General features: G+C 39.2%; 2 protein-coding genes across 11 annotated transcripts; one reads left to right on the top strand and one right to left on the bottom strand.

The window, feature by feature from the left end:
* Positions 1-14,352: 14,352 nt before the first annotated feature.
* TMEM182 (transmembrane protein 182) lies at positions 14,353-95,317 on the bottom strand. 6 transcript variants are annotated; one of them, XM_055241371.2, is made up of 6 exons: positions 95,173-95,271; positions 74,578-74,703; positions 69,425-69,524; positions 67,389-67,487; positions 33,990-34,127; positions 14,353-17,245 (listed from the first exon to the last, which is right to left on the bottom strand). In XM_055241371.2, the coding sequence occupies exons 2-6, from the start codon at positions 74,635-74,637 to the stop codon at positions 17,025-17,027; spliced, it is 618 nt and encodes a 205-aa protein (XP_055097346.1). In that variant the 5' UTR covers positions 74,638-74,703; positions 95,173-95,271; the 3' UTR covers positions 14,353-17,024. The 6 variants fall into 6 exon arrangements, with proteins under 6 accessions (XP_055097346.1, XP_055097348.1, XP_055097351.1 ...); XM_055241373.1 differs by lacking the exon at positions 95,173-95,271 and adding an exon at positions 73,650-73,734 and having other exon boundaries at positions 74,578-74,690; XM_055241376.2 differs by lacking the exon at positions 74,578-74,703 and having other exon boundaries at positions 95,173-95,317.
* On the top strand, positions 95,280-117,445 carry MFSD9 (major facilitator superfamily domain containing 9). 5 transcript variants are annotated; one of them, XM_055241368.2, is made up of 6 exons: positions 95,280-95,540; positions 99,671-99,758; positions 100,985-101,028; positions 105,081-105,210; positions 108,146-108,355; positions 112,842-117,445. In XM_055241368.2, exons 1-6 carry the CDS (start codon positions 95,376-95,378, stop codon positions 113,627-113,629), a joined length of 1,425 nt encoding a protein of 474 aa, XP_055097343.1. In that variant the 5' UTR covers positions 95,280-95,375; the 3' UTR covers positions 113,630-117,445. The 5 variants fall into 5 exon arrangements, with proteins under 5 accessions (XP_055097343.1, XP_063472808.1, XP_063472809.1 ...); XM_063616738.1 differs by having other exon boundaries at positions 95,308-95,654; positions 99,654-99,758; XM_063616739.1 differs by having other exon boundaries at positions 95,382-95,487.
* The last annotated feature ends 2,913 nt before the right edge of the window (positions 117,446-120,358 follow it).

The raw sequence follows: 120,358 nt of genomic DNA on the forward strand, positions 1-120,358 counted from the left end.
CAGGCATGTACCATCACACCCAGCTAATTTTTGTATTTTTAGTAGAGACTGGGTTTCACCATGTTGGCCAGGCTTGTCTTGAACTCCCAACCTCAGGTGATCTGCCCACCTCGGCCTCCCAAAGTGCTGGGATTACAGGCGTTAGCCACCATGCCTGACCCACCACTCTTCTTCTTTTAAGATGACTGCATGTTAACATATTGGTCGTGTATGCAGGGTGGATCCTGTTTACCTTTGTGCATCAAACTTTCACTTGTTAGTTGGTTAAAATGTAGAATACATAACAAATGCTAGCAAGGATTGTGGAGAAAAGGGAACACTTGTCCACTGTCAGTGGGAATGCAAATTAGTACAACGACTAGGGAGAACAGTTTGGAGATTCAGCTACCATATGATCCAGCAATCCCACTGCTGGTGTACACCCAAATGAAAGGAAATCAGTGTATTGAAGAGACATCTGCACTCCTATGTTTGTTGCAGCACTGCTCACGGTAGCTAAGATTTAGAAGCAACCTAAGTGTCCATCAACAGACGAGCAGATAAAGAAAATGTGGTACATACACACAATGGAGTACTCTTCAGCCATAAAAAACAGTAAGATCCAGTCATTTACAATAACATGGATGGAACTGGATCATTATGTTAAGTGAAATAAGCCAGGCACAGAAAGACAAACATCACGTGTTCTCACTTATTTGTGGGATTTAAATATCAAATCAGTTGAACTCATGGACATAGAGAGTAGAAGGATGATTACCAGAGGCTGGGAAGGGTAGTGGAAGGGTAGGGGGAGGGTGGAGGTGAGGATGGTTAATGGGTATGAAAAAAATAGTTATAAAGAATGAATAAGACCTACTATATGATAGCACAATAGGGTGACTATAATCAATAATAACTTAATTGTATATTTTTCAATAGGTTAAACAGTGTAACTGGATTATTTGTACCTCAAAGGATAAAATGCTTGAGAGGATGGACACCCCATTCTCCATGATGTGCTCTTTTCACATTGCATGCCAGTATCAGAACATCTCATAATATATATATATACCTACTATGTACCCGCAGAAATTAAAAAATAAATAAATAAATAAATAAAATCCAGAGCCAAAAAAATAAAGCACTTGGAATTCAGTTTTTCAAAGTCAGGATTGTAAATAAAGCTTACTTCCCATGTTAGCCCACAAAATTCATGATTAGAACTAGGATCATGGCCTTGACCATATCTATACACAGAACCCTTAAAACCCAAGTGCTGAAAGCCCCATGACTTCACACAGCTATCAATGCCTGATGCCAGCAATTCAACCCTTCACTCAAGTGTTGAGTTTCCACTCCATAGCGAAAGCATAGTAATTTATATGAAGTGGTTGTGAAAACTTGATTGTTCATTAAGTCTGAGCATTGCAGTTCTGAAAATAATAGGTAAAGATTTAGACACATGAAAACAGCAAAAGCAATAAGACATCTCTGTGACCATAACAAGGAATGGCGGGCCGATGAGAAATCACAGACTGCAGAAGACATAAACTCTTAGACAGAACTGGGTGAACACTAACATCTCAACAAACACAGCTTTCTCCATTCCCTTAATGGTATACAAGCAATACGAACACACTTCCCTTTACCCTTCAACTCTCACTCTTATCGGTAATGTGAACAGTAACCTATTGTGGGAAAACTGCTCCTAAATTTTCCTTTTCTGTTTTGGTTTGGATCTTTGGGTTTCCAAATATGGGGAAACCTTCAATGCAGTTTAATTGGAGGAGGAGAGTGGTCAAGCAAAATATGTGATGCAAGAAGGGAAAGCCTCACAAAAAGCCAAGAACAGGAATCATAAAGCCCCAGGCTGCCTGGATCCTGGCACTAGAGGCAGGGAAGCTCCAATGGCAAAAAATACTCTGGACCATTCAAGAGTCCTCTGCTATCCAATGGACTCCTCTACACTCTCCGTGTGGGCGGCTTTCTGACCTGCTGGCAAAAGCTCCTATACTTTCTCATGGTCTCTGTCACCTAAGCCTTGTGCCCGTGCCTAGCACATCACTATCTCTACTCTTTCCATGGTGACTCGTGGCACATCCTTCAGGGTTCTGTCTACTTCTAACACCTTCTGATATTTCCCCAGTATAAACTGCTGTTAGGATAGAGATGGGGGCGAAAAGAGAAAGAAAGGTGGGAGAGGGAGAAGAACCTGACTGCCCAATCCACCTTTCTTTAGCCATTGGCTATAGGTCATAACTTGTAAGTCCTTGGACAGGCAATGGATTGGCTGTCCTCCAGTCAGGTGTCCCACCCTGATGCAGTTAGCATATGGATCCTGTTGCATAAACTAGGGACCTATCCCCTAGAAACTATACCAAGAGTCAGGTCTGTGACATGACTGTCCCCTAAGCTTTCTGCCCACGTATAGCCCATCACTGTCAAAATACATGATGCAAAAAGGTGCTGCCTGATTGGGAATGCCAGCTACTCCATAACCTCAGCCTTCCACTTAAACTTCTCATGCGGAGAACTGAAGAAATAACTTGCTCATCAGGATGCATTAAAAGAGAAAGATGGAACCCAGAATATTTGCTAACTTCTGCTCTGTTCCAACTCTTTAAATGAACAACTTTTATTTTTCTAAATAACCATAAATGGGCCACAGAATATTTGCTCAATATACACATTCACAGGCTGTTCTTCATAACCCTTATTTGCTGGAAATCAATTCTCGGCAATTTTAGGTTAAATGTTTAGCCTTACAGTCTTTTTAGATGTTACTCCTTCATTTTTCATTCTCCAGTTTCTTCTAAGGCATCAATAAAAGTGACCTTGCCCTGGGCAAAAGCTTCCCAGCAGCATGACCCACTCACTCCATGCAGTCATTCATCTAGCCGACATCTACTGAGCTCCTATTGTGGTGCAGCCTAGTGTGGAGACTTGGTCAGAGAAGGTTCAGCTAGAAAAGTTAGGAGAAAAGCCCAGGGTCCCAGAAACCTTGGGCAAACTGTCAGAGACACTTCCCTCACCTTGGCCATCACTTGGAAGCATTAACTGCCATGTAAATCTTGACCAACAGGTTATCTCCTACCAGAGGCAGAAGAGATGTCAAAACCATGAACATTTTTCCTAATGACTTATTTTGCAAAGATATCATGTGGCAACCTGGGACTTGAGCTGGCTAGCTTGCTCTTCAAAATCTCTATTTCACTATTTCAATTACACAGGCAGAAAAAAGTAAGTGATATTTTTCCTAAGATTATGACACATATCAGCCCTGAGTAGAAACAGTGTCTCCATGACCAATTTCCCTTACATGCTAGCAATTCTATCAGTTTGCTCTGACAGGGGTTAACTCTGTTACATGTGATCTCGAGAGACACAGTTCACATCCTTTGACCACTCATTTAGTGGGGATTTGTTTTCTCTTCCCTGGTTAATAACTACAGAAAGCCATGTCTCCAAACCAAGCCGCATTCTGAAACATTTTTATTGGTCTACACTTAAAGCCACAAGTCACTTTTTATTTATTTATTTATTTATGAGATGGAGTCTCTGTTGCTCAGGCTGGAGTGCAGTGGCACGATCTCAGCTCACTGCAACCTTCGCCTCCTAGGTTCAGATGATTCTCCTGCCTCAGCCTGCCGAGCAGCTGGGATTACAGGTGCCCACAACCACAACCGGCAAATTCTTATATTTTTAGTAGAGATGGGGTTTCGCCATGTTAGCCAGGCGGGCCTCGAACTCCTGACCTCAGGTGATCCCAAAGTGCTGGGATTACAGGCGTGAGCCACCACGCCCAGCCTAAGCCACAAGTCATTTTAATCCAGCGTACCTATTAGCCAAATCTTTGAGGAAGTTGCTCATTTGTTTTTCTCTAATATTCTGGGAAATTCCAGTCTGATGTAGGTTAACGAAGGCGAGGTTAACAGCTGCTTTCCTAACACTTGGCACTCAACCGCACCTCCAAATCTTGTCATAGGCTGCTTAGGCAGGGGCAAAATGGTTTCTTTTCAAGAAACAGTCTTCCAAGATCAGTGATGCACGAAGTACTTCAATTTGAAAGGAGTGAAAGAAAGGGAAGACAGAAAAGGAAAAGGAAGCTTCGAGATAGCACAGAAACCCAGACTGGAGGGCCGTGAAGCTGAGAACATTTTTGAAGTTGTTCGCAAATGCTGCATCTACCCTTGACAGGTCATTTCATTCCACTTAGCTCTTTTTATTCACTGTGGTTTATAAGCTCTTAAGCAAATGTAGAAGGAAGGAAATGCTAACATATCTGGTAGTATAGTATATCAGACTGACAATCCAACTGAATTTCCCCTGCATTGTGAGCAAGACACTTCCAAAAAGAAATTATACAAAAAGAAAAGAGAAGGAGGATTACAGAGATCATGGCTTCACATTGAATTTAAGAGAAGACCTGAGTTGATTTCTGTTTAGCTCAGTGGTACACCAGTTGGAACATGGTGCCTGGCGATGCTGCACTGTAACATGATCTGTACTATAAATAGCTGCCAAATAGCCATGTGGCGGCTGGCAGCATGCTACGTGTTGTGATGAGAGTGACCCGTTTCAAAGGGAAGCCACATAAGACAAGGGCAAGTAAAGCTGAGGTGCAGGGGAGCAGTTTTTCATTATCTTGCTGTGTTTTCCTTTTTAAATGTATTAAAGTGTATTCCTCATTTTAAAAGGGCACTAATTGAATTAGGATTTTTTTTTTTTTTTGATTGGCCAACCAACCACATTTGGAAACACATCCAAGTAACTTGTGGGATGATTTATCTTCTTTGGTGGTCTGTTTTCTCCAAAATGTACATGATATTACTATTGCCACTCCCTCCCTCAAGTTTTCCCAGCTATGATCACACTCCTGGGCAATCTTAGACATGCAGAAGCAGTGAGATGTAAGAAGTCCCTAAGATGAGTGTGGGAATGAGGAAAAAATAATTAGTACTGAAGAAATTGTATCCAGTGACTTCCGAATAGTAAGGTCAGAAATCTTGGATCAGAAACCCTAAAAACATGGTACAGCAATTCAAAACTAGAATAATAACAATAACAGTAGTTGATAACATTTATTGAGCACTTACTTTGTGTCAGATACTTTTGCAAACACGTTGCATGAACATTTTCACTGTCCCTGCTTCATGGATGAGGAGACTGAGGCATAGGAAGTTTAAACAATTGCTCAACACCACACTGCCAATGGTGGAAGTTGGATCCCAGCCCTGACCATCTCTCACTCTCCAGGGACCTCTCTCTAAACCACAATAGCCCCCACCGCCGCTCTAATGAACATCAATTGGGAACTTTGTTAAAAAAAAAAAAAAAAAAAAAGCCAGCTGCAGACTGCACACTGCACTGGGGCTTTGCCCAGTTATTTTGCTTGGAGGAAAGTGAAGAGCTCAGTGACTTGCCCGAGGGCATCCGGGTAGGCTTCAGATGCAGAAGTTTTCTCCCTACCACATACCTGGATGCCCTCATAAATATTGTGAGTCATGGCACCATGACATACCCATGGTCCCATTTAATGGTTCAAACCCAAGCACTAAATCACAGTGAGTGGCCGGTGCAGAATTTAAAAGTGGCTGACTTTACACAATTCAGTTGTTCATTCATGCCACTAACCCAACATGTAGCCTCAAGCAATTGTTCTGTTTTCATTCAAAAGTGTTCAAAACATCTTCTCTCTGCTGTTAGGAAGAAACCAGTTGGTATCATGGAGAGAACATGGAGACTCAAACACCTGGAAATCCACCTCCAGTGCTTTTTGGCTGTGTGGCCTTGGGCGAGTTACCTGTTCTTTCAGTTTCAGTTCCCTCAAATCTCCAATGGGACTGACACCACCAGACAAAGTAAGAAAAGCTACTGGCATGGAGAAGTGTTCAAACATCACAATCACCACCACTGTGAATCTTCTCTTGACTTTTATTCAGTGGCAATTTAGAGAGTACATTTTATTTTTCTCACAGGATTTCAATTGTCCACAATTATTTAACTCACAATAATTTTGGGTGGATAGTCACTATTATTCCTCTGCTTTTAAATGTGTTCACTTGGAAAACAGCGAAGTGACTCAAAAACTCAATGGGCTTCCTAAGGCCAAAGACTCAAACACTGACCGTGTCAGTGTGTGTCTGAGCTATGCTGGCTTGGCTGTGATTCAAAGAGTGTCAATAATATTGGAAATATTTAAAGACACGAAAAATGTTAAAACGATACAATTAAGTAAAAAACTAAGTTTAGGAAACTTTGCTCTGTATTACCTGCTTCTTGTTACCTATTAGAACTATTAACACCACTTGACTCTGAGGGCAGAATTATAGGTAAAAGTTGTTTCTTCCTTTCTGTTCCTTTGTCCTTTTTGAATTGTCTAATGAATATGTATTACTTTTGTAAAGAAAAACAGCTTGGAAAATTAAAATATTTCTTTAACATCTTCTTTTTCTGTCCTGTTGTGTCTTCCAATAGGCAATAACAGACCTTAGATACCGTGTGTTTTTCTAAAAGCTTGTTAGGTACTGACATTTTTACCTTTGAGGCTCATCATTTCATGATTAAAACAACATAAAATAACATGTTATAAAGCAACAATGTTATGAAAGCAATTTGGAATATATTTGTATTAGTCCCTTCTCACACTCCTATAAAGAAATACCTGAGACTGGGAAATTGATAAAGAAAAGAGGATTAATTGGCTCACAGTTCCTCAAGCTGTACAGGAAGCATGGCTAGGGAAGCCTCAGGAAAGTTCCAATCATGGCAGAAGGCGAAGGGGTGGCAGATACATCTTTTTTTTTGAGACAGAGTCTCACTCTGTCACCAGGCTGGAGTGCAGTGGTGTGATCTTGTCTCACTGCAACCTTCACCTCCCGGGTTCAAGTGACTCCCCTGCTTCAGCCTCCTGAATAGCTGGGACTACAAATACACACCACCACCATGCCTGGCTAAATTTTTTTGTATTTTACTAAAGACGGGGTTTCACCATGTTGGCCAGGATGTTCTCAATCTCCTGACCTCGTGATCCACCCACCTCGGCCTCCCAAAATGCTGGGATTACAGGTGTGAGCCACCATGCCTGGCCAGCAGGTACATCTTACATGGCCAGAGCAGAAGGAAGAGAGAGACGGGGAAGGTGCTTTACACTTTTAAACAACCAAATCTTGAGAGAACTCACTATCATGAGAACAGCAAAGAGGAAGTCTACTCCCATGATCCAAACACCTCCCACCAGACTCCTCCTCCAACACTGGGGATTACGATTCGACATGAGATTTGGGCAGGGACACAAATCCAAACCCTGTCAAAATGTTGCTCTCCACAAACAATCACTGAGGACAGATAAAAGTATTAACTATTATAAATGGGTGAAGATGCTGAAGATCAGTCAAAAACCACGGTATCTATCAGCATAAGACATAGTCATTTACTGTGACATAGTCAACTGAGCCAGGTATAAAGGGTGGTAAAAACAACTCTTCTCCCACGTCACCTCTTAAGAATCAAATCCCCTGCTTTTATTAATAAAAAATTCAGTACAAGAATTGTTTAGAATCCAAATGGAGTCCATTTTTAAAACGCTCTTTCTGAATCTTTTATTTCATCACCTCCTTTCATAAGCTGCATTTTCCTTTTATCTTAAAGCATTTTTCTTGCTCAAAAATGGACAACTTCAATGATGTGGAATCTATTAACAAGTACAATGTTCTAGTGCAATTTTATGATATGCCTTTTGATTGGCCTTGGACAGAAAGCTGAGTATTCCCATTAAATCAGTGGATGGCTTTTGGACAGTCACTGTGATTCTTTTAGATAGGAACAAAACTAAACTAATGTTGAGAATGTGCTATTGAGTGACATTGCTTCACTTTCTTTCTAAGGCCTAATTTGAATGGGTTTACATATCTCCTTTAAAAGTTAATGTAAGCATATCTCCTTGAGGATGCATTATGTGCTATTTTCTTTCAGTGAATGGAACTGTTTAAGGACAGAACTGGCTGGGCGTGGTGGCTCACCCCTGTAATCCTAGCACTTTGGGAGGCCGAGGTGGGCGGATCACGAGGTCAGGAGTTTGAGACCAGCCTGGCCAACATAGTGAAGCCCTGTCTCTACTAAAAATACAAAAAATTGGCCGGGCATGGTGGCTCACGCTGGTAATCCCAGCACTTTGGGAGGCCGAGACGGGCGGATCACGAGGTCAGGAGATCGAGACCACGGTGAAACCCCATCTCTATAAAAAATACAAAAAAATTAGCCGGGCGTGGTGGCGGGCGCCTGTAGTCCCAGCTACTCGGAGAGGCTGAGGCAGGAGAATGGCCTGAACTCTGGAGGCAGAGCTTGCAGTGAGCCGAGATTGTGCCACTGCACTCCAGCCTGGGCGACAGAGTGAGACTCCATCTCAAAAAAAAAAAAAAAAAATACAAAAAATTAGCTGGGCTTGGTGGCGGGCACCTGTAATCCCAGCTACTTGGGGGCCAAGGCAGGAGAATCGCTTGAACCCAGGAGGCAGAGGTTGCAGTCAGCCGAGATCACACCACGGCACTCCAGACCAGGCGACAGTTTGAGACTCCATCAAAAAAAAAAAAAAAAAAAAGGAAGAACTCTGTAATCTAGTGTTGAAAACATGCTATTGAAATACACTTCACATTTTTTCTAAGATACTAAAAACCAAATGCCATCAGAAGTACGTAAGAAATTTCCTTCTCAAATCCTTATCTAGAGAATCAAGTCAGGGGAACATTTAACTTCACTAGCAAGATGGAACCTTCCAGATGTACACTAACATCCTGACAGACTGAGATGCTGTCGTTTTCTATTACTGCTCACAGTGTTGAAAGATCTACCTTTCAACTGTGTTGACTCTTGGGGATCTTATTTTTGTGCTTTGAGGATGAGCAGTGAAGACTATTGCATTTGACTTGTAAAAGATGATCCCAACACCTGATGCTGGAACTAGTACATACTAAGTGAACAATAGGGATTTTGTTTGGTTGGTTGGTTCTTCTTCTTTCTTCTTTCTTTTTTCTTTCTTCTTTCTTCTTCTTCTTCTTTCATCAAATTGAATGTACTGAGTACTTTCTACATTCTGGGTGTTTACTTTGAGGTGAGGCAGGCACCACCGTCCCTCCACACATACGCTGGCAGGCTCCACACTCCACTTTTCTCATGGTCCTCTTCACACCATCAACTTCTTTGTACAAAATAATTTTCAAAGTACACACACTTCCCCTTGTTTTCCCTGGTCTTCAGAATGCTTTATTTTGATCCCACATTCTCTTCTACCCATTTCCATGGCTCTGCTCTGCTTCAAAGACAGTCAGCTTTTAGAAGTTGCACAACAACTTTGTCCACTCTCTTACCTCCCGGTAACTCTTTAAATCAATCACATCTGGCTTCCATTCCCATCCCTATACCAAAACTTCTGTAGTCACCATCACCAACCACCTCCACGCTTCCATCTCCAAAGGTCACCTTTTGTCCTTGCCCTACTCATCCCCTTAGCACCACTGGTAAAGATAAAAACTCAGTCGCTTCTCGAAACATCATCCTTCTGGGTTTCCTCGATATCACATTTCCCATTAAGTCTTCATTGTCTATTTCTGGCCTCTCCACAGGCTCGGTCTTCCACTTATCCTCCCCTGTTTGGTTCTCCAGTGCACAGAGGATCAACCTCTCTAGCTCTCCTCCTTGTGGGTCTAATATTTGCCATGGCTTTACATGTTGTGACTCCCCAGTGTGCATCTCCAGGCCCACATTGCTCCTCTGAGCTAACTGCCTAATCTGTTTTTAAAAATTTATTGACATATAATAGTTGCACATATTTTGGGGGTATACGTGATGTTTTGATGCCTGTATACAATGTGCAATTATCATATCAGGGTAATAAGGACATCCATCTCCTTAAACATTTATCTTAAGTGTTGCATTTTTTTTTTTTTTTGAGACAGAGTCTCGCTCTGTTGCCCAGGCTGGAGTGCAGTGGAGCGATCTCAGCTCACTGCAAGCTCCGCCTCCCAGGTTCACGCCATTCTCCTGCCTCAGCCTCCTGAGTAGCTGGAACTACAGGCACCTGCCACTATGCCCGGCTAATTTTTTGTATTTTTAGTACAGATGGGATTTCACCGTGTTAGCCAGGATGGTCTTGATCTCCTGACCACGTGATGCGCCTGCCTCAGCCTCCATTTTTAAATAGGATGATCATGGGATGTTTTCCTGAGAAGGTAACTTTTGAACAAAGACCTAAAGGAGATGAGAGACTGAGTAGGGCCTCTGTATTAGGCCATTCTTGCCCTGCTATAAAGAAATACCTGAGACTGTGTAATTTATAAAGAAAAGAGATTTAATTGGCTCACAGTTCTGTAAGCTGCAAAGGAAGCATGGCACCGGCATTTGCTCACCTTCTAGGGAGAACTCAGGGAACTTTTACTCATGGCAGAAGGCAAAGAGGGAGCAGGCATGTCACATGGCTGAGTGGGAGCAAGAGAGAGTGGGGGAGGAAGTGTCACACACTTAATCAATTACAACTCATGAGAACTCACTCAGCGTGGCAAGGATAGCACCAAGCCATGAAGGATCCACTCTCATGACCCAAACACCTCCCACAAAGCCCCACCTCCAACACTGGGGATTATAATTCAACATGAGATGTGGGGACAAATACTCAAACTATATCAACCACTGTGTGCAGTTGTGCAGGTCATAGTCACCTAATTTTAAGATTTCAATTATGACAACATAATGCGGACTTACATTACGTTCAAGGGTGTTGAGTCTGGAGTCCACCTTGGCATGTCTGAGGCACAGAATGAGAGTGGGGAAAAGTAGTAAATGAGGTTGGAGAAGTAAGTGAAGGGGTCAGCTTCTACAGTGTACTGTGGCCACTGTAGGACTTTGAGAAATCCAACTCTTTATCAGGGTTGAAATATGGACATGTCACAGGCATCTCAAACACGACACCATGAACATGAACCATGGATTCCTCTCTCCCTCAAGCCTGTTCTCCTCCTGCCTTCTCCATCCACCCATTTGCTTAAGCTAGAAACCTGAAGTCATTCTTGGTTCTTCCCTGTCCTCAACCTCTATCTAATTCACAGCAAGTCCTTTCAACTTTTCCCTCAAAATATACTATAATGATGCAAGGGCTTTGAATGATCGGGTCCTTCCTGCTTCTCCAACTTCATCACAAAGCTCCCTGCTTCAATGGCCAGCCACACAAGCTGCCTTGCCATTTCTAGAACATGTCAAGTTCTTTTCCATTTTTCAGGCCTTTTCTTCCACTTGCTACCTTCTCCCTGAAATCCTTTTGTTTCCATTTTTTACCCAGTTAGCCCCTTTATGTATTTTGTGTATTGGAATAGTCAGAATTCTTGCCTTAGAAAGAATTTCTCTTACTATCCAACAAGTGTGGTTTCATCTCTCATTATGTCTGTTATGCATTTTTCCCTAGAGGATTTATCACAATTGATAAAGTCAAAGTTATTTTTCTCACTTGTCTGTTCTCTATATCCCTTGCTTGAATCTCAGTTTGAAGAATAAGAAGACCATGTCTGTTTTGTTCAGTAATATGTATCTAACATCTAGTGCCATTTATGACAAGTAGCATGTATGCAATTACTGTTTGTTGAATAAACTAGTAAATATCTCAGATGAAGAAACTGAGTCAAAGTGAAGTAGAATGATTTGGCAAATTGCAAGTTTAAAATCAAGGACTTGAAATCAACTCTCCAAACACAGGCTTGTCACATTCCACACAACACTCTAGGGGCCTCCCTTCAGGGGACCCAAATAAGGAGCTGACAGGGAACCAATCAGTATAATCTTCTGCAAGGGGATTAAAAGAATAAACCAACTAAGACATGCGGCTTTAGAAAGAAATCATTTTGCCCAAAAAGGTTGATAACTACTAACTAAATACTTATTGACAGCTATAGATTGCCAGTTGGTATGCAGAACGTGTTCAAAGACACAATCACGGCCACTGGCTTTTACAGGGAAAACATGACTAGTTCATTTTATATGCACCACCACATATGCTCTGGATCCAAGGAAGAGAAGGCCATGGTAGCATTATTGTTTGCCCCAATCCTCACTCACCAGTGCAACAAGCATGCAGTAGCAGAAAGATAAAATATGCCCTCCTTTCCAACAAAACTTAACAGTTTGGGAATGCCTGAGACAGATATTTGGATATGTGTATATGCACATATAATGTAAGCATTTCTCCCTATGCATTCATGTATACACTATAGCATATAAAATATTTTTACATACATACACATACATTATGCGTATATATGTGTGCATGCATGTGTAATCAGACATATAGAGGCATGTGTGTATATAGTTCTATATGCATACACACAGACGTATGTATATAGTTTTATCCAAATCCATATATACATATACATGCATACCACAGACATATATATACATATACATGCCTAGGTATGTGGTTGTGGGTACACACAGACAAGTTAATCCAACTTTCTACTTCACATATCTTTCAGATAGTTACGTATACCCACAAAATTTTTTGAGAAAAATTTCCCTTGAATTTTTGGGGGATGAAAACAATACATCAAATTTTCTTACAGTGCCTTTATATATGCTAGACCAAAATATGAGGCAATAAGCATTATTCTTTACACATCACTCTTTTGTAGTCTATGTTGTTTAAATATCTGTTCATTTAGGTCGTTTTTAACATCAATACTATGTATAAGCATTGGTGAATTTTTTAACCATGGCAGTCTCTCTTTAGACTTAATGGGAAAAATGCTAAAAAAAAAAAGAAAAAATGAATTGTCATATAAAAGGAGAACTATCCTATATTTTCAGTGAATTATGTCACTGTAATTCCTAGACATCCAGAAGAATGAGAATATTAAAATCTTTGCTGCATGTGCACTTATTTTATCCCAGTGAGTCCTCTCCTTCCCTAAATTATCTGCAAAATATTCAGATACCATGCAGGGTACCAATTACTTCAACCATGCTTATTTCATAAACCCAAGGTAAACTTTCCTGTCATTTGAGTGAACTAGGAAAACCATCATCATTTGAAGAATCCAAATCGTTCTAATTTAGTTACTTATATAGACAATGTATAGATATAGAGAGTATCTATCTATACAGAGGTCAATTTAACTGTATAATTTAGATATAGATAGATAGATAGATGATAGATAGATAGATAGATAGATAGATAGATGATAGATAGATAGATAGATAGATAGATAGATAGATAGATAGATAGGATTAAACAGAATTATTAGATATATCATATGATTCCTTACATCTGGAAGTGGATCATTTATAAAGTTCAACCGTCCAATTGCCCCTTCAATTTTTCAGCCATAGCTGAACCCTATGGGCAGGAGGGGTGATCTTTCAAAAAGCTGAGTGGGTCTCGTCGGGCATCTCCATTGTCGTTCCAGACTTGCTGTCTCTGATACATCCCACTCTCACAGGCTAGTCCAGGTTTGTCTCACTGATCTGAAGATGGAGCCCCTAACGCTTGCTCTGGGGAGTTAGTCCAGAAAGTCTAATCTGTAACTGGATGTTTTTTTCTTTCTTTCTTTCTTTCTTTCTTTTCTTCCTTCCTTCCTTCCTTCCTTTCTTATCTTCCCTGCTAACCATATTAAATGTCCCTTTGCTAACTTTATGCTTATTATAATACAAAAGATACTATATCCCCATCCTCCTTGGTTTTTAGCATATCTAAGGTATTGTCATCCTACATTCTTATTGGAATTTCTCCACCTTCCCTTGATCATCACTGAAGAAATGTCCCCATATATTTAACTCCTTCATACAATCAATAAAAATTTAGTTTTCTGTTTCATCTCTTGTTTATGAGTTTCCACTTCTGGTGGAGTCCCACAAAAATCAAATCTGGTTTTGATTTAGCTCATCTTATATTTTCTTCAATGTAACCCCATCACCATGGTCTTTCTCACAATTCCACCGACCTTCAGACTTATATCCAGCCAATTTTACTGGTATCCAATATCTGCCTAACACCTCTGACATTCTCTTTGTAAGTCCAACGTGGTTACTTTTAAGAAAACAGAAATCAAATTACATGTTGAACTGAATAAACCACCATCCACTGGGTGAAACAGTTAAAGTGGCACTCAGGGAAACAAAGAAAACTTTTTCTTTTCCCCAAAGAAAACTGATTTTTTTTAATTTGCTTAGCTCAAATATATTGATTTGTACCATTCAATGTATCTCTTTCTACCCAAACATATAATACACATGCACGCTTACATACGCACAAATATACACAGACATGCACCCATATATATTGATGATAGACAGATAAATAGATGAATAATTACCAGCACTGACACTTCCTCCAATATATTCCTTTATAATTCCATTTAATCTTCAAATTTAATAAATATATTTATAGATTAGTAATAAAAATGACCAAATGAATACTAACAACACACTTGATATTACTTTTTTAGAAAGCCCTACCATCAACCCTCAAATTGTACACGATCATTAAACTTCTCTGTGTAGTATCTCCAGCCAATTCCAATATATGTGCAATCATCCATCTGAGTGAATTAAACCAGTTGAACAAATACAATATGGAGAGATGATAGCTTTCACCAAGTCCAAGAGCATAACTCACTGCCCTTTTTATTCACTCTTTCTGAAAGTGTAACTGAAAAGATATCCTTGATATCCTTGTTAAATTGAAACTTTATGATGTAAAATCAACACTTTTCAAAAAGATTCTAACACAGTTTAAAGGCTTCTAAAAATTAATAAATACAACCAATAGAGAAATAAACATAACATGGACATTTGGCAACACAGTATCTCAAATCAGATATAAGGTTGCTACAATAATGTACTATATATCTCTGCCATTTTTAAGTATATTTCACTCATTGACATAGCAATCACAGCTCACCTTCATTCCTTCAGAGGGTTGCTGGTAAATTGATCAAGAAATGCGCTTGAAATTTATTTGATTGATGCATTACAACTATAAAATACTTCCAAAGTGCAAATCTGAGTAAAAGTGTCATACATATCAGCTATTCAGCCAATGATCACATAAAAAATATATGGTAGCCACATAAGTGTACTATAAAGTGAGGATAACCATCTGAAATTTATAAATATTCAAGCCTTTGCTGAAAGCAGCTTGTATGTGAAACTTAAATGGCACACAGTACACCAGAAAAAGGCTCCAATCCAAACTACTACAAAAAATAATTGTATTTACAGATGACATGAACTAATCAGATACATCCAGCATCGTCTGGAAAACTTAATGGCATGCCATAACTTAATATCACAGTCAACATGCAGAACAGACCTCATAATTATTTTTTCTAATAACCAAGCCAAAAGCATAGAAGTAAATGAAGAAATATAAAAATGAAACAGTGAAAGACAAAGGAAAGTACCACAAAAACGTTTATGATATCATTGAAATGACTTGAGAAACCAGTTAGTCCCCTGGAGCTTTATTATTATTATTATTATTGGCAAGTCCTGTCATGAAAATGCCCTCATGATTCAGACCTTTGCAATTTTTCCAAAGCTCCTTCCCACCGGAACAAGTCTTAACGGAAAAGCACGAGATGTACAGAGAAGACTGGGATCACCTCTCCCACAGCATTGGAAGAGCTGATGAAAAGGAGCAGGTCCTCTAACCCAGAGAATCTTCTGGGTGGTGACTTTTTTTGCCTGTGGGCCATGACGCTCCATCCTCACAACAACTGCAGAATGAAACAGTGCACCTCCAACAAAGCTCACATACCCTGCCGAGCTCCCCTGCGATGGAGGCTTCCAGAATGCAAATACTACCTAGGCATCTCGGATGGATTTGATTTCAATCAACATTAGTGCCAAATGAACATCTTTGATATGCAAAATGTCTATGCTACTGAATAATACAGAATTATCTTTCCCCACAAAAACTTTCTTCTAGGAGGTTAAAGGAAATAGTCGATCTGTAAACGTTAATATACCTATTGTAAAGATGAAGAAATTGAGGGACAGTAATTAAAGGAATCAAATGATCAGAAGAACTGGAACCCATATCATCTTAGGGAAAGTTAATATTTTATGATCTTTAATAAAGCAGGGCTATTATAATCCTCATATGGAAGTATGTTGAAAGTTTATAGCTAAAGAATATTAAAATCACATTTTATCAATAACTTTTCACATGCTGAACAATAGCAATTTAATTTTTAAATGAGAATTTAAAAATACCAAATAGAATTACGGACCAAGCTGAAATGCTTGGTTTCTACATATTTTAAACAATATTACATTATACAATTAACTCACTTTAAGTTCATAAAAATTCAATCTACATTATAAATAATTTGGTATGCAGATTTGCTAGTTTTAATTGTAGTTTAAAGTTTATGTAAGCATGCACAATTAAGTGAATAAAACTAGGTAACCAAACCACTGTTGGTGAAAAAGCAAGATAAGTACATGCTCTCAGTCTTGTTTGTTGTGGCCCATTTTAACTGGTGAGTACATGGCTCCCACTAATTAGAACAACTGCTGTCTATTTTTAAATTCATTTGCTCACAAGAGCCAGTGAATGTGTATGTGGATATTATCTGTGTGGGGAAGAAACAAAATAAATTCTCTGACAACCTTGCCCATTCTTAATTATTCTTCAAGGATTTTTTTAATTAGCAGAAGTGAATGCCAAGCAGGCTTTAAGCCAAATCTATCGAGATTTTCCCCATGTCATGGTATTAAACTATTATCAGGCCTTTGCGGCCTGCATGAACTCTAACATGTTTAATGAAAGGGAGACCTGTTTACCTATTCCCTAAAGAACTAGGTCCTTGACAGCACTTAGACAAGATGGAGGCTTGTTGGTGTCTGGAGAGATTCACTGAAGAAAATCTTAGTAAAATGATTAACTTGAATAGCAACTAAAAAGTTATATCTACTAATTTTATGCTGGGATCAATGAAACAAAATGGAAAAAAGTATTCCTTGTTTTAAAATCTCTCAGGAAAATACTTGTGGCAACAGTTGATTTAGTGATGTATCTGAATATGCCGCCCAACAACTAGAAATAGTAATCCAGCTAGCAAAGAAAAAAATATCCCAGCTGGGGCCAGGAAAAATGACCAGCCATACAGAACAGAAGGGGTGAAATCCAGGCAGTCCTTCATTTTCATGTTTCGGTAGCTTTCCATGTCAGCCACTGCCTGGACCCAGATGACATACAGCATCACCACCAATGAAAATAGGATGCCTGAGAAGGATGAAACAAAAGACTGTTAGCCTTTCTGAAGATGTTTTCTCAAGAACGCTATCTAAACCAATCATTGACCGGATGACAAGCTCCTGCAAATATATTTCTAGCAAAATCAAATACTCTATGTCAGACCTTTTATTATGTGCTTTATAGATATTTCTTTTATCTTTCATCTTCAAAGCATTGAGAGGAGGGCTATAGTACCCTAAGAACAGCAATCACTGACAGGTATTTATTGAGTGTTTCCTGTGTGCCAGGGACTGTAGTAAGTGCTTGTGAACATTAGTGAAAATCTCAGCATTTGTAGAATTTATATTCTAACTTTTTTTTTTTTTTTTTTTTACTGTACAAGTGGTTTGGGATGAGCACTATACTATGTTATTTCTTTCAATACATAGAATAAACCATTGAAATAGATATACTTATCACCTGGTTTTAGATATACACAAACGCAGACAGTGGTTTTCAAAGCTGATTTTCAGCCCAGGTCTTTCTGACTCTTGTTATACTATTATAACCCAGCTAACTAATGCTGCAATTAAATACGGTTATAAAAATGAAACCAAAGTAAGCACCAGACAAGAATGGAGATGAAAACACTGAACAAACATAAAAGAATATACATGATTCTTCAGAATCTAAATATATATATACACACATATATATATACACACACTAAAGATTGATTACAGCATAAAGAAAACATTGTCTTGAATAAATGAGGGAGGAAGATTGATGAAAAAAGATTTTGTGGAATACAAAATCATGGATTAGAGATCAACAGCCATATTAAATGAAAGAAAAAAGAAAAGGAGAGAAGGAAGGAAGGAAGGAAGGAAGGAAGGAAGGAAGGAAGGAAGGAAGGAAGGAAGGAAGGGAGGGAAGAGGGAAGGAGGGAAGGAGGGACAGAGGGATGGAGGGAGGGAAAGAACAAATGCCTAACCACTAACTAGAAGGCAACATCCCAATTTAGCAACAATTACAATGTAACTGCAATCCACCGGTTCCAAACACCATTGGAATTAGACGAAGTATTACAGTTTTGGACCCACGACCTTTGGACCCATTCACAGAAAAGCTCTGTGAGTCCTGAAACTGGAGAATACCACTAAGCATGTCCTTTCCCATGTAACTGTTACCATAATTGCCAGAAGGAAACGATGCCACTACGCTCAGCAGCAGGCTCCAGGGTCCGCTGGGCAGACTCACCAGTAAGCAACAGGCTCCATACACAAACCGCACACACAGCCTGATGGATTCAAATTTGTCCTAAAGCAAAATCTACTTGACAACACTTGCTATTTGTCCAAAATTTCAATCCAAACATGCCAAGGATCTATTACACTCATTGAATTAATGAGTTGAACTGTTAGGTATAAAATCTCCATAGTCTAATTGCTAGAATGTCTGAAAGCTAAATGCAAATCTGAGACTAGGAGCAGAGACTGAGGCATACTGGCAGAGAGAAGCTTTTAAGAGCCCAGTCATCAATTACATTTCTCACGTTGATTGTGGTCCTACAGCATTTAGGATGCCCTCTCTCTCCTGGGCCATCAATTTCATAAAGAATCTTGAAAAGTAAACACAAAAGAAGAAGAGCTCATAAATATGTTGTGGTGTGTCAGTATCGGAGCTTAAACTTCCTTGTAATCATGATACAAGCTACAGAGCAATGAAGAATCAAATAGATGCTTCGCTAATAAGAAACATCCTTCACACCATGGTCTGGAATGTAAATGCAAACATTGGCTCACAGAGTACAGCAATGTAGCCACTGAGAAACAACTAATCACAGAGAAATAGTAAAGCCATAGCCTGCAAGCAAACTCCTTACAACGCCGTACCTCAGATTTTGACAACAATATGGCAATTCTATGTGTTGTCTAGCAACTCTGTGCATTTCAATACATTTTCCAGCAAATATATACACAGCGTTCTCTGTTGATGTAAAGGTTTGGCTTAGGCATTTGCATAATATCATTTGCCTTATGCAAACACCTTGCAAAACTTTGTATTATTTGTTGATATGGTTTTTATCTTCCTTGCATCATGTGACTGTCTTGTGCTTTCAGATATTTTAATGGAAAAAGGAAATTGCCTTTGTGAAAAACCAGTAGCCTTAAATTTACCTTTTCAAAGATTGAAAAACCCATCACTGAATTTTGAGTATTAGGAAAACATATTGCAGGTAATCAGGTAGATGATTTTTAATAAGAAAGAATTAACTTATATTTAAATATTGTCATTATTTGAAGAGGAATTCCATCTTAAAAGAAGGAAGAGTAGTCATTTCTATCACTATAGTCTTTAACTTGTTCACTAATTGAAGATACTGTCCATTTAATTTGTATCAGATCAGTTTATGATTATATCTCACCCATGGGGTAAGCCAGTGTGTGTGTGTGTGTGTGTGTGTGTGTATGGGTGGGTGGGTGGGTGTGTATGTGTGTAGACAAAGAGAGAGAGAGAGAGACAGACAATGAGAAGGAATTTACACCAAAGGCCAATGGTTTAGTGGATATGGAAGCAAGAATTAATCATGGCAGCCTGCATGAGACATGTGATCAAGAGAGGAAACAGAAGGATACTGTATTCAGGTAGACTGATCAAATAAGTGAATGGCCAATGGGAGCCATGTATCTGACTGCCAGGAAATAGAGTTACAAATTTGAAAAGGAGGAAAGCTAAAATAAGCCCTACAGTGATTAGAATTTGATTAGAATTGGATATATCAGTGTGACTTCATGGTTTTTCATTGATAGATAATACAGAAATAAATATAGAGGCAAACGTGTGTGTGTGCATGTTTTAAAATACACATGCGTGTATATGCCTAGATATATTTCATGGCTCTGTTTCTTGAGAGCATCTGGCAACACCAACATCCAGTCGCATAGAGCATACCAAGTCTCCAGATCTTGACTCCTAAACACCATGAAACAGGGATTCTCAAAGAAATTGTTGAATCCAGGCCGGGGCATAAAATACAAGACGAACCTAGAAAATCCTGTTACCCCAGAAAGTAAAGATATGTTCAAAGAATGACAGGGGTGTTTTGGAAGCCAGCTTGATGGGGCCTCCCATAGCTTAAATTGAGACAATCTGATCACCAAATGAATAATGATAGTGGTAAATTATTTCTCATTGAATAAAATAGGAACTCACAGTGATATAAATAAATGAGTGAATAAATGAATAGGGAGAAGGGAAGCTTTTCCTTACAACAGAAAACTAATTTATAAGTGTAGAGGGATGGCAGAATTAGAAATCATCATTTGACAATCACTTAAAAATAATTCAGAGAAGAAACAAAAATGAATGCTAAATCTAGTGGATAAAATGGAATGAAACAGAGTATATTTACATAAGTTCAAAATCTCTTCCAATAAAATGCTTATTAATTTTGAAGGAGAAAATAGTAACCTCATACTACAGAAACCCAGCAAATATTGCCTTATTCAAGTAATCAAAGTTAACATCACCAGTGCCATGACAAATTGATATCACACATCACTTGATGGGATGCAGTGAGAATCACACAGCATCAATGCCATAATCTTAGAGCCAAAAATACAGAGCCTGAATTCAATCATTAAAGAAAAAAATCAAACTCAAATTCAATACCTTTCTACAAAAATCACAGGCCTGTACTTTTTTCAAAAGTGTCAAGGTTATGAAGCACAAAAATGGACTTAACTCTGGTTTAATGGAGACTCAAGCAACAACTAAATACAAAGCATGATTTAGAATTTTTTTTTTTTTTTTTTTTGCTATAGAGGACATTAATGGAATAATTAGAAAAACCTGAACGGAGTCTTTAGGTAAAAGGATTTACAACATCTATATTTTGATATCTCAGGACTTTTAAAAACATAAACAATAACTGGCTTGAATAACAATGAGTTACAAACCTACGTGCCACAGTGACTTTAGCAAGAATAGAAAATACTGCAATATATAGATAGTAAATTGTTTTAAAACCAAATTACACTTAAATTTGGTCATACATTTGGAAAGCACACATTTATTTCCAATTGAATTTTATAATACCTATTTTTTGAAGTCCAGAAAATGTATAAAATATTTCACTGGAGGCAGAATCAAAACACAGCCCCAAACCCATGAAGATTTGTGACCACAGTGAAACTGCAGAAAAGTAATTGAGTCACACCAAGAACATGTTAGATCTCTTGTTACTGGCAGTATGTGAAACAATGATTGAAACTTACAATTTTGCGTGGGTTCTCCTACAAAATTAAAAACTTTGCCCTTTAAATGCCATGAATTCAATTTGGAAAGCATGTTTTCTCTTTCTGAAACAAAGGGCACGTAAAATTTAGTGACAAATGGCCATTGGGAATGCAATTGCTGATGATAACACTATAGAAACAATCACAGTATGGAAACAAAACAGATTCCCCCAAGACCAAGTCAAAAACTGAGACACAAAATTGTATATCCTCACTGTTTCACAAACACAAGAATGAAAAATGGAGGCATATTCTAAAGAACTTTTCACTATACCATAAGAACCAGATTTAAAAACAAATCCATAGAAGAAAAAAATTTAGCCCGAGAAATGAAAACTTTATTCCTAAAAAAGTTAGGCAAAGTATCAAACTGCTTTATTGTTGTCTAGAAGCACATATACTCTTACATGTATTTTTTTTTATAAAAAAAGAGAGTGCTTTGGATTACTTAAAAATGATAGACTTGATCTTTCACTGCTTAGATGTAACTCGACTGCCTTTAAATGGGCTTTCACAACTTGAGTCATGAGCAGTTATAGGTTACTTGGGGAAGAATCATAAATTCAAGATGATTCAATGGCCTCCTTTAGTCATGCTTCCACACAAATGCAGTGGCAACTCATTTCAGTTTTCCATGGGCATAAGAAAAGCCATAGAACTGCACAATTAAAACACTCATTATGAAGTTAAGGTGAAAAGTAAACTAGAATCAGAAAACAAAATCGTCCTTTTTCTATGTAAAGGCTGCACACACTCTAAAGGCAGGGCGATATTTAGCAGGGCATCTACATAGAATTAGAAAGTAAACACCATAAAATGTTAAGGATGATAGCATTGGCTTTCTCATTGTGGCTATTTTCAACAGAGGATGGAAATGAGGTTTGTTGTCACTTACTTTGTCCACCAAGGTCAAACGTTGAGCCTGTGGAATAACTCAGACTGAACCCTGAGAGCAAGAGTCTCACAGGTTAGGCTGAAAACATTCCCAAACATTCTGCAACAGGGAAAATGTTTCCAGGAAGCAGTGGGGGACTAGGTTACTTTTCTAGGGGGAGCTGCCTGGAAGGCAGCAGGTCACATTTGTGCTAAGTATAGAATCAAAGAAAAAATCTGGGGCCTGGGTAAGTGTGCTAAGGATAGCAGCATTCATGAAATGGTGAATTTAGAGCAGACGTGTCCAGAAGAAAGAACAAAACAGAAATTTGATAAGCTATGAATTTACTATCATTTTTGAAGAAGAAACATAGCAATTCATCAAGGGAGGTACTGGGAATGCCTTCTGCAGATCTGCACAGGGACACTGAATACCATGACTGACCATACCCCTACAAAAGGCTCTTGCAGAAAATACATAAAACATCTTCATATAAACATTTCTTAAATCAGCCCATACCTAATGTTTGAAGATATGATATTAAACTGCCGTAGTCTGAAGGTTTTCTTAATGGGTAAAAATATTCCAGGTTTATTGTTCCTCTTTCTCATTCTTTTAGTTGACATATACTTTACATAGAGTAAAATGTACAGATTCCAAGTGTATGATTTGATGGGTTTTGGCAAATGTAAACATCAGTGTAGCCACAACCATTTAAAAATAGAATGTATGCATCACTCAAAGAGGTTCTTTATGCCTCTTCACTCTCCTACCCAAAGCATCTATCACTATAGCTCAGTTTTGTCCTTAGAACGTCATTATAAATGGAATCGTAGCAGTATACAGTCTTTTGTTTGGGAATGTTTTTACTCAACATAATGCCTGAGAATGCATTCATGTTCTTAAGATGTGTTCACAGTTCATTCCTTTTTATTGCTCAGCATTATTCCGTCGTATGAGTATACCACAATTTGTTTATCTGTTTATCCACTGATAAACATTTGGGTTGTTCTAACTATTATGAATTAAACTACTGGGAATATACTGTTTTGTGATGTTCTAACTCATACATGAAGCTTGAAATGATGGATAACATCTTCTTAGACAAATGATTTTAGAAAATTATGGTAATGAAATTTTTGTATGGAGCACCATCTTATGCCAAAATGATAAAATGGCACTGGAACTTATCGATGCTACGGCAGGCACCTGAAGTGCACCTGCTGAAGCTTCCTCCCTTTTCCCCACCCCCAAGCAGCCCTGCTAAATGCAACTGAGAACACGGTTCTTAATAAAACACTGCCTTAACTGTCTTCCTCAAACATTAATTCCTCAGCAAAACTTTTAACAATTATTCCATAGCGCTCAATTATTGTAGGAGATTGGAAAGCTGAATGGCTCATTCAGCTTTCATTGTTCAGCCACCTAGAACACAACCCATCCTTATAGCATTATTTCTGGAACTCCTTTGGAAAGAGACTTGCCTCTGCAATATTTAAGGAGCATCTCTAGGCTTTAATTTAGGGGGTCAAACATTACAACCAAGAGAAAGAGCTAGACTCTTAAGAAGCTGGCTGTGTGCGAACAGGCAGCTGATTAACCTCTTAGGATGGAATCTCAATGCTCCCTCATGCTACAAATGCCGTCGGGGTCCATTAGGATGATTTGACTTTAGCCCTGCATTCATAAAAGACTCCCAATTAGCCTTTGCATGGTATCTACAAATTATGTTATATATAGGGTCATTCATTTATGTATGAATTGTAAAAGCATGAGAGTTAATATATTAAATATAAACACTAAAAATGCTACAGTATTTGCAAACTTGTTTTCGTATGTATTAACTTTAACAACGAGGAACCTTAGAAATCGCAATGTCTGAGGGCTTTCTCCACTTCTGTGAAGTCCTCTATGTCTTGCTAAAGCACAAAATGTGAGGATTAGTGCAGCATGACCAGCTATCACAGGTACATTCCAGAGTCCAATATGTACTCTTAACTTTCTCCATATTACATTCTGGGAAAAGGGAAATTTGCCACTTCTGCATTTGCTAAAGAGTAATATTTGTCATAATATTGTAATGTACTTTTAAAGTAGTCTCATAAATATTATTGCATTCATCAAAATGTTTAGACAATCTTTCTGAGAAAAGCTAGAAGTTATTTTAAATGATTTAAAATTGTGTTTTTGAAAAATTAGTTTGCTCTTCTTTACGTTAGTATGCTATTGTTTTCTCATAAAATTATGCTTCAGATTACAGAACAACTAATGCAGAATCGTCCACATTTTTTATCTCCATTCTTCATTTTCTCAGACTTGTTTTCCATTTTTTCTTCAATTTTCTGACACAGCCTTAATTCTTTCTGCTGTTACAATATCATGATTACACCTTTCTGATTTCCAAACACTCACTGCTACACACACTTCATCATTCTACTTTCCAAATACATTAATTCCCTCTTCCTTTTCATTTTCTAGACTCATAGTTTGATTTAGTCAACAACATATATAAAATGCTGATTAGGTTTCTCAAACATTTATGACTTTCTTAGATTGTCATAATAATTTTTATCATTAAACATCCTACATATCCAGTGCTCTGTACTCTACTCAGTAACAATTATTAACACAGAATGATCATGGGGGGTTATCTATTTCTACAAGTAATTAGGGGTTTAATCTGAAAATGAGAATTTCATCTAATTCCAAAGAAATATTTATTCACAATAATTGAGTTTCAGAAAGTAGGATGTGATTGAGGGCACACCCCTGGATTCCAACTGCCCTGGTTCAAATCCTGCCTCAAAGGTTCACACTTGACACTTTATTGAGTAACCCTGAGCAACTTTCGTACTGCTCTGTCTCAGTTTCCTCATTGGTAAAATAGAGAGGATCCAAGTGCCTACCTCAGAAAGTATTCATGAGGACCGAATAGAGGAAAAGTGCTGAGAACAGTGCCTGGAACATGACAAACAACTAATAAGCATTGGCTAATTTTGTTATTATTATTATTATTATTAAGCTTTGGCACAAGCTCCCACTAATGGTTAGCAAATGTTACTCTCTGAAATCTTCTAAAGCATGAGAGATTCTCATGTGACTGGGCTATTTCAGGCCAGGCCAAGAGGCAAAAGAATAAACTTGCTGTGGTGTCTTCCAGTCCTGAGATTTCAGAAGAGTAAGGGAATGATGACCTCCAATGCATCTCCCAGTGTCTTTCTGGAACTCTCCACGAGGTGGCACCAGTCACCCCACAGTCCCATGACAAAATGTTTTGCCAAGAACAGAATCCAGGCTCAAGGTCGTTCGTATTGAGGACAATTTCTTCTTTGAGTGTCCAGTCAAGCCAACCACCTTCCCCTGCCCATCAGCCCTTTACTTCTAGGAAGTAAAAATTATTTCCGGGACAGACTGTTAGCCTAGGTCAAGTACAGTAAGCTTCTCTTTCCATACACGAAAATGTAAAGAAAACAAATGGCTCAGAAAAAAAAATTATAAAACTTAGTGAAAAAGCCAATACAATATTTTTTAGCCATTCACCACTAGTTAGTTCTGAGCAAAGTGACTATTTGGGGGATAGGATGATTTTCAATGAAAGGAAATATTTGCAAAGAAATTAAATCCCTTAGTACTGAGTAAATAGTAGATAGTAGCAAGACACATATTTTGAAAAAGGAGAATAAAGCTTATGGAAATTCAGTCTGCCTTCCCACTGTGACAAAACCTAATTCCAGACCAGAGACAGTATGGGTATTTTTTGGTTTTTTTAGAGACGGGGTCTCGCTCTGCCAGGCTGGAGTACAGTGGTTCGGTCATAGCTCATTGCAGCCTCGAACTCCTGGACTCAAGCAGTCCTCTAGCACCAGCCTCCTGAGTAGCTGGGACTGCAGACACCACCACCACACTTGGTTCAGAGAAATAATCTTGTCACTTTGCACATCTGAAAACCATCTTTCAGGATAAAGATTAATGATGCCTCATTATAGTATGTCATATGAGTGAAAACGTTTGTTTGCCAGGCCTGTCACTTTACTTCTTAGAAGAACACCACATTTTTTTTTTTTTTTGAGGGAATGATAGGAGTGTGGGGAAGCATTTATTCAAGTTTGAAGTTTAAGGTTGTTCAGAAAAGCTCCACAAAAGGTATTCCTGAGATGGTGATTTATCTGGGCAGGAGTTAGACCGTGACCCAGAATGTCTCCAACAAGGTTGGAGGTTGGGTGGACAACAAGGTCCATCAGGTTGGGTGGACACTTACAGGAGAGCAATGGCTCTCTCCGAAGAAATGGCTCTGTGTCTCCTCTCTTCACATTCTCATACCCATTCACAGCCTTCACCCAACTAAGATGTTCCAGACTCAAGGAGCAGGCTTTGGGATTTGATTTCCTCATTTTTCTCTCATATTAGTGCCCCATTTAAAATGGATTCTAACAACCAGTTAGACACATTTCCGCTGAAGAGCAATGCGGGGAAAATAAACTCACAAGGAAGAATCAGAGAAAGAAAAGTAATCACATTTAAAATATTTTTGTAAATAAAAGCCGTCACATCTCTTTTCTATATAATATTAAGCAAGGCTGACTAATGCTGGCATCTGACATTTATGGAAAATATCAGACCAAGGACGTTGGAAAATCCACATTAAAATTTGAAAGAAGATGTTCCCACATTATACCAGGATCAGTATCTGGATGACAGTGTTTTTTTTAGACAAATCCCAGCTATGACAACGGAAGGCATAAAGCGAGTCTACAAAGCAGGTATTTTTAGAAATATGAGTGTGACTAGTCTATGCTCCTGTTTAGAAGGCAGATCAAAACTGAAGACACTAATTCTACTACAAGAGGTGCATCTGGCTGGCATATCAGTAAGAAGTAGTTTGTATTAACTACTTTTTTTTTCCACCACCTACCTCCCACACACCAGAGCTCTGAATATGTTAAGTTCTGAACTCGGGTAAAATATTCGGTTTCCTATTGGGAAGCTATGCTTTTAATTTTCTCCTGAAAGCCTACTTGTCACATGCCAGGGAAAGTCAGAGAAGCTTTAAAAAAACCACTGTAGTGGATCCAACCCAAATGCCCATCAACCAACAAGTGGATAAAGGACCAAACTGTGGTACTTATATACAATGGAATACTGCTCAGCCATTAAAAAGAATGAATTAAAGGCATTCACAGCAACCTGGATGAGATTGGAGACTATTATTCTAGGTGTAACTCAGGAATGGAAAACCAAACATTGTACGTTTTCACTGATATGTGTGAGCTAAGCTATGAGGATGCAAAGGACTAAGAATGATACAATGGACTTTGGGGACTTGGGGGAAAGGGTAGAAGGGGGCAAGGGATAAAAGACTACAAATAGAGTGCAGTGTATACTGCTTGGGTGATGAGTGCGCCAAAATCTCACAAATCACTGCTAAAGAATTTACTCATGTAACCAAACACCACCAGTACCCCAATAACCTATGGAAAAATTGTTTTAAAAAATAAAATAATAAAAAAAGAATCTAAAATGTGAAGGAAAAAAAAGAAAAAAAGAAAAGCCACTGTAGCCACACCTTGGCCAGCCCCTCCCAGGGAGTTCCCTGGGCTTGTCCACAGTGTGCAGCTATTTATAGCCCAGATCTCTCACTGGATAGACACGGAGACAGCAGGTATAGACAGCAGGGCTGCGTGTGCATGCAGATGTAGATGCCAGGGCTGCATGTGCCTGCAGGTGTGGACGGCAGGGCTGCATGTGCCTGCAGGTGTGGACGGCAGGGCTGCGTGTGCCTGTAGGTGCAGACAGCCTGCCTCCAGGCCATCGGCAGTTCTTCCTAAGCCATCCTGCTCTTGCCTTGCCCCACACACTCTTTGCTCTGATGGCCGCCACATCCTCCTTTACCTGGAGGAAAACATGAGGAGCCTCTGTGAGCAACATGTTCAGTCTCAGCCAAAGGAAAATGAGCACCTGAACTACATTGCTTGGTTTCTGCGAGCTGTTTTTTCTAGTATTAAGGAGAAAAAAATCCTGAGTTATGTATTATGTATCCATCATATCTCTCTTATCTCAGTTGCAAATAAATGTGGTTTACTGATGGGCTATTGCCATTTCTTTTGATCTTTTGAAAAAAAAAAAAGGAAACCAAACCACAAATCCCACTTCCTTTTAAGTCAGTCTAACCTGCTAGAGATGGGAACTGCCTTTATATCTACTGACCTTTCCTACACTAGATTAAGTGTTTCCATCCCTACACTTAAAGAAAGCACTGCCTCCAGAGCAGGAAGGACGGGTGAGCTGCAGACAGCTGTGCTTCAGGCTTTTTGCTGCCCATGGCAGAGGATTCACACAATTCATCCCAATCAGCCCTGCTCATATCCCTGGTGAGAGGCAATAACTTGTGAGCTGTCTGGGGCGAAGAGCTCACCCTGTGCTCGTGGAATGGGGCAGAGCAAGCAGGCACATGCAGGAATCAAGACGCAATGTGGCCTCTGTGGTGTTTCAAGGGACTAAGCTACACTGCAAATATACCCTTTGCTTCCATGAGCACATCCTGGACCTGGAATAGGGCCTGCTTGAATCCTTCTACTCTCAAGACGTCTAGGTAGTCTCACCAGCCTGAGAGTCTAACAAGGGATTTAGCCCAAGGTTCAGAGCTCTGCAGTCTCCTCCACCCAGAACGACTCTGTTTCTACTTTCTGCAGCAAAATTCCACATACATCCCAGTTTGCCATTTAAGAAAAGGCTACTGCAATTATGGCAGAAAAATGTTTCTACCTTGATGTGCTGGTAAGATATCGAATTTTATGACAGATCTCCCAATGCCAGTGTCCTGAGTGTCCAGGCCACATCCTTACTCATTTCACACACGTAGATGTCCTGCTCACGTACAGAAATCGCTGTGTTGATGTTGCTTTGCCCAGGGATTATGACTACTCAGCTCTATAGTAATTTTCTTCATATAAGCCAATGTTTAGAATGCCATGCCAACCTATCCTAACACTTCCTGCATCTTTCCTATCACATCCAATGCCACGGGGCAGGAGGAGATGCGTGACAACCCCTTTGTATCTAAGAGTTCTCTGAGAGTCCACGTTAAAACAAAGAGCAGCAGTTTAGGTCTTGCAGAGGTGTGTGATCACTTGACGAAACACAGGCTGAGGGTCAATGTCCTGACAATGACTACACTTTGCCCAGAACTGACTCTCCTGGAAACAGGTGGCCTGGCCTGCCTAAGGAAGTCTCTGCCCAAGTGTAGGGAGAAGCAATATCCACCTTCCAAGCTTTCTGAGCCTTACTCTGAGCCTGTTGACCCAGCAAAGGGAACACCATGGGCCCCACCCCTCCTACCCCACAGCCCTGATATCAGCATCCCTTTGCCATGCATGGAATGTCTAAACACAGTGCTACTGATGCCAAAGAGTCTTCCTATGTGCACACACCCAGCAATGGCCATAGAAAATTTAGCTCTGCCCTTCCCTAACACCATCTGCCCAAAAATACAGACAGCATCCAATTCTGTTTGTGGCATCGATAAAGCAGCCACTGCAAGCCTGAGTGCAGGCCGCACCTGCTCTAGTTGTGGGCAGAGCTCAATGTGCTGGCCTGGGGCTGGCATGGGAGCCTCAGGAGTGAGTGACCAGTCACATTCCATCCCATGCGACAGGGTAGCTCTCCCTGCTCTTGGTAAACAAATGGTCATACACAAACAACGTAGAGTTGTGCTGAGGTGGAAATTAAAGCAAGAAAAATAAAACTAAGTAGAAAAAGAAAGAAGCTATCCTGTATTAGGCTGATTTATCCCAGAGGCAGCAACAGGCATAGCCCAGACCCAGGAAGAGCCTTGATAAACACTATCTGAGAAGCTAGGACACAAAGGAATGTACTCTGGAGAACTCCCTCAGCAAATGGAGAAGAAAAACAAATTTTCCTTTCTCTTTTTAGTATGAGTTTATAGATTCCTGTTCTCTTTAACTAGTAACTTCAAGTATTTTGTTTTATCTAAGCGGCACAATGAACATCATAAGAAACCTGCACAGGCCTGAACTACAGCTGTCTGGGCACCATAGCAATGGTTATGAGATAAGCCCGTGCTAGACACTAGAGCAAACCAAGATAACAGCCATCTGGGCTGTATAGCAATGGTCATATGTAATTCTGAGTTACATACCTGCCACAGTTTGATTAACTGTCTTTGTTCTGCCTCTATTTCTTTGCTTTCATGCCACCAAAAGCCTGCTTCAAGCTAGCCCACCCCCTTTTTGAAGTGTGTATAATGTTCAAGAGCTGTCTTTGTTCTGGGCCCAGTCTCAGGATGTTAATCCACTGTGTCTGAATGCACTCCATAAAATCCTCCTGCTTTACCCTGAGGGCTCTCTGGTCCTCCTGATTCCCGCAACAGTGCCACAAAGGAAATTATAATAAAAGTCAAATGTAAAGTAAGTATCCTCTGAATCACCTAGTTTCATGGCTTTGAAAATGGGCTCCCTCAACACCTTGGACACCTCAGAAATTCTTGGCGCTTTTGCATGAAGTCCTGAGCAAGGAAACACTTGGCCCTTTACCATAAGCAACACAAGGTTCATTTAAAAAAAATCTGACATGTACAATTATTGTATCAATTAAAAATAATAATAAAGGCAAAAAGAAAAAATCCACCAGTTACAGGTGTATGGATATGTGAGTACATTAAATGCTTTAACCTCCTACACAGTTCTCAGCCAAACATAATTCTTCACATATATTGCTTTCTTGCACAAATTGCAAAATGGAAAAAGACCAACAATTTTTTTTTTCAAAGCTACTAAACACACACACACACACACACACACACACGCACACAATTGTCCAAAACCAGGACCAAAACCAGGATCAAAGCAGTTCTGAGTTTAAAACAATCATGCTGCCCATAATACATTATCACTAAACTATGGTGATTACACATTCCCTCTATTGAAAAACTGTGGTTACAAAAAAAAAGCAAGGAAAAAGAAGAAACAAATATTTGTACATGTAAACAGAGCACTGTTTTTTTCTGGGAAGACCATAGAAAAACGTGTACCCTTAATGGAACTTTGAAAAGGGAAAGGGTAAAGTGTTGTTTGGGTGAGAAAAACATTTTTGACCAAGAAGATGCCCAGTTTTAAGGGATATAAGGATATGGGATTTTGTCCTATGGAATTATGAATTCAAGCAGAGGGATGATAATTTATTAGATCTAAGTGAAAAAAGCCAGACGCAAAAGTCCACATATCGTGTGATTTCATTCATAGGAAATACTCAGAATAGGCAAACCCATACAGATAGAAAGTAGATTAGAGGTTTCTTAGAGCTGGTCAGGAGAGAAGGAGAGTAGAAAACAAGGTTTCTCTGTGGAGTAATAAAAATATTCTGAAATCAGATAATGGTGATTCTTGCACAACTCTGTGAATGTACTAAAACCCTACTCTGAATTATACACATCAAAATTGTAGGTTGTATGTTGATTACATCTCAATAAAAAAGGCTTTTATAATGAAGAGCTCTAATGGCTAAATCTAGTGAAAGAAAACAGTTGAAATAAAAGACAAAAGAAAGAATGGTTTAAACAGGGTTCTTCTTCTCAGAGTGAGTTTTTTTTGAGCTTTTTAAACTGTTGGGGCTCAGGAAACAAAACCCCAAAATGAAGCTCCAGCAGCAGCCTCAGGAGCCAAAGTTTTTCTCTGACCTTCTCCTGCCTTCCTGCCTCCCAGTCCTGTACTCTCCTGAGGCTGGCCTTAGAAACCACAAAGGTCCCCTCTTCACAAAGGTGAATCACAGAAACCAGAACTCCTTTCCCCAAAGCCAGCCATGAAACCTGAACATATTACTCTAACTCTCCCTCCACCTTTCTGTGTAAAAACTGGCCACAAAGGACAAAGGAATGACCTGACCTACCTTGTTTGCCAATTCCAGAGAGGGTCCTGCTTCACACTCAGAAGGAAGGCATGCTGCTCAGCGAGGCCAAGAAGAAGCTAAACAGACAGGCCTCACTGGGTTCCCCACTTAGTCTATGACCATTAGATCCTACTCTTTTTGTCCAATCATATTTCGACACAGCTGCCCATCCTTTGTTGAACCTAAGCATAAAAATGGACAATTTGCCCATATCTTTTTGGGTCTTCAATCTGAAAGCTCCCAGGTATACACAGTAAATAATACATATGCCTTTTCTTCAATTAATCTGCATTTTGCAAGTGGATTTTTCAGGGAAACTTCTGTTCTTGGCCCCTACAAAACACAGGATCTAGATCTGATTATTCTTTTTATTCCCTCTGCAGAATTAAGCACAATCTTATGCAGAAAGTATTGTGTTACCTGAGCACTGATGAAATGACACTGGGCAGCATCACAAGCCATCTTTCCAATGATTAGAAGGACAATAACCTTCTCCATTCTGTTCCTTTCCTTCAACTGTCACTACAGTGTCACCTAGGAGCACTCTGACACTCTGGTTTGATGTTACAACACAGCACAGTATGTACAGTTTGGTCTCAGTCATACTGAAGTTTGGCTAGTTTTCTAGAATTATCTTTACAAATAATAGCCTTGTGCTCATGTTTCCAAGTTAATGGTCTGGCTTTTACTTCCTAATTAAATGAAAAGGGCTTAAAATTCACAAGACTCACCTCTTCAATTACTTTTCAATTTGTAGTGTGATCATTTTAGCAGGAATTAAATTAGTTAGAAACCTGACTAAAATAAATGCAAGCTTCACACAGAAAATAATATATTCAGATAATTCATATGAATCACAATTAATTAATTAATCTTTTTTTAGACAAAGTCTCGCTCTGTCATCCAGGCTGAAGTGCAGTGGCACAATCTCGCTCAATGCAACCTCCACCTCCCGAGTTCAAGTGATTCTCCTGCCTCAGCCTCCTGAGTAGCTGGAATTACAGGCACATGCCACCACGCCTGGCTAATTTTTTATATTTTTAGTAGAAACGGGTTTCACCATGTTGGCCAGGCTGTTCTGAAACTCCTGACTTCAAGTGATGCACCCGCCTTAGCCTCCCAAAGTGCTAGGACTACAGGTGTGAGCCACCACACCTGGCATCAACAAACAATTAAGAAAATGAATGGTAGTGATGTAGAAAAATATTTCTGTACCTATGATAAACCATGAGTGTATGCTTATCATAAATATCATCACAGGGCTATCTTTGAAGAGCTCAGAAAATGCCTACCCATATCATATGCTGATATGTTACAGAGACATATGCTATGATCCCCATTTACAGACAGAAAATTAATAGGGTAAGAGGTTAACAGTCTCTTGCACACCTTGGAGTGAGTCAGTGACAGAGTTTTCTCCTCTAAGCCTCAGTGTTCTTCTCTTTATAATAGTGGCCTTACAGTGAGCAGAGACTATCATGATGGTTAAATGTGTCAGCATGTGGAAAAGGGAAAGTCCCTGGAAAGTGTCCAACACACAGCTGGTGTTCAAGAAGTATTGTATATAAATGTTATTAGTTAGTGTTCAAGAAGTATTGTATACAAATATTATTGTGTTACTGTTACTGGAAGGCTGATGCCTGAATATAGAAATGAAAAATAGAAAGACATGAAGAAAAACCGTGGCTGAAAGTCATACCCATTGCACTGTACATACCTGCAGCAATGTATGAGCCTCCCCCAGCTTTGTAGAGAAAATGGCTGGCAAAGGGGGCTGCACAGATGATCAAAAAGCTTGCGATGACTACAGCAACTATCCCCAGGAGCATCAGGACTGCCCAGAAACCACGGTAAACTGGAGACCCCAGGAGGAAAAGAGAAAAGAAAGAAAAATACACTTAGATTGTGGACACAGCAGATTGTCACAGTCAGTTGCTTTCATCTTCATTTTTCTAATTTCAGCCATGGCACTGCTAGATAGAATGCCAGGGATGGGTCTGAACAAACAGGAGATCTTATCAGATGACCTTCGAATCGGTGATGTCCAAGCTGGTGACCTTCAATCAACTCCTTTTGCTCAATGTTTGTGCCACACACATGCTGAATATACTGTGGGAGCTCTTTTTTCCATCAAGATTTTCCATTTTAGAAGCAAGAAGACCTAAGGTTCTTGCTTCTAAAGAGTACCCCCATTTAAGTACCCAGTTGGGTAGCATAGAAGTGTTTCATACTGAATGTCCAAACACATGTAAAGGCATTCACATTATTTACAAACACTACCTCACATCTTCTGCTAAGATATATTTGTACCATGATTATCTCCGAGAGCTGATAATAGTCACCCCAAGCCCCTAACCAAAACAAAAATATCCACTTCTATTTAGATTGTTGGCTCTATAGAAAACAGTCTAAGGCAATAAAAAATGACAAGCAAAACCATAAAAGAAGTTCGTTTAGCTATGCTTTCCAAGCAAATCTGAGAATTTAAATCAGATGTATTTAAGGCCTACCTCTTTCTATTAATATTTTCACTTAGAAAGATTCAAAATGAGAAGTATAGGAGTCTATAGGAGTCAAGGACAAGCAAGGCTAAGTTAATGGATACAGCTGGTGATAAATAGATAGTAGGTTTGGCGATATATGATAATCAAACAAAAAGGAATTCTAATGATCATTTTTGAGTTGGATAATTACCAATCTTAACCAATTTCATCATTTCCAAAAGGATAAAACGCTAAAATAAATTCTTGATAGTATAGATGGGGGAACACTCAGTGAAACATATTAGTCAAGTTATATTTTAAGAAAATATACAACTTGATAAGAAGGCAAAGAATATTTTTTTTTTTCTCAAGAAGCCTTCCTGGCAAAGAAGAAGTCTATCAAACAACTGGAGTTTTACAGGAAAGAGGATGGGAAGATGGAAATTTGAGAAGAGGAGTCACCTCAGTTAAATGGAAAAGGAAGGCTCGGATTTTTATATGAATAACCAAGTCCTGAAAACAGGAATACATGATAGGCTTTCACTTCCCATACCAATGCTGGCCACTTGGCATGGTTTCCAGGGCTGCTGTGTTAGACAATATTCTGCAGTTGTATCCAGGCTCAGCAGGGAACAGGGCAGTGAAGAGATACTAATGTCAACTTTGAGTATGGAAATTAAGAGTTGCAGAGTGTGGGCCAAATATTTGCTGTCCTTGTCCTACCACAGTTTATTAGGCAATTGGTGAGGCTCACATTTTATATTTTCGTTTACTTCATTTAGAAATAGGTTGAGGTTATCTTTCACAGGACAGCTTCTGTGCCAAGTGCTAGGGGTGTAATCATTAACAACAAGAAACAGCTCAGAGAATAAGAAATCCATTCTACGGCTGTACTGATCACAACTAAAACTAGGTAAGTATGACAAGCAACCACATAAGGACTGAAAGTAAATAATAGCAAGTGGAGTGAGAAGGAAAGTCAAGTCTTAACAAACATCAAGTTGCAAAGTTATCTGATTTTCTTCTTCTTTTTTTCCTCATGGATTTGGCCTGAAGGCAAGCCAATTGGGAACTGTGTAAAAGGTGTGAATAGCAAAAATCTTCAGTTGAATTCATTTCCTAGAAATCTAGGAAAATAGGCCGCTTAAAGCCAGAGTAAATCCCCATGTTTATTTTTTCCTCTTTTTATTCCCTTAGTCCTGCCTCCAGATCAGCTGTAAATACAGGTCTGCACTGCTGCCCCAGTGGAAGCATGGGCACTTAAGATCCCAAATGATGACCCAACCCTCTAGAGAGAGGAACAACAAAAAGGAACCCTCATTGTGCAAAGAGGAGGGAGGAATCATGGTTATGTTTTTTCCCCTTTCTCTTGCTGCTTGCTATGTGTCACGGATGCATGGAACTGTGCCACAGCACAGGAGTCCAGAACTCAGAATTCAACCTTTCTGGCCAGAGAAACAGGGCAAAAGAGTCCGAGGAGCCAGAGGGTGTAAAGAAAATCCCACAGAGAAAAGAGCTAAAGAAAAGACTCTGAAATTCTATGTTTGAACCTACACAAGTACCAACCACACCCCCAAGTTGCAAATGCACAGGAAACAGACCAAGAAGCATAGCAAAGTCTTTAAGAACCAAATTAGAGTTTGAAGACCATCCAGGTTCCACAGCAAGCCCTGAGTGGTGTGCGCCCCAGGGTGCACGGCACAAGGAGCATCACATAGACTTTGAAAAATGAATTGACATTGAAACTGCCACCACAGAAGAAAGAGACAGATTGGGTTGAGTGATTGTCTGCTGAAAAAAAAAAAATCAAATTTTTAAAAATCAACATTATCCAGAGAATTTTAACAGTGAATTCACTGAATTTAACACTTTGAATTTTGACAACAGAAAATTCAAGGTGTCCAGGATACAACCTGAAATTACTTGATATACCAACAATAATGAAAATCTGATCAATGATCAAAGAGACAGCCAACCCAAAGATGATTTAGATATATGAATTATCACACAGACTTGAAAGTAGTTATTGGAACCATTTTATATAGACCGGGGTGAATACTCCTGAAATAAATAGAAAGAAATTATAAGGTCTATAAATTACGAAAATAAATTTTTAGAATTAGAAAACACAATATCTGAAATTAAAACCCATGTTATGGACTCAATAATAAAACAGGGATGAGAGAGGACAGAGTAAGTGAACTTGAAAATAAAGCAATAAAAATTATTCAATATGAGAAACAGAAAGAAAAAAGATTGAAAACAAAATAAATGAAGTTTCAAAGGCTTGTGGAACAATATCAGAAGTTCTCACATTTGTGTCATTGGAGTCCTAAAGCAGAGGCCGTAGATATTGGTGAAGAAAAATATTCATAAAAGTAATGCCTGAAAACTTTCCAAATGTGATGAAACACAAATTTACAGATACAGGACACTCAGCGAACTCCAAAGAGAATAAACTCCTATAAATTAGTCAAGACACATAATAATAAAATTACCAAAAACTCTAAACAAAAAAAAAGTCTTGAAAGCAGCCAGAGGAAAAAATCATGACATAAAACATATGGGAAAATAATCCCAAGGCTCTAACTTTCTCATCAAGAATGATGGAAGCCAAAAGACAGTGGGAAAACATTTTTAAGGTGCTGACAGAAAAGACCTTCAACTAAAATTCTGCACGTGGTGAAAATATCTTATAGAAATAAGGGTAGGGTGAAGCCATTTGTGAGGAAGGAAAGAGTAGAATGTGTTACCAGCAGACCTGTTCTACAGGAAATGCTAAAGGAAGTTCTTTGGGCTAAAGAGAAATGACACCAGAGTTCATGTTAAACTTCAGAAATGGAGGAAGAGTAGCAGAAATGATTAATATCCATGTAAATAAAGTAGAATCTATTTCTTGTCTTAGTTTCTTTAAAAGATATTTGTTAAAATTTAAAAAATCAGCATAATACAGTAGAAAAACATAGGTGTTGGAATCAGAGTGATCTGAGTATTTACCACTTTCTTGCAAGGTAACTTTGGACCAGTTACTGAAACTCCTAGAAGTCTCTTTTTCTGTAAAATAGAGATGTTTGTGTCCATCCTTTAGAACTATTAGAAGAATGACTTACAATGTATATGAAGTGTATGGCATATAATAAGAAACCAGTAAAAGGCATTTCTTTTTTTTTTTTCTTTTTGAGACAGAGTCTTGCTCTGTCATACAGGCTGGAGTGCAGTCATGTAACCATAGCTCACTGCAGCCTCAAGCTCCTGGGTTCAAAAATCCTCCTGCCTCCTTCACCCAAAGTGCAGGGATTATAGGCATGAGCCACCATGTGTGGTGGCTTTTATTGCTGTTATTATCAAGATGGCATTATCACTGCACAGCAGGGGTCTTGTGTTCAGCAATAGGAACATGTATTCTTTCCCTTAGCTTGTATGGTCAGCCCTCTGTATCTGGGTTTTGCATCTGTGGATTCAATCAACCATGGGTCAAAAATATTTAGGAAAAACACAACAAAAAATCTCAATACAACAATAAAAATCACACAAATTGTAAAACAATACAGTATAACAACAATTTACCTAGTACTTGCATTGTAGTAGATATTAGAAGTAATTTAGAGATGATTTAAAGTATACAGGAGGATGTGCACAGGTTATATGCAAATACTATGTCATTTCATATCAGGGACTTGAGTGTTCACAGATTTTCATATCCTCAGGGGGATGGGTCCGGGAAAAAATTATATGTGGATGCTGAGAGACAACTGGATGGCTGTACACTGTTTCTGATGTGCCACTGAGGTTGGAACATCTCTTTAAATGATAGCTTAGAGTGTAGTAGTCATGTTTGGGCAAAGTAGACTACTGATACAGAAAGTTCTACGAAGTTCTCATACCATCTCTCATGGGAACGTTTTCTGCTCATTTACCTCCTAAAAAGGTAGTGGCCATATTCCATATCACATGACTCTACTCCTACAAACCTAAAACATCAGTAAATGGGAGCAGATACCTGACACACAGCCAATGCATGGTGACCTCTGACCCATGCCTTCTGAAGAACAGTTTGAAAGATGAATTGGAATCATGCCTGTGATCCCCTAGGAGCTGGAAAACTGAGAAAGCAAGGTGATGAGCAGCAGAGCAGAAGCTCACAGGAGGCACTGATAGCCCGGTTCAGATGAGCCAGGGAAGCCCAGGCTCAGGGATCCTGAACTAGGTCACACAGATGGCAGAGGAAGCAGCAGGAGCATCGAGGCAGCGGGCAGCGGATGGGACGTAAGAAAGAGACACACGATGAGGCAGAGGAAGAAACAGAGAGCAAGACAGAAGTGGAGAACAAATGCGCCCCAGAGTGCTGTCATTCCTGACCACTGCAAGTCCCTGCCCTTTCATTTGTTCTAGCAAAGGAGCCCAGCTTTTGATTCTGAATCCCCTGTGCAAAGCAGGAACCACAGATTGGTATTTAAAGGAAGAGAGGGCTTTGGCTGCTTGGAGAGCTTTGATCACATAGAAATAGCCTCCAAGTCAGATGCCTGAGTGCCGTCACCATGTGCTTTGTTTCCTGCCTATGCTTCTAACATTCAAAAGCGCATAACATCAAGCATATTATAAAATTTGTTGGAACTTCCTATTTTCTAGCTAATTATATTACATAGTTTTCATATGCACCATACTTCGATTGCAGAACTAAAATATGCAGTCATAATAAAGAATTGTCTTGTAGAATTGCGTACAGTTCATGCACTCTGTAAAGTAAAACTGAGCCAACCAGAAAATCTTCAACACAGAGTGAATTAAGTGCATTTATTTGGGAATTGAAACATGATATGGGAGCTCCTCTGCTTATTAATTATGTGACTATGATAGACTTTAGTTTTCTAATATGGAAAGCAGTATTCTTTTCGTAGGTTTATAGTGAGGATTAATTGATATAATATATGAAAAGTGGCTGCATGTAGTAAGCACTCAAGTATATTTGCTATGATTATTATTAATTATGACACTTTGTAATAAAATGGTCTTGTCAACAATGTGGCTGATACTAACAAATATCATCCAATCTCATGGATCTAGGGTGGAGATAGGCTTTAAATTATTTATATATATATATGAACATACACATATGCACACACACACATATATTAACACTGAAAACGAAAGACTGTCCTTAGAGGCTATAAATGTGTCTGTGTGTGTGTATGTGTGTGTATACACACATATAAAATTATATATATTTTTAGGTATATATATAAAATTTTATATTCCTATACAATTTTTGGAGGATATTTTTGTTTGGTTAGTGATTTATATCGTTTCAATCTCTTAGATCTTGACTGTATCTCAGAGAAAACCGAGTTGGTTTTCTTGTTCTTTATATGAACTTGTAAAACTACACAGCCTTGTCTTTGAAGGTTTTGGACTGTGCCTAGTAGAAGCATCTCTAAAAATCCATTTGTCTCATTAGATACAATTCAATGTTTAACTTAAATAATATTGAACTTCTATTAGTGCCTATTAGAACATGAAGCAAGATTTACAATGGAAATACATTTACACGTAATCTATACAATCACAATGTGGATAATTAAAAAAAAGCACATGTGAACCTGTGAAAGGATTAAAGAATTAAAGAATGGTTTTAAAGAGAGTAAGTTCTGTTGATTGTTCTATCAACTGGTAAATTGGCCTATGAAGAGCTCCTTGGGCAGGTGCTGAAATGAGGATGGTGGCCAATCAATCCAACAACAGATGTTGTATAAATAGTTCTGGAGAATTCAGTTTATTTTCCCAAACAGACTAAACTTTTACAGAATTACATTTTCTAGCAACTTATTTCATAACTTTATTCTAGTAGATCTAGACTGAAAATCATCAGCCAAAAGTGTACTGAAATAAGATATCAACATATTCTGTGTAACTATATCATTTCATATTTTTCTAACATTTCCCTTTATACATAGTATTTTCTAGTAATTATTTGAGAAGTATTCTGTTGTTTATTTATAAATAAAACTGGCTGGGCACGGTGGCTCACGTCTGTAATCCCAGCACTTTGGGAGGCCGAGGCAGGCGGATCATTTGAGGTCAGGAGTTCAAGACCAGCCTTGCCAACATGGTGAAACCCCATCTCTACAAAAAATACAAAATTAGCCAGGCATGGGGGCATATGCCTGTAATCCCAGCTACTCGGGAGGCTGAGGCAGGAGAATAGCTTGAACCTGGGAGGTGGAGGTTGCAGTGAGCCGAGATGGTGCCACTACACTCCAGCCTGGGCAACAGAGCGAGACTCCATCTCAAAAAAATATTCAGTAAATAAGTTAACTAATAAAATAAAACAGTCATTGAATCATTAGAGATTGTCTAGTTTGTTAAATAGAGAATATAGGGAATGCAAATCTATCTTCCTGATGTCTCAATTTTATCCACAAAAATATATAATAGAAAGAGTATTAACTGTATCACAAATTCAAATTTCAGATTCAAGCATAGGTCAAAGGAGCTCATGTCTTGGGTATACCTGAAAGGTCAAATTCAACGTGATGTGAGTAGGCAGTACAAGGAAACATCTGTTAAAAATCCTTCAGGAAGGAAACTTAAAAATAACCAAAAACTACAGGACAGTGAAGGCCATGAAGTAAAGTTGACTATTAATTATGCACACTAACATGTGTGTGTGTCTGTATGAGTGTGCTTCTGCATATCTATGTGCCTTTTTGTGCATGTGTGAAGATTACCACAGGCAAGAAGCTAGTGGCAGAATGGGAATCTGTTCTGAATTCAATGGAAAAAGTTAGGAAAGTAAAGCCCCATAGTATTTCTTTTTCCAGAGAAATAGAGTAAAAAATGCACTAAAACTTCATTAATTTAGATGATAGGCAAAAGCAGCCTGACGTTTTAACTGTAGCTGATTTTAGAATAAGTTCCATTCCAAGTCATTCACATCCATCCAACAACTCAAACTGGTGTCTCATCAGGGGCCTCTAAGAGGGGCCTTGCCAGGCTTGCTTTGAGAATGGGCACAGTGCTGACAACCAGAAGCCACTTAATTTAGCAAACATATGCTGAGGGCTTTCTACGTGCAAGGCACCAAAAACTGCCAGAGTAAGACATAATCCTTGCCCTCGCAAGTTCTTTTCCCCAGAAGGAAAAGCATATTTGCTTTTTTTAACGCTGGGTGCTAAATATACCTAGTAGAGGTATGCTTGAATATTGTGGTGTCGAATGGCATGGAAAGACCATGATTTCAGGGCTGAGTAGCAGTGAGAAAGGGCGTATGGTGCTGGGTCTCAGCATTTGTCTACAATTCATGGGGCAGAAGGCAGGAGCAGGGTCATGCTAATCAAAGAGGGAAAGAGTTCCATGGAATGTGGGGTAAGAAGCTGCTCCCTGCGGCTGCCACCAGGTGGATGAGGGGAAGAGAAAATGGGGAACCTGGAAAAGTGGTTGAGGCTTTGTTTTCCCTTCCAAGGAGCTGGTCCCCTATCACATGGGTGTCAGGGGGTACTCAAGACCATTGATCAGAGACACCAGTCCAACTGGTATCAGAGTATCCCTGTTGTAAGTATACAGAGAATGAACTGCTAGGAAAAAGAATAAAACAAGGAAAAGCTAATTAAGGTAGCTACTGTAGCAAACCCAAGTGGGAGCTTTTAAAAGAATGACCCAGAGCTAAGCAGCTGGGATGGAGATGACATAAGCTTTGGTGTTACTGTTGTTACAGGTGGTGAGAAACCAGGAAGAATCAAAAGCGTCTCTACGGGTTTTCATTTGCAAGCAAAACCAGTTTGTTCTGTTAAGATATTTAAATATTTCCTCTTGATTTTGCATAATATAATTTGCAGAACAAACCTTCTTTCATAGAGGGTATAGAGAGAAAAGTCAACCCAAATGATCACAATTCCAAATTTGTAGTGTTTTGATAAGTGATTTTGTTGTACATACAAAAATGTAAATATTTTATTTGCAGCTTAAAGATAAACTTAAGTGTTATTCATTTTTCAAAACTTGCTATATTGCCTCAGACACCCACAAAGCTAGTTCATAAAGCTAATCCTGTGTTTCGACACATCCTCAAGCACACGCAGTGTGAAGTGCTATAAAATGTTCCAAATGAAGCCAAAACAAAACACGCCACTACCCCCCACCTCCCTCGCAGCAAATGAGGGCCGCCAGCATATGTCGCCTCGCTTTAGGCAATGTGCTTCTGTTGTGCAGGCCAGCAAGCCTGGCCTTCATCTCCATACACTGCTTGTCTTGGCAGTGTCGGGCAGGTCTAAAAATACAGTAGTGCCTGCACCAAAGCAGAAGGACAGGCTGTACAGTATCTCTGCATCTGAACCCCACAATCATGAACATGCCAAGCAAAGTCCAGTGCTCAGCGTGGCCCATTGATTTGTTTTCTGGACGCTAAGAACTCTTAGATCAGATGGAGTTTATTAACCTCCCACCCTTAAACATTGCCCGATTCAGGAGATGCTTCACGGAGGAAGCACACTGGGCAGAAGGGGCAGGGATTCCACTTTCCACTCTGGCAGTGACCTTGAGAAAGTCCTTGAAGCAGGAGAAGCATGAGTTTCTTCACACAGGGTTGAGAGCATTCCCATGTTCATTATCTCACTTGCTCCTTCTAAAAAGCCTAGGGGTTAGGAGGGAGGCTTCCTGGGTGCCAGGAAGGGTGGTTTTGCAGTATTAGTGGTCCTATGGGTGGTGGCTACAGTAACAGGAGTAATAATAGTCCATTGCAACTTTGAAACAGCCGTCACCAGAATCCTCAAGGTCACAGAGCTGAGGGGACTGAGGTCCTGTGTATAAAGACACTCAGTGCCCACCCCAGGGGACCAGGTGAGCACACAGGGCCTAATCTCCAGCTCCAAGGTCCTCCCCTGCCCACGTCTCCCTCAGTAGGGAAGGGAGGCAGGTCAGTGGCCCCAATCTCTGCCACACATCAGAACCACTTGGAGAGCCAAAACATAACACCCATGGCTAGGATTCCAAACCAGACCAGCTGAATGAGGATCCCTAAGGGTGGACACAGGCATCAGTGTTTCTTAAAGCCCACTAAAGCTGGGTGCAGTGGCACACTGTGTAATCCCTGTTACACAAGAGGATCGCTTGAGCCCAAGAGTTTAAATCCAGCCTGGGCAACATAGCGAGACATTCTCCACCCTTGTCTCTCAAAAATAAACAAATGTTTTTAATAATAAATTTTAAAAAATAAAGCCCACTGGGATGCTGTGATATGCAGCCAGATTAAGAAAGGTAAGACTCCTGGTCCCTCTGAGCGGCTACTTTTAATGAGCAGGTTCTGCAAGTCAGGCAATGGCTTAGCCCTCACATGTGTTCTTTCCTCTGTCTTCCCAGCAATCTCTATGTTGTATTTTACAGATGAGGCTCAGAGAGGTTAAGGCACATTCCAGAAATTAAAGAGCCAGTAAATGATAGGTTCAAGATTTTAATTCAGGGCTGTCTGGAGAATCCACTATCACTAGTCTTATGTTTGTTGTGTTTTTCAAAGTTGCTTGGCACTGATCCCTCTGTATCTTCTAGGTTCAAGTCTTCCCATTCTGGCTCCTCCTGCTATGTCTGCTAGAAATTTTCAAAAAATGCTGAAGTCCTCTAAAGGAAAAGTTATTACCATCCCTCAAGGCCCTTCTTTGCAATCCTGTTTCCTCTAACTAGAATAAATAGCCTTCCTACTTACCATGGACTGAATGTGCTCACTCACTCAAATTCATATGTTGAACCCCTAACCCCCAAAGTGTGAGAGAATTTGAAGATGGAGACTTGAGGAAGTAAATAAATTTAGATGAGGTCATGAGAGTAGGGTCGCCATGATAGGATTAGTGACTTTATGAGAAAAGGAGGAGAGAGTTCATTCTCTTTCTGCCAGCAAGAGTACAAAATACAAAGCCATCTGCAACCCTGAAGAGAGCCCTCCTCAAACCCAGCCATGCTGGCACCCTGATCTTGGACTTCACGCCTTCAGAGTGATGAGAAATAAATGTCTTGTTTAAGCCGCCAGACTGTGGTATTTTGTTACAGCAGTCCAAGTTGATGAAAGAACTTCTTCATCTAAGCATCCTTCCTTCCTTAAAGGGACATCACGGAGAGAGTTACTTCCTTACCTCCACTAAAGGCAGGAACGTGTAGAATCAGTCGGAATAGAGGTATATTCAAGAGTTGGAATACCCTTTAACGGGTGTGCGACCTTCGCCAAATTACTTGGCTTCTCCATGCCTCAGTTTCCTTCCCTAAAATGTGATGATTAATACTTATTTTATAATTAGGATGATTGGGATGAAGGTCAGCACTAACTGAATGCCAGTCAGTAGACTGAGCACCATACTGCCATTCCCTGTGCAATCTCCGTCCACTTCCTGATTGTGAGTGTCCAGGACTCAGTCTTGCTCATCTCTCTAAACCCAGTGGAAGCTTTATGGCTGGCATGTAATAGGTGCTCAATAAAATATGAGTAAGTAGAGAATCAATAATTTACCACTCAATACCCCCTGTAATCCCAAGATTAATGAGATATTCAATGGCCATGGAACAGAGTGAAGCAAACTCATTCAAAATGGAAATGAATCCAGGATCTTGATCTCACTGTCATAATCACTGGAGAATCTTTAGAAAGAGAAGCAGGCCTTGGAAAAAGAAGAGCTAAGGCATCAAGGGATCGAATGTTGACACCTGAGTACTAAGTAAGACAGCTGAGGCCAGACGCGGTGGCTCACACCTGTGATACCAACACTTTGGGAGGCCAAGGCAGGTGGATCACGAGGTCAGGAGTTCAAGACCAGCCTGACCAAGATGGTGAAACCTCATCTCTTCTAAAAACACAAAAATAAGCCAGGCGCTGTGGCAGGCGCCTGTAATCCCAGGTACTCAGGAGGCTGAGGCAGGAGAATTCCTTGAACCCAGGAGATGGAGGTTGCAGTGAGCTGAGATCACACCACTCCATTCCAGCCTGGGTATGTAGTACCCATCTGTGACAGAGTAAGACTCTGTCACAAAAACAAACAAACAAACAAACAAACAGATTGCTGAGTGCTATGTAATCTTCCTCTCCACGTGCCTGAATTCCAGTGCTTCAAATGAATCAAGAACATCAGGGACTTCTGTAAATGCTCCTGCCCAATTCTAAAACTGCCAGAAAAGACAAATTTCCTCATTCAGTGATTAAAAAAAAAAAAATTGATCTACACCTGAAAAGACCTGTGATCTTTTAGACTAAGCCATGATAGGAACATTTTAAAACCACTTTATTCTTATACTTTTTTAAACACTAAATTGGAATCTGCTTGCTTTGGCTTTTGTACAGACAATAGAAAATAATTATAGCAAAGGCTTATTTACTTAGTGGTAAGTATTCTAGGACCCCCGAGTCTTCATTTTCATAATTTTTAGGTGATTTTCCTCATAAACATCTAACATCCAAGAAATCACATTTCCCCAGGGAAACGTATAGTCTTTTATGATATTGTTATTATACATCTTGGAATCTTTCTCTTAGGTATATGAATTAAAAGTAGTTTCTACGATTTCTGTATCAGAAAAGTTAGTTCAGAAATTTCATAGTATTAAAATGATTAGATACTTTCCCCTCTATTTGTACTATAAGACACCTAGCAAAAGGAGTGGTTAACAACTAAGTTGAGTTCCACACTCTCATTTACAAGCTTGAGCAATGATTGAAAATCTACCTTGTATCAGCTACTGTGCTAGGCTAGGTGAGCACTTACTGGTGATATACTATGAAAAAGTACAATACGTGCTACCAAGCAGTCTAAAAGGAAAGAAATATACAATTAGATGGCTATCGGCTATGCCAAGTGCAAGGAAAGACTATGGATGGTTTATTACACCAGAATAGAGAAAGGGTGCAATCTTAGTATATTGCATAAAAGCTCTCTGGGGGAGGTGATTCTTAAAGGGGAGAGTGGGACTGGCCTGAAAATGGAAACAGCAGAGCAGGCAGTAAGAAGAAAGGGGACTGAGGAGGAACAGGGAGTGGCACTTGGAGGAACTCAGCTTGCAGGTGCAGAACAGTGAAAAGCTTTGGCTTCAGGGAAGTAGCTGGAGGGAAAATGTAAGGAACATGTCATAATGGTCCTTTTATGATGTGCTCATTTTTCAGTGGAACATTTTGGCCCAAGTTGCATGAACTTTTCATACAAATGATATTGTCGGAGGTGTTGGAACCAGAGCAACTCCATCTCGAGCTGGGTAAGATGAGGCTGAAACCTACTGGGCTGCATTCCTAGATGATTAAGGCATTCTAAGTCACAGGACAAGATAGAAGGTCAGCACAAAATACAAGTCATAAAGACCTTGCTGATAAAACAGGTTGCAGTAAAGAAGCTGGCAAAAACCCACCAAAACCAAGATGGCGATGAGAGTGACCTCTGGTCGTCCTCACTGCTACACTCCCACCAGCGCCATGACAGTTTACAAATGCCATGGCAACGTCAGGAAGTTACCCTATATGGTCTAAAAAGGGGAGGCATGAATAATCCATCCTTTGTTTAGCATATAAACAAGAAATAACCATAAAAATGGACAACCAGCAGCCCTAAGGGCTGCTCTGTCTATGGAGTAGCCATTCTTTTATTCCTCAACTTTCCTAATAAGCTTGCTTTCACTTTACAGACTCACCCTGAAGTCTTTCTTGCGCGAGATCCAAGAACCCTCTCTTGGGGTCTGGATATGGATGTCTTTTCTATAACAATATTAAAAAAATCACTGACTAACAACATTGGCTGTTTGTCCACATGGAGCTTCAATCCATCAATATCAACACCACTGACAAAATGCTTGCAGTCTGGTTTTGCATGGGAGTGTTTTCAGTAAGAAAAATAGACCAAAAAAAAAAAACGTAGAAAAACACATACTTTATTTTCGTTCTTATAGAGCCTTATATTTTCCTGATGCTTTTTTCTTAAGTGGTAAAATACTGTGAGACAAAGGCATGGAAAACTCTGACAATACTTTCTGTAAACTAGTCTACCCAGTGGGGAAGTTGACATGATCAAGGGACCTTATAGAGAAATTTGAATAAAAAGGGAGAGGTACAAAAAGTTTCTAGGAAGAAAATAAAGATACAGAGATAAGAGTAGCTATCAGCTGATTGGCTGAGAGGGTTGTACCGGCAAATAGTGGCCTGTGCCTGCCAGCAGATGCCTTGGAAAAATACTTGGCCAGTTCAGAATCAGGTCCTGCGTAGTTTGGGATGTGAACCACATACGCACAGCCAGGGTAAGATGAGTGTCTCGTTGGGACAGACAAGATATCTGAGACACAGCTAGCATCTCTGGCAAGGCAAGCATACCTCATTATCCTGGAACAAACCTGTGCAGTTTATTTATCCACAGGCTGAGAATCGCATTTTCTTTACTTATCAAGAAACATGATCATTGCTGGTTTTTTGTTTGTTTTCTTAGAGACAGCTTCTCACTATGTTGCTTAGGCTAGAGTGCAGGGTTGTTCACAGGCATGATCATAGCTCACTATAGCCTCAAACTCCTGTGCTCAAGAGATCCTCCCACTTCAGCCTTCTGAGTTGCTGGAACTAAAAGAGTATACCATTGCACCCAACAGATCGTTGGTGTTTAATGTCAGCATTCACTGAGTGCAGTACCTCCCTGGGCATCTTTTATGGACTTGGCTCTTCTAAGGATGGAGCTAAAGGAATGTGGTGGAAATGTCTGGTGGTAGCCTTGAGTTGTCCTCACTGACCTGACAACTATTTGCTGTGTCTTCTTTAGAAGCAAGTCACTTAACCAGCCATCTTAATTTTCTATTTGCTTCTCAATAAAAAAGAGAATCAACAGCATCAGAAGTCACTTCCGACTCTCCTGCTTATACTCTCAGCATGTAGATTGTCAATATTTCTTTTTGATAATGAACTGCATACATTGAACTTTCCAGTTTCTATTTGAAAAAACCAGCCATCTAAAATTGCCCATTTTACGCAGGAAATCATTGCAAAAATCAAACATAGTGTTCCCATAGCTACTCTGTATACGGTTTAGAAGGGGGTTTCATTTTCCTTATTTATTTGCAGTGATAGGATATATCTTTGGAAGACTTCCTCTCTAGCTACTCAACATAGCAAGCTGTTACAGCAAATACCCTCCATAGTGCATAACAACAGCTGTTGCTCTGGAAACAAGTTAACACTTTGCTTTCCATGAGACATTTCACTTTCCTTAACAATATTAAATCTATGGTTTATTGGTGTAAATAACAGCCTTGGCCTTGGCTATGTACAGACTTGAAGCAATGAATTTGGGTACTAGGAAAAGCATCTGATAAAAATCAATTATTTTTAAAAATATTAACACTTAAAAGTCACTGTAATTTTATCCCCATGCCCCCAAACTTGTTTCTAAATAGAAAAAAAAAAAAAAAAGATATTGATGCTCTATACAGAACTAAAAAGTAAAATAATAGAGCTTACCAAATCTTCCCTAATTAACAAATAGATCTTGTTTTAAAGTGACTATTGCTCATGAGGAACATGAAACATAAATATTTTTAAAATGTTACTAAAGTTGACTACGAAAAATGTTATGGAAATGGAGGCAGCTTGCTGATCTTTGGGTGGAGACCAAACTTCTTTGTTTCCTTAGCTTCAGATGAAATCCTTGGCTTTCAAGTGAGTCCTGATGTACTACTATGAGGTAGTGTATTAAGATTCAAGGGGGCAACATATAAAAAGTAAAGTGTGATTGAATAAAATATGAGCCCCATATGTTTTCATAATTCCATTTAATTTGAAATAAAAATGAGATAAAGTCATTTATTGTGGTTTTAATAATTTTTATAAAATAGCAAATAAAAATTATTTTTCTATTTTATAAATTATCAATATGTTAGTAGAGTTTTATTTATTTTGGTTTTTTTTATGGAGTTTTACTCTTGTCACCCAGGCTGGAGTGCAATGGCGCTATCTTGGCTCACTATAACCTCCACCTCCCGGGTTCAAGCGATTCTCCTGCCTCTCAAGTGATTCTCCTGCCTCAGCCTACCGTATGGCTGGGATTACATGCACCAGCCACCACACCTGGCTAATTTTTGTATTTTTAGTAGAGATGGGGTTTCGCCATGTTGGCCACGCTGGTCTCAAACTCCCGACATCAGGTGATTTGCCTGCCTCGGCCTCCCAAAGTGTTGGGATTACAGTCGTGAGCCACCACGCCGGGCCAATATGTTAGTAGGCTTCAATAAGTAGAAGAAACAAGAAAAAATAAATAGCTTTGATGAAATTACTATGGTGACTTTGAGCAGTTTATGGCTCTAATTGTTGATAATTTCACTGGGTCAAATTCCTCATCCCAGCACTGGAGTTCAAGCAGTACTAACGTTTACCTTTTATGAATGATCTAAAATGTGTTGGTGAGCTTGATAAATAAAAATCCCATGAGGCAAAACGTTAGGTCAAACGTTTTTCTACATTGCTCTGGACAACCTACTAAATCCAAGGATCAGATTTCGGTTGCGCCTTTCTCTACTTCTCAGCAGTATTTGGCCCATCTCATCATTCCCTGCCCTGAGAAAAACATTCATCATGATTCCTGCCTCCCAACTGCCCATCCTTAGTCTCCTTTGCTGGCCCCTGCCCTTATCCCTGACCTTGTAACAATGAAGCATCCTAGGGCTCAGTCACTGATCTCCCTTCTCTCTGCACTCACTCTCATGTGGTTTAGTCTTATCCCACAGCTTTATAACCTCCATGCCATGATGCTTAAATGCACAATTCCTGCCCAGACCTCCACCTTTAACTCCAGACTCTGCAATCCAAAAGCCTACAAAACTCCACTATGTATCTTAAATGTAACATGTTCAAAAACTGCAAATCATCCTCTTAAAAACCAGGTCAATCTCAGTCTTCCTTCTCCAACTCTACTAATAGCAACTCCATGCCTCCAATGGCTAAGGACAAAAAACAATCATTAATGACTGCTCTTTCCCTTACACCCCAAACCCAGCCCATCAGTTAATCCAGTCAGCTGTTCCTTCAGAATATAACCAGATAAAGTTAACTTCTGCTCCCAGGAAAATGAAGTAGACACACTTGTCCCTATTCCTTCTGGTAAGTACAACTAATAACTCTGGACATTTTCTATAAAACAAGCATAAGAAGTCTCTAGAAGGAGGAGAGCAGAAGACAGGCCGGCAAGGGACTTTGAGACCCAAGGAACAGCACTGTGCCTGGTGAGTTTCCTGGGTTTTCTTATTGCCCATGTATTTAAGACTTAGTGATGGAAAAGCCAGCAAGCCAGAATCAACAATGAGCACAGATTAAAAAACAAACAAAATGCCCATCCAAAGGAGCAGGTAAAGGATAGCACGCCAAGGCAAAAAACTTTTAGAAAATAACCCCTCTACTTTGACCAAACACTACAAAATACTGCAGTCCCACCACTACAAGCAAAAACTGAGAGTGTACACTCTCTCCTCCACAGTTTGTAACAAGGTGTCTCATCCACATCCCTTCCACCCCCACAAGACCAGGTCATATCAGAGAAAGCTGAATAAGGAGGCTGGACTTTCATCCCTGCAGAGTGGCCAGGAGGTCACCCTCCACAGTGATAGTAGAGACCATATAAGGTGCAAAGACTTCTACTCCTAAGAGGTAGAAATGAGGTAGCCCCTCCTAACTAGAGTGGTGTCATAGGAGGCCTAGTGGAGGGTCACTCACCACCCCCACTGCGTAATGTCCCCCCACCACCACCTTTGTCAGCAGAAGCTATGGTTAGAACTGTAATGAGGTCTTGCCCAATGAGGTTGGTATCAGAGGAAGCATCATGGGAGGCCAGAACCCTCACTAGCACTCAGCAGCAACAGGGAGCCTCTCTCTACCACAGGTAACAGAAGAGGCTTGGGGGTGCCTGGAATTAATGAGGCAATGCCTACTCCTTCCTTCACTGGAGGGGTATGAAAGGAAGCCAACTAAAACAAAAGATTTAAATAAGATCCAACGTCTTATAATATTCAGAAAGTTCAGTCTTCAATAAAAAATCATTAGTGATACCAAGAACCAGGAAAATCACCACTTCAGTGAAAAAGAATAATCATTAGACACTAATGCTGAGATGTCAGAGACGATGAAACTATTTGATGAAGATTTTGAAATAGCCATGATCCAAAAAAAAAAAAAAAAAAAAAAAAAAAGGCTTCAATGGCAAATGTGAAAATGCTTGAGCCAAATTTTTTTTTTTTCCCCGAGACAGTGTTTCACTCTTATTGCACAGGCTGGAGTGCAATGACGCAATCTTGGCTCACTGCAACCTCCGCCCCCTGGGTTCAGGCAATTCTCCTGCCTCAGCCTCCCGAGTAGCTGGGATTACAGGCATCCGCCACCACACTGAGCTAACTTTTTTGTACTTTTAGTAGAGACGGGATTTCATCATTTTGGCCAGGCTGGTCTCGAACTCCTGACTTCAGGTGATCCACCCGCCTCGGCCTCCCAAAGTGCTGGGATTACAAGCATGAGCCACCATGCCTGGCCTTGAATCAAATTAAAAAAAAATAGAAAGTATGAAGAACCAAATGGAAATTTTAGAATTGGAAGATATAATTACTAAAATGAAAACCTTAACATATGTCTTTTATAGCAGAATGAAGGGGACAGAGAGAACAGTAAGTTAACTTCAAGACTGAGTAATGAGAATTATCCAATCTAAAAAGCAGAAAGAAAATAGACTTAAAAAATGAACAAGAAATGACAGCCCTGTAGAATTATAACAAAAGGTCTAACATTCACGTCTCCTAAATCTCAGAAGAGCAGAAGAAATAGGATAGGGCTGAAAAAGTATTCAAGGAAATTATGACTGAAAATTTCCAAAGTCATCAAAAGACATAAATCTAAAGTATTGAGAAGCTAAGCAAGTCCAAACAGGATAAACCCAAAGAAATACATATCAAAACGTGATAATTAAACTTCTTAAAACTAAAGGCAAAGAAAAATCCTGAAAGCAGGGATGCAGGAACAACACCTTACATAGAGGGAAAAACAACTTGAATGACAGTGGATATTTTATCAGAAACCATGAAGGTCAGGAAAAAGTGGCATAACATTTTTCAAGTACTAAAAGAAAAAAAATTGTTAACCCCAAACTTTATACTTAGCAAAAAATATAATTCAGGAATGAAAGAGAAATCAAGACATCCTCAGATGAATGAAAACTAAGTTTTGTCACCAACAGAATTACTAGGAAGATAAAAGGAGTTTTCTAAACAAAAGCAAAATAATAGAAAAACACCAGAAAGGAAGCAAAAACAATGGAAAGAGTAAAAATATGGGTAAATACAACATATAGTCTTCCTCCTCTTAAGTTTTCTAAACGATGTTTGATGATTGAAGCAAAAAAAGTAAGATGTTGCATGCAGTTCTCAACATACGTAGAAGAAATATGTGAGAATTATAATTGCTAGAGGGTAAAGGAACATAAAGAAGGCAAAGTTTTGTACTTTACTTGCATTGGTAAATGTCAACATCGATAGACCATAATAACATGTATTTATGATGTAATAGCTAAACCGATGATTATAGAAGTTATACAAAGAGATACATTCAAGACCACTATAGATAAATCAAAACAGAATTCTAAAAATATTTCAAGTAACCCCTAGGAAGGCAGGAAAAGAAAGCAGAGAAATATAGAAGGCAAAAATCAATATGATAGAATTAAGCCATAACATATCAATGATAATATTAAATATAAATGGTCCAAATACATCAACTAAAGGCACAGCTTCCCAGACCAGATTTTTATAAAAAATCACCCAACTATACATTATCTATAAGACACTCACTTCAAATTTGGTGATACAGGTAAGTTGAAGGTAAAGAATGAAAAAGTGTTATATCATTCAAATATTAATTAAAAGAATGTAGGAGTCACTATATTAATATAAGATCAAGTAGACTTCACCACAAAGAAAACTACTAAAAACATCATATATTGATAAAAAGCTCAATCTACTAAGAAGACATAGCAATCCTTGATGTGTATGTATAAAAAAGAACGGAGCTATAAAACATGTGAAGCAAAACCTGATGGAACTGAAAAGGGAAACAGACAAATCCGCAATTTTAATTGAAGACTTTGACACCTCTCTCTTACTAGTTGATGGAACAACTACACAGAAAATTAGAAAATATATAGAAAAACTAGACAACATCATCAACCAACAGGATCTAACTAATCAACATTTATAGAACACAATAAAACTACAGAATATGCATTCTTTTCAAGTATCAAGGAACATATACCAATACTGATCATATCCCAAGCTGTAAAACAAATCTCAACCATTTTAAAAGAATTGAAATTATACGGATTATGTTCTTTGCCCACAATTGAATGAACTAGAAATCAATTACAGAAACATAGTACTGGAAGTCACAGTCTGTGCAATAAGGCAAAACAAAAAAAAAGGAAATAAAAGATATTTAAATAAGAAAGAAGAAATAAAATTGTCCCTATTTGCAAATGACATGATTATCTATGTAGGAAATCTCCAAAAATCTCCAGAAATTTCTAGAACTAATAAGTAAATTCAGCATATTTGCAGGAAAGCAAGCTAAACATTTAAAAATCTATCGTAGTAGAAAAACAAAGAAGACTGACACAATCCAACTTCAATACTTACTATCAAGCTAGAATAACAAAGGAACTGTAGTATTGGTAAAAGAATAAATAGATCAATGGAACAGAAAAGAGAGCCCTGAAAGAGACCTACACAAATATAATCAACTAATCTGACAAAGAGTCAAAGGGAATTCAATGGAGAAAGTAGCTTTTTCCATAAATAGTGCTGACACAATTGAAAATCCATATGCAAAATAATGAACCTAGACACGGATCTTACACCTTTCACAAAATTTGACTCAAAATAAATCATAGATCTAAACGTAAAAGGCCAAACCATAAAACTCCTTGAAAATAAGGGAAACTCTACAGAATCTTGGGTTGGGTAATGACTTTTTAGATACAATATGAAAAGCATCACCCAAGAAAAAAAACAAAGACAAACTAGACTTTATTAAAATTTAAAATTTCTGCTCGGTGAAAGACACTGTTAAGAAAATGAAAAGAAAAGCCACAAACTGGGATAATTTTTTTAAAAAAAACATGTATCCAATAAAGGACTGGTACTGAAAATATGCAAAGAAATCTTAAAATTCAAGAATAAAAAACCAAACAATCCAATTTGAAACTGGGAGAATTTAACAGAAGCCTCACAAAAGAAGAAATACAGATAGTAAATAAGCATGAGAAAAGATGTTCAACATCATATGTCATTAGAGAATTGCAGATTAAAACAATGAGATGCTACTACACACCTATTCGAATGGCTAAGTCCAAAAGCACTGACAACACCAAATGCTGACAAGGATAAAGAACAACAGTAACTCTCATTCATTACTGGTGAGAATGCAAAATGGTGTGGTCTCTTTGGAAGACCACTTGGCAGCTTCTTTAAGCATGCTCTTACCATATGATCCAGAAATTGCACTCCTTGGTATTTACCCCAGAGGTGAAAACTTATGTCCACACAAAAACCTGCACACAAATGTTTATAGAGGCTTTATTAATAATTGCCAAAGCTTACAGGCAACTAAGATGTGCTTCAATAGATGAATGCATAAACAATGATACACCCACTAATGAGATATTACTTATCACAAAAAAGAAATGAGCTATCATGCCATGGAAAGACATGGAGGAACCTTAAATGCATATTACTAAGTGAAAGAAGCCAATCTGAAAAGGCCACATACAGTGTGATTTTAACTATATGACATTCTGAAAAAGGTAAAACTATGAAGCAAAAAGATCAGTGGCTGCCATGGTTTGGGGGCAGAAAGGGATAAATGAACAGTATATCGAGGATTTTTAGGGTAATGAAACTAATCTGTATGATACTATGGTGGATACATGCCATTATACACTTGTCAAAGCTCATTCAATGCCTAACACAAAGAGTGAATCCTCATGTTAACTACTGACTTTAGTTAATAACAATGGATCAATGTTGGCTCACTGATTGTAACAAATGTACCAAGATAAATCAAGATGTTAATAACAGGAGAAACTGTGTAGGTGGTGGGATGGGAACCCTCTGTACTTTCTACTCAATTTTTCTGTAAATATAAAACTGCTGTTAAAAGTTGTATTCTTTTTTAAAAAAACTGAATTTCATTTCTATATACTAGCAATAAATACGTGGAGAATGAAATTTAAAATACAATATTATTTACAATTGCTCCAGAAATGAATTCATTGGATGTAAATATAACAAAACACATAGTATTTGTGTGCTAAAACCTATATATACGCAAAGGACTATAAATCATGCTGCTATAAAGACACATGCACACGTATGTTTATTGCAGCACTATTCACAATAGCAAAGACTTGGAACCAACCCAAATGTCCAACAATGATAGACTGGATTAAGAAAATGTGGCACATATACACCATGGAATACTATGCAGCCATAAAAAGGATGAGTTCATGTCCTTTGTAGGGACATGGATGAAACTGGAAACCATCATTCTCGGTAAACTATCGCAAGGACAAAAAACCAAACACCGCATGTTCTCACTCATAGGTGGGAATTGAACAATGAGAACACATGGACACAGGAAGGGGAACATCACACTCCAGGGACTGTTGTGGGGTGGGAGAGGGGGGAGGGACAGCATTAGGAGATATACCTAATGCTAAATGACGAGTTAATGGGTGCAGCACACCAACATGGCACATGGATACATATGTAACAAACCTGCACATTGTGCACATGTATCCTAAAACTTAAAGTATAATAATAATAAAAATAAATAAAATTAAATTAAAAAATTAAAAAAATAAAAAATAATACTGATGAAAGAAATCAAAGAAGACCTAAATAAACAGAGGGATAAACCATGTCCATGGATTAGAAGATTGAACATAATGAAGACACCAATTCCCCCCAAGTGGGTTTAATATAACTCATACCAAAGTGTCAGCAAGGTTTTTTGTAGATATATAGACAAGATTATTCTCAAATTTATAAAGTCAAATAATCTAGACTAAATAAAATGAATAATCTAGACTAAGTAAAACAATTTTTTTAAAAAAAGAAGAAAATGGGAGGAATCACTCTATCTAATTTCAACATTTACTAGATAGATAAATAATTAAATTGATGTGGTACTAGCAGAGGAATAGAGACATAGATTAATGAAACAGAATCCAGAATCTAAAAGTTAGTCCCATACAAGTAGGATCAACTATTTTTTGACAAAAATGCAAACGCAACTCAATGCAGGAAGGACAGCCTTTTTAACAAAGGGTGTTGGAACAACTAGACATACACCTTCCAAAAAGAGTGAGACTCACATCTTATACAAAAATTAGCTGAAAATGTATCAGAAATTTAAGTGTAATTCATAAAACTTTTAGAAGAAAATGTGGGAGAGAAATCTGTAAGACCTAAGGAATGGCTGTAATCCCAGGACTTTTGGAGGCCAAGGCGGGCGGATCATGAGGTCAGGAGATCAAGACCATCCTGGCTAACATGCAGTGAAACCCCGTCTACTGAAAATACAAAAAAAAAAAAAAAAAAAAAATTAGCTGGGCATGCTGGCATGCACCTGTAATCCCAGCTACTCAGGAGGCTGAAGCAGGAGAATTGCTTGAACCCAGGAGGCAGAGGTTGCAGTCAGCCGAGATAGCACCATTGCACTCCAGCCTGGGCTACAGAGTGAGACTCTGTCTCAAAAAAACAAAAAAACAAAAAAAAAAAAAAAAAGAAAAAGAAAAGTAAGAAAGAAAGTTTAAAAAACATCAGAGTGTGCAGAATCTGTAAAGATACATATGGACATATTTACAGTAGAAAGCATATGATGTTTGGAATCTGCTTTAAAATAATTCAGTGTGGATTATTTACATAGATTTATATAGATGTATAAATAAGATATGTTGATAATTATTAAATTTGTGTGATGGTAACATATGAGTTCCTCATACTCTTTACTTCTGTGAAAATTTAAAATTTTCTAAAATGAAATAGTTTTTTAAAAAATCTAAAATTTAAAAAATTCCAGAACTGGTATTTTAAAGTATACAGCAGCCCATACATACACAGTTTTTTGGTGTTTTATTTTGTTTTGTTTTTTACAGGTGATGTCCATTGGATAGATTCCCTTCTGGTAGTTAAATAATTTTAATAGGACTGTGTTAGAATGAGACACATTTTTACCTTCTAATATCCTGGTCCTAGTCATCTGGAATACATCAAATCTCCTAAAAGGACTCTCTGATTCCTCCCTTGCCTTTCCATAGGCTGCTAATGATACAACAAGCTGGAGAGGTTATTGTATAATATGTCAGATTGGAAGCATTCTTTAGTTCCCCCTCTCATCTCATTCAGAGGATGAGCCGATGTCTTTTCAATAGCTGAGCCTCCCCAGCTGCCTCTGTGACCATGTCTTCTATGCTCCCCTCACTTGCTCTTTGCCAGCTGTCCACCTTCACTTCTGTTGTTGTCACCCATCAAGTATGCCCTGACCTCTGAGCCTTTGCAGTGTTCCCTCTGTGTTGAACACCCTTCTTCTCATTGCATGGCTCGCTCCCTCGCTTTCTTCTGGTTTCCACTCCAATGTCAGAGATGTGCTTTCCTCTGGCCACATTACAGAGTTCTTATTTATATCCACCCCCTTAGTCTCCAGCCCTGTCCATGTCTTGGGTTTCTCCAGAGCACTTATCTTCTAACTACTGTGTAATTGGCCAAGCTATGTTGCTTCATCTGACTCCCCTCACCCAAATGTCAGCCCCCTGAGGGCAGGAACTTTTATCCTTTTTTTTTTGACTACTGTTCCCCAGAACCTAAAATAAGTGTCTGGCATATAGTATGTGCTCAAAAAATATTTGCTGAATAAATTTTAATCACAATTACCAGCTAAAGAGTGGCATATCTTGGTCAGTACAGATGGCATAATATTAACTACCATGTACTAGGATGACAGTGATAATGACAATAATGAACATGTGTCTATGAAACACTAATTCTTGGCTGGAAAGTCTGCCAAATGCCTTATGTGGGGACACACACACACACACACACACCCTTCAGAGAGCAGAAAGTGTTTCACTAGGGAGAAGCTATGATGAATTTATGTGCCCTAATGATGTCTTATTTTTGGTGCTCTAAATTGGTATATCATCATAAGAATAGCTGACATTTATTGAACACCAACTACCTGGCAACGACTCTGCCAAGCATTTGTATTATGATGTCTGTTCATTTTGAAAACAACTGTGTGAGGTTGAAACTATTCTCATCTCCCTTTTACAAACCTGTTGGTGGAGATTAAGAAGCCTGCCCGAGTGCTCTTAGACAAAGTGATGACACCAGGTGATGAAAGCAGACCAGAAGCCCAGCTTTTACCCCCATAGAACCCTTACGATGAGCCAGTCCCTGTGCTAAACACTCGACAGCATCTATCTAGTCCCTGAAAGAAGGACTAGAGGAGCTTCCAAAACAGCTCATGGGATGGCAGGACCCACATTCAACCCAGGGATGTCTATCTCAAAACAAACCTCACCTGTTCATGAGGCCTCCCTGGTCACCCTACTTAGTGTAGAAGTCCCCTCCATACACACACAGCCCTCTCATCTTTTAGTTTCTTCCAAGTGCTTGACTGACTTATTGTTTATTTTTAGCCTCCCTGCTATAATGAAAGTCCCATGAGGGCAAGAATTTAGGGCTGATTCTGAAGCATGCAGAACAGTGCTCAGTATACAGCAGGCACTCAATAATTTCTTTTCCCTGGTTCTAGTTGATGCTCTCTCCTAAGAAAAGGTCCAAAGTTTCAGGCAGAAGCAATAATGCTTCAAGATAAGAGAGGCCCAGACAGCTCCTTGCTCCTTTGGGATTTGAATACCCTGCATGAAAGAAGGCAGTGGAAGGAAGCTACTCTTGTGTGTGTTTGGGCCCAGACCTGGAGCTGAGCACACAGTGTAAGCTGCATGAGTATAATTTCAAAGAAGATCCTGGGCCTGGGTTAGAAGTTTTGGGACTAAATGTCTAGATGGCCTCAGTGATTCTCATTAGAGGGTGATTTTGTGCCCACCCACACCCAGGACGCCTGGCAATGTCTGGAGGCATTTTTAGTTATAACTGGGATCTACTGGGTAGAGGCAAGGGGTGCTACTAAATATCCCACAATACACAGGACAGTCCCACAACAAAGAGTTATCTGGCCCACAATGTCCATAGTGCCAAGGTGGAGAAATCCTGCTGTACACATCAGGATTCCTAGCGTGAGAGGAGATTTCTGCTTCTGAGTGTGGCGGGCATTTTCAGGGATCTCCTGAAGCCTCCGTGGAGGTGGAAGCCTGTCCTTTGCGAAGAGAACCCAGGCCATGCTGCTGGGATAATCATAGGTCTTGTTTTCAGAAAGCGATTGCCTCTCATCGCTGCAGGGATATTACATAAACTGCCAACCAATTCTCAGAATCCCAGAAATAAATTGTACAGAACACAAAATGGCACTGTCTGAAAAAAGGTGATTTTTAAGTACAGCCTTGATGTTGCGCCCTAGAACTTTCAAGCCAACTCTACCCTCAAGAGCTGGAGTGTGTGGAAGTCCAGTGAGCCACCCTGGGAGCGGCCCCAAGCCTGCATGCAATGGAGCCTGGGCTGGGGTCCCAGATGAAAGTCAGCTGTTATTCAGGAACTGCAGCCACTCCTGTAACGTGATACTGTGTCTGTGGTGATGGCTGTGTGATCCCAAATGTCTGAACGAATACCAGGAAATTAAGTTGATGTTAGGCATTTCCAAATATCTAAGTACTTGACATTTATGGGAAAAGGAGGCTAAATTGCATTTTCCATTAAATTTTGTGGTGCATAGTTTTTTCTAGCTAACTAAAACAAAGTGGAAGTATTTGGAGTGATTTGCTGTATTTAGGACAATGTCCAGAATCCCCGTATATGAACACCCAAAAACCTGATAAATAAGACCGAGCTATAACAGAGCAATCGATCTGCAAGCCAGGGTGGGGCTGAGGTGGGGGTATCTCAATGAGATTAGATACCTACAACAGGTTGATGTGCCTCCTAAATTATTTAGGAATTTACATTTATATAAACTCTAGACTCAAATCTTAATTCTTCCTGTGCTGTTTCAAACTGTCAAATGTAAGGACATTCATGTTTGTATTTTATTTTGCCTTGTATGGTAAAGCAAGTTGTTGTGTGTGGATCTGGCTGTTTTTATAAGGACTCTGTACCCTCCGCCATGCTGTGCTCTGTTGGTGGCTATTCCAAGCCGCAGTGTTGGCTGATTGAAAAGGTCTCTACTTCCTCACTGCTCACTCCTCAAGCATCCCAGTGTGCGGTTTCACATTCCCATCATTCTGATACCACCCCTTTGTGAGATCACTACTGTATGACCTCTCTTCCTGTGAGAAGAGAAGAAAGGAGGAAGCCTGAGGTAGGGTTTGGCTCTCAGGAGGATCCTCAGGTGACAAAATGTGCAGGAAAATGGAATAGGATCCCTGAGGGAGGAAGAGCATTGCAGGGTAAAGAGGACAGAGTTCTGATGTTCTGTCTAAGAGAATGAGCAGTGAACCAGGATGGGATACACAGCAGATGATCTGGAAGTGTTAGGTGGATTTAGGATAGAAGTAGGTGCCTGGAACGAGGAGACTTTAATGGGTGTCTGTAGCTGAGCCCTTGGTGAAGACGGAGCTACTGGGCCCCAAGAACTTTTGCATCATTGGCTTATGATCCAATTCCTTCCTGCCTGCTTCTCATGTCCATTCATTCTGTGTTTGACATTGAAGAGCACTGCCTCTTTCCCAAGAAAATGCAGCAGACTGCTCACTGACTTGTTTCTTAATGCTTCTTTCTCTCCCTAATTTGTGGGCTGTCTTTCTTCTTCCCTTCTTCCCCTAAGAATAATTGGTATTTTACTACCTTCTTTCCTATGATTGTTTTCCTTAAAGATTATATTTGAAATCAAAAATCACCTCTGCCATTTCTCATCAGTATCAACTATGATAATTAATGGCTTTCAGGAAAACCAGTTTTGCATATCAAGCTACTTGCTGAATTATTATTACAAACTGGTATTCCACCATCAACTCAAGTTTAATATGTCCAAACCAAAGTAAATCACCATGCTCTATTTCAAAACATGCCCCCTCCTCTTAACTCTCAGATTTCTGTCCACCTTACCAAATTTTCTTAGTTGAAAGTAATTCACAGTTTAGTACCAGTTGGCAAGCAATTTTATAGTATGGCACAACAACAACATCAAAGAAAACTTATTCCTATGTTTTGATTCACTATTCACACTTTTGGAAATATAACCCAAAGGGTAAATACAAATTATAAAAAAATGCTACATACATAGAATTATTTTTGATGTAGAGGTAGCAACTAACATGTTTAAAATTTGAGAAATCACTAAGCAAATACATGGGGAAGTGTGTGCTAACATAAAAATAGAAAAGCAAGATAGACGTGTATTTATGATGATTAAAACAGAATATAATACGCATATAAAAGGATTAAAAACTCACTAAAATAATACTTATTGTTTGAAGGTGTGTGTCCACATTACTTTTTACTGTATGTTATTTAAACTGAATTACACCTATTTGAAAAGGAAACTTCTTCATCATCCTTGATCCCTCCAGCTCTTTTTTGTTTGGCTACCAATTTTACATGTTAACTCCTCACATATTAATTATATTCTTTATTTCCTTTTCATTTTTCCTGTCCTACCTTTGTTCAACCCCTGATGATACTGATTCACTGAATGATTTTGATTTTCATTCACTCCCAGGCTTTCTCCTTTCCCTTCTGTGTTGCTAGAGAGCCCAAAACAACATGTCCCAACCAGAGGGATATGTGGCATTGTTCTGATGAGTAAAACATTGGCAGAAACTGACTGTTAAATTCTAGAAGCACTTCCTCTTTTCTGAGGATGAAAGAGCATGAAGGTGACTGTCCACCTCCAAGGATGGTAGAAGAAACAGTTGACAGAGCCTGGGCTCCCGGCAGCATCATTGTGGAAGCTGCTTCTGACCCTCTTGTTCCAGGAGAAAAATAACCTTTTTGTTTTCTGTTACTTGCAGCCTAATGCATTGCCAACTAACAACTTGCCTCGCTGCCTCCCTGCTTGTAGCCTCACATCATTCACTTCAGCTTACACTTTTATAAGGGTGAAGGAAGAAAAGACCAGAAAATAGTACTAGATAAATAAACATTGACAATAAAAGCAAAAAACAGCTGGCAGGCGAAAATAATGTGGAATACCAAAAACTACAAAAAACATGCAAAAAAAAATTTTTTTTGAGATGGAGTCTTGCTCTGTTGCCCAGGATGGAGTGCAGTGGGATGATCTCAGCTCATTGCAACCTCCACCTCCCAGGTTCAAGCAATTCTCATGCCTCAGCCTCTCCAGTAATTGGGATTGCAGGTGTGCACCACCCTGCCTGGCTAATTTTTTTTTTTGGTATTTTTTTTTTTTTTTTAGTAGAGATAGGATTTCACCATGTTGGCCAGACTGGTCTCTAACTGACCTCAAGTGATCTGCCCGCCTCAGCCTTCCAAAGTGTTGGGATTACAGGCGTGCGCCACCATGCCTGGCCAAACAAATTTTTTAAAGAGCCGTGCAGGTCCATTTAGTAAAGGGCTAAAGAAATTCTGCACATCAATAGTGACTTAGGGCATCAGTATTAATACCACAGTACAGTGTAATAATGAAGTCTCCCCAAAATATGCATTCAGCTTTTGGTCTACAGTGGATACAATAGTGAGTGAAACATACAAGACTCCCACTCTCATGGAGCTTGGAACAATTGAACTAGAAATAAAGTATATGAACAAGATAATTACATGAGTAAATAATTTAAAACTGTGCTATGAATTATCAAATTAAAGACTGGGTTTTATAAAGGAGAGCATGGCCCAATGCATGTACCAGTGGGGTAGGGGCAGTTAAGGAAGTCTTCCTTGGGAAACTGAAGTTTGAACTAGCTGGAGATAAACCCGCTCTGTTAGAAAAATGAACAGAGGAGGAGGAAGGAAGAGAGGAACAGCATTTGGGGAAGTTTACGGCAGGTCCTGGGGCAAGGGGACAGATACTGAGATGGAGTACCTTAAAGAAGGTCAGATAGCTCACCCCTGTAAGTATATATTTGTTCCCACTCATCACGAAAAGATGAAATTGTGTTCATTGCATTCTGCTTCAGAAGAAATTAAAAGTATGCAATTGAGTTTCTAAACATTTCCACTTGGAAAAATAAAATCAAACTAGTTTATTGCAGAAAATAGTAACTGTAATTTTGCATAAAGTCATTCTAGACATATTTTTAAGCATCTAGTAATTACCAGGAACTATGCTTTGGAGAGCTCAAATAAATAATGAAGGAACTGAAGTAAACAAACAATTCCAGTTAAGCATAATGAGCACTCTGATAGAGGGGTCATCAAAGGCTATGGGGACACTGAGAAAGCAAAAAATTAATTCTCTCAGGGTTGAATTGTCTTGAAAATTCATTTAGGTTCAGTACATCATTGCCAAATGATACCAAACAAGTGAACTGTGACTGAATGTAAACATGAAACAAACCAGAAAATCTAGACTCTGACAAGTCTCCAAAGGTAATAGAATTGTTTAATGGACTTAGAAATACACAAGCCTACCTCAAAAGCAATTCTGCGAATTAGACCACCCTCACCAGGCTTGGCCAGTCATTCAAATAACTAGATTGGAGGATAACTGAATTTCAGAATATGTATTTGAGATTCTTTTAAATGAAAGAAAACACTGAATTAGAACTGATTATAAACACAAGTCAGGTTCGAATATAAAGGTAGACAGAGCCAATGTAAGTTTAATTTGTTCTTTTGTTAAGATACAAATAAAAGACTTATATCTTTAATAGTATGCACTACAATTAGCCTTTTCATTCATTGCAGTTTATTAGATTATCGATAAAACAAAAGCCAGAGACTTGGTTTTTTGGGCTGGTTCTGCCAATAAGCAGCTGTATGAAGACAGAGTCACATGATTTCTCTAATTCCCAGTCTCCTTATTATAAAAGGATAATTTCATTGGTAGTGTCCTATAATTCTAAAATTGCTACTCCAGAAAAATCATACACCACTATATTATTTTCACTGAATTCAATATTGGCTAACTGCAATTGTAAAAACTCAGGACACTACAAAGCCATTTCACCAATAATTTGCCAGGCCACAATACATCAGAATTTCTAAATGATACTTTCAATTTACCAAAGGTGACCTGGCAAGTATCTGATGTTGGGTAATTGTGAAGCTACATGAAACTTAATAGTGGCTCTAAAGCACAGTGAAGGATACATAGTCTCATTAACTAGGAAACCATACTGAAAAGTTAGGTACAAAGCTTCCGATGAAATCTATACCATTTTCTTGGATACAGGAAAGAAAAAAAAAAAAAAAAAACAAATTTAACAAACATAATATCAAATTTCCTTGTATATTATTATGGGCATGAATGAAACTTGAGTATAGTATTTCTGTTGTAGAAGACATCTTTGCACATCTCAATCATTTTTACCTAAAGTGATTGACAAAGTTTCTGAAAGTAAATAAGTTCCAATATGTGTGCCAATGAGGAATCTGATAATTTTTAAAAATTGGATTTGGTTTTGTCACTAGATCAAAAAAGTGACACACTAATTAAATGCAGTGCTACATAATAATTCTAAGTGTAATTGCAGTATAATTTTTCTGACATGTATTTACAATCCATCTCCGTCATAATTATTATGCACAGATTATGTTACTTTGTTTTTCAAGTTCTCCAATATCTCCTTGAAGTGCAGGCTTTTCAAATATGTGATCATTTTAAAATATACGGTGCCTACAATACCTATCTTATCACAGGACCTCATTATATGAATAACAACAATACTAATATTTATGCTAATACCTAATGTTCTGGAAAGCCAACCTTATATTACTTTTCGGTTTATTTTATAAAAGCAGGAATGTTAGGGAAGGAGCATCATTTTCTAACTTTGTAAAACAAAAGTTTCTCCTATTCTTTCCTATGCCATCTATCTCTTCTCTTACTAGTCACAGGTAGGCTTGTAAGTCCATTCAACATGACACAAAGGTTTTGACAAATGTGAGTGAGGTGCCTTTTGCAGTTTTTAATGGGAAGGAGGATCCATACCACACATGTTTTCAAGGAAAATGGTCCCAGTCCTTCGAACCCAAGGAACCCTGGTGGACAAGCACAGCTGTGGGTCAGCTCACCTCTTTCCCTATCCAGACCTCATACCCTCTTTATAAGTGTCCTATTAATGATGTCATACAAGCAAATGCTACATTCTTTGACAAAAGTAAAACAAAATTATAATATATGGAATTACATATTTAACAGAAAGACGAAAAATAGTTACATGTAAAGATGTGTTGAGTTCTGTGATGGTTATTGTTATATATCCACTAGGTTGGATTATGGTGCCAAGTTGTTGGGTCAAATACCAGCTTAATATTGCTGTGAAGGTATTTTTAGATGCAATTAGCATTTATAGTCCCTTGACTTTGAGCAGAGCAGATTACTCCCTACCCCATACTATGAGTGGGCCTCATCCAATCAGTTGAAGTCCTAAAGAGAAAAACAGGTTTCTTGAGGAAGAAGAAAGTCAGCTTCCAGACTGCAGCAGAAAAATTCTGCTGGAGTCTCCAGCCTTCAGACTGGAGATTGCAACATCAGCTCTGACCTGAATCTCCAGACTGCCAATTGCGCTGTAGATTTCAGACTTACCAGGCCTCACAATCACTCTCTCACACTCTCTCTTTATGTGTGTATGTGTATGTGCACATGCATATGTATATACATGTATGTGTGTATATAATATATATTTATGTGTTCTATTGTTTCTCTTTCTTCTGGAGAACCCTAATATTAATTTATTGAGAACATTAAATATAATAGCTATTCTTTTTGCAAAACACTTTTTTGTTCTATATATGACATTGATAGTCTGTGCCAATCCTTAGCAAGTTATTACAAATTTCATGTTTTTAATGTGATTTTAAGTTAATGATATCTGTCTGTCTTTCTCCTATGGGATATTACACACACAGAGTTCAGTCATTTTATATGCATATAGTAGCATAATTGTATATTTATATCATATATATTTATTATATACATATTATATATATTTACATGTTATAATCTCATGTAATGATGACAAAAAAGTTTTAGAAGTATGATGTATATTACAATATTTTCAACTGTAGGACTTGTTTTAGGTCTGTTAAAACCTTACGAAGCAGTTCTTCTTAATAAATATTACTATCTTCCTATGGGAAAATACATTTAAAAATCCTTTTATAGGCAGCTAGTAAATTACAATGACTTTACTTTTAGATCAGAGTTATGTTCTTTAAAATTATAAATGGCACATTAAAAATAACATTTTTTAATCTAACAGATATCAAAAAATATTGAAATTACAAGTCTTAAATTGATTTTTAATTGCTCACAACAATTTTGATCTGGGCATCCTTCAGAAAGATAAGACCCTTTCAGAGGTAGGCTGAGGACAGAGGGTACTTACTAACTGCAGAGTCGTAGGAGGTCGAGTTGTGCTCGCCTCTCATGAAGGGGTATGGAGACAGGTAAGCGTGTGTGCAGTTCTTGGACGGTGGCTGATTGGCTAGGAAGGAGAGCAAAACAATGGCACTTGTTATTGAAAAGCTCAGTGATGACTTATCCTTAATGGAACAGAAATACAGAGCACAAGGGTTACACAAGCAAAATAAAACTACTGGTTCCATCAGCAAATTCAGAGAATTGTTGTGAGGAGGAAGGCCTTCTAGGAAACTCATATCAAGATGCACAATGATACTTGGAAGGTGGATTTATCCAGAACATCTAGCTACATGGCATAATTCAATGGAATAAATGCAAATGCCCTTTATATCACCTTACGATTTAAGGTACCACACTTCATCTTTTTTCACATACTCTCCAGTACCCAACAGTGTCTAGCACAGAGTAGGGAATAAAAAATAATTGTTTTAAAAATCTAATAAACTTAGGTTTAACCTTGATTAGTTCAAATTAATAAAAAAATTCTTGGCCAGGCGCGGTGGCTCACGCTTGTAATCCCAGCACTTTGGGAGGCCGAGGCGGGCGGATCACGAGGTCAGGAGATCGAGACCACGGTGAAACCCCGTCTCTACTAAAAATACAAAAAATTAGCCGGGCGTGGTGGCGGGCGCCTGTAGTCCCAGCTACTCGGAGAGGCTGAGGCAGGAGAATGGCGAGAACCCGGGAGGCGGAGCTTGCAGTGAGCCGAGATGGTGCCACTGCACTCCAGCCTGGGTGACAGAGCGAGACTCCGTCTCAAAAAAAAAAAAAAAAATTCTTCTCCATCCATTTTATTTTAGGGAAGAATGCAAATGATAAGTTATGCAATAATTCAAATAAATTTTTAATATTTGAAAACATCACAAGAAGGCACTTTTATGTCGTCTGAAAACTTAAAATTTTTATATGTACACTTTAAGGTGGACTGAAATATCGAAATATTCTTTCTTTCTCTAAGTCCTTGGCAAAATCTTCCTCTTGCACAGTCTGACTTACTTACCTTTACCAAAGTCTAAATCATTTCCACTGGCAAGTTGTATGCTTATTCTCCTGCCCCCAAACCCACTGTAAGACAGTCTATCAGGTACTTGCCTCAAAAGGCTGCTTCATCACTACTTTGTTCCTTATATATGCCAACTTACCACCAGCTTGTTAAGTCTTCAGGGACCTCCTATTTTTATTAAATATTCCATAATCCTGACTATTATGTAAATACCATACTTTGATTTTTGATAAGGTGACTAATAATTTCAATTCTCAATAAGCTTTAGGCTAATAAACAGCCCTTTCATTGTTGAATACAATGAAATAAGTGCTAGTTATTTTCAATAAATTGATTTTCAAAGATTAATTCAATATAAAGAATAGAGTTGAACGAATGCATTATAGTTTTTAGAAGTTACGCTACCTTAAAAAAGAACTTTAAAGTTTCAATGAGAACACAAACATCAAAAGCAAGGCATTTCTTGATAGTGCCAACAAACTTGGTTAAAGCTCAAATAATATAAGCTTTCATCTGCCATGGCTGGTAATTAAGTTTCATTTTTTTTAAAAAAAAAAGATACTGTTAACTTTGAAGTTATGAATATAAAATAATACATCTCTATTTATGGATTTTTACATTTGGGATTTCAAGGGCTGATAGCAAAAAAATCTTATTTATTTGCAACATAGTATTCACAGACACTTAAAAAAATGCTATAGACAATACCTGTTCTGTTTGTTAGAGTTAGTGTATTCTAAACAGAAGCAGTGAAACAATGGATAATTCAGTTTTGCCATAAATATTCAGACTCCTGTTTTATGCTAAAAGATAAAATAATTATTCCTATAGCCATGTCTACTTACTGAAAAGGACTCTCTACGTGATGAACCTTTTAGACATCTAACTGAGATTTTGTAACTCACAATCCAGTCTGCTAGAAGTGACATATACTATGTAAGAAACTGTTCATTTTTATTTTACAGACAAGAGGGAAAATAAAGCTAAATTGTACTTACTGTACCAGAACTTCCAAATATTGGAGTCATTCTCTTCCACAATCCCATTAAACCAACACCTCCAGAAGAACCCTTCATGGTGAAAAGTGACGTTCTCTATCTGCACAGAACAAAATGAAGTAACTTGCCATCAATACAAGAAATATAATCAAAATCATTACAGCCAGTAAATTTTTAAGGACATGTATTTTATCCCAAATAACGAAGCTCAGTAGCTTTCTACATATCTCTTCTATGAAGAAATAGACACTCCACTACTATTCTCTGATTTCAAGAGCATACATAAGGCTATCTTCATAACTACCATATGCATCACTATTTTGAAGAAGAGACTCACATTCTGTTCACCTGAACATCTCCCCACTTCAGTTGCAAGAAGCCAATAATCCGATCCAAAAGCCACCAAAAAGAGTAACACCCCCAAAGCACCAAAGAGAGCTCCAAAGAAGATAGCAATATTTAGTCTCATTTTCAATTCACTGGTTTCCTTTTAAATAAAATACGAAATTTTAAAATGGCAAGACACCTAGTTTCTCATAAACAACAGCAAAAAAAAAAAAAAAAAGAAGAAAAGAAGAATATTTTTGAGTTGGCAGAATCTTCTTGAGAAGGCTGTCCTAGCTCATGTTGTGGTGGCTTCTCGCTCACGCCCCACCGGCAGATTCAAATTCCCTTTGCTCTCCCCTGGAGGGACTCCAGCCCAGCAGCTGAGAATTGCTGGCTATTTTAAGATAGTGATTGAGGAGCTGTCTTTCTCCCATGGGGATCAAAAAATAGCTGACCTTCTCTTGACTATAGAGAGAAGTATCAGGAGCTGGCCCAGATTATCATTACTGCTGTTGGGTAATCCACAGAAGTAGAAAGAAGATGGAATGGCTATGAAATCATTGAAAGCACTGGCCCCAAATCTTAAGTGTCTGAACAACCTCCTCTTAGTCTAGAATGCCCATTACAATCCCAAAGACACTTAAGACTCTCTTTGAAGATAAATAAATCACAGATATAAAGAACCACAAAGATCGATCTTGAATACAATTGAAGTTGTAATTAACTTAATTCCTTTTGGACATTTTTTGTGGTAGAAAATACATTTTTGGTCAAATAGTCTAACATAATACAGTACAGTTCATGTTTATAATCTAAACATTCAGATGTACACTTAAAAGGTCAAGAATGTTCATGGTAACGTGATTCTTGAAAGTATAAAGAAGAGCTTTTATGCAGCATATACTAGTGACATAAAAACAACACTTTCTGCAGCAGCCTCAGGAGTCTTATACAAGTTATTCCAAATAATCATCCCCAAAGTGGACTGATGAAAAAAGTCTCAAAAATGTATTATTTCCTGAATTAAGATGAAATAGCCCGATCTACTTCTTTTTCCTTCAATTTAAAATATCTAACTTTCTCAAAATATGAATCACACTTAATACTCACACAGACCACCTAATAGCAATGAATCTACATTTTCTTCGAGCCTTAACTCTTTACAGCTTATTTGTTTGTTTTGCTTTTATGTCTGATACACCAGAGGAGAGTATTTTTCTAAGTATTTGTGTGCATTTAAAATCTCGCACCGTTCCTTTGGTTATTGTTTTTATATTCTCAACAATAATCTGGACCACTTAATCTTCCAAGGGGGCATCTCAACTCTACCAGCTTTCTTCACCCCTTCTTTTTTGTGGCATGGGATAGATCCTTACAATGGATTTTGTGAGAACAAAAAGACCCTCAGTAAAGATGAAGGGCCCTGTTAGGCTGTAGCTATATGCAATCGGAGGTATTCAAAAGCTATGAATAAGGCCGTGCGCGGTGGCTCACACCTGTAATCCCAACACTTTGGGAGGCCAAGGTAGGTGGAGGTCAGGAGCCTGGCCAACATGGTGAAACCCCACGTCTACTAAAAATATAAAAAATTAGCTGGGCATGGTGGCGGGCCCCTGTAATCTCAGCTAGTCAGTAGGCTGAGACAGAAGAAATGCTTGAACCTGGGAGGTTGAGGATGCAGTGAGCCGAGATCGTGCCATTGCACTCCAGCCTGGGCAACAAGAGCAAAACTCTCAAAAAAAAAAAAAAAAGAAAAATATGAATAGAATTCTAAGCCATATAGAATGTTACACAATCATTAAGGATTAGATTTAAGTTAAGGGTTCATCTGAGCTGATCCCTCATCTAATGCTCAAATATTTTTTATAAGACTTGCCACACCATCAAGCTATGACATTTCTAGCCTGTGGCATTTAAGGACATCAGCAACAGCCATAACAGCTCTGCCTGATTTTCTGCCAAAAGCTGCATCCTAGGAGTTTCCAGATACTTCTTCTATTTTGTCCTTTGAGATTGTGAAGCACAAGTTTCAATCCTCTGTCTGTGACAGAACCTTCTGATATTTTGAAGACAGCCATCACCCATGCCTCATCAATCACAGTCCTCCCCTACCCCTATATAGAGGTCTAAGCTATATTTTTCTAAGCCAAAACTCTATTCCTTTAAACGCCCTTGAGATTGGTACAACTCCAAACCTCCTCCTCTCTGTTCTGGTTCTTTCCTACAATCCTCAAGTGCTCGATTGAAGTGAGACATAGTTAAAATATTCTGGGTATATTCTAACAGCTTAACACTACTGCCGTTCTTATCTGGATGCTGTGCTAAGAGTAATAATGGCCTCACAACAATGTTCATGCTGTAATCCTAATCTATGAATATGTTATTTTACACGGCAATATCCTGGATCACACAAGTGGTCCCAATCTTATTACAGCAAACCTTACATGAAAACCCGGGAACCTGTCCTAGCAGAGTGGCCAGAGAGAGAAAGGTGACCAGAGCAAAAGGGTCAGACAGTTGCTGGTTTGAAGACAGAGGAAGGGGACCACAAGCCAAGGAATATAGAGAGCATCTAGAAGTAGGAAGAGGAAAGAAAACAGATTCTCCCCTTGAGCCTTCAGGAAGGAACGCAGCCCTGTCCACAAATTTGAGCTCAGTGAGATCCCTGTGGAATTTCTGACCTCTGGAACTGTAGGATAGCAAATCTGTGTTGTTTTAAGCCATTAATTTTGGGATAATTTGTTATAGTAGCAATATAAACAATACAGATGCTATTCTATAATTAATGCAACATTAGAGCAAATTAAGTTTTCTGCAGGAGAGGGGAATACATCTTCAGGAAATGCTTATTGTGGACTTTTGAGAGTCCAGGCATTTTTATTGAGGCTACAATATATAGGCCCTGACTTTGAGGAGTTCATGAGACAGTGGGGAAAAAAAAAAGAAAAGATTTGTTAGAACAAAATACATGGAGGTTTAATAATGAGCTCTGGTCATCCTGTACACGTTTTACTGCTCCCCCACACGCCCCCTCCATGGATTAGTGTGGTTGTGGTTGCTGTGGTTGTACAGTTGTGGTTGTAGGTGACAGTGTTGTCGTTTGGAAAGAAGGAGAAATCTGTTGGATAGGAAGATTTTATTTATCTTATTTATATTTCAATGGTTTATGGTTCAAATTCCATGCATTAATACTAAATCTTTAACACATGCATATACTATAGTAGATTTTTTTAATTAGGGGAAAAGAGTATAAGACTTTGTTGTTACTATTTATCATAATTTTGGTCTTTGTCAGAGAAAAGGATCATCTTTCTGGACTAGTTTCATCAATGAATAACATTTTCTCACCATTTTTGGTTTATCCAAAAATATATAAACATCACCATAAAAATGTTGCTAATGTTTACAGGACATGGCAGAGCCTGGATAAATGCCATGAAAGACCACTCTCTAGGGGGGCATTGCCTCAGGAACTAGGTATGTGTATTCAATATATTAAATCAGCCATTAATTTTACTAACTTCAGAATTTCCAACCTTTCTTATGTGTGCATCTATTGAGAAAAATAGAATACTTTTGCTATCATAAAACTGAGCCATTTTAGCTTGATAATTCTCAATGCTTAGCATAGGACTTGGCACACGACAGGCACTGAAATAAAATAGAATCAATTTGTGTTAGGAATCTTGGCTGAGATGCAAATACATGACCTCCTGAGCAATCCAACTGGCAATCTACCCCCGAAAGAAACAGTGCTGATTTGGCCCAGCTTGGTCCTTGTTAAGTTCTGGAGAGCTGGATTTTAGCAGGTGCATGTTTCCTGTACAGATGTTTTCAAACCATCTTTTAACAAATCCTTATTAGACTTTTGCTAATAAAGACATGAAATGGAGCTTACCATGGAGGAGGTAAAGGGTGTCTTTCTTCTTCAGAAAATTAGACATTTGCCTGTCACTTGAAACTCTTCTAGTTTTCCATGATTCCTAAAGAATTTTAATAGCCCTTCAGTGTTGCTTCCCCAAGTAATCTCAGAAGCCTAAGAAAATGTCCATGCACTAGGAAGGCTGTTAAGCAGCTGTGGTGTTCTTCACAAATTCACAAATTGAGACATAAGTTTTCTCTTCCCTTTCTCTCTCTTTTCTAATGAAAGGCCAGGAAAAGGGGCCTTTCAATAGAAAGGGCTGGTTAAGCCTCGACCTCAACTCCTAATAATCCTATAATAAAATGGCTCCATTGCTAGTCTATGTATCTATTACTTATGGGAATATTGACTCTTTACATTGGTAAGGTTATCACACCGAGTGATATGGTTTGGATTTGTGTCCCCACCCAAATCTCATGTCAAATTGGAAGAGGGACCTGGTGGGAACTGATTGGATTATGGGGATGGATTTCCGCCTTGCTGCTCTCATGATAGTGAGTGAGTTCTCATGAGATCTGATGGTTTAAGTGTGTAGCACTTCCCACTTCACTCTCTTTTTCCTGCCACCTTGTGAAGAAGATGCTTGCTTCCTCTTTGCCTTCCGCCATGATTGTAAGTTTCCTGAGGCTTCCCAGTCATGTTTCCTGTTAAGCCTGCAGAACTGTGAATCAATTAAACCTTTTTTCCTCATAAATTACCCAGTCTCTGGTAGTTCAGTTCTTTATAGCAGCATGAGAACAGAATAAAACACTGAGTCATTACGGCCACAAGAATAAGCATGATGTCTCAGGATCAATACTGTAGGAGAAGTTGATTGTCAAAAATGTAAACTGAGGTGCCTAATAGTAGCTAATATGCATAAGACTCTACCAAGTGGCAGGCACCATGATGAGTACTCCAATACCTTGAATACAGGTAAGTCTTCAGTAGGCAGAATATGAAAAACAAGTGTCTCTGTGGGCATCCACTCTCTTGGGCAGGAATTTCATCTTCTGAAGGTCTTCATGGTTGTAGGAGTTAAAGATCTTCTCTGTGACATGAAGAAGGACAGAGGTAAGCAAAGAGGGATCTTCATGGGGTCCCACTACTAAAGGCAACTCACAATAATTTATGGGCAATGACACTATGTTAATTTCCTAAATGTTAAATGTTTGTTTAAGACTTTCAGCCTGTCCTCCCTGTGCTCCCAAGTCTAAATGAGGAGGCAATGTGGCTGAATGGGGACTGCGGAGTGATCGTCCAAGAGAAGATGAGCCTGGGGAAAAGAATAGGAACTGCCGGTAGGAGGTTCTGCTCCCCATGTAGATACTCTACTCTCCCTCCTTGCCAATCTTAAGAATAGGATTTTGGCTGGGCCTGGTGGCTCATGCCTGTAATCCCAGCACTTTGGGAGGCTGAGGCAGGTAGATCACGAGGTCAGGAGTTCAGGACCAGCCTGGCCAAGATGGTGAAACCCCGTCTCTATTAAAAATACAAAAATTAGCAGGCGTGGTGGCAGGTGCCTGTAATCCCACCTACTTGAGAGGCTGAGGCAGAGAATTGCTTCAACCCCAGAGGTGGAGGTTACAGTGAGCTGAGATCATGCCACTGCACTCCAGCCTGGGCTACAGAGTGAGATTCCATCTCAAAAAAAAAAAAGGAAAAAAGAATGGGATTTTGCTTAATTAAGAAGAGTTGGAGTTTCCTTTCATTAATGAGTGATCTTGAGCCAATGGCTCGGCTCTCTGAGTTTCCGTTTGTTTGTTTTTTCCTGAGACGGAGTCTCTCGCTCTGTTGCCCAGACTAGAGTGCAGTGGCAGGATCTCAGGTCACTGCAACTGCCTCCTAGGTTCAAGTGATTCTCCCACCTCACCCTCCCAAGCAGCTGGCACTACAGGCATGCATAACCACACTTGGCTAATTTTTTGTGTTTTTAGTAGAGATGGGGCTTCACCATATTGGCCAGACCGGTCTCCAACTCCTGACCTCAAGTGATCCACCCACCTCGGCCTCCCAAAGTGCTGGGATTACAGGCGTAAGCCACCACACCTGGCAGATTTCTGTTTTTTAATATGGAAAATGGGAACACTGCTTCAGAGGATTATTAGGGGTACTTTGTAAAATGACGTGTGTCAAATGAGCTGGTGTTTCTACGTACTAGCTTTATACTCCACTTTAGGTGGAGATCACATTTCTGACAAAGAAATTAAAAAACAAATAATAAAACAAAATTAAAAAGCAAAAAACACAATAAAATAAAACTCCCTTTGCTAGCACTGCAAATCTGATTTAAATCTATTTCACCAAACCAGACTAATTTCTCACCAGGTGTTCCCAGTGCTCCCACACCAATACACACACATCATCCTTCCTCTTGGAGCACCAGTAGCTCCTCAAATCTTTGCTTGTTCCCTATCTGATCAGAATGCCTTTCTCTTCCATCTACCTGATGACCTCTTCATTAGTTCCTTCAATAAATATTTACCAAGTGCCTACTATGAACTACATGTTCTTTAAGTGTTAACGGCAACACTCTGCAAGGAGACTCACATAACTCATACAAGTTTTCATATGTGTTTAATTACACTCTCCCTTTCCTAGACAGTTTTTAGAATCCACATGTTGTGGAACAAATTGAGTCAATAAATGTTTTTTTCAATAATCAAATCTGTTTAATAATGATGAGCAAATGAAGAAAACCCCATATACAATTTGCCCCCTTATTCTTAATGATGTTACTGGTGACACTGGCCCCTACAAACAGCATCCCCTTACGAAGGTCAGAGGGAAATGCCTGAGTGCTAAATACAAGCTGAATTTCTGAGCACTACTGTTATTTTTCATCTTAAAGACACTATAAATCTTGATTCATTTGACAAATATTTGTAATATCAAGCATATATCACTTGCCTGCTCCAAGACATATCATGCTGTGCCCTGGGTGGATACAGTGACTAGAATGTGCTCTCTGGCCTCAGTGAGGTAATACTCTCATGTAACTGACAGTGCTTCTCTCTTCACTTTGGTACCTGGTAAGATCAGAGGCTAAGTACAAACGGTGATGTGCTAGCTTTCACCCTGCCTTCCCTAATTTCCTTCCTGTGCGCCTCACATTTTTGCATGTGTCTATATGCATTGCTTGGAATACTTTTGCGAACAAGGAAAGGACTCAACAATAAAACAAATCAACAAAGTCAATTTGTAAAATCAGATATCTGAAGGAATAACGTGTCTGGCTAAGAACACTGGTATGGTTCTTCCATTTGAAAAGCTCTGTGACCTCATTGGTTATCCTTCTTTTTTTCCCTCTTATCCTGTTTATTTCAGTCATAACTTCATTTGTAGATTCTTCAAGCTTCCTGGAAATAATATTTCTTTTAGGGTCTCTATTCACTTAGAGAAATTGCAGTGAAAATGTTCTAAATTTCTTAAATTACAAAATTAAAAAGCAATCTGTTAAAATCTAGAGTCCACTAAGATCAATAACATTCCATTATGGTAAATTCTACCTTTGGTTTTCACAAGTTAAATAAAACTGGATAAGCAACAGCTGGATGACTATAAGCAACAGAAGGCTTTGCCTGCTTTGATTCAGTATCTTTTTACTTAACTTTTTAGTTAACTTGTTTTTATTTTCAGTAGGTACACTGAAACTCAGCAGAAATCTCAAGTCACATGTTTAAGTGATCATGAGCAAAACATTCTTTTTTCTATAGTCAAAATTTCTAATCCTAATGTTGCATTATTCTTAATTAGCTCAAAATATCTAATGAAATGATTTAAATATTCCCAAAACAAAATTAATCGTCTAGTTTAAAAACACAAGCATGCCATTGCTCAACACCGAATGATGCTGAACAAATTTTTAAACGAATGCAGAAATCAAACTCCCATAGCATCTACACACTGCGAATCCATGTTCTAGAAAACTGGAATGGTTTACCAAACAATGTTCTGACATCTTTTTTGGAGATTTTAGTGTAGATTCTTTTTTCATGTGATAGTATGTTGTAGGTCTACAATACCTCATCTGCCACCCTAATATCCAAAAGTCTCTGAAAACCCAAAGCTTTTGGCAAAGCAGATCTGACCAACATGAGGCCATATAGCATGGATTCTCATATATTTTATGGCATAAATATGAATGTGTTTGATTTATTTCAAGGTTCCCCAGGTTCCACGAGTGGGTGTTACGTAATGCACAGTATATGTATCGTGTTACTTTTCTAAAATCCCCAAAATTCTGAGTTCTAAACACATCTGGCCCAAAGGATTATACATAAGGGATTGTGGCCCATCATCCTAGACACAGGAAAGTAAACTGAGAGATGACCCGAAGAACAATTGCCTCCTTATGATCATTATTGAAACAGATTTTTACTGCCTATGAGCCACATGTCTATGTGATTCTACTGACCCTTTAATCTTAGTTTTGTATTATGGTTCGTGATTCTTGTGTGACATCCTCTCCGCTACCTCCCTTACCCATCAATATAAAATACAGTCATATTGAAAGCATTTTGAGGGATTATTCACAGGTTTTCTAGTCTTACACATAGTACAAGAACAACAAATAAACTATATAGGACAATAAGTGGTTCGGTTTTTGTTTAGTGTTGCATCTCTTACACCTAGCACAATGCTGTAAGGTAGGTGCTCAGTAAAAATTTAGCTGTTCATCTTACTGAGCTTAATTAAATTGGTTTGAACACTGCCACCTGCTGGCCATAGGCAAACTTTGCATTCCACGGTACATTATTGTCGATTGTTGGGAAACTTTATCTATCAAAAATGCAGAACTGGCTGAGTATGGTGGTTTACATCTGTAATCCAAGCACTTTGGGAGGCTGTGGAAGGAGGATCTTTTGAACCCGGGAGTTATAGACCAGCCTGGGCAACACAGCAAGACCTGATCTCAATTTAAGAAAAATAAAATAAAAATATATATAGTAGAACAATGACTTATTAGTTTCATATTATTTGATGCCGAATAGCCTTAACTAAGATGGTTTCATCTAAGCTTGTAGACCCCAATGACTAGTTTACACTGAACATGACTACAGCAAGATCCACAAGCTCATTCACCTCATTAATTTAGCAGTTTATGCTCATTTAAATTGAGAGTTACCTATACAAGTAATTCACATCAAGGGAGTTATATAACAAAAATACCCTTCCCTCTGCAAAAGCGTTTGCTACCTAGCTCCAGGCTCTATTTCATAAAGGATTCTATTAGTGCATTTAAGTATAGTAACTCTTGAAAGGGGAGGGGGGACTTAAAACTCATTTGTTAAAATCCTGCCTTCAAATGCCGTAAGTACACAGTGAAACATTTCATAAACGAAACTGGGGACCAAAGAGGGAAATCATTTAATATAGAATTTGGGGGATTTTAGAAATCAAAATGATGTGACTTACAGGGATAGATCTATTTTATAAACAAATATACATTTTAAACTATTGTAATTTCAATTTAATTTCCTCATTCATTGGTTTAGAGTTAAAATAATTCATTCTAAGTTTGCATATTACACTTCATAAGCTAGAAGCTGTGTGAATGAAAAGGTGCTCCTCTTCTGTCCTTCAGTTATAAAAGTGCTCTGCACATTTCTTACGTGCAATGACTTGAGTCTTAACTCAGAGAAAGAAATTCTGATTTATCCTTGTCTCTGGGGTATGTTACTAGTTCCTGCTTTATCAGGAAACATGTAATGGACTTGCAAACTCCTTTCCAACTGACTTTCCAGAGGAGGTGCTTGTAAGAGGCTCTAATGACCCAGCAAGTTCAGGTCATAGGGCCCAAAGGAAAGACAAACTAATCAGTGAGAAAGTGAGTGAAATGCAAGGAGACACGTTGGTGTAACCAGAGTGCCACCATGTCTCCAAGAGGAAACAACCCTTGGTGTTGCATCACTGTAAAATAGTCAGAAGTGGTCCAGGCAGAGGCCATTGTCCCAGGCCTGCTGAAGGTGCTGCCACAGGTTCTACATAGACGGCTCCACAGCCCTCTCCTCATGTTCTGCTCAGCCAGGTCCTTTAAATTCTGCTTAATTATTATACACATGTGGTATGGGGTAAGCACTTAAAAATTAGAGCATATCAGGATACCCAAATGACACAACAGCTAACTAACAAAAATGTCAAAGGTAACAAATAACAATGCCCAACACTTAGGTAGCTCTCACACTGTCTCCAGCTCTGTTTTAAGTGCTTGATGTTTGTCAGCTCTTTTGCTCTCCACAATCATCCACTGCAATAAGCATCAGGATTGCCCTCATTTTATTGATGAGGAAATTGAAACAACTCTGAATCTCTTTATGGCAGGGCTTTTTGGCCTAAGCACTGTGTATGGACTAAATCCTGTCCCTCTAAAATTCGTATGTTGCCCTAATCCCCATGGGACTGTATTTGGAGATAGAACCTATAAGTGGGCAATTATGGTTAAATGAGATCAAAAGGGTGGGCTCTGATCTGGCGAGACTAGTATCCTCATAAGAAGAGGCTGGGCACAGTGACTCACATCTGTCATCCCAGCACTTTGGGAAGCCAGGGTACGAGGATCTCTTGAGACCAGGAGTTCAAGACCAGCTTGGGCAACATAATGAAACCCCCATCTCTACAAAAAATTTAAAAATTAGCCAGGCATGGTGACATGCACCTCTAGCCCTAGATACTTGGGATGCTAAGGCAGGAGGTTCGCTTGAGCCCTCAGGGGTTCAAGGTGACAGTGAGTTCTAGCCTGGGCAACAGAGTGAGACCCTGTCTCTAAAAAGAAAGAAAGAAAAAGGACATAATGATACAGGAGTTAAGAAGAAGTTATGTAGCAGATAGTGAGGGTAGAAAAGTCCTTGGTAAGGTTTTCCTTTTAATGAAAAGCAGCCCCAAAATCATTTTCTTTGCTAACAAAGAGTAGCCTGTAGAGTCAAGCTGCAGACATAGAACGGCAGGCTGGAAGCTTGCGTGGGTGAAGGCCAGCAGCTGTGCCAGTAGGAAAGGGCCACCTAGGACTATGCATGTTCAAAATGGCGGCTCCATCTTTCCTTCTCCTTCCCAACCACATTTGCAGTAGGCAGCAGATGACACAGCCCAGGCCAAGTGGAAAGCTCATTTGCAGAATAAGAAAAGGGTGGGGTGGCCAGCTTCCTCATGCACTATGTAAACGTCATACCTGGTCCAATCAATCTGTGTGCCCTATGTCAATCAGACACCACCTCCTCAAGCCTGTCTATAACATCTGGTGAACTCTGCAGTGGGCCGGAAGACCCACTTGGGCAAACCTCTCTCTCACGAGAGAGAGCTATTCTCCTTTCTCTTTCTTGCGCCTATTAAACCTCTGCTCCTAAACTCACTCTTTGTGTGTCCATGTCCTTAACTTTCTTGGCATTAGGCAATGAACCTTGGGTATTACCTCAGACAACAACGTGGCTTCAAAACCAGAGAAATCTCTCTCTGAGCATGCAGTGAAGCAGCTAAATGAGGCCAGAGCAAGAAGGCAGCTATATGCAACCCAGCAGGGCAGGCCTTACCAGAAACCAACCCTGCTTGCACCTTGATCTGGACTTCCAGCTTTCAGAACTATGAGAAAATGTTTTTAAGCCACCTAGTCTGTGGTATTTTGTTGTGGCAGTCCTAGCGGACTCATACAGCACTGTGAACACAGTGGGTGGGTAAAAGGCCAATCACACCTCACCCAGGTTGGGACAATAAAAAATATATGCAGAGGTTGCCAAATGTCCCCTTGGAAACCACTGTTCTATGGAATCATCACAAAACTGATTTCTGCAGAGTCTGAGAGAGAATGAGCTGAAGTGACACTCATCCCAGTAGCAGACTCCAAATGTGTTCAAGTTCTTATTCATTCCCCCATTGAATACCCGGAAAGACCTTCATAAGGTTTTGACTGTCTGACATTTGGAAGAATGCCCTATTATGGCAAATCAGGGAGATGGACAAAAGGAGGCAATAAAAGATGATTCTGGGAAGGTGTACGTTTGCTTCAAGGAAGACTCAGATGGCAGAATTTCCTTAGGACAGAAGCAACATTGGCAAAAAACAGGTATAGGAATAATGGTCATACTTACAACCATGGGAGGCACATACAAGTTGGTGTGTTTCAGTTTTCAAATTTCATACATTATACAATGATAAAGTTCTGGGAAGGTCTAGCAAAACTTCTATTATGCCACTTTTTTTAAACACTGAATTTTTAAAATTTGATAGCAGAAATGCTTAATATGCTTTCACTAGCAGACCAATAAGCAGAAAGCAACTGCATCAGAGTTCAAACCAGAAAATGAAACATTGTGGAAGTGAAAGTGAATCTGTGCAAGTAGCATACTACTTAAGCAAAAAAAATGTTTTTTTCATTATTGAGATATTAGGCGGCCATCTTTTCCTGCTTCATTTTTTTAAAAAAATCATTTATTTATTATAAATTAATTAATGATCTCCAGATAGAAAACTGAAAAATATGCAAAGAAAGAAAACAAAGGGTAATCTCACCACCTAGACGTAATCACCAGAAACATTTTGAGGTATGTTTTTCATTCCTTGTATTATTCATATAAACATACATCTAATTTTATTTGTATAGGATAGAAGCAAATATTTGTATTTTTTACATAAAAATTATAATTAATTTTGAAATTTTACAGAGGCAGTTTGTGTTTGAAACTTTATATTGTCATGCAAAGGGAAAATGATCTTTTCTTGAACATGATGAAATTAATTCCATGTGAAATATGTACAGGTATATTAATGCTCTTTTGTACATAATTATGTATATGTTTCCAAATTGTTTCACAACAGATGATTGGTTCAAAGTTTTCTCTAAGTCACCTTTATTAAGCTATAACTAATATACCATAAAATTATCTTGATCAAAGTATAGAAGTCAATGATTTTTAGTATATTTACAGAGTTTTGTGCCCATCACGATAATCTACTTTCAGAACGTTTTCATCTTTCCCACTAAGAAATTGCCTATTTGCAGTCACTCCTCATTCCCAATTCACCCTCAGCCCCGGGCAACCACTAATCTACCTTCTGTTTCTATGTATTTGCCTATTCCATGTATTTCATCTAAATAGAATATATAGAGGACACTCAATATGTGGTCTTTTATGATGAGCTTCTTTCAGTTAGCATACTATTTTCCCCAGTTCATCCACATTGTAGAATGTGTCAATACTTCATTTCTTATTACTATCTAATATTTTACTGTTTTATATGCTACTAATATTATTAGAAATAATGTTATATTTTTAAAGCTAAAGTGTTCTTCTTCTACTTTTTAGAAAATAGGTTCAGGATTTTACATTGTAAACCAAAGTGAGATAAGTAAGAATATAAAATATGTCCAATTTTAGGGTACTAAATCTATCTCTTTAAAATGCATAAATCCAAGAATCTGGTCCATTTATTGTGAGGAATTCCTCCAGCAATCTTGGATCTGTGTCATACATTATTTATTTTAGAGTTATCCTTGAACTTGCAGACGGCTTGAAATAACATTCTTCTTTTCCAGAGCTCTAAGAGTGGTGGAGAATCAAAGCTTTGATAACTGGGGAAATAATTTAAGAACAATCTTAATGAAAGAGTAAAAAGAGGGCTGAGTTAGAATTAATGTAAATTTTTCTCAGATAATGTCATTTTCATGTTATCAGCTTAATTTGAGAACTCAGAATAAAAAAGAAAAGACAAAAGAGAAAAAGACAAGAAGAAAATACCCTTTTAACTTAGGAGGTCACAGCACTTATAATAGTAATGCTTCTTTCTTGACATTGCTAATATCTTACGTCAGGAAAACTAAGGTGAAATGCAATTAAGGACTCTGCTTTGTTTATTTTAGTCATAGTTAAATCCAGCCTAGACTAACAAATAGAATTCAAGCAATTAACAAAAGATAACTTTAGTAAAGTACCTAGCATAGGACCCACCACATTGCAGATAATCTATTAAAAAGTTATTTTGTGCCCTTTCTCATTCTAACCTGAGTATGTCTAAATTCTCTTTAGATCAAAACACATGCTTTATCAAATTGATTTAGAATTATACATAGGACAGAGCAACAGGTTAGGAACAGTAGGACCAATGACAGCAGCAGTGAGAGGGCCACTCACAGGACTAGATAGACCCAGAGTCAAGAGAACCAGCTGATCAAGGACATTTCATTGGGGGCAGATGAACTGTCTGTGGCAGACTATCAGTGTCCATGGATTTCCCATTTTCCTTGGCATTAGATCGGAGCTGCCCTTCTGGATTTTGGTTGTTTGTGCCTACACGGAAAGTTACTTTCAATCCAAGGATTTCAAGAATGAATGGGGCTTATCCATCTCTCACTTTACCTCTGAAGGCAACCTTGAAGATAGGAGAGCTACGAAATGGAAGAGGCATGGGTCTCTAAGTCGCCATAGGGAAAAAAGCTACCTAGGGGAGTTGCCTGACCTTCGTAGTGTTATATGAGCAAGAAAAAGAAAAACACAACAACAACTTTCTGTCTTAAGTCACTGAGGTTTTAGGGGTTGATTTGTAAGGACAGCAGAGGAGCTAGCCTATTCTGACAAATGCATTTTCCATCTCAAAAGCTCTTGAAGATTCATATTATTCGAACAAAGAATAGTTACTGAAATTCCTAATAATGGCCGTGTCAGATATTTAAGATGTTTAAAACCACCAGAACTCTGTCACAGCCAAATCTGTCTATACAAGACCCTCTGGACTCACTTAGCAGCCTCTCTAGTTCTCTCTCATTTTATTCTTTCAAGGATCCTGTTTTGTTTTGTTTTGTTTTTATTTTCCCATAGGCTGTACATTTCATGGTTACATGACATCTCAACTAAACATAGGAAGACCACTTTTCTACCTACTATATACCTACCTGCCTAACTACTGTGCAGAGGCTCCTGTTATCATGACCTCTGCCACCATATTCAACAATTTGGATGTCAGTATCATCCTGGACTAGACATGAGTTTAATACGCATGTTCCTTGCTCATTAATATTTAGATAGTGATCATGCCTATATTTAAAACAGTACTCAAAGGCACAGAATTAGTTGGGTCTATATTATCTTCTACACCAATTGAGACTATACAGATTATGACACTTTCCCTGGCAAAGACAATGTCCAAGGAGACTGGATAAACACACACCCTTACACTGAAGAACTAGCGGAAAGGAAGGACCAGCAGAAGGGAAGGACTCACCTCCAACTGAAAATATATATACATCTCACTATGTACTGTCCTATGCATCATGTTAAGGTTTCAACAAAATACTACAGAATATATCAAAAAAAGGAAAAAATTTTTGAGTCTGAGTTCCACTCCCAGGGTGACAGCGTGAGGAGCTCCATGACCCACTCCCCAGTGGAACGAGTATAACTGATAAAAACCATTTAAGATATCCAACCATTTAAAGTCTAATTAATTTGTCCTAAAGGCATAAAGCAAATTGTAAAACATTTATTAAAGAAAATATTTTAAAATTCAGTAAGAACAGCAAGCATTTGTGATATTTGACCTAAGGCTCAATCCTTTCTTCCCTTGATCAAAAAATATACAAAAATTAACACCAGGCATGGTGGCTCACACCTGTAATCCCAGCACTTTGGGAGGCCGAGGTGGGCGGATCATGAGGTCAGGAGTTCAAGACCAGCCTGGCCAACATGGTGAAACCCCATCTCTACTAAAAATACAAAAATTAGCTGGGTGTGGTTGTGCACACCTGTAATCCCAGCTACTCGAGAGTCTGAGGCAAGAGAAATGCTTGAACCCGGGAGGGATTCAGTGAGCCAAGATCATGCCACTGCACTCCAGCCTGGGTGGCAGAGCAAGACTCCGTCTCGAAAAAAAAAAAAAATTAACTCAGAGGGGATCAGAGACCTAAATTTAAGTGCTAAAAGTACAAAACTCTTAGGAAAAAATCTTCATTGTCATGGGTTAGGCAATGTTTCCTTAGATATCACAGCAAAAGCGTAAGTAACAAAATATAGATAAACTGGACATTATCAAAATTTAAAACATTTGTGCATCAAAGGACATTGACATCAATAAAAGATAACTCATAAAACTGAAGAAAATATTTTCAAATTACATATCTGATAAGGGACTTGTATTTAGACCATATAAAGAACTCTTACACTCAACAATTTAAAAAATAACAATTAAAAAACAGGAAAATTATCTACACTGGTATTTCTACCAACAAGATATACAAATGGCCAATAAACACATGAGAAATGCTTAATATCATTAGCCATCAGAGAAATGTAATTCAAAACCATAGTGAGATACTGCCTCACATCCTCTAGAATGTGCTATAATCCAGTTACAGAAAGTGAAAAGTATTGGTGAAATGTGGAGAAATTAGAACTCTCATACACTGCTGGTGAGAGTGTAAATTGGTGTAGTCACTATGGAGAACAGTTTGAGTTTCTCCAAAGTTTAAACATAGAGGTACCATCAACCCACTAATTCTATGGAAAGAGAAATAAAAACATATGTTACCATCAAAACTTATACACAAATGTTCATAGCATTATTCATAATATCCCAAAACTGGAACCAATCCCAGTGCCCATCAACTGACGAATATATAAATAAAATGTGGTATATCCATATAGTGGAATGTTACTGGGAATCCATGCTACCACATGGATGAACCCTGAAATCATGCTGAAGGAAAGGACCCAGTCACAAAATAATATCTATTGTACAATTCCATTTATATGAAATATACAGGACAGGTAAATATATAGAGACAGAAAGTTTATTAGTTGTTGCCTAGGGCTAAGAGGGATTGGAGGTTTGGAGGGTAATGCCTAAAATATATAGATATTTTGGGGGGCAGTGATTAAAACATTCTAAAATTGTGGTGATAGTTGCACAACTTCATAAATATATCAAAAGCCATTAAACTGTATGTGTTAAGTAGGTGAATCACATGGTATGTGAATGATATCTTAATAATGTTGGAAAGAGAGGGAGAGAATGCTCTGAGAGACAAAGGAATTATTACAGGCAAACCCAGATATGACTCCTATGTTGAAGCTATCACACAATCACCTTAAAATAACTATAACTAATATGTTAAAGATTATAATGGAAAAGTTAAACAAAATGCAAGATCAGATAGGTATCTTCAACAGAGAGATAAAAACTCTAAGAAAGATTCAAATGTAAATTCTAGACATTAAAACAAAGTAACAGAGATGAAGATTGTCTTTCACAGTTTTATCAGACTAAACACAGGCAAGGAAAGAATTGGTGAATGTAAACACAGATCGATAGAAATTATCTAAACAAACAAACAAAAAAGCATAAAGAAAAAAGAGTGAGGGGACAAAGGAAAAAAAGAATACACTATCCAACATCTGTTGGGCAACAGCAAATGGTCTAACCAATTTGTTACTAGAGTTCTAGAATTAGAAGATGGAGAAAATGGGAAAGAAGAAATATTTGAAGATATAATGGCTGAGAATATTCCTGAATTATAGATAGACATCAAATGACAGAGACAGGAAATGCAGAGAATACCAAGTAGGATTGATGCCCAAATAGAAAACAAACACATGTAAGCATCTCATATTCAAAAAGCTGAAAGTCAAAGACAAAAATAAAACCTTAAAGACAGTCAAAGGCAAAAAAGACAAATTGCTTTCGGAATAAGGGCAACAATTATAGCAGATTTCTCATCAGAAAACATATAAATATGAAGACAATAAGCGAAATATTTTAAGGGCTAAAAAAAAATACAACACTTGTCAATCTAGAATTCTGTACACTTCAAAACTGAAGGAGAAATCAAGCCTAGTTATATAACATAAACAAAGGGAGTGTATTGTCAGAAGATCTGCTCTACAAGAAACACTAAAAGAATTTCTTCAGAAAGAAAATGATATAGGTCAGAGATTTGATTCTAAACAAAGTAATTAAAATTGTTCTTCCTCTTAGTTCTTAAGATGGCAGCATAAATTACCGATTTTAAAACTTCTTTCTAATATATACATCTAATACTATAAATTTCCCTCTAAGCAGCACTTTTGTTGCATCTCATAAATTTTGATAAGTTACATTTTCATTTGTAGTTTGTTTCAAATATTTTCAAATTGTTCTTGAGGCTTCTTTAAGCTAGGTGCGATTTATAAGTGTATTGTTTAATATCCAGATATCTGAGTGTTTTCAAGCTATTTTCTGTTACTGATTTCTAGTTTAATTTCACTGTGATCTGAAAGTGTAGTTTTTATTGTTTCTATTCTTTTAAACTTGTTAAAACGTATTTTATGGCCCAGAATGTGGTCTTTCTTTGTGCACGTCAATTTGAGCTTGAGACAAAGGGGTATTCTGCTGATGTTAAAGTATTTCACAAATATCAATTAAACCCAGTTGTAAGATGGTATCTTATCTATAAATTACTGATAGGTGTTAAAGTCTGCAACTGTAATCACGGATTTGTCTACATCTCTTTGAAATCTTATTAGTTTTTGCCTCAAGTACTTTGTTAGGTTCATAGACGATAAGGTTGTTAGGTCTTCTTGGAGAACTGACCCTTTCATCATTATGCAGTCTCTTCTCTACCCATGATTCTTTTTTTGTTTTGAGATACATCTTGTCTGAAATTAATATGGCTACTCCAGTTTTCTTCTGATTAGTGTCAATATGATATAATTTTCCCCAGCCTTTTATTTTTAATATGTTTTATATGTAAAGCAGGTTTTGTGTAAACAACACATAGTTGTGTCCTGTTTTTTAATCCACTCTGACAGTCTCTCTTTTAATTGGCATATTTAGACCAATCACATTTAAAGTGATTATTCATATAGTGGAATGAATATCTACCATGTCTGTTACTGTTTTCTACTTGTTGCACTGTTCCCTGTTTCTTTAATCTTCCGCTCTTATCCAGCCTTCTCTGTTTTGTTTCTGTTCACTTCTTTGCTTTTGAGACAGGGTCTCACTGCGTTGCCCAGGCTGAAGTGCAGTGGGCAGTTATAGCTCCCTGTGCCTCCCATTCCTGAGCTCGAATGATCCTCCCACCTCTGCCTCCCACGTAGCTGGGACTACAGGCATGTGTCACCATGCCTGGCCCTTCTCTGCTTTTAATGGGAGCATTTTATAATTTTACTTTCTCTCTTTTCTTTCCATATAAATTATATCTATTTTTCAAAACATTTTGTGGTTGCCCTAGAGCTTGCGATATACATTTACAAGTAATTTAAGACTAGTTTCAAATAACATACTGACTCGCAGGTACTGTTGATACCTTATACTTTGTATTTCGAAATGCTCCCTCGTTCCCTGATAATATTGCTGTGATTCATTACATTTATCTTCACACTATAATCACTTGGTACACTGTTACATTATTACTTTGAACAAACCATTATCTTTTAGATCAATTAATAATAAGAAAAGTAAAAGATCTTATTTTCATGGATTCCTTTTCTGACACTGTTCACTAATTTATGTAGTTTCAAGTTTCTGACTTTACTTTCCTCCTCTCTGAAAAACTTCTTTTAACATATTTTGAAAGGCATGACTAATGGAAATGAATTTCATCAGCTTTTTTTAACCTGAGAAAATTTTTATTTTTCCTTCACTCTTGCAAGGACGATTTTTCTGGACATAAAATTATTCTAGGTTGGTGGATTTTTTCCTATTAACACTTTAAATATCTCACCGCTTGCTTGTATGTTTGCTGATGAAAAAAACAGTTGTGTTTTTTTTTTATCCTGGCTCCTCTATAAGTAAGATGTTTGTATTCTCTGGCTTATTTCAGGATTTTCTCTGTTTTCAGTTTTCTGTGCTTTAGATATGCTATACCTCAGAGTAGATTTTTTGGTATTTATCCCGTTTGGTGTTCTCTAAGCTACCTATACATGTGGTTTGGTGTCTGTCTTTAAATTTGGAAAATTCTAGTCCATTATTTATTTCAAGTAATTGTTCTTTCTTATCCTTTTGATATTCCAAAAGAATTCCAAAGGGTATCTTATACCTTTCCCTTTTGGTATAGGATGCCAAATGGTATCTTATACCTCTTGAAATTATCTCACAATTCATTAATATTCAATTCTTTTGAATTTTTATTATGCTTTTTTGTTTGCTTTTCAGTTTAGGAATTTTCTATTGATCTAACTTCAAGCTCAATTATTGTTTCCCTGGTTATATCCAATCTACTGATGAGTCCATCAAAAGCAATTTTCATTTCTGTTACAGTGTTCTTGATTTCCATAATTTTCTTTTGATTCTTTCTTAAAGTTTTCATCTCTCTGCTTACATTATCCCTCCGTTCTTGCATGTTGCTTACTTTTCCATTAAAGCCCTTAACATAATAGGCATAGTTATTTTAAATTCCATGTCTAATAATTCCAAGACCTGTGTCATATCTGAGGCCAGTTCTAATGCTTGCTTTGTCTATTCAGATTATGTTTTCTCTTGTCTTTTAGCACACATCGTAAATGTTTTGTTGTTGAAAGCCAGACATAATGTCTTGAGTCATAGGATCTCAGGTAACCAGGCTTTTTGTATGAGGTTTCATGTTACTCTGGCTAGGAGCTAGGCTGTGTTAAATATTTTCACAGTTGGAGGTTCCAGAGGCTTCAGTTTCCTCTAGTTCCTTGTTTTGTGTTTTCTCCCCTCTTGCCTTTGGGTTTCCCTAGAAACTTCTTAATTAGTCTGTGTCTTGTATCTCGATTGTAATTCACTGTTATTATACTGGAATCTTGTTAATATTTTTGTAAGGTGTTGGGTAGGGGAAAGGTTCTATAATCTTATGATTAAATTTCAGTGTTTTATTGGGCTTAATTGTCTAGGGTATAACGTTTAAAAACATTTTTAGCTTTTTTTCTTCCTTCATATGAAACAAAGATAGAGGAGACTTGAGTTATCAAGTTTCCCTTTTCCAGGTAATGTAAGATTCTGGCTAGTAGTTTCCCTTACATGGTTCACCTTTGCTATAGAGAATGCTCTTGGTGTATTTCAATAAGGTTAACTTTCCCCTGGATGTATTGTTAAATGCTTACTTTTCTTTTCCTTCTGCTGGGAACCTGATGGAATTTTTCTCAGATCTTCAACATAAGAACCTGGTGGTCCTTCTGTAGGTAACGTCCATTAAATTGTGGGGGTATCCCTAAAACTAACTCTCTAAGAGTTTCTAACTCTCATGCCCGCCACATTTAGGTCAAGTAATTCATCAAAATTACCCCTGAAATCATCCTACTAGTTACTAGTTCCAGCAGCTTCTGCTCCCAGTAAGCTGATCTTGACTGTAGTTGTATATGCTAGTCTGTCTCTCCAGATTTACAGTGATTCCAAATTCTCTTAGGTATCTATGAAAAGTTGTTGGTTTTCAGTTTATCTATCTTTTTATGTGTGTTTGTTTTAATAACGGGAGTGGAAACTTCCCAAGCTCTTTATATGTTGGCACAGATACCAGAAGCCCTCTACAATTTTTATATGAAAGGAATCATATGGCATGTGTTCCTTTTCATTTGGCTTCTTCACTCAGCATAATTATGTTGAGATTCATCCATGTTGTTATAGAAATTAACAGTTCATTGTTTTTATTGCTAAATTATACTGAATTGTATGGCTATACCACAATTGCTTATCCATTCATCTGTCGATGGATATTTGGATTTTCCATTGTGGGGTTATTACAAATAAGGCTTGTATGGGTATCTGTGTACAACACCTTGTTTACATATATGTTCGCTTATCTTCTGGGTAAATATCTCAGAGTGTAATAGTTGGGCCACATGGTAGGTGTGTGTTTAACTTTGAACTTTTTAAGACATTCCTAAGCTCTTTTTAAAAATAATTATGCTACTGCACATTCCCACCAGCATTATTGGTCCAGGTATTAGTCCATTCTCACACTGCTAATGAAGACATACCCGAGACTGGGTAATTTTTAAAGAAAAGAGGTTTAATTGACTCATGGTTCAGTATGTCTGAGGAGGCCTCAGGAAACTTACAATCATGGTGGAAGGGGAAGCAAACATGTCCTTCTTTACAGGGTATAGCAGCAAGGAGAAGTACTGAGCAAAAGGGGGAAAAGCCCTTTATAAAACCATCAGTTCTCTTGAGAACTCACTCACTATCACAAGAACAGCATGGAAGTAACCACCTCCATGATTCAATTACATCCCACTGGGTCCCTCCCACAACACATGGGGATTATGGGAACTGTAGTTCAAGGTGAGATTTGCGTGGGAACACAAAGCCAAAACATATCAGTTCATATTCCTACCAACTCTTGCTACAGTATTTTACTCATTAACAAATCAAATGACACATAGTTACATGCAGTACACCATAAATGAGTATGGTTATCTTAATAATATCTAGTCTCCCAGTTCACAATCACGTTATATTTCTTCATTTATTTTGAAATTTTTTCCTATTTCTGAGCAATATTTTTCAGTGTACAGGTCTCTCTTGGGTCTTCGATTTTATCTCACCCCATTCACCCCATGTAAGAAATAAGTTAGCCTATTACAATTTCATGAATGCCAGCAGGAGACATAGGATCAGAGACAAAGGATTTTATCACTCATGACACAGCAAGCAGCTGGATCAGAGTTGACACAGAGTTGACAGAATTGACACAGCAACCAGACTACTGGATCAGAGACAAAGGATTTTATCACTCATGACACAGCAAGCAGCATAAACATCAGCATATTTGCATGAGTTTTCCATGCCTCCACATCCCATGGAGGTTGTATTAGTCCATTCTTGCAATGCTATAAGGAAATACCTGAGACTAGGTAATTTATAAAGAAAAGAGGTTTAATTGGCTCACAGCTCCACAGACTGTACAGGAAGCATGATGCTAGCATCTGCTTGGCTTCTTCTCAGAAAACTTACAATCATGGTGGAAGGCAAGAGCTAGGCATCTCATGTAGCAGGAGCAGGAGCAAGAGAGAGTGAAGGGGAGGTGCTGCACACTTTTAAACAACCAGATCTCACAAGAACTCCCTTACTAACTCACTATCACGAGAACAGCACCAACAGGATGGGGCTAAACCATTCACAAGAAACCACTCCCATGATCCAATAACCTCCCACCAGGCCCCACCTCCAACACTGGGGACTACAATTCGACATGAGGTTTGTTGAGGACACAGATCCAAACCATGTCAGAGGTGGACCCATATGAATGCTATACATCACAGCTGAGGAACATTGAGCTTGGGGTATTCATCATTGGTAGGCTTTCTGTTTATTTCATTCCTAGGGATGCTATAGTCAATTAGCCATCGTCAAAGATCCCTGCAGGTCAAGGCATTCTGGTGACTGGTACATTCCTTAAAAGTAAATGTGTCCACCTTGTCTTTTGAGTTTAAGTGCTATGACCTGGTTTCTGATAATCTGGAAATCTTATCCTCATATAATAAGGGAGCTTATCTTAATGGTGGTATCCTCCATGGCTATACCTGGCCTACAAAAGAGAGCAATCGCAAATCTTTTCAAAGCTGCAAGTGCATCTCTCACTAATACATTCCTCAGTGCCTTAGTGCAGGAAGTGTCTTCTTGGCCTCTTCGTGGAATATATTTGAGTATTAGGCTTGCAGGTCATACATAATAAATCCACTCTGACATTGTCATTTTTCCAAAATTTTTGGAGTCCTTTATCCACATTTTGCCATGAAAACTCTGGCATCTGAACATCATTAAATGTAGGCCATCTTTGAGTCTAAATTTCAACCGACTGAGTAAACTATTAGAGCTGCCTCCAGCTGTACAAGCTAACATATTACATCTGGTATCTGTTGCAAATGCACCTAAACTAATGAGTTCTGCCTAATTTAGTGTTATATTTTTCCCTTTTTTTGTCTAACACCCTTAGAAATCTCTCCCCCACATTTCTAAAGTTTACATTGATTATATATTAGCAGAGACTTCCAAATATTTTATTATTATTTTTTTTTTTAGACAGAGTCTCACTCTGTTGCCAGGCTGGAGTGCAGTGGGGCGATCTCGGCTCACTGCCACCTCTGCGTCCTGGGTTCAAGCAATTCTCCTGCCTCAGCCTCCCAAGTAGCTGGAACTACAGGTGCGCACCACCACGCCAGCTAATTTTTGTATTTTTAGTAGAGATGGGGTTTCATCATATTGGCCAGGATGGTCTCAATCTCTTGACCTCATGATCCACCCACCTTGGCCTCCCAAAGTGCTGGGATTACAGGTGTGAGCCACTGCACTTGGCTAAGACTTCAAAGTCTTTTGGTGTGTATGAGATGTCCTCCTAGGTTATAATGCGTACCTGTCACCAGAGCATGCTAAAATTTCACCCTAGCTATGTATTTAGTAGCCACAGTGAGTGGTTTTAATGGGTTAACATGAGCAGCCCCTTCAAGGAGCCTTTCCCAGATGAGTTCTTCACAAAATTTCAAGCACAAAAAGACTAGTTTCCTCAGCTATAGGAGAGCAAACTAATTCTCCTGCAAAGGAGTCTCAGAATAACTTGGGGGTTCAAGATTGACAGTTTCACCTGGATTCAATTATATGTCTTAATTCTAAGTATCAGTATTCCACTCCTCCCTGTTCAGTGCCCCCTCCCATGAGAAACCTTGCAACACTGAATTTAACAGATCTCAGAATTTAGCAACCTACACAAGTAAATTGAGATTTTGAGCAAAATCTCAGTAAAATGTCAGACTCTTCTTGATCCCATAGTGAAAGAGGAATAAATAACAAGTTCTAAAGAAAAGAGGGGCTAGTCACTATTGTTAATATTTATTACTTACCATGTGTCATGGGCTTTGCTAAGTAATTTAAAAGCATCTTTTGGTGTCATGCACTCACTTAATTCCTTTCGTTGCACTCAAAATAAACCCCAAATCTCTGTCATGGCCTTCTGGGTCCTAAATGGTCTGCACTCCTGCTGACCTCTCAGTTTGATGAGGAAGTTTCAGCCACACATATCTTCTTTCCACTCTTCTCAGCTTACATGTCACCTCCTCCAAACTGCTTTTCTAAAGTAGCTCACTCCCCACTTCATTACTTTCCACATCAAGACCGTGCTTCTTTATATTATTTATCACCATATTATTTTACTTATTGTATGCTTTTTCATTGCATGTTTAGTATTTTTATTTATGCTTATTTACTGCGTGCTTATTATTTTTACTCCATGAGACTGTAACCTCAACTCAGGCATAGACCATCTATGGTTTGTTCACATTGCACTGCACCAGAAAAGATCTTAAGAAGCATATGTAGAATTCTCACACCTCTAGAAGATGGCCTACATTATTTCCTACTGCTTTTTAAATAGGTAAACGAAAGCTTGGAGAGCCACGTTAACGTATTCCAGGTCTGTCACAACTAACTGGTGGCCAGGGTCTGTGGATCTTCAAGCTGGAGTTGGTCACCTCCTAGGATAACCCCATAGGAGGAAGTGAAGCTCATTACAATTCCCTCCTGTCCTCCAACGATAGGGGCAGCAGGGTCCGTACCCAGAGGAAACAAAAAGCATCATCATTATCATCACAAACTGGTGCGTGCTTACCATGTTGATGATGTACCCAGTCCCCACCTTGCCTGGGACCAGAACTCCCAGCCAGCACCGGCCACGCACCCGCGGAGCTGCCAGGTAGCACCCGCCCCCTCTCTCTGCGCAGGCGCGCGCCTCCTGCTTCCGCTCGGGGCGGGACTGGGCTCCCGGGGTCGGTCCGCGGCTGCTGCTGCGTCCGACCCCCGGTCGGCGCGGGTATGGAGCTGGGGGGTCACTGGGACATGAACTCGGCCCCGAGGCTGGTCTCGGAGACCGCAGAGCGAAAACAGGAGCGGAAGATAGGAACCGAGGCGGAGGCTGCCGACTCCGGTGCGGTCCGAGCCCGCCGCTTCCTGCTCTGTCTCTACTTGGTGGGCTTCTTGGTGAGTGAGAGCGTGGGGGCTGGGAGCAAGTGCTGACTGTTCGGGCCTCGGGACCCAGGCGGTTCTTGGAACTCCCGGGGAGCTCTCAGGGAGTGGGAACCCGCAGTCTGCCTGGTGAGTGCCTCACTACCTATCAAGCTCTCCTCTTGCCCCACTTCAGTCTGCATCTGGCCACACTGCTTTATTGCCCCGCGCGCGTTCTCTTGCACCCGGTTCGCGGAACCTCTTCCCTTCCCTGCCTTTTGAGAAGCCCTGGTACCAGCCTCAGGTGTGACCAGGTGTTAAATGCTGTGACAGGTGCAGCTTTTGCAGGGCGGAGAACAGGGGTGTGGGCAAGCTTGGAAAAGCCCAGCTGCTGCGCGGCTGCTGATGAGGTAGGGACACCCAAGCCTTTTTACCAGAACAGGCAGGGGAAGCCGCTGTTGATGACCCCGCTTGGACAGATTTAGGCACATTTTCACTAGGATTCTTGGCTGACTTAAACATTAAAAAATGCAGATCAGAGTGAATTTTACTCATCTGCCTTTCGACAAACTGCGCATTGCACAGCGTAGGTTTGGTTTCATCATGCTGTGTGTGCCTGTGGTTTGCTTTTTTTTTTTTTACCAGACCAGGCTGGAGAAGCCGCTGTTGATGATCCCACTTGTACAGAATTGGGTGCATTTCCACTAGAGCTCTTGGTTGACTTGAATGTTTAAAAATGCAGATCAGAGTGAATTGTACCCATCTACCTTTGGACAAAGGGTGTGCATTGCACAATGAAGGTTGGTTTCATCATGGTGTGTGTGTTTATATGTGTGTGTGTGTGTGTGTGTGTGCGTGCGCGCGTGTCCTGGTTTGCTCCCTGAGTGCTAATTTCCCACGTAGAATGGAAAGTTTAGTAAGCTGATTCATGGCATTTCTGAACACCTGCCATGTGGCAGGTGCTGCAGAGCTTCACTATTGTAATCCACAGTTCTGCCACCGAAGAATTTAGTCTTACAAGTAAGCTGATGCTGGTAGTTTGTGGGCCATTATCTGCAAGAACCCTAGATCCACCTCTGCACTCCTCCCTTTCCAAGGCTAGGCCTGATTCAGCCCTCGGTGTGAGCTAATCCAGTATCTTGAGGGCAAGGGAGCTGAGATAAGTGTCAATGGGAGAAGGCTGCCTTTGAGGCCTTGAAGATAGTATCTGATGGCACTGGGCCCTGGCAGGGAGTCGTCGTTTTCTGCCCAGATGCAGATCAAGACCACCACTTCTCCCAGTTTCATGCAGTCTCCATGCCCCCACCTCCATGCAAGGTGTTCAGTTGGTAGCAACTCTATGTTGAGTTAATAGTTAAGATCACCATGAAAGTATGTTCACCAAATTGCTGCAAGCCCAGAAGCACAAGGCCTTCAGGGAGGGTGGCTTTTTACAGAGGATTTCTCTGCCTTTAGGCCATTGCAGGACCCACCCTCCAGCTCCATGCCTTTGACTTCAGAGACTGGCACTCCTTCTGACCACTATTCCTTTAATCTGTTAGTTCATTCTCAGCATGGGGATGCTTATTCTGCTTTTCAGTCTAGGCACCTAGAATTCACAACCAGTGATTACGCGTGGTTGTTGGAGAGGACTTGGCTGACATCCAGCCTTTTTAGATGTGGGTCCCAAGCTACTGCTGTCCTATCTCGGAAGGCACTTGGGCTGGTTCAGCCAGATGAAAACATTTGAGCCCTTACCTGGAAAGTCCAGACTAGGGTTCAGAGAATTTGACTCAGAATTCAAAATAGTTTTAGTATGAGAATAAAACAAAGCAATTCGCAGATCATTTGTTAAGGTCAGCCTTCCGATACAGATTTGAATATTCACAATTTCTCATATGTTTTCTTTAGGCTGTGTATTTGGCAAGTCTAATCTAGCAAGCCTGATACAGAATTTTAATAACTTTAATAATGTATTCAAGAGAACCATTAGGTGTCTCGTATCTTAAGGGAAAAGTTTATGGTTTCCCAAAAGTTGAAAGAGTAGGGATTTTTTTTAATGGAAAATATTGTAAACAATTAAAATATATGAAGCTTTATATGAAAGTCACATAAAGCTACCTAACAGATGATTGTTAGGTAACATCTAAGGAGTATTATACATAATTTAGTTATTTTTTTTGACATATTTAGGGATGTAGAGACCTCTAAGATTCTTGGACAAATGGTTTCTGAATGGGAGAGGAAGGGAACAAGATTAGAGAAGTCATTTGCCAAATTGTTCTGCTTTAGCAGTTATCCGTACTTCCAGGTATTAATTTGTTTAGGAGGGAAGACCAAGATGACCCTTGAGGCCCATTTTGTTTAGGGTGCTTAGATGGTGATGAGATCTATTATTTCAACCACTTTTTTCCTCCAGATACTTGGTGAGATTTGTTTTCCATCCCATCAGCTTTATTCAGATGATAATTCATTTTTGTTGAGATAGTCTAGTAATCAGTAATTACTGGGGTTCCTACCTTGAAAAGAGTCCTGAAACTTTTGAGTGTACATATTCATCAACTTTTATTGAAAAATGTTGATGTTCAGTGAAAGTTTAAGTGGCCCCTTCTGACATGATCTTTTTATAAGTGGTTACATGCACATGACCAGCTGCCAAATGCAGTGATTTTGAAGAAGCTATGGATTCAGAAGCAGAAAGGAGTTGCCTTTTATAGTTAAGGAGAAGACAATTTTCGAACAGAACTTCCTGAGAGGAAAGATTCAGTGGCCAGTCTCCTTGGAAGAATATAGTATTTTTCAGACTCACCAAGTGCTAAAGTAATACCAGTCATCAGTTATTGCTTTTGAGTCTGTATTTTTCATAGTTTCCTTTTCTGAAAGATCTAGAAGATTCAGTTGGTGGCTGGTACATTTTGAGTCTTTTAAATGTATAAACATCAGTGGGCTGATGAGATGCAACTGACAGCAAAGCCCAAAAGAAATGGACTCAGACCCAAAGGAAATTTTAAGTAATCGCAATATTGAAATAATAAACCATCCCTCTGGTAATGTAATTTTAAGAGCTAATTATAGTCACTTGATATTAGATAACAGGGTCATCTAAAGATGTAACCATGGAAAAGGCCCACTGAAAAGAGTATATGGAAATATATGTATCTATAGTTATATGAATGCACAGCTACCAGGACAGGGAAGGGGGAACAAAAGATTAACTCTGAGCTCAAGGAAAATACACATTTCGTGTGAGTTTGTTCTTTCCAACTAACCAGGTTTACGAAAGAAGGAATTCAGGTCAAATATAATGAAAACTGTGTGTGCAATGTTTTTTCTCCCACTAAACCAACTGTAGCAGGTAACCTAGTGAAGTGAGAATAAGAATGAAATTAAAGGAAAAGTTGACAGTCTGTCTATTAACTCAGAATACCTAGCAAAAAGGCAAAAAGGACCTGTACTTATCACCAGAACTGAAGAAGGGAGAAGACATGTTGGAGCTTACATTGTTTTATCAGGCCTTTCTCAAGCATTGTGCCACTTAATGCTCATCGTATTCCTACCAGGCAGGTATTACTGTTCTACCCTTTGCAGATGACAGCACGGAAGCTTGGTAACTAAGTAACTTTCCAAAAACACACGTTTAGTAAGTGATGGAGCTGGAATTGAGAAATGTCTGCCTGACCCCAAAGCCCATTCACTTTCTATGACTTAGCTGCAAAACACTGGCCTTTCCCCAGTGCAGCAGCTTTTTCCTTCCTGCTTTACTAAGCCTTTCTTCTCAGGTATTATTTTATAAGCTTATAAAACACAGGTCCTAGAACATTAGCCACTTTCACCAACTCCAGAAGGAAACATATTTTTAAGCAAGTGCTGGTTCACCAATGAATACAAATTATGACTGCATTTTTTCTTATGACTTATCCACAGAAAATATGGGGTTTTTTGTCTGTTTTGTTTGAGGAACTTCTGTAGCATATCCTCCTTGAGTGTCAAGTTAAAACGGATCCCAGGTCAGACTAATCCAGGCATTTGCAAGTGGCAACGGATTTGTATGGCATGCTACGGAATCCAATTATGATTTCTTACATTTAAAATTTTAGATACTGGTTTTATTTTTTAAATTAGTTTAAAATTTTAGGTTTACTAGTTTGAAAAATACTAATTTGAGTCCAGCATTTATTTTGTTTTAGGATTTGTTTGGTGTCAGCATGGTTGTACCTTTATTGAGCCTTCATGTCAAGTCCCTTGGAGCAAGTCCAACAGTTGCTGGAATAGTAGGTGAGTGGTCGATACTGTTCATTTTTAGAGCACTGAATTTTAAATCCTCTGAACCAGGTACCTGAAAACAATTCAATCTTGTAGCCAAATATTATCCAAAGGTAAGTGGGAAATGAGATAAAACAAATTTCCAGAATATTTTAAAATATTACCCTATAGCAAATGCAATTCCTTTTTTTCTAGACGACCTATGTTCAGAGAGATTTTGAGGTTTGAGCACTATAACCAAGTCCCATGCCACTAGTGGCAACAGGTACTTATGCAGCCTCTGCAAGGAACTGGCCGTGTGTGTAGAAGGGTATGTACATATGGACTCCTGCCTACAGGAACCCTTAACCTAATGTGAGAGACCAGGGAAACATAATCTACAGAAATTACATCTTGTGGGAAAGGGTTTGGGTGAACATTAGCCAATTAGTTGCAAGCTTCTCGCACTGTCACCAACACATCATAGAGATTGTAGGATTTCTCTGCCTGTGCAGCATAAAAATTCCATTCAGAAGTCATTGATTTACCAAAAAGGCAAGAGACAGCAGGGCTTAGGACTGTGCTAACTAATGAGAAATTGTTGAGACTAACAGCTCTTGATCATTCACAAGCCAAACAAGCAAGTGTTTGTGGACAGTCTTGTACATAATAGTTGTTAAATCGTGGTCCATGCTGTGATTTGTATTTCCCTCGACAAATGTACTTGGAATAACACTGGACCACCCAGCAGTGTGAAGGTTTTTGGGAAAAGCAGATGGGGCATGTTACATGATAATGGAGGTAAAAGAACTCTAAAAAAACATACAAGTTCTTTATAAAATTAAATCATTTTATAAAACCATTACACATTAGAAACATAAGAGACAATGTTAAGATTTTAAGGCTTAGTAGGCTTTTTTCAGAATTTAAATTTCTATTCCCCTGAGTACTCTCTCTGCTGTTTCATAAGTTGAAGCTACACAATCTCATATGATGGAAGGACAATCATACAGCATCCATAACGTCACCTTTTGCCTTTATTCTCTCTTCTGTTTACTGTCAATTTTTTGAAAACCTTTTGTTAGAAATTGTATTACTTCCATTTTTCCAAGTAGAAAAAAAAAGATGTGAGATAATTTAAAACAAAACGGTATCTTACCCTAATGTTTTTCTGTTGGTTTCTGTGTAATTGTTATCACATTAATCCATTTTTGTGATAGGTCTAGCTGATTTTATTGTTATTGGTTTGTTTTTTACAGGCTCCTCCTATGGCATTTTGCAACTCTTTTCTAGCACGTTGGTGGTAAGTTATCTTTCATTTGGTAAAACATAATCACGTGTCTCATCCATCACAGATGTAGTAAAATTGGGGACTTGAAGTTTATCAAAAAGTGATAGATTTGGGATGAGAACACCTTTAAATTGTAATACGTTCTTCCTATAATTCCCTGCTTTTTACAGACAAAAAGAATGTAAACAAAAGTTATTACCAATTTTAGGCTGGGCGCAGTGGCTCATGCCTGTAATCCCAACACTTTGGGAGGCTGAGGCGGGTGGATCACGAGGTCAGGAGATCGAGACCATCCTGACTAACACGGTGAAACCCCGTCTCTACTAAAAAAAAAAAAAAAAAATTAGCCGGGCATGGTGGTGGGCACCTGTAGTCCCAGCTACTCAGGAGGCTGAGGCAGGAGAATGGTGTGAAGCTGGGAGGCGGAGCTTGCAGTGAGCCGAGATCACACCACTGCATTCCAGCCTGGGCAACAGAGCAAGACTCCATCTCAAAAAAAAAAAAAAAAGTTATTACCAATTTTATTATTTATTTCACTTCATTGACAGTAATCAAATCCATTTATATTTCTGCTATTCTATTTAAAGTTGTGTATTTTGAACTAAATAAAAGCTTTTTTGTAAGACTTAAGTGTATAGACAAAAGGGGACATTTGGATTGGCTGATTGTATATCTGCAGCATGGAGTAGAAAGATCCAGAGGTGGCCAGGCATGGTGGCTGGCACCTACTGTTCCAGCTACTCAGGAGGCTAAGGTTGGAGGATCGCTTGAGCCCAGGTATTCAAGTCTAGCCTGGGCAACATAGCAAGACCCTGTTTCTAAGAAATAAAAAGAAACACATTTTCAGTGGTGACCTTGTCACTGCCCTACTTCTGACCACTCAGTTGTTTGAATTTCAGAGACCTTACCTGATGTCCCCTTCTCTCTCCCTGTGCTGTCTACTGTGATCACTCTGGTCTGAAGACCTCAGTGTCCAGTGGTTCAGGCGGTTCAGTAGAATAGTCTGTTTAGTCTCACAATTGATCAGTAGTGACTTTGGTCTCAATAGCTGGCCTGGGGGTCTCATATTTAATGAACACAAAGTGTACTTATGTTTCCCAAGAGTTGCTTCTTTGTAAAATATATTTTTAAAAGAAATTCAGTCAGATTCCGTAATAAATTCTTAAATAAGTAAACAGCTACTTCCTGATTTATTGAAGTATTTCATATATTAGATTTCCATTACAATAATAGTTTTAGCCTCATTTAAACTTTATAGTGACCCAGCAAATTAGTTTGGTATCTTTCTTTTATATAGGAGGAAATTAAGACCAATTAAGACCCACATAGGTTAATTTAACTAAGCCACCTAATCTCAGTATTTAGAGTCTAAGCCCATATTATTTTTTTTCTAAGAGTCATCTGTCATTGCCTTAATATAAAATGGTAAATGCGTAACTAGAGTTATCAGATTGTACAGGAGAGCAATGCACTTGCTTGTCAAGCAGAATGTCATATTTCATGTTCTTTCTTGTGAGAGAAAAGTTTGAGTTACATCTTAGTAAACACCTTTTCTCTTTATTTGTAAACTCACTCCCAAAATATCTGATGTGTGTATCTGTTAGAGCTATTAGGTCACAGTGTATGTTAATTCTTTAAATGTTTTCTCTTCCTGGACTCTGGTCTTCCTGAGATATAGACCAGGCTTACTTGCTTAATTTTTTTATACTCTTACTTATCAGAGCACCTGGCAATAGTTAGCACTTTATGAATGTAAATTTTTATTGCTAACTATGACTCTACCCTTTTTTTAGATTTTCCTTTGTTGTTTTATGTTTGTACTTACACAGAACATTCATATGTCTTTTAGCTGAAATTTAATGAAAACCTTTCTTAGAAAGCCTTAAGATACATAAATTCCTAGTTAAAATTTCCTTTTTAACCCATACTTTTGTAAGCATGTATTTTAATTATAAAGTTTACCAAAAAACTTTTAATTTTGAGAACAAATCTTTATAAAGAAAAAGTATATTCTGTCATATTTGGCTACTGTTTTTAAATAAATGTATTTTAATAAAAAATGATCCATTTATTAAGTACCTATGTGTCAGGCCCTGTTTTGAGAACTTTATTTCCTCTAATCCTTATAATAACCAGCCTCAAAGGATGGTTGTGAGTCTTTAATGACTCATTTTATATTAAGCACACAGAAAGTGTTGAGTGGGGAAGATAATCTCTGAGGCAGATATTACTATTATTCTTCTTTTACAGGTAGAGAGACTGAGGCATAGAGAGGTTAGCTCATATGTCCAAGGTCATGGTGGAAGGAATGATGAGTTCAGCATTGAGCCCAGACAGCCAGGCTCAGGGCCAGGGTGTAACTCCCAGATTAGACCACTGTCCTGTGAATACAAGGAGGCCAGTGACCCTTTCCCCAGATCAAAAGAGTATGGGGAATTTCTAAAATTCATTGAAATGAAAATTGAGGAGTAGGATTGAAGACACCTATAGGAAGATGACAGTATTTTGGAAGATTTACCTTAAAAATATTTTATAGAGGAAGTTTACATTCTTATGTAAAGGGATCTTTTGGGTCCTTAAGAAAAAGATAAACATGTCAATAAAAATGGGGAGAGGGCATGAACAAGTACACTTGGCAATTGGCATGGAGGATTGGCCTGCTGAGATTTCCTTCCATGGTTAGTGGAGAGAGTGAGGAATGGTTGTGGAACATCACTGAGGAAGGAGGGACGCAGGAACCAGCCTCAGTCACCTCCCAGCCGGGACTAATGGAGACCAGCCCATTGTACTGGAACTGGGGGTCATCCAGGGTTTCACGCAGCACGGGGGACCCTGTTTCTTAACCCTTTTACACAGTGCTCCATTGATAGTGTAGTGTTTAGTAATTGTTGTTTTAAGGCAGTGACTTTTTTTTCAAACATAGCTTCACCCAGAACATCAGTATGTGAAATGGCAGGCTTCCTCCTGGGCCACCTCTGTGGTCTTGCTCAACATCCTTACTTGCATAGAGTGTTCAGAAGGAAGCTACGCCGGGCAGGTTTCTGAGGCTTCCCAAATGTGGGAATTCTAAGGGGGCAGAAATGCTGCCTTATTTGCCTCTCTCAAGAGAAAATGCAAATAGTACACAAATTTTTAAAGAATTATCAGGAAAAAAGGCAAACATAATTTTAAAAGATGCTGCTTAACAAATCTGTAGATTTTAAACATTGACAGTAACAGTGCTGGTTGAAATACAGGGAAATGGAGACTGTTACCGTTCTAATTACAGTATAGATGGGATTACAAATCTTTCCAGAGAGTAATTGGTCAGTATATGGAAAATGCCTAAAAAAAATATGCCTGCATAGAATTGGAACAACTCCAATTCTAGGGGTTTGTTCTAAGGGAATTTTTAAGGGTATCTGTGGAGAATTTGCTATGAAGATGCTTATTGTGCATTATTTATATTTTTGACAAATTTTTAAAGAGCAAAAATCTAACAACTATTTGTTAAATATTGGTATGTACTGGAATAAGGAATATGATTAAAATGGTAACAAAGGCAAAGTTTTAATAACATGGAATGATGCTTAAGTCATATTAAGTTAAAAAGCAAGTCACAAAATAGAGCATATTGTATGACCATTTTGTTAAAATATAGGTACATTTGGGATCATGAGGTATTTTTATATTGGTCATTTTGTTTTTCAGTATTTTCTAAATTTTTAAAAAATGTACATGGTATCTGAAGAGTATAGTTTTATAAAGTAATGAGAATGGAGACAATGTTGAGGCTTTATAAATTATACTTTACCATCTCTCCTGCCTTTAGCTACTAGATCATCAGACTTTTTTGTTTGTTTGTTTTTGGACAAAGAAAAATACTTTGTTGTGTTTTTCCATTCACTGTGTGTGAAGATCAGAGAAAATAACTTACTCTGACAGATGGCATCATGGAACTGAGCATCTGAGGATCTGACACTGAATCTTCTACTGTTTTCCCCTGGTCACTTTGTTTTGGTCATTTGCATGGTAGTAGTTGTTACTGTGGATGGTGCCAAAGGGCTTTTTCTTGCTTTCCTCAGGGCTGCTGGAGCGATGTAGTGGGAAGACGGTCTTCCTTGCTGGCATGCATTCTACTCAGTGCCCTGGGCTATCTCCTTCTCGGAGCAGCCACCAATGTGTTTCTGTTTGTCCTGGCTAGAGTCCCGGCAGGTGAGTGACTTTTTTTTTTTTTTCAAACATAGCTTCCCCAGAACCTCAATATGTGAAATGGCAGGCTTCCTCCTGGGCCACGTCTGTGGTCTTGCTCAACATCCTTACTTGCTTAAAGAGTGTTCAGAAGGGAGCCGTGCCTGGCAAGTCTCTGAGGCTTCCCAAATGTGGGAATTCTAACAGGCAGAAATGCTGGCCTGTGCGTGTGTGTGTGTGTGTGTGTGTGTGTGTGTGTGTGTGTGTGTTTGTCTATGTCTATGTCTAAAGCCTATTCCTGCTGGACATTGTCTCTTTGATTAGCACTTACATAAAGTGCTAATTACAGTAGCAGTTGTGACTGTAACTGACACCAGCAGCTGCTGGCCATTGAAGATTTTGAACATTTAGCACGGGTCAGGCCCTCTGCTATCTTGACCAAACCTGGAATTGTACTTGACAGAGCCCCTTGCCCCTCAGAGCCTGTCAGTGTGAATGATCACACTACTGTATTGGGACTTATCTCCCTCCTGTTGATCTTGCTCTACATCATTCAGTAAGAATTTATTATGTGTCTTCGCCAGCACTGAGGTTCCTGTTCTCTCCCTTGGTGAGCCTGTAGTTTTGTAACTGGGCTTCCTGACATCAAATTGGGATTCACCTCTTTAGCTTTCCTGTGGCCTCCTTCTATCTGACTGTCAATTAGGGGGGACACTGGGATTGTGATATAGCAGCTCGTGGGCAAGTTTGCTGTTTCCAGGCTGGTCTGGACTGTTTTTAACATTTTGAACTAGCTTTTATTTTGTCCATTTTTTGAAACACCTCCTGTGAATGCAGGGTAGCGCTTGGTGGGTAGATTATTCCTGTAGAAGCTCTTTGTTCTCTCTTTGCTGTTCTTAGCAATTAGAGGAGTTTCAGTGTCTCTCTTACTGTACCTGTCAGAGCACTGGCAGGCTTTGCTACCCCACTGGACAAGTCAGGGGCACTGGGCACCATCCTGAGTTTTGTTAAACTGCTTGCTTTTAACTGACTCCCCAAATAAATAGCGCATCAGATAACTCATTTTAACATAGACATGATGATAAGCTGACTCACCTAGGATTTCCACACCATTTCTGTGGAATATATACTTTGTTCATTTACTCTGAAAGTCTGCAGAGTTCAGCCCCCAACATTCTTAACCATGCCTTTTTGTTGACTAGATAAATGCTTTATGAAGGTCTTTGCTTAAATGTGGTCAGTTGTCTTTACAAACCCCAGTACCACACAAAATCCAAGTGATAGCCATTGTATGTGCATCTGGTGTTGAGTTTATTGTCCTTGGTGGGCAGCATGTCTTTCTATAGTATAACACACTCCACCATTACGTGGTATGTACTGTTCATAATTCTAAAGAAGCAGATGGGGAAGAGGAATAAGAACGTAGAGTTGTTACAAAATGCATTGAGATTTGTGGGGAGGATTAAAATGTTTTATTTAATAGGAAATGAGCCTGAGCTTAAGTAGTGAGAGTTCTCTTATGTGAACTGTCACTATGATCTTCACAAATGAGAGCTATACATAAAAACTCCTCCTTGCCCATGTAACCTCCACAGTGTTTAGTGGTCTGTGAACAGGAGCAAGCTAGGGGGTGCTTCACAGGGTTCTGCTTCACAAAGTCAGTTGTGGATTCAGATCCTTGTGTCCTAAAAATGAACCACTGACTTCAAGTCAATGCCTGAGGTTTAAGTGCCTGAGTCGGACGCCTCGTTTTCCATTCCACTCAGTCCAGCACCCCAACCTCTGAAAGACAAGAGAAGCTTAGGCTGGGTTGTTCATGGGATACTCTTACCACAGTCCTCATCCCTCATGTATGTAAAGTGAACTTGACATCAATACAATTTCAAAAAGAATCATAGAATTCCTGCGAGACCTATGGAAATCATGTTCTGGCCTAGTCCTCTCTGACATTTAAGGAAACAGGTCTAGGGAGAATCCATCTACCTAATTCCAAAAGAGATTTATACTTGCTTTCCAAAAAGGCTGGCTGTCAGGCATACAACCACACTACTTTTGAGGCAGAGCTAGGAATAGATTAGTAGGACGAGTGTGTTGAAGCACTCAGTGGCAGCACAGTGATGTGCAGAGTGAGACTGCCCACAGGAGATCACGGAGAAACGCTGTGTCACATCACACTTGAGTGATTCACGCAGATCCGCCAGCCGCATTTATTCAGTTTCTACTATGTGTTACTCAAAATAGTGGGCCGCTGGTTACCAGAATCTGTTAGCATGTTTGCAAGTATGGTTGTTCTGCACATGGGTGTCTGGGGACATAGGAGTCAAATCCATCTGCAGAGATATGAGGAGTATAGTTGTCACTTTAATTTCTTATTAAAAGTTATATCACAGCATTCAATTTGTTCAACAAATTCACAGGCCTCTTACTGGTAGAAAATCCATTGGTATTGGTTCAATGATGGTACTATCAAATTTCTACTCACTCCTTGTCCTCTCCCCAGCTCTGTTTCTCTGTTCCTTGGTTTATCCTCAGGGTTAAGATTAGGGCTGACCATAGAGTAGGCATGCAGTAAATATTGGCTCAGTGAGTTAATGTGTAAAGAATGAAAACTCGCTTTATGGAAGCCATCATTGAAATGCACCTGGGTAACTGGGAGACACTTCGGAGGTCATGACAGGAGGTAGCCAAGCTGAGGGCTAAGGGACTTGGTTGCCAGAGATAAGGTGACTAACTAGGATCAGAGTGCGAGGCCAGGAGTCCAAAGTGGGATGGATCCAGCAGACCTCAGAGGTTCAAAGAAAAAGATCAGATGCCTTGGTGGTATAGTGGTGAGGATAGCTGCCTTCCAAAGAAACTGGAGATCAGAACTCCATCAGGGATACAGGTTAAGCACAGGATCATAAGTGAGATACTTATGGTCTGGAAAAAGTTACAGAGCGTGTTTCTCATCCCCTTGCAGGTATTTTTAAACACACTCTCTCCATCTCAAGGGCTCTACTTTCTGATATGGTTCCAGAGAAGGAAAGGCCGCTTGTAATCGGACACTTCAACACAGCCTCCAGTGTGGGCTTCATCTTGGGCCCCGTGGTCGGTGGCTATCTCACTGAATTAGAGGATGGGTTTTATCTCACAGCCTTCATCTGCTTTTTGGTCTTCATTCTCAATGCTGGTAAGTTGACAATCATGAGAAGGTTGTTTTGTGTATTCATACTGACCAGTCTACCTACTTTTCTCTTATTTCTTTTGCAATTCGTTTTTATCAGAATAGACAGACTCATCGTCCAAAAACAAAAGTCATTTTGAGGAACCCCCCTAGTGTTTTCCATAGTGGCCAGTACCAGTTTACATTCCCACCCACGGTGTGCAAGAGTTCTCTTTTCTATTTTTTTTTTTTTTTTGAGACCAGGTTTTGCTCTTGTTGGCCAGGCTGGAGTACAATGACGTGATCTCAGCTCACCGCAACCTCCCTGTCCCGGGTTCAAGTGATTCTCCTGCCTCAGCCTCCTGAGTAGCTGGGATTACAGGCATGTGCCACCATACCCGGTTAATTTTGTATTTTTGGTAGAGACGGGGTTTCTCCATGTTGGTCAGGTTGGTCTCGAACTCCCGACCTCATGCGATCCACCACCTCCCCCTCCCAAAGTGCTGGGATTACAGGCATGAGCCACCACGCCCAGCCCAAGAGTTCTCTTTTCTCCACATCCTCATTAACACTTACCTTTTAAAAATATGTCTGTATTAGCCCTCCTAACATGTGCGAGGTGATTTTTCATTGTGGTTTTGATTTGAATTTCCCTGATGATTAGTAACATTGAACACCTTTTGTTTTTCCATCAGCCACTCCTTGGAGAAATGTCTATTCAGATTTTTTGCCCATTTTTATACTTGGTGTTTTGTTGTTGTTGTTTTTTTTGTTTTTTTTTTTGCTGTTGAGTTGAAGGGGTGCCTTGTATAGTTTGGATATTAACTCTTTATCAGATGTATGATTTGCAAATCATATCCACTGTGCAGGTTACTTTTTGCTTTGCAGATTATTTCCAGGTTGCCTTTTCACTTTGCTGATTTGTCTCCATTGCTGTGCAGAAGCTTTTTAGTTTCAGGTAGTTCCATTTGTCTATTTTTGGATTGGTTTTGTTGTTATACCTAAGAAATTATTGCCAAGGTCAATTTCAAGAAGCTTCTACCTTCTTTTACAGTTTTAGGTCTTATGTTTGTCTTTAATCCATTTCAAGTTGATTTTTATCTTTAATCTATTTAAGTTGATTTTTGTAATGTGATGTGAGGAAGGGATTAATTTTATTCTTCTGCATGATACATATTTTAGTTGCAATTTAAAAGGGAAATCTTTTATTTTTAATGTATTTAATATAAATTTAAATACAATTATGGAAGTAAGAAAGAAAGACTATGCAATCTCCTGCTATAGACCCCCAGTTGTTTCCATCACGATAATGCACATGCCTCACAGCTGGCACAGTGGTAGGTGATGGGTAGACCCTGCCCCTCTCTCTGCCTTCCTCCATACATTCTGGCCACGCTGGCTTTCTGGTCTACCGTATGTATGCCAAGCACATTCCCATAGGAGGGCATTGTACCAGGCCTGTCCTCTACCTGCCACATTCATCCCACGTCTGTTATTGGCTCTCTTTTCATCATTCAAGACTGAAGTATCTGCTTCCTTAGGCCTTCTCTGACCATTCTGTCTAAAATAGCTTAATTTTCTTCATAGCATTCTTGAAATTATGTTATTAATTTGTTTTACTGCTTACATTCTGTTTGTTCCCCCAAATCAGTAGGCAGACTCTATGAGGAAAGAGATGTTGTCAGATTTACTCACTGCTATCACCCCTGTGCAGAATACACACTGGGCCGGGTGCAGTGGCTCATGCCTGTAATCTCAGCACTCTGGGAGGCTGAAGCGGGAGGATTGCTTGAGCCCAGGAGTTCAAGACCAGCCTGGGAAAGACAGTGAGACCCTGTCTACAAAAATTTTTTTTTTTAATTAGCTAGGCATGGTGACACATACCTGTAGTCCCAGATCCTCGAGAGGCTGAGGCAGGAGGATTGTTTGAGCCCAGGAGGTCAAAGCTACAGTGAGCCATTATCACACCACAGCATTCTAGCCTGGGTGACAGAGTGAGATCCTGTCTCAAATAAAGACATACATATACACATACACACAGACACACACACACACGCACAGTACTATGAGCTCCTTGGATGCAGGGCTAGTTGCTTAAAATGTCTTTCATCTTCTTCACTTAGAGAGTGGTGCATGGCTGGCCCTTGGATAAATAACTTCATAAACGAGAATTCATGCTAGGCAGTTTTCCTTACATTTAATGATATTGTACTTTACTGCAGCTTTTTGAATCTTCATATTCAAGGTTCTCTTTTGCATGATGATTTCCATATTGGGTTAGGATGTCAGACCCAGGAAGCAAAGTTCATGAGCTTATTCTCAGTCCTCAAAGAAATATATTATGATTTTTTGCCAGGAATTTACTTAGCCTGTAACTTGAATCAGGAGGGGTAGCCTGATGGATTCACATAAACCTAGATAAAAGTCTCAAACACATGCTTCGTTGATGTGACCAGGTATCTTCACATATAAAGGAAGGTACATGAATGTGGTATCACTCAAAATTGAAAGTCAGCATATAACAAAGAAATTGGTTATGGAATTCTATTTTGGATCCTTCAACAATAGTGCCATTTAATATGTTGCCCTATCTTAAGCCTATAAATGGGTCCAAGCAGTTAGGAAAACATTCCACTGCAAGTGTTCCCAACTACAATGGCTTCAAGGAAGAGGGACTTGTTTTTCCAACATAAGAAACTTGAGGATAGGCAGGCTGGGGCCAACAGAATAGCAGAGGAGGAGAGGGAGGAGGACCTGGCTAGGCAGCACACACTGTCCCACCCAGGGCTTTGGCCATTCAGTGCAGTGAACATGATATTGTGCTTTCTCATCCCAGTCTTGCCATCCTTTACCCCCGAGTGACTATAGCTGTTTTCCTCAACACTTTTACTCCGTTAGCTTCTTATATCCTCCTCTGATCCACCACTTTGCCTGAGAAAGCCTTTTCATTGTGATTTCTGTTCTTATGGTTAGGAACTCAAAACTCTGGAGTCTGACAGACTGAGGTTCAAATCCGTGCTTTGCCAGTTTTTAGTGTGACCCTTGGGCAAATTGTCTCCCGTTTTTTCATCTATAAAATGGGGTGACAAAACACATAGCCTTGTTATGAGAACTGTAAGAGGTTCTGCATACAAGCAGCTTACCCCAGAGCCTGAGGTAGGATTGCATAGACCTTGTCTTGTTTGTTAATATTTTCTTAGCATTTCACACTTACGAACTCTGTGAATATTGGAAGGCTGGACAGATGGATGGGTAGGTGGGTGGATTGCTTGTAGTAAGCACTCAATAGAAGTTAGTTGTCATCATCATCATCATTTTTATTATTTTAATTCTTTTTTAGTTCATCATCAATAATTCTTTCACATTTTTATCAATATTCTGTGTAATGTTCAAGGGCCCTTTTAAGATTTAATTATTAAAAGTCCACATCCACGTTCTCATGTGTTTGGTTTTCTGTTGTAAATTTGTCTACGGCTGAAGCACTTATACAATATTTGGAGAAATGACACACAAATGAAGTTGCTGAAAACAACGTGAAGCAGCACTGAATAGCCACAGGTCTGAGTTGAACTTTTAAGTGCTCTTTAGCACTTGAAAAACAGTAGGATAGAGTTTGGAAGGGTGTCCTAGAATAGCAAGTTTGAATTCAGTTTTAAGAACACTTTTGGGCATGGATTGGCAAGAGACCAACAGGCAAGAATGTGCTAGTCCTATGAGGACAGAGGTGGGATTGTCTGAGTGGCGGTTAGAGCCACTGCGTAAGGTTGTGTATGTTGTGGTCTATGAGAATGGTGCCCCCTGAGGTTTTGCAGGTGTGACCTGCACAAGCACTAGATGACCCTGACCTGGGGCAGATCCAAGCAGGTGCTTCCCAGGGAGAGTTGGCCAAGCTGTCCCTGCCCATCGGTCAAGCCAAGGCAGGCCGTCACATACGTGGCAGCCTGCACTTGCCCCAGCATGGCCCTTATATTGCAATCTGGTTGCCTCTTTTCTTATCTGAACCCCTTTTTAGGTTTTAGTGTCTTGAGCACAGTATTTTCAGAGGCCTTGTCTGTGTTAATATATTTCTATGTTTAGCACTTAAGAAGCACTCCATGAATATTGGATGTCTAGATGGTTGGAAAGATGGATGGATGTTAGGTGGACAGACAGATAATGAATAGGCAGAGAATTAGAAAGTTAATAAGGGAAGAATTTAAATTTATAACAATTCAGATATGAAATGATGAGATGTAGAATACTATCATAGGCTTTTGAGCTGGGAGAAAGCAGTGAGTACTTCGTAGGTATCATGGTGTTCTTTTTTAAAGGCGAAGAGTCTTTTGCCAGAATCCTGATGTCAGAATAAAGCCATAGAAATGGTGAAAGATTAGATACAAAAATATAGACTAGTAAATTTAGTACCAAAATATAGATTAGTAATTTAACACAAATAATTGTCCCTTCCCCAAGGAGGTAGTGTATGGATTCAGTGCATTCAGATGCTTTAACGGATCTCATGCCATTTTAACAGGTCTCGTTTGGTTCTTTCCATGGAGGGAAGCAAAACCGGGCAGTACAGAGAAGGGCCTGCCATTGCGAAAGACCCATGTGCTGTTGGGAAGGAGCCATGACGCAGTACAGGAGGCAGCCACCAGCCGCGGAGCCAGGGCCAGCAAGAAGGCTGCCCGGCCCTGGGTTGAAGTAGTGTTGGCCTTGCGGAACATGAAGAACCTGCTGTTTTCCGAAATGTGGGACATATTTCTGGTGCGCTTGCTGATGGCCATGGCAGTCATGCTGTACTACAGTAACTTTGTCCTGGCCCTGGAGGAACGCTTTGGGGTGCGGCCCAAGGTGACAGGCTACCTCATCAGTTACAGCAGCATGCTGGGGGCCGTGGCCGGCCTTGCCCTAGGGCCGATCCTACGGCTGTACAAGCACAACTCGCAGGCACTACTGCTGCATTCCAGCATACTCACCTGCATACTGCTGCTGCTGTACTCCTTGGCCCCCACCATGGGTGCAGTTGTCCTCTCCTCCACTCTCCTGTCCTTCTCCACTGCCATCGGCAGGACGTGCATTACGGACCTCCAGCTGACCGTGGGCGGGGCCCAGGCCAGCGGCACCCTCATTGGCGTGGGGCAGTCTGTGACTGCGGTGGGCCGCATCGTCGCCCCGCTCCTCTCGGGGGTTGCCCAGGAGGTCAGCCCTTGTGGCCCCCCCAGTCTGGGCGCTGCGTTAGCCTTAGTGGCCATTTTCATAATGTCTCTAAACAAGCCACACTCTAGTGGTGATGGGAATAGTAAATTAAAAAGTGAGTAGATGGATTTGGACAACATAAAGCAAAAAAATCTGAGGTGGTTGAATGAGGGCCGGAGGCCATAATGAGAAGGGCGCTTTGGAAAGGGTTGGGGTGGAAGGGAAATATTTCCAGGTGGGTGTGAGCTGTTGGGCTTCCAGGTCAGCTCTTGGCCATGCAGCCATGCCTGCAGGATGGTCAGAAGTCACAGCAGCTCGTGGGAAGGTTAAGACTGGAGCAGAGCTTTTCCAAGGTGAGCATACTCAACGTTTACCTGGAAGTCTCTTCTTCCCACCTGGGCTAATCAGGTTACAATTTTCAAGGGGAAAAAAACTACCAGCTACAGGGTAGGGAAGTGGTGGTGGAATAAGAGAACATGATACATAGAGGAAGGGAAGAAACCACAAACATTTTCCTACTGAACAATAGGGTGACATGTCAGTCAAATTCTGATCAACTGGATCATGAGTTTCCAGTTAAATTCCATACACTAGGAGGGAGTTTTCTATCAAAATCCTGCAGACTGAAGAAGCTGGTTTATTAGAACCAGCCTGTCGCTTTTCAAAGCTGCTTAAAAAGAAGATACTGACCTCACCCCTAGAGATGATTCAGTGGTCCTGGGTGGGGCCAAGAAATCCGTGGTGTTTTGTAAGCACTGCTGGCGATTCCCCATGGCAGTAAAAAAGACCACACTGAGACTGCACTGATTTTGATTAAAGTACAGAGGCTTGGCTGTTTTTACACAGCTAACTAAATTTGGACTCTTAAAATTGTGTTTGTAATCACAATGTGTTACACCTTTCCCAGCTCTCAGCAGTTGTACTGCATGATGGAGCAGTGGGCCCTTGGGACCTGTTCCCTGTGCTCCCTGCCTCTGAGAGCCCAGCTTGCTCTGAAGTTGGACTAAACCACCTAGATGCTGGGCTTGCCAGCCTGCTCCTGGAAGCCTGCATTCCAGTCGGGTTGCATCCTTCTGGTGCTGACAGAACCCGGTGGTGAAGCCAAAGCACAGGAATGCTTTTAAAATGAACAGTTTATGCAGAATAAGGGTCAGGTGTCCTGCCAGACCAGAAGAACTTGATGCTACTGTGTCTTGTGTTAAGAATCATTTCCTAGCTGGGCTCGGTGGCTCACGCCTGTAATCCCAGCACTTTGGGAGGCCAAGGCAGGCGAATCACGAGGTCAGGAGATCGAGACCATCCTGGCTAACATGGTGAAACCCCGTCTCTACTAAAAATACAAAAAAATTAGCCGGGCATAGTGGCGCGCACCTGTAGTCCCAGCTATTCGGGAGGCTGAGGCAAAATGGCATGAACCTGGGAGGCAGAGCTTGCAGTGAGCCGAGATTGCGCCACTGCACTCCAGCCTGGGCGACAGAGACTCCGTCTGAAAAAAAAAAGAATCATTTCCTTTATTTTTAGTCTCACGCCTGCGAACACAAGCATTCTGTTGATCAACAGGGAAATATTTTGATGTGCCATTTCTTGTCTAAACTGGAGTTTCATATACAGCGCCCAGGGGGCCACGAGAGGCAGAGGCCCAGAGAGAAGGTGAACATAGCCTTGCAGGGAGACTTGTGCCAGGCAGGATGACCATTGGGATTACATCAAGTATTAATCAGAGTTACTTATGGGCTTCCTCTCAGACAGTTGAAGTTCAAATTCCTTTTACTTTTCTTGGATTAGTCCACTAGGATGATGTGCCTGTTTTCAACTTAACACATGCATAATTGTAAATATTTTAGTACACTACAGTAGTTTGTCATATCTTTAATATTTATTGTTTGTAAAGCAGTAAACATTTCTGTATTTTAGAAGTCATGGAGTAAAATCAAATATTTGTGATAAATAATTGGAAGTATGTTTTAGTTTGAAGATTGTTCTTTTTCCTATCTTGCTGCAAGGAAAAATGGACTTCCGATTAGGTTTTACAATTGTTAACTTTTATGTAAATGTTAAGTGCTTTCGAGGAGACCAAACTATTATTAATATATAAAATGGCCTTGCCCTTAAGGAGCAAACTAAATGTCATGGAGATTAGACTCAAAAGGCAATAAATAATCAAGGGTTTATGCAATGAAATAGAATTTCAGAAGAGTTTGGATCTCAAAGATTGCCCTTCACTCTCAGAAATAGGCAAGTTTCTTAAAAGCCCTCATAGCCGTGTTTTCATTTTAAAAATCGTAGCACTTTATTTTTGAAGTTTAAAAAGCCCATAAGCTTAATGAGTCTTTATAATCAGACACATGGAAATATTGAAAACCAAAGACTGATCTTAGAATATAGAGTAGAGAGACGTGTTTGTTATTCTCCACTAGTGACTTTAGTATTTTGTTACGTGATATTTTTTAGGTGCACCTTTTCTCGTGACTCCTTTTACTTTATCTAATGTCTCCCTCTTTAAAGTGTGACCCAGAGACCAGTAGCGTCAGCATCACCTGGGAGCTTGTGAGACCTGTGAACACTGAAGCTCCAGCTCAGACGTGTTGGGGACCATTTTAATAAGATACCTAGCTGACTTTTTGCACAGTAAACTTTGAAAACCCCTGGTCTAATGGGTAGTATTTGTATCACTTATGGAATATAATCTCAGGGAAATTAAATCTGCTCAATTAACATTTGTGGTGTTTCATTTTTTAAATTCTCTTGAGTAACTTCTGTAGCCCTTTACAGAGTGTCAGGTTGAGCTACATGAAGTTGCTATTTTTGTAAGTCAAAATTATCTTCATAGGGTTCAACTTACTATTCTATGGAATCTTATTTTAGAAGTATCGAACTTTTCTGAAATGTCTGTGACGGAAATGTCACCCTTTCCAACACTCTGCCAGGCATAACTGCTTGGGAACAGGTCTCCAGGATTTGGGTTCCATAGAGCGGAAGGTACGCCTCTGCCCTCATGTCCAGAGGGATCAATAACATTCTGAAAAGGTACAGGGTGTGTCTGGTCACAGGAGTCACCTGCAAGTCTCCAAACTCAGGCTGGATGGCCCCTTGGGGAGTGAATTCTGCGAGAGTTGCACCTGGGGCCAACAGAAGGAGCTGGAATCACTGATTCTGTGTCCTGGCTGCATGCCTTAGACCACAGGAACCAGACTCTGAAGCACCACAGGTGTTTCTGTGAACATCTTGAGATGGGAGTCACTGAGTTAGATCAAGAATGGATTCGGCTGCCATGCTCAGGGGTTGAGATTGTATTGACGGATGAAGGGGAATGACAGAAGAATTCCTGCGGTAGAGTGCTCTGAAGACACTCCTGTTTTAGAAAGAGCTCTCCAGCCGCAGCGAGGAGGATTAACTGGAGGCCCAAGGAATAGTCTGGACTTTGGGGCAGTAACTTTAGGGGGGCCCTGAGGGAGAGCTGGTCGGGAGGACAGGGACAGCAGGCAGAGGCTGTGGCCCTCAGGGTGATCGCAGGAGTGGTTGTGAATAATTCCCAGGTGATGAGTGTGCAGCTTTGAGGAATTTCAAAGGGTTGCTTGGCGTCTTTTCCTGAAGACACTTGTATAAGATATTTAGAAATCTATCAGGAGTGAGAATCAGTCTAGTCTGAGAAAATTTTAGGCATTTGGGCAACTGCATTCAGAAAACAGCTATTTATTTGTAATGCATAATAAAAGCCATGAGACTGAATCTCCATGCCTCTTTGCCCCCCAGTAGCCTTCGAGAAGTCTCTAAAACAGGGTTACCACAGATTTAGCCATGATGATGTGTAACACAGCTTTTCTTGGGACAGGTTGATGGGTTAAAATAACTTTTTTTTCAGCCCTAATGTTTTTTTCTTGAATTTGCCAGTCACATGATAATTTTCTTCAAAAATAAAACTTTATAATTGTAATGAGATACTATCATTTATTCTTTCTTATAAGTTGTATTTTTAGAAGTTATTGATGTGTCTTCCCACATATTTCAATTCAGGATCCAGAAGTGTTTTGAAAAATGTAATCTCCAGTATGCTAGGACACATCTTAATAGTAAAAACAAGGCTTTGGCTTTTAAAACCATTATGCAGATACCAAATATATATGTAATCTGACATTTATACCGATGGCCAGTAAATAGAGGACAGTTGATCCTTGAACAACACAGGGGTTAGGAGTGCCAAGCCCCCAAAATGGTAGAAAATTTGAGTGTAACTTTTGACTCTCTAAAAATTTACTACTAATAGCTTACCGTTGACATGAAGCCCTACCAACGATATTAATAGTCGATTGACATGTATTTTGTATGTTATATACTATATTTTTACAATGAAGTAGCTAGAGAAAAAATGTTAAGAAAAAGAAATAATATTATTAAGTGGAAATGGGATCATAAGGGTCTTCATCCTTGTCACCTTCATTTTGAGTAGGCTGAGGGGGAGGAGGAGAAGAAGGGATTGATCTTGCTGTCTTAGGGGTGGCAGAGATGGAAGAAAATCCCCGTTTAAGTGGACCTGTATAGTTCAAATCTGTGTTGTTGAAGGGTCAACTGTAGTTTTAAGGTAACATCTCACAGTAGGATTTATTTCTAGTTAAGCAGATGCACAAATACTCAGATCTCTCATTTTTCTCAAACAGGTATCTAAACACCATTTTATAGATAGCTGTCTACTAAAACAATAAAAGCAAAACTTCTGTTTTCCTGATTCAGTATATTATAAGAAATGTTATTTATGAGATGGAGTCTCACTCTGTCGCTCAGGCTGGAGTGCAATGGCACAGTCTTGGCTCACTGCAACCTCTGCTTCCGGGTTCAAGCAATTCTCCTGCCTCAGCCTCCCGAGTTGCTGGGTCTACAGGCACACGCCACCATGCCCAGATAATTTTTGTATTTTTAGTAGAGACAGGGTTTCACTATGTTGGCCAGGCTGGTCTCAAACTCCTGACCTCAGGCGATCTGCCCACCTCTGCCTCCCAGAGTGCTAGGGTTACAGGCGTGAGCAACAGTGCCTGGCCACTGATTCTTATTTTTAAAAGTGACTTAACAGCTTGTACTGTTCCTTCCAGGGAGAAGACAATTATTAAGGAAGGAGTGTTAGTTATTGCTGATAACTTACATGGCATAAGAATGAACTGTAAGGATCTTGTTTGAACAAAGAATTGTATTTTGATCAGTCTTTATACTACAACTTGATACAGTTCTTTTTTCAAAGTGTCCACTGTAGAGGAGGGAAGTGGTTAAAATACCTATTAATGATTGCAACTTATAACATGGATAGGAGACAGTCTTCCTTCAGGCTTACCAAAGAATCTCCATGCCATTTTGAGTAGAGACACAGCCTCTTATCCAGACTGAGAACTAATTTTTGGTCTGATAGCTTACCTACCTACACCTGTCCCAAGTTTGCTTAATGAAATTGAAACCACATGAAATATCCAAGGCAAACCTAATAAAGGTGTTCTGCCGCTGACTATGGGGCTGGACCCTTGTGGGGCTGTATGTACGCGACTAGGTAGGTGTTTGCCTTAAGTAGTCTGTTCTGTAAGCCTGAAGCACAGGCCTGGCCGTCTCAAAGCCTAACATCTGTCAGGCCCAGTCTGTGACGTCACTGACAAGGGTGAGCATTTTCTTTGGGTCACCTTCAAAGTACCTTCACTGTGCATCTCTTTGGAATGAATAACACTGAAAGCATGATGAACTGTTACTGCCATTCCAAATAACTTTCTAGCTAAGGGTCAGGACTTAAACTAAAGGTTCGATAGTAAGACATAGTTATGGTAGCAAATCTAGTATTTATTAATCAGATGCCAAACTGTATTCATGGAAACCTAAAATTTGATTTGTTAATACACATCTTTGCATAATCTTTAAAAATTATTTGGTAAGGCAATAATTGGAATTAACTTATTTACGTTTGCATGGGGAGGCCGTATTTAATATTTAAAAGCATACACCATTTTTGAGCCCTTTTGCAGAGCCTTTTTAGATATAAAAATTAATGAACAAATTAAAATGTTTATTCCTCTAATCACGTTCTGTTACACTGTAATAGAGTTAGCCCAGTCTGAGATATATGTATTTGGAATTAATAGAATTGAAATTTTCAATACTCTGAAGCTCTTACCTTTCAAGAATTCTAGCCATCACAATCCCATTCAACAGAAATGAGAGTGGTTTCATACACAAATATAAAAACTGGGACTGTTCTGTTTTCATGTATGTACCATTTTCCCCATAAGTGATTAAAGGTTTACATGTGATTTAATATTTAAACTTTGGTAAGATTTTTCATAGAAACAAGGAAAAATTTCCTTTGTGTACATATGCAAAATGTGTTTGGGAAGCAGGGTTATCCTAACTGGATACAAAGAGCTTCATCTAAATTAGAAATTTAGTCTTCAGTCATACTTATGACTCAACAGGAGCCAATGAAATAAAAAAGGATAAAAATGTTTGTATTTTTAATTCAGGATGTTTTGTTCCAGAAATCAGAAAAATCACAGCCTCTGTATCTGGTATTCTGTCTGCTGGGCATCTCATGAGTGACATTTCTGTACCCTCCAGTAGGAGAACAACAGATTCCCATACAAGACATACTGAAAGGTCTTGATGTACGTTCTGAGGCATCAAAATAATCCATATGCTGTGCAGACTGAAAAGTTGATAATAATCCATTCACAGTAGATAGGTTAACTCTACACCTAGAAAAACTCATTTCCTGACCTTGCAATTAAGAGAACAAAGCTACAATTTATTTAAAATATGATTTTATCTGAAAAGGTGCAGGAAGTTTAAAAAGAAAAAAGGATCAAAAAATGATGTGCCAGCGTGACA

Source organism: Symphalangus syndactylus, chromosome 14, assembly GCF_028878055.3.
Source record: "Symphalangus syndactylus isolate Jambi chromosome 14, NHGRI_mSymSyn1-v2.1_pri, whole genome shotgun sequence".
NCBI lineage: Eukaryota > Metazoa > Chordata > Mammalia > Primates > Hylobatidae > Symphalangus > Symphalangus syndactylus.

Coding starts and splice junctions, on each gene's coding strand:
- TMEM182 (XM_055241370.1), bottom strand. CDS start 69,893: ATGAGACTAAATATTGCTATCTTCTTTGGAGCTCTCTTTGGTGCTTTG. Junction 67,488..69,424: donor TATTTGGAAGTTCTGGTACA/GTAAGTACAATT, acceptor TCTCCTTCCTAG/CCAATCAGCCACCGTCCAAG. Junction 17,246..33,989: donor AGGCTCATACATTGCTGCAG/GTATGTACAGTG, acceptor CATCCTTCTCAG/GCATCCTATTTTCATTGGTG.
- MFSD9 (XM_055241368.2), top strand. CDS start 95,376: ATGGAGCTGGGGGGTCACTGGGACATGAACTCGGCCCCGAGGCTGGTC. Junction 105,211..108,145: donor CCTGGCTAGAGTCCCGGCAG/GTGAGTGACTTT, acceptor ATCCCCTTGCAG/GTATTTTTAAACACACTCTC. Junction 108,356..112,841: donor GGTCTTCATTCTCAATGCTG/GTAAGTTGACAA, acceptor CCATTTTAACAG/GTCTCGTTTGGTTCTTTCCA.